The sequence below is a fragment of the Periplaneta americana genome, chromosome 11 (genome assembly GCF_040183065.1).
Source record: "Periplaneta americana isolate PAMFEO1 chromosome 11, P.americana_PAMFEO1_priV1, whole genome shotgun sequence".
Classification (NCBI taxonomy): domain Eukaryota; kingdom Metazoa; phylum Arthropoda; class Insecta; order Blattodea; family Blattidae; genus Periplaneta; species Periplaneta americana.
Window position 1 is genome coordinate 69,319,810 of NC_091127.1, and position 144,179 is coordinate 69,463,988.

The window sequence follows — 144,179 nt, forward strand, 5'->3', positions numbered from 1 at the left end:
CTTCTTTCATGTTTCAAATCACATTATATTGTACATGTTTATTGTATTCAGGACCCTTGTGGTCACTCAAATTCTCTGAGCTGATATTTTTAATGAATAAATAAAAAAATATGTTTATTAGTACATTGATATTTTAAGGAAAAGCTTCTTTCAGTATAAAACCATTTAGTTCAACTCCGGCGCTCCCATCTCAGGTAAGGGGACGTTTGTTAATACTGCAGTGTTGTTGTGTTTAGATAATATGGCCGATCATAACATTATGCGCAGTAAACCAGGCAAGTTCATTTGATATTGATAATAAAAAAGAAGTGTGTGGATTAGTCGCTGCGCAGCTCCAGTGGAGTTCATTTCTTTTCTTTGTTAGTTCGTATTATACTAACTATTGCAAAAACATTAGTACTGTAATGGAATCGATAAATACATTATAGTTTATTTTATTGTGAATTGAAAAGTTAAAAGAGAAAACTGCATTGTGTTAAGTACGAGTGTATGGACAGCAGTGAGTAGAAAAACTGTTATCTCCTATGGATTGCAAGTATGTGATGAATGTTTTCCAACGTAGCTATAGCTTACGTTAGCATGCATAGTTCTTCTCCTTCGACCTCCTGATCTACTGAATCTGCTGAGACACTGATTCACTCACGACTAATCAAATGTTCGCGCATAACACCGGCCAGGCTATCTAAACACAGCAGTACTTGACGTGTACATGATACAGTAGATTTAGGAAGATCACCAAGTATAAATGTTTACAAAAGTAACTATTATGCTGTAAACAGCAAATAATTCTTTAATTAGTACATACTATCGTCGTGCATTACAGGCGCTATGTTCGGTTCAAGTTTGTGAATAGGCCTATGGTGAAGTTCGATATTCGCCCATGTTCGCTTTGCAGGAGGAGGTCTGTGGTGGTGTTTCTTCCACGTTGTTATAAAAATATTTACTGTCCTCTACTCCCACCCCTTCATATTTTAATTGCTTAGTGAGTTTAGCACAGAATTTGCGCTTAGTTTTTAATGTGAAATAAGACAAAGTTTCTAATATTTTTCTTGCTTCTCTCATGTTCGAACATTGCAGGGCAAAATCTAAGTAACACCACCTTAATATTTACTATATTGTAACTGAACAGGAAGAGAAAAAGTGGTTGGATCACTGGCTGAGAAGAAACTGCCTGCTGAAGGGTACTCTGGAAGGTATGGTGAACAGGAAAAGAGTTTGGGCTGAAGAAGTTATCATATGACAGACGACATTAAGATATGTGAATCATATGCGGAGACAAAGAGGAAGGCAAAAAAAAAAAAAGTAAAGCTTGCGATATAGGCCTACTCATCGTAGAGGGCGGATCTGTGTGCGTTGTCCCCTAAAGTTGAGTATGCATGGAGAGTGTTGCTACTGCTCGCGTTGTGTCGCGTCTAACCTATTTCGTTTTCTAACCGCACACAGATCCGCCTTCTAGCATCATCACAAAATACCTAAATTGAATTTAAAAGAAAACAGCCTAGGGAACAGAAGAGGCGCCTACAAATAACATAATGCAATAAAATGCAAAATATTATAAAAAATACAATTTTATACAGCATGCCGTTATATAAAATAGTGTCATTTAACAATAATAATAATAATAATAATAATAATAATAATAATAATAATAATAATAATAGTGATGTTAATAATAATACTGTTATTAGTATTGTTGGTATTATTATTATTATTATTATTATTATTATTATTATTATTATTATTATACCTACTGTATATAATCATCGAAAGAAATCGCCATTATCATCACAGTTATAATAATAATAATAATAATAATAATAATATCAAATGATAATAATAATAATAATAATCTTCCCTTCCACATCATATTTCCAAAGAAAATAATTTCTTAATTGTACAGATATTAATAAAAGTCTTGCGACAAAATTATAAGGCTTAGGGAAGAAAACATTTACAATCAGAGAAAGAAATTGTCATGACCAACATTATTATTATTATTATTATTATTATTATTATTATTATTATTATTATTATTATTACTATTATTATTATTACTGTTATTGTTATTATTTATATTATTGTTATTATTATTATTATTATTATTATTATTATTATTATTATTATTATTATTATTATTATTATTATTATTATAACTGTAATGATATCATTCCTTTCGCTGATTGTGAATATTTCTTCCCTAAGCATTATAATAATATTAAAATTTTGTTATGTATACGTCGTAATACTTTCATTAATACCTGTGTAAATAAGAAATTATTCTTTTTGAGAATATTGTGTGAAGAGGAAGATTGCCTTTGACATTGAATTAATATTACATTTACGATTGCTAGATTATTAATTCTTCGCTTACATTTATTGCTTTACCATGTTTAAAATTCAAATATAATATCGTAAGTGCTGTGCTCTCATGTTTCATTCATTTTCAGTAACAATCTTAAGTGTGATTTATCTCTGACCTAAGAGCAAAGAACTGAAATCCACGAAAAATGTAGCTTATTGCATTTCCCGGAATTCCACGGAGACTTCTCTGTCATGGTGAATTACGTCACAGACAGTCATTCCTTGTTTCATTAGATTGATTGACGGATGGGGGTTGCCAGTTATTTGGAGGGCGGGCACGAGGCCAGGCAGTGGACCGTTCTTGTGTAAGATGCCCCCTTGACAATGTGATTGAAGGATGGTGCTACCTTCTCTCCACAAAATACTTACACCTCAACCCCTTTATATCTTCTCCTCTAGGGATGGAAGGAAGGAAAGTATATCCATCACTAAGAGTGAAAAGGGGGTGGGAAATGAAGAAAGATGGAGTAACATTAGGGGGCCATTCAGGACCGGTGCCATGATCTTAGGGGATATGGCGTCCTAAAACTGGCTTGTTCAGTTCTTTTCCTTTTCCATCACCGTTAGGTTTACTGTTGAAGAAAAACTTTCGAGAATTTTGCTATATCTCTAGTGCGATCTTGAGCTTTCTGTGTCACACGGACTAAATGTACTAAAGCATTGTTACTTGGATTAATGTTGGGATTATTCATTACATACAGGTGTGTGTGTACGTGCGTGTGTGTGTGTGTGTATGTATGTATGTGTGTGTGTGTCATTTGCAACGAATCTGAGGACCTCTCTCACTAGAATACAATGAAATTTTAATTTTCAGGTGTTTCGCGGAGATAAACTTTTATGCTTGTAGACACCGTAGGAAATTATTACAGCTTGTAAGCAGAATTTTTACATACAAGGTGTGTCAAAAGTCGCTTTCCCCAAACACTTCCTTACATTTAGTTACATTCATTTTAAATTTGACTACACATTTCTTTACAAATTTTGTTCAGAATGGAAGCCGTGTTTCTCGATACACATTTCACAACGTTTAGATACTGATTTATAGATGGTAGAATATAATTCACGATTTTAATCGATTTTCACGAATGACTGTTCGATCATCCTTCGCAACTCATGCAGGGTTTGCGGTACGTCATTTTTCAGGATATCCCACAGCGAAAAATTACAAATATGGCGTCTTGTAGCATGATCTGGGTGGTCAATCTCTTTGCCACAACTGCCAATCCATTCATTGAGTTATTGGTTCAAGACGTCCTTCACTTCTACACCAAAATGAGGTCGTGCTCCATCTTGTTGCAATATTAACTGCATTTCGAAAAAACGAGGGCCGTTTTCAAGACATGACATCGGAAAAACAGTTGACTCACGAACATGATTTCTGCCCACCAGTTATTCGTTTATTCAAGTTGTAACATATGTACAGTGTAAAGTATGAAACCGAAGAACGAATATTGGGGAAAGCGAATTTTGACCAATCTTGTAGTGGAAACACGGGTAATTTGGCAATACTTTATACGGAATTTATTGCCAATTTTCCTTATCAGATTTGACGTAGTACGAATGCGGTTCAACAGAGAGCCGTATCTCTCAAACCTGTGGTTTTTTGGAGCGATTTAATCGAATCCTAACGGACTGGTAGAGAATTATAAGTGTACCATGTTTCTGTTGAGTCAGCAGCAAGCTAATTTCAGACTGTAAAGAAACGAAAACTGTTAGTGCCAAATTATTATATTGTGCTGTGTGTTATACTATACTTTGAAGACAAAGACTTTATCTTTCAGGTGAATTAATTACATTGTTATAAAAATGAGGTTTTCGGGAGTAGGGATTATTTCTCTAGGTCAATTTCTTAAACGTTTTAGCAAAATCCTGCAACTTGGCGGGAGTTGGACAGTGTTAATATAGTGGATTACTGCCATCTGACGTTTCTTGAACTAACTGCTACCAACTTTATTTAGTCTCATGGCTCCGAAAGCTACATTTTTAGTACTTCGGTGTTGCAGATATGCTAGGCGAAATGGGAAAATATTGAAATTTTCGAATGCATTTATTAACTTCTGCAGTTGGAAAGGTCCTTACGGATGGATGGATGGATAGTTTTCAAGACATCAGATCACTAGAAAATGCCTTTTAATACCCTCACGAGGTATCTACCTTACCATATCTTCCTGCCCGACGATGTACCAGATGTCAAAAAGGGAAGACCAATGGTTCTGAGAGCAAAAAATTTGTATCTTATGTTCAACTGATTTATGTTTGAACTTTTGTCTTTGTAGGCCTATTGATGATAATATTAGTGCTTGTTTGGTTCTCAGAGTTCAAATTGCCTTTGGCCGATCCATTATTGCTATTTTACAATCATTTCATGTAATATTATAAAATATACATCTGGTATTGGACGAAAGCAGTTTATTTATCTAATGCCAAATTAAACAAATGCTACTACCAAATTACACCTTAATATTTCCAAATTATCCTTAGTTGTAATGTTAATTATAAATTAATTAAAACTTGCTAATTTTAATTTTATGGAATTCAAACAAATCTAACTTTTTCTTTGTACTTCATATATCATATTCATATTTTGTAAACATATTTATCAATGACCAGCAAGTCTTAAACTGTACAAATGTACAAACTATTGTCAAAATATCCGTGTTTCCCTTATTTACAGGTAATTTGTTACAGGCCTGTGACTTGTCTCAAATGCAAAAATACTATCTAGAGTTCTTATCTATTTCAATATAATGGGTATACTGCAATAATACAGAGTATATTATAGGTTCAAACTGATCAAGCATTAGCATTTGTATTTCTATTTGAAAAATGTAATTTATTTCGGTTTAAGTTATACTATTTGTTTTCAGTAATGGGTATAGAAATTAAGACCATTTCTTTTATTTTAAAATAAACGTATTAAATTTTTATTTTTCTACTCATATATTGCAATTGTACTGAGGTATTTCGTAGTATTGAAATTAATTATGGTGTTTGTTAAATTATTCTAAAATGTATTCATTATGTACCGTGCTATACAATTATTTATCTCGTATTGCACAATTCTTAGAGCAAGTTTCAAGATGAATTCAAGTGTTCAGTGTATAAATGGCCCAGCCCACAACAGTTTTGCATATTTAGTTTAATGCAGGCACGTCAAAACCCTGAACAATGTGGAGTCGCGCACATTGTGCACTTGTCTCTGTGCACTGTGCAGTTCCTATTCCCCTACCTGGAGGGAGTAAATCGGCTTGGAGGGGAACGCGACAGAGCTGTACATTACCTGCAGTAGCAGAACAGCTTTGGTTTCAGTAACACAGATCAGTACGGGTGTGCTCATTGAGCTGTGATTGTGAACGCGTTATGAAAAATATAGATATAACGAAGAAGAGAAATCACGAATCATATAACGTAACTGTTATGATGTTTTCCTCAGCCAACAGTAATTTTTTTAAAATGAAAGGCTTTCATCATATCATGTGGACCTAACAGTGATGTGAGAATTTAAATCAGATTAGTAAAGTTCTCAAAATATGATATTCGCCAGCTCTTATTTCTTAATCAGTACTCTCACGGCAAAACAAACATAACAATGATGTTGTTTTGGAGTCTGTGCCATCAATGGTTAGACGACTTACAACTTTTATTTGATAAGCTGATAAGTGATGAGAATATTGAGTGAGGAATACATGTGAGGATCTTGAGGTTGTAAGGGAAGGAAGAAAGCAACTATTTGTAAGGCGGAAAAATTTTCTGAAAAAATATTACATAATGGCGAATTTTCCATCTCACGTTACTATATTATCTTATTATACTTACGTTAATAAATCTTTAAACCTGACATAAAGAAAATGTCCTCGCTTCACAGATTGTGAAGTACTCTTTTAACTCAATTCAGTAACGCTCCCAACTATTGTTGATACTTGCTCTGAACGTTTTCCAAATAAACTATATATAAATTTAAATTCAAGCTTTATTTATCCAGTTTATTAATAATAATGTGAATTTATATTAATATACAGCAAGGAAATGATTCCAGTGTAAAAACCTCACAATGTCCTATTGCATGTAATTGGGAGTGAAATATTTCTTTAACATTTGTGCACCAATGGTCCCAATAATGCTTGAGGAAAAATGAAAGAGTATCACTTTGAAATAATCAGTACCTACTACGTAAAATGATATACTGTGTTCGCTTTTTGTTGTTTCGAAATTACAGCAATATTTATATTTTCTTCAAATCTGTATACAAATCATATAAATAAATTATTGTTTACAAACGACTGCTTTGTGAATTGTAACTGAGTAAGTCTATAGTTTCTTGTGTTACAATTATTGTCAAATATAGACACTGACAATAATTGTGTTTTTTTCCTTCTGTTAAGTGTGTTTATAATGTCCAAATATAAATTTAATTGAATACTAGAAGCTCAGAATAGATTCTTGTATATCCCTCCCGCTAAGAACTAGTAAGAGCAACACGTGAATGACGCAATCTGCACAGACCGGCATTCCGCGGACATACACTGCACTTACAGTTTCTGATTTCTGACATGCCTGGTTTAATGCTTAGAACTTCTCATATTTGTTCTCTTCAAAGTGTAAATCGGCCTAGTCATCATCATCATCATCATCATCATCATCATCATCATCATGTTTTTCATGACATTTCGGTACGATTTTCGTTTATGTATCGCATTTCTCGCACTATTACAAATAGATAAAGTGGAAATATGATTTTGTCGGCTGGACCATTTGTGCACTGTGCCTCAATTTTACCCAAATACTTTAATTTATTAAGTTTAACTTCTTTTGGAAACATGAATCAAAATATTTTCCTCCTCAAAGTCAGTTTTAGAATTATAATAATGTTATTTTAGTCAATATTTTCTATAGTCTAAAACTTGCAAGAATGTATTTAACACTCTTAAAAATTGTTCGTAAAATTTAAATGCTTCTGAAATTAAGAGTTACTCTTTACAATAGTTTTGTTAATTATGTTTTAACCTCATAGCCTCACACTACACGCAATTTAACTTGTAAAATTATAAATGTGAGCTAGTATTTTCGTGAAACTGCTTGCAGGAATCACGTTACTGTTTCATATCAATTTAGTGGAATTTTATATGAATTTAAAACATTTCCCATTAACGGCAAGCATTCACTGCTTAGATAAGTATACCGATTAATTTTAATTCCTTTACAAACATTTCATATAAATTTCAATGCATAATATCAATAACATAATTAATAGTAGAATTACTCCACACAATAACTGCAATTACATATATAAACACTTAATTCTGTACCGGTATTCATGGTAATAAACTGTAATATCAACATTATGAATTGAGTGATTATATTTGTCAAGTTAGTACACAGTGTTTTGTTCACTTTCACGTCATGTAAAATTGTTACCTTCACTAAACGGCAATGAATTTCTGTGAAACGATACGGTATTGGCACAGTCTAGTATATACAGTCACGAAGCTTGAGTTGTGAGGGTGCTAGGAACAATAGACTGTGCCGGTACTATTTCGCATTGTCTGTAATGAGGCGATAGTAGCGATCCTAGTGGTTAGCAACTATCTATGGATGCATATTTACTACGTATTGAGTTTCGTGACTGTATGTACTAGACTGTGGTATTGGTATGGGGGCCTGGAGGGCGATTAAACACATACTACTATTTTTGAAAATATTCAAAACAGCCGACATTTTGTAAACGCAGTACTAGGAAATTGTCATTGCAGGTTTACTAGTTTTAAGCATATACAAATGCTTTTAAATCGAATTTGCCTGCTTTTTATTGTATATTTTTGTAGGACCTCTATCGTTGTTCAGTTGGCATACTCCCTTGTCTGCTGATCCTGAGTTGCGCTCGGGCTTGGGTTAGATCACGCTTCGGTTCATCACCTGGTTGAATTCTTTCCTACATTTTTCCAAACCGTAAGCCAAATTTCAGGAAATATATGGTGAATTCTCTTTCTCACCTCTTACGTACTTACTTACTTATGGTTTTTAAGGAAACCTGAGGTTAATTACCGCCCTCACATATCCCGCCATCAGTTCCTATTCTGCGCAAGATTAAACCAGTCTCTATTATCATATCCCTCCTCCGTCAAATCAATTTTAATATTATCTGCGTCTTGTCCTTCCCAAAGATCTTGTCCCCTCCTGCCTCCCAACTCTCTATATGCATTTCTGGATTCACCCATACGTGCTATATACCTCGTCCCAAATAACAAACCAAATTTTATGAAATAAGCTACATAACAATTTCACATAATTTCGTACCTGTAAGTTTGTTTCTCCTCATCATTACCATGGGTAGCATTGAAATAATGTCTTATTAAAGGAACATTGTAGACATTCATCTTTCTTATCTCCTTCAACAACAAATTAATCATGTTCCTATTCCTTATTGGAACTGTATCTTGATACTTAGGCAGTGCCATTTTCAAATACTCTGTAAACCGCTTGCCATGGAATGTTTACGTTCTGCAGTTAATAACTGACTAAACAGAAAGAAAACAGATTCGCGGACAGGAGATGGAAGAAGTAGGAATGGTAATATTTACGCTCTAGAGCAGTAGTGTCAGAGTTGTAAGCTCCAAAACTGGTTGTGGAGCTAGAGAGGTGCAGTCGGAGCGTGAACTTGCTTATGTCTGTGGAAACACCGGAGCACGCAACGAGTCATAGTGGAGCGCTCTGCTCCGTATAGTCTCCGACAACGCTGATCTAGAGCATATATTTGGCATCCCCGCTTTTATGAATGTCTTTTAGAGCCTGCAAGATACTATTGACGATTGAATAAGAAAATAAAGGTAACTCATACTCGTATTTGAGTATTATAATATTTCATTATAATATAAATAATATTTCCTGAATTAAGTCACATTTATAGTTTTGTAAAAATTTCTTTTAACGAAACGATAACAATTTAAAGCTGTTCCCACTTTTGAATGTCCCCATATACATAGGTAATTTGTGAAAGGATGGTTGTGTAGGCCTATATTTTCACTTGAAATAGAAATTATTTATTCCGAATATGTGAAATACCGGTAAATGCTGAAAATTCAATAAAATCCTAATTTGCAATTAATAAGAATATTATTAAATCCGATCATAACTTTATCAGTATTAATTGTAGTATTCACATGGAAATAATTAAAACAAAATGTTAAAGCTTCACAGCAACGCGCACAAAGAGAGGCAACTGATATTTTTAAGCTTTCGTTACGCTTTATCAAACTCGATTACAGACTATCGGTTACTGAGCCTTTGATCATGGAGACTCTTTTTATGCAATATTTACCTCAGACCAGTTTGATTATTCTTCCAGAACTGTGAAACACTTCAAATGGCTATTTCATCAAACAAAAAGTATTTTCAATTCGCTGTAGGTCAGCGGCTGGTACTTTAAAAATAATGAAACAGTATAGCTGGAAGTATTTAAACGAGGGAGAGAGGAGTATAATATTTTACTGCAGCTTGAAAACAAGTTAATTTTTCTAAACATTTTGATACGTAATTATGTCGTCAACTTATTTTATTTTTTTTTATTTCAAGGAGTGCAGTTCGGTGGCTCCTTTGAACACCCACTTACAAATTTATGACTTCCTACACAAACACCTCTGACAATTCCATCCTGTCCCCTCGTCCCAACATTGCACAGTTGCCACAATCCTGGTGATCCTCGAAATGAGACAGCGAAACTGATGGGATTCTTGGAATTCGGAAAAGATGCGACAACTCTGCCTCCACGTGGATTTGACGGGAGCCTGTTAATTCTTCTGAACGAAGGTTGTGATTGGTAACTAACAGGAGAAAACAAGATTTCCGTCACAGTAAGGAAGACATTTATTTATGACAACCAATTAATAGTGGGCAGTAGGTCTGTCGGCAAAGTCTTTTCTATGAAACTGCACTCCATGAAATAAAATAAGGTATATCTAATAATTGTGTGAGAGCTCCAAGAAACCTGTTTTGGGATACTAGCATTTTTATTTTCACTTTTCCCCTACATATCATAATTATAGTCTTTTCTATGAAACTGCACTCCATGAAATAAAATAAGGTATATCCAATAATTGTGTGAGAGCTCCAAGAAACCTGTTTTGGGATACTAGCATTTTTATTTTCACTTTTCCCCTACATATCATAATTATAGTTTACATACAACTGTGAATGAAACTAACATAAGATTAGACCTGATGGAGATTTCACGGCTATACCTAACAAAAGAGAACTGTTGTTTTTATATAGTGCTGCGCTTTAGCTAAAAAAAGATAATTTTTTGGACTTGTCATGTTCTGATCAAACACCACAGAATCTTTGTGCTATTTTGTCGAGTTTTGCGGGTTTCAGCAGCTGTGAGCGATAACATATTAAACGAAGATTAAGATCAAACTATAAGATGCTATAATAAATCTATGGTGGAAACGATTTGAGGACAAGATGATTTGTAAATTGAAGCTGTGAGATCAATAACTATTCAAGTCCACTTGTGGTCATTCATTTTTTGCAAATTTGAAATTAAAGTTTGGATGTTTCCACAAGTGTTAAGACTTATAGGGTGGTATTCATAGACATTTCGCAGCACGCGCTACGAGCGTACTAAGCTAGCCCCGGCTATCCACTGGTTACTAGTACAGAATTCAAATCAATCCTATCGCTAACACTGGTTTATGAATACGAAAAACGCTGATAATCCATCGAAAGCCCGCGCTAAAAATGTCTATGAATACGACCCTAAAAGTTGGTATACTACTTTGTCTTGATCTCTGAAACAACCAGAAATATTACGTGCAAAATATAATAATTAGGTAAGATTTTTTTTTTTTTTTTTTTTTTCGAAACTTGTGTAAACGGATTTGAATGGTTATTGGTCTCACCGCTTTAATTAATGTTCACAAATTCATTTGAAATACGGACTATTACGTTTTAATCACAGCAGATTTCATTTTTATAAAACAGAATTTGTCTTCTTGAAATTAAGAGAAATACTGAAAAGTTTACATGTAAAATATTCCAAATAAATTATTTACAATCCAAGCAAATAACAATACCATAACATAAAATCGTTTCTGGAAGCCATTTTATGGGCCTATGGAGCTTAGCCTATGCTCATTTTTCTCAAAAGATGGAGGCTCCCCCCTACAAAGCTGGCTGTTAAATATATATTTTTCTGCTAATGGAATTGGGATTGTTAGACCACATTTTCGACTGCCAGAGGAATGTAATATTTTACTTTTGCTCTTTACTCAACAACTATGACAACGTCAATACTACAGTGAAATTTGTGTAAATGTCTGTCAATGATATAAGATGATTTTAGTCGGAGTACAACAAGTGTAGGCAATAGTTAGGACTTCAGTAATTTCGGAGGTACATAGTCCGTAACATTTCATTTGGTACGTCTTCTAAAGAAGAAATCAGTTAATGTGGATTGTATAACCTCCTGAGTCCTGAGAGTATAGTATACTATGCCATAATTCATATAATACAAGATTCAAAGTATAGTATAATATACCTACATTTGTGCCCTAACTGTAACCTGCAGAATTTTTGCAGTATTTTTCATGTCTGATTTATTTTAAATGTAGAATTACATTGAACTTTAAAAATAAAACAAGAAATGTCTCAAGACTCAGAAGGATACACATTGGTACCGTTATTGTTAATAAAAGCACGTTCATATGTAGTAAAATTGTTTCCATGTGTATTCCCAAACGATTGGCATTTGATTCATGAGAAGTGAATATGAGCACAATTCTGCCTATAATTTAGGGTAAATCGTACAATAGATATTATACTAAAATGAAATATTTTGATTTAGCCTATACTACTACAAATTTAAAGGGATATACCAAAGATTCTGACAATAATGGATTATGTTGAACCATCGCACTGAGATTATTCTGCACGATTTTGATTTTCAGTGATTTGGGTAATGTATTGCACAAATAGACCTATAACTATTTAATTCATGTAAATAAAGAGTTCCTATAAGTCAGTACAAATTTTGAAAAAACAAACAACAAAAAAAAAAAAAAAAAAAGAAAGCAGGAGTTGAAATTAGGTTTCAGTGTGTTCAATTAACTGTTTTTTAATTCAGCGTACTTAAGCATTATATTAAAATACGCATTAATGATTCTGATGAGGATTTTACCAGCTGTGAATGAATAATAATTAAACGTTTTAAGGTACGTGCATTTAGAATGTGGATATGTTGAGTTTTGTGAAATTCTTAACTTTTGTCATAGTTTTTTCCAAATAAGATAACCAGAATAGTTGCAATTTGTATCCATTAATGCATCTCTGAAAGAAAAACAGTGTCTTTTTTTTTTTTTTTTCAAAATTACTGTATCAAAGGACTGAGAGTAAACTAAAAAAAGTTTCGTATAAAGGTTTTTGAATGGTTTTTGTTGAGTTTTGTGAAAACTGTCCTCAATTATATCCTCGATTTGAAATGTGTTACAGTTTATTCCACGTATATACTATTACACTTCGTACATAACACCTCAAATTTAAAATAATCTCAGGCATAATGTTATTTCATTCATATCTTAACTCTTATATAGTATTTGAACATAACTGAATTTCTGTTCTCAATTGTATTGTACTGTATTTATTAACATTCCATGGTATTCATACATGCATACAGCTAGAATATGGAACAAGTCAGAAAACTTAATATTATTGTAAAATCTTAATTTATAGTCACAGTCCAGATGAAATATATACAGACGAGATTTACAATATAGTCTTCCTAGTACAACACAAAGTTTTAGTATCAATTTCATGAAGTGTTACTGAATGTCATGAATTCACCTACAGAATAGAAGGCGTGAGAAATTAGGTACTTCTTTAATTTGGCCCTAAATAATTTTATGTTTTGAGTTTCATTTTTTTATATCTATAGGGAGGCTATTAAAAATTTTTACTGCCATATAACGCACTCCTTTTTGAGAGCACGATAGACTTGCCGATGGAGTATGGAAGTCATTTTTTGACGTGTATTTATGCTATGAAGTGTTGAATTAGTTACAAAGTTTTCACGATTACATACGAGGGAGATTATTAATGAAAAGATATACTGACAAGCCATGAGCATTATTTGTAGTTTTTTGAAAATAGTCCTACACGATTCCCTACATTTGGCACCTACTATTATTCTAATTACTCTAACTAGCGTCGTCATCGTCTGAGGTCGATCAAGCTAGATACCATGGAATACGACAGAAGGAATCAGGGTCTTGGCTTCAGACAATATCATCTTCCAATATTGGCACATTAATGGACAATATGTCCTTTAAAATTGCTGTCGCCTTAAGACTCGAGTGCAAGATCTGTTTCCCACATAAATGTCTTTGTGGAGCCGCTGTTGATCCCTATGGTCACCATGGCTTAAGTTGCCCCAAAAATACCGGGACATTTTCCAGGCACTTTCAATTAAATGATATCATTAAAAGGGCACTTATCTCTGCTGGTTTTCCATCAATCCTGGAACCTATTGGAATCTGCCGTTCTGATGGAAAAAGACCAGATGGATTCACCTTGATACCCTGGTCTCATGGAAAATCTCTGCTATGGGGTGCCACTTGTGTCGACACTTTAGCACCATCCCATTTTCCTGTCACCTCCAAAGTTGCTGGTTCTGCTGCAACATCCGCAGTGAGCATCAAAAGGAATAAGTATCGGGATCTCCAGGACAGATACTTGTTCTCTGTTTTTGCTGTTGAGACGTTGGGACCTTGGTGCTCAGAGGCTAAAATGCTGGTTTCAGACATCGGGAAAAAGTTGCAAGCGCTCAATTGAGATTCCAGGTCGACTGACTTCTTGACACAAAGAATCGCTATTGCTATCCAGCGTGGGAATGCTGCCAGTGTTATGGGGACATTTCCTCAAACACTGGCTTCGGAGGAAATATTTTATTTTTAAAATTCAATATATTGGCCTACTACCGAAATCAACTGCGTTTGTTGACGCAACAAGACTTGAAGAGTCTTGCAGGAATTTTGTTGGAAGACGTTCAGGAATCTTTGCCACATTGTAATAAAACCCTCAAGGCTCTGCAGAATGAGATCATTATATATCTCGCAACCGATTGACAAGAAGAAGATTGTGTTCTTCACAAACAAGGCAGCAGCTCTAGCTGTGGACCATGAGTTCCAGAAACTCTGGCGCTCTGTGGTAGTTGAGAGCACGGATAACCTGAAGATAGAGGAATATCTGGAGAAACAGGGAATCCACTCCATGGAAGATCATAGACCCAAGAAGGCGACACTCCACAAGCGCCAAGGACATCAAAGTGCTAGAAACTGAATTTAACTCAGAGTTTGTTCTGAGAATAATTCCAAAACTGGACTGGGAAACACTCTGCAATGCTGCTGATAGTATTGGCCATTCTGGTGACTTGCCGCAGACCCTGAGTGATGATTATGAAAATGATATTTTGAATTCCTGAAGAAAGTTCACCATGTTTTGCTTGAGGTCGAATTCATCAATGGAGAATTAGTCTGCCCAGAATCGGGAAGAAATTTTCCCATAAATAAAGGGATACCAAACATGCTTCTTCATGAAGATGAACTCTAATTAAGTAAATTAAATTTGTACTGTGCTACTATATTGTTTGTGCACAAACTTGTATTGCCACTGTCTTGTCATTTAATGTATTTTATATTAAGTTGTTTCATAGAGTGTAATATGTGACTTAGGATTGTGAAAGTTATGTAGCCTATAACAACTTATAATGCAATATTGTTGTTATTTAAATAACATTTGCGATAATATTTCGTTATTTTAATAAAATTACTCCTTTTTGTAATAGAAATATATTGTTACAATCTGTGGAATTTTCCCAGAATATTATTCCAAAACTCATTACCGAGTAGAAGTATGCAAATTATATTGTTTTTAAGGTATTGATATTTACTATCTTTTGCATAGATCTAATAGCAAAACAAGCTGAATTTAGTTTGGGGGTAATTTCTTTAATATGATTTTTCCAATTTAACACATTATCGATTTTTAAGCCAAGAAATTTGGTTGTTGTTTCTAATAGGGATCTATTATTAATTATTGCGCTAGAAATTTGCGTTGAATTTGGACAGGATTTAAATTGAAAAATTTAGAATAAATTAAAATGTGAAAAGAATCATTCTATTTAGAGATCAATGCATTTTTGAACCACACCGGAATCGCCTACGAAGGACATGTTTCATTAAATCTATTCATGCATAGAAACTATTTTGAAGGAATATAGGGTAGTTAATGGACCATAGTAATTAAACACCATTATTTTTCTGTTATTCCTTTTTCAATGCTATTTGTGTGTAGGCGGTATTTAATGTATTCTTCCGACATATATATTCGTCATTTCAAAGAGTATCCCTTCGGACTGTAGAGCCATTATTACATATTAATTTTATGAGCTCCTCAATGCTCTTTTTTCAGGACATGTAATACAGTAAATACCGGTTAGATGCCGCTAATGGTGGAGAACCACGACTTTTGTTCACTAGCATTGTCATTACTGCATATGAAATACTAGCATGCATTATTTAATGAACGCATTGTATTCAATTTAATGAGTGAATCCAACACGTCCGCAAAACAAAGGAATGGACAGAAATAATGTAAAAAATATTCTTTAATACAGAATGTTTTGTCGGTATGAAAGTCTGTAACGTCAGTCATCCCGTCTGATGTATATCATCGTATGATAATGCAGCGTGAAATTTGTAATAAAATATGGACCGCATTCTTTGTGTGCTACACTATAATAAATATGCATAATTTTGAAATATATCGCGAGAGGTAGTACATTCAGTTGTTTGAAACCACAGAATTGCATGGGGCGTAAATATATTTACATTTTCATGAATTCCGTCTGAGCAAACATATTGAGTTACGAATTAAATTTTTGCACATTTCCAAATAAAATACGAACGGTCGTTGCATGGATTATTTTATTTGCTCAGCTACTCTGTTAATATTTAAAAATAATGGCTGTTACACACGTTACAAGTAAAATAGTTCCATTTGTTCGTTTATAGAAGTGCTTTTTTGTTATATTTTAAGTGTAGCTGGAAACGTGTAGCGGTTGGACATTTTCAGGAACACATTCTTGTTTACACTATTAGTTATATAAATTCTTCATTATTATTTCAGTTATTTAGCCTCTCGTATATTATAAAATGCAGCTAGTATTTGTTTAAATGCTCGTCTCCGCATGGACTTAAATTACTTTAGAATTTTCCGTGAAGGGAGGATTCTGAACATAAATTTCCGAATGCGTTTACGGAAAAGTGGGACACTCTATTGAATTAAATATTTTGGAATTACCTCTGTGATTTGAAATCTTTTTACTTTATAGAAGATGAGAATATAACTCTTTAGTTGCTAAGAGTATAACTTACTGGAAAAATACATAGAAATCACTACCTACACAGTTGAGGACAATTAGTGAACCTGTCTACAAAGCAGCTGTAAAGTAAGTCACTTATGTTGCTCATTTTGTCCCTGATAAATTGTGAGCCATCGAGCTTCGAATGGAGTACAAAGAATTGTGTTCTTTTGGTTAGTACTAATTGTGCTTGCAATGAGATAGACCCAATATCATTGCACGGCATAATTTCTTAAATTATTACATAATTAGAAGTTAAAGTAAACTGTTCTACGGATATAAAGCCATTATTTATAGTGCATGTCTTAACTACCCCATTACTGCTTTGAATACTTCGATTCTGGAACAACAGCTGTGGGGAACTGTAATTTTTCAAAGTTACATGATCCAATAGACCACTTTAACTGGGTAGGCTCAAAACATACTCAACGATTTAATATTTGTTAGTGGATATGCCTATCAGTGTCCATCTGTCTGTGCAGAAGGACTTCCATCCTCTCTATCGTAGTAAATAGTAAAAAGTATGAAAACTGAATGGGAGATGAATAATTTCAAGAGAAAAATTGTTCTAGGGCAGGGATAGAGAACTGGCGAGAGAAGAGTGGAAAGCATGGGGAAAGCGTTAGTTCCCCGTCCACAGTCCACTTACGTTGAATGACGTCACTGTGTTCCGTACGCAATCACATAACACAGACACTGAAATCAAATCCCCTCCCCTACCAAGCCAATGACGCAGGAGTAGAAGGAAGGGATGAGTGACGTTTCCGATGAGTGACACAAGGCCACAATTGTCGCCCAGTTCTGCAAACCTGTTCTAGGACTCGGTATCGAACCCGAGACATTCGGCTGAGCGCGCCAACGCCCTACCTGGAATTATACCAAACTCCGTCTCAATTTTCCCCTTATATTGACATACCTCAAGTGGGTTGATTGTCACAGCCCAGCACTGAGTGCTCACTTACTGTATGACTTAAATGTGTGGTTTTCGGTTATCGAAATAGTATCGCGTATTATACAAATATGGTTTTGCGGGTATAACTCCCTGTAAAGCCAGATTTGTATGAAGGGGTAATGATTCCGAATATTTGAATTACCATTAATAGTTGTATCATAAAATTAGAATGGTAAAGAAGAAGTGCCACAATAAAGGAAGAAGAGCGCAATCTATTGTCGACCGTCGTTTTAAAATACTTAGTCTTATACTGTAGGTAATTTCCCGAACAAAATGACTTAACGCAGCAAATAATTGGTTTAGGCCCGTAATACAACGTATAACTGTGTGCTATTATTTGAATAATGAATTCGTCTAGTCGAGATATTCCAACCGGAGAAATAATCAAGAAAGTTTCAGCAACTGAGAAAGTAAAGGAAGTCAGAGCATGAATGGAAGAAATGTAATTAATAGTGATATCGCGATGATAAAAGGGAGGGATGTAATTTCATATTCGTGAAAAGAAAATCAGCGGTTCTTGGAAGAAGCTGGTGTGCGCGAAAGAGAAGAAATGATAATTGGATATGAGAAGAAAACGAAGAAAACATGTGAATAATGAGACTCGGAGAGGGAGCAAATGGGAGGAAAACGGAATTAGAGATGAGCAGAGATGGGGAAGGACGCTAAAGAATTGCAGCGGAAAATAGAGTTGAGGTCTCGTAGTTTATTTCTGCGAGTGAGAAAAAGAAGTGTTTAGATCGATGCGCATGCAGAGAAACAGAGACCAGTTTACGGGGAATTCCTAGCTAGAAAATAAATAGGCTTAGGGCAGAACTACGTATTTTCATTATTCACGAAAGTTACAAAAATAACTTACCAGTAGAAATTACATACTACGAGTAGAAATGCGGTAATTTAATAGAAAATATATCAAATTGAAGGCTTTTAAGTATTGATTTCAGCACTTATATGTCGTGGGAAGAACATTTTTTCAAAACATGAACTCGAAAGGTCAGTTAGACTACATATGAGTAGATGAATATGTCCATTTTTTACGAGCTGTAATGTAACATGACTATTATAACAATAATTTGAACTTGTATTACGATTTACTAGACGTGATGATGATGATGATGATGATAATAATAATAATAGTAATAATAATAATATAATAATAATAATAATAATAATAATAATAATAATAATAATAATAATAATAATAATCTAAAACTTGTTTAACAATGTGTACAGTAGTAGCAAAAAAACCGGACCGACCCTTGTAGCTCATTTCAGAGCCTTGTTCACTCCAGAGCACGATAGACTAGTAACTAAGACTTTCGTGGTTCGAATCCTGCCTGGGAAGGAAACTTTTTTTTGTTCCTTATTGAAATTTATTTCCAATACTTTTCGATTGCTGGTAAAATTCATGTTCTGGGAATAATAAGTTAATTAAGTAGTAAAATATCGCTGCAATCGATATATATGTCATATATGTATGACAGTGGCTCAATGCCCATACATGTGCTGAGGTGCACTCGTTATGAGTGACTAAGTGGCCAGGATCCGACGGAGTAAGCGCAGTGCATGAGGGTAGGCCACTAGAGGGAACCCAAGAGGTGGAACTTAAACTGAGAGGATTCAATCCGATATCGGGATGGGAATCTGGTGGGCTTAGTGGATAGAGCTTAGTGGATTCAGCATGTAGAGCTGAAAACCCAGGTTCAAGTCCCGGTGCCGGAGAGACTTTTTCTCTGTTCCACTCATCTTTCTTTAATTGAATATGTTTTTAGCGTTTTGATTCATGAAATTAAAGAGGAAATCAGTGAAACAAGTTTTATTGCTATTATCTTTTTTGTGATTTAAGCAGTGACTACGATTTATTCGATTTCATGAAAGAATTTAAGTGTGGTTATAAACTCGTGGCACAAACTTATGATGAGGACGTCGTGATGGTTGGTGAGCACAGTGGTTTAGAAAAAATGTTTGGAGAAAAATACAAATAGGCCATGCTTGTCCACTGTTACGCACATAAGTTTAATTTAGTTTTTGCAGCAATCAACCAATCATATTAAACGGTGCAAAATATTTTTCAGATAATAACAGGATTGTCTTCACTTTTTTACAAAATCACCAAAACGAACAAAACCTCTAGACAATTAAGTAAAAAAGAACGCCTCCCAACAGTATCTGCCACTAGATGGAACTAAAGAAGTAGAACGATAGACATTATTTTTTACCTCAAAACTGAACTTGTCATCTCTTTCAGTCAATAATGGTAGATGAAAAAATATGGGATGGTGAAATGGGGGCATGTTTCACGGGATATTACATATTTTTCCGAGATTTGAATTTAGAATTTTTGCTTTTGGTGTTTTCATCTATGTTCCCACAATCGGATTATTTGTTCGACATTTTGCAGAAAAAATCCATGATAACTTATTAACTTCTGCAAGCAAAATATAGATGACTTCAAAAGCTGAGTTCGTTGTGTGAACATTTCGATGAGGCGATTTAGTCGAAGATTTAATCTCACGAACAGCAAGAGTCTGCAAAAAACGGACGGAGAATGGACACGGACGGAAATGAAATGAAAGCATCTTACTGCCGTTTATTTTACGAGATCATCGATACAATAACCACATGACTGACTAGTAGTTTCTCTGACATTGACCAGTTACAACAGGCATGTCAATTGATGCCCATAGGAGCAAGCGCGCCCTTTAGAGCCCAGGAGAGCCTGAGCGCTTTACAGCGGAAAGGAAAGAGACAGACGAAAGAGGTGGTATATGCCGCTTGGTCGAGCTATATTCATGGATGGCCAGCACTGTTTCAATATATAAAGGGAAGAGAACTTATTAAAACTGTATCCATGTTAATTTTTAGATTTGCCTGAGAAGTGTAAGTGCATTATAAGAATGTAAGTTTTAATTGTAATGCTCATTTTTCACAAGTTTGATTTTTTTATTAAAAAAAATATTTTCTCAACTTTTCGTATAGAAGAGTGAAATTTTCAGGTATAGGCCTATTTATTTAGTAGCCTTGCAGAATGTTTTCGTAAATCTAATATACCGTATATACGTATTACTGAAGATAGTGTATTGAAAATTTTGAAAATATTCGCATGGAAATTGTTTGTAAGGAAATTAATTAACAAAGCAACTACAGTTACATCATAAGCAAAAGATACGTACCCATGTGTTGTAAAAATGTCAGCTCTATAGCTTCAGCAGATTTCGAGAAAATAATTTAATATTCTGATGATAGGAAGTTGCTCACAAATATCACCTTAAAATCATAATGCGATAAGAGTTTTGTTATGTAATATTAGTTACACTTAAAACAGATACAGTACCTAGGCAACTTTGCTTTGTACTGTAATATTGTTCAGATTAGTTTATTGATTACCTTTGTAAGGCTAAAGATACCATCAATATAAATTCCAACTTATCATTTCATACTCAGTCTCTTTCTTTGGAATATCACTTTGTTTATGAATGATGTGTTTCATCCACGTAATACAGTATAATATTATACTACTATGGAATTTAAATGAATATTCCTTCTTAACTCTCTATTATGATATTAAGATTTAAAACACAAGTGCAATATTAAGAAATCAGTGTTAGTACTTTTGTTTTACAGACAATATAGATGATATTAAACAGAAAGAAGCCATGTAAAAATAACGACATAAAATTTCACGTTCCGTTTGAAGTTTGCGCGCCACTGTTTTCTTAATCCAACAGGTTGCTTATTCATATACACAACCCTTCCTCTTTCCATACTTAGCGCTTGCTGCCCGCGCACGACGTCAAGGTCAGAAAAATGCGCTTGCTTTGACATCACTGAGTTACAATATCATTCATTACTTGATAGTAGTCCACATCTGTGGAGTAACAGTTAGCGCGTCTCGCCGCGAAATCAGGTGGCCCTGAATCGCTTGGGGCAAGTTACCTGATTGTGTTTATTTCCGGGGTTTTCCCTCAACACAATATGAGCAAATGCTGCGTAACTTTAGGTGCTGGACCCCGGACTCATTTCACCGGCATTATCACCTTCATCCCATTCAGACGCTAAATAGCCTGGGATGTTGATAAAGCGTCGTAAAATAACCTACTAAAAAAACTTGATAGTACGAAATATGACAAGGATTTCCCAAAACATAAGTTCAATACATTACTTAAATATTATGGGCAGTACTACAACTTGATGCGCTTAAAAAATAAACTATTATGTATATTCGTGTCCTGAATTTAAAAATAAACAGATTTACGTGTTTTATGACCAATGACCATCACTTAATATATTATGTTTATCAAGATAATTCAAACCCTAGGATGCATGAGCTACTTTTCCTACACATTTACATAACATGGATCCGTTGGACCCATATGCTATTTAATGCGGAATTACGTAGACATAAAAATGGAATAATATTAATCTATTTTTAATCTAATTTGAATTTAGGAGTTTTAATTGTGGAAAATAATATAAAGTTCTATAACTAAGTAACATGTGAGTATACAAACATATATTATATTCATTTATTTCTACAATATAATAATGTAGGTTCCTAATGTTTTTTCTTTGGGCAAAATAAAGAATATAGTTTTATAACTAAGCAGCGATTGAAAATAAATTCGTGCTACAACATAAACACATACAGTATATTTAATTATATAGATAATAATGCAATATATCCACAAGATAGAAGAAGAAGAAGAAACAGTAAGGAATAACCACACAAGTACAGATATATCTTATCAGTCTTTACACTTATTACACACGACTTTACTATAGTAAAGTAAATCCATGGCGCTATAGCCCATGAAGGGCCAAGACTGACCAGCCGGCTGCCGGCCTCACGTTTATATGCCGAAGCAGAAGTCGACGATCATCCAACCAGAAAGAAGGTATCGTGTGGTTAGCAAGATGCACCTCCCAGCCGTTGTAGCTGGTTTCCTAAACCGGATTTTCGCTACCTATCTTAGCTCCCCAATTCGTCACGATGTTGGGTGGGCACCGGTCCCATATACTGGCCGAAATTTCATGAGAAAATTTCTTCCCCCATGAGGACTCGAACCAGCATTCATTCTGTAACGCGACTCCTAGGCAGATGCCTTAGACCACGACACCTGACAAACATTTTTACACTTGCAGCAGATGGATTTAGTATTTCTATCTGTTGCTGTACGTCATAGGAAACATCTCTTGTTCTTGTTTTGATGGTTGCTAACACTGTTATTAGTACTTTGCACACTACTACCTAGGTTAGTGATGAACTTTTCCATGTCAACATAAATCTACTTACGCAGACGGGGATTGAACGATCTTCTAATTTTGCATGTTTGGACCATTTTCATTGACATCTCTTTGATGAAAGTCTTCTCTTTTGTAAAAGTCCTTTTATGGTACATGGGGTGCTGGATACAAGAGAGAATGAATGCATTTACGTCCAAAATGTTACACCAAAGCTCCATGGGCCACCGTTTGGTTTGCATTTTACAATTATAATTGTGCACTTTCTGATCCATTACGTCAACACCACCCTTAGTGCGACTGTAGAATTTTACAATCTCAGGTTTCCTTTATTGGGTGACGTTCGTGAACACCATTGTCAAGGTACTTAGCAGAATAGCGCATTTGTTTTTCTTTGGGCAAAAATTAACTATTGTAATTTCCTTGTGAAATACAAAATACACTTTTGTTCACTGGCCGGTTTTGCATTGGATTTCATTTCTTTTGGAATGTCTCTCCTGTTTTGTCGAATTGATTCCACTTATTGTCACTTTCTTCTCCAATATATATTGCGCCAAAGGTACACTTAGAAAATAATTGTCCATGGTGATATTTAGGGCTGTACCAAGTACAGAGCGATTTAGAAACTTCACAATATTGAGAGCTAAATCCTTCCTTGGAGGTTCTCCGTTCTTTTTCCTCCTGAATATACAATCCCGTGAACGGCATAACCAATTTCTGCTACACACATCCACATTATTTAGATCTCGTATTTCGCTGGCTTCTTTGGCATATATTGTACAAAACTAAAACGGCCTCTAAACGAAACCAGCTGTTCATCTATTGTGACATTTGGTTGTGGGACCATTACGTTTCTGTACTGTTCCGTATATTTTTTCCACACATTAGAAATAAGAACAAGCTTATCTATTTGTAATCTAACCTTCCGTGTTCTCATATCATGGAACCTTAAAAATCTTCTCATAGATTCTAAATGATTCTCAGACATTGCAGCTCTATATCAGTGGTCGTCAGCATTCGCTGAAATGGGTAAAGGGTAAGTGGAGCAACGTGTTGTGTCCCGTCATGCAGCAGGAAGAGGTAGAGAGCATACCCACCAGCAGCTATGAATGCACCACAGTGTAGTGTCTTCTCCGCGGGTAAGGGACGCTAGCCCGAGGGTGTAGTGTGTTGACCGCTGCTCTACAGTATATAATGGATTGAAAAATTTACTAAGATAAAAAGTTATCTTATTGGAATATCCCAAGATTTCTCTGCTCTCATATGCAACAAAATTCCAAAAAGGCAACCATTACATCTATAGATATTTCTTGCCATTTTATTTTCTTCAGTAGATAAAACCTTTTTGCTTCTAAGTTGATACATCTCACAGTTACATCCAAAATACTCTGTAAGATAAATAAATCCAGACACCTCTGAGAGTAGCAGTTCCTATACCCCTTGAAGGACTTGATACAAATATTACAGTGTTATGAACAGGAGGTTTGCTCTGAGCAGTGGTTTCTGTACTTCTTATCATCCCACTAGGAGAAAAATATATTCTCCTTTATGTGTTTTGATTGTCGACCTGGTGTGAAATAGGCATCCAGCTTTCATCTTCATTCTCACACCATCACTATCCAGTTCTGCAGAAGAAACTTCAGCTTCATCCGGAGTATTGTCATCAATTGCTGGAGATATATATTCCTCATCGTCGTCCGAAATTTCAAATTCCACCTGCTGCAAATCTTGCCAATTCATGAAAATTTGTTCTTGTAGTTCATAGGATTCTGTTTATGTGGCAGACTACAATAATATTTACGGTAATAAAACAATTTAATGCAGTGGGTCTATTGGACCCATGTTATGTAAAAATGTAGTATATATGAACACGAATAAAAAACATATATAAAATAAAAGAATAAAATACCAAATGTGCTATAGGTGTATAAAGGAAGTAACAAGAGTAGCATACCTAGTGGGCAGATTCACAATGTAAATTAGTTATTTAGATAATAATTATCCTAGGGTTAATCCAACTTCAATATATTTTTCTAGTAATTTTGAAATGCATGAAAGTAATGACATTTGTCCATAATTGTTCATATTTATTTTGTCTCGTGTTTTAAAAAGAGGTTTCACAATTGCATTTTCAAATTTATTTGGAAATTTGCCGTTTAGAAAACATATATTAAAAATATGAGAAGTTTGGCAATATAATTTATAACCATCTCAAATATTTTAGCACTTACGCTATCAGGACCGGGTGATACATTATTTTGTAAAGTTTTGGCTATATTGATTATTTCGTCATCTGTTACGGGGTAAAGATACATACAAAAATTTACTGAAGTTACATTGCTGACCAGCTGAACAAAAGTGGCTAATATAGCAACGTTCTCTTTAACCCTTAAATTCACAAAGTATCCTATAGAATACAACAGGCTAATAGGCTATATGCTATAATTTTAATAGAGCCATAGAACAAAATTACTAGGAAAATTAAATTTAACCAAAATTTCACAGTACTATAATATTGTGCAACATATAAAATATGGACATTGCGATAGTTGTTTTCTTTACAGTCCGGCACGGTTTAATAAACTAGTGTGAGAAATGTTTTGCCAATTTAAGGGTTAACTAAAAATGTTAGATCCGATTTCTGGAACGATAGATATGGAATTCATAAGCATATGTAGTCGATGAATTAAACATTTCACGTAAATACCGTTTCTGGAAGGATAAATAAAGTTATTGATTTCATAAATCGTTTCGTATTTTATCTACCCAAAAATCGTCATTGTAAATGCTTATTGGTTCCATAACGAGTTGAGATAGCTGACACCCGTAACGTTTCATGAAGTTAATATTAATGAAATACTGTGGTTCTAACTAAATACGAGGAAGCTAACCGTAATTATAACATGGCTACTTCATCTTCTTCATCAGAAATATTAGATGTTTTACGACTGTTTCCAAGGCCTAGGGTGTTCAGGGACCGTTCAAATCCATTTGAGATGTTCGACGAAAGAGAATTTAAAATACGTTTCCGATTAGGAAAAGATATCGTTATGAATATAGTACGACAAATTGGACCACAATTGGAACATGTTACTCAAAGAAATATGGCAATATCAGCATTAATGCAGATTTTGATTACTCTTAGGCTTTATGCTACTGGAACTTTTCAGTTAGTTATTGGTGACTTATTTAATGTTAAAAAATCAAGGGTTTGTCGAATAGTGAAAAACGTGACACATCATATTGCAGAATTAAGACCAGATTTCATACTAATGCCCACAACAGAAGAAGAAATCCGGCAAACAAAGGTAAAGATCATTAATGTATGCCAATTCCCATGCTCTCTTGACATGCAGTTTTGTAACATTGATGCTCGCTGATCAAGCTCCACTCACGTTAGTACAGTATTCAATGCTTCATTCCTACGTGCACAACTAGAAAATGGCGACTTTGAAAATGGATATTTACTAGGGGACAGTGCATATGCTTGCAAAAGTTACATGATGACATCACTTTTAAATCCCATTACCCATGCTGAAAATCAGTACAACGAGGCCCATATTAAAACACGAAACGTAGTCGAAAGGGCAATTGGATTATGGAAGAGGAGATTTTCTAGCGTTGTATCGAAGATGCATACGAAAATTCCAAGAATACTATCAATAATTGTTGTTACTGCAGTGTTACACAATATTTGTATAATCAGGGGTGATAATATGCCAGCTGATTACATGGATCTTAACTTACCTCAGGATCCTGATGTCGCAAATCTGCCGAAAAATCAAGATGTTAGAGGTCATGCTATAAGGAGAAATCTTATTGATACACATTTCATTGGACAACAGTGAACGTTGTGTGTTGACGAAGAAATAAAATTAAACAGCACTGACTTTGATTCATCTTTATATTAAGGAAATATTGAACATGAATTAAGAATTTGTGTATAAAACTTCTACAACGTACTTAACCATTTCGTCTCGCTTAAATAATGCACTGTCACATAATAATCACTGTTTCATCTTTTCATATTCCATAATTTTTATTTTTAGTCCCACATCTTTAATTTTCTGTTCTGTTTCCAATAATTTAATTGTCCTCTTTGAAACCTCTTCTTTCAGTTGTAATTCTAAATCTAATATTTCTAATTTCCTATTGTGAACTTCCAAATTCAACTCATTCTTAGAAATCTTTCTTTGTTTAATACTATCCACTAGCCTACTTGCCACTGTAGATTGTGCACATTTCTTTTCCATTGCTTTTTTCACTGATGTTTCATGTGGGAGTGACTTTTGTGAAGGATTTTTCACGAAAGATGATGCCTGAACTGATGGTGGTGGTGGTGGTGGTGGTGGTTCCAAAATAAATATTGCCAGAACTGTTTCTTGTGAAGCTTGTAGTACATCTATTTGTTGTTCTGGACATGGGGATGAACAAGCGTCCTCAGAAGCAATCACTTCTGTAAAAAAGTATATATATATATATATATCGTCGGTTTCTTGGTAAAAGTGACCAAGTCACATTCCAAGGCATCCAACCTTTATGGAAATTTAAGACGTAATTATATATTAAAAACTAATAATATATCACATTTACCTTCCAAATAACTTGTTACTAACATCTAAAGAAGAACAGTTATCTTTGGATGGATCATTAAACCTTTAAATGCCTTTTCCCAACAATTTTCAATTTTGGACTTGGTCACTTTTACCAAGAAACCGACGATATATATATATATATATATATATATATATATATATATATATATATATTGTATATACATATATGTGTATATATATATATATATATATATATATAGATTAGGTCTAAATTGGCTATGGAGAGAACTAGGGTCTATAAACACGAAAACTATTGGAAGAATAGTAAAAGAGAGGGCAAACGAAATTTCGAGACAAGATATTTTTAGTAATATTAAAAACCTAGGTCCACTAAAATACTATAGGGAGGTTAAGCAGTTTTGGGAACAGGAAGAATATGTTAGACTAAATTAAAGGGAAGAGAGAACAGGAATGGCATGGTGGAGATTAGGTATCTGGAGACTCAAGAATAAGAGAGGGAACGTACAGAAGGATAAATGTCCTTTGTGTGGACTAGCTGAAGACGCAATGCATATTGCGCTAAAGTGTCAGGCAACGAATGATTTGAGACATAGTTGGGTAGACAAAAAATTTCTACAAATAAACGCTATAGTAGCTTATAAAAAAATGAATGGTCACCTAAACGCCAGCAATCTGCATAAATTAGGAAAATTTCTTTTTAGAGTTAAAATTAGATGGGAAGAGAAAGTCAAAGCTCTACCGGAGATGGAATTATAAATGTTGAGTAGTCATACGATAAGAAACTACGAAGAGTAGTCAATGAAGTTAAGAGAATAATTCTTAAGAGATTGAGCATAAAAAGTGAAAAAGCTAAGGTAGGAGTTTTAAATACAAGAGCTATACTTACTATTAGTTGTGTATTATTATTATTATTATTATTATTATTATTATTATTATTATTATTATTGTAAACAGAGGATACTTATAGGTTCAATATGTATTAGTTTTTGTTATATTTGTATTGAGAGTGATGGCGGATTAAGAACTGGAATACATCTAATCCGCCATGACGTGAACACAGATTGATGAAATAAATAAATAAATAAATAAATAAATAAATAAATAAATAAATAAATAAATAAATAAATAAATATAATTTGTAAACTCTTAGGTCTAATTATACTATTATATATTGTGCTCTAAATTTGTAAATATGTTATATGATTCAGTCTTTTTGTTACAATAATTATTAGATAACATGAAAATAATAAAATTATGCATATACTGGTTATTACCATTTTCATAATATGCCGAATTAGAATCATATGATGAATCAAGAGGTTCAAATTGTGGTGCTAGAAGAGAAAGTAACTTGGTGCCTGTTTCAGTTACTTTTGGGGTGTATGTACCTCCTCCAGATTTGTATTTTTCCACCTGTAACAAATGCAAAACAATTAAAGAAAACATACCGAACAATATTACTCATTTCCATTTTACATGCAATTGTATAGACATGGACCTTAAATGGTTATATTAGGTTAGGAATATCATATTAATATTATACATATTTTAAATAGATGAAGTTAGGAATAATATCATGTATTCATATTAAACAAATAAATTCAAAGATACTTACTCGATCATCGTTGTTATCCTTTCGGACCTTCTTCTTCAATGTATCATATAATGCATGTAATTGTTTAATGGTCCTTGGTCCTGTCTCTGAAGATGCATTATAAACATCTCTTATTTTCTCTCACGCCTCAAATTTCTGTTTGACTGATGAATTATCTGATCTTTTATTTTCTACGATGCTTTTATAACTTAAGCAAATGTCTATCAATAACTGCTTCTCAACTTCAGTGAAGTTCTTTCCTCTCTTTACGATTTTACCTTCCATTACGATGTAGATAAAAGGAATAAATAATAAACAATGTATCAACAGAAACAAAACATCAACCGTGAAGTGTTCGATATGTTATCGAACAGTACTGCCAACAGAAGACATTATGGAATGCTTTGACTCACTAGTTATTGAAAGAATGTTTGTGGAATGAACAAGTTTGAGAAACGCACACTGATGTTACACATTCAGCAACTTTATGAGCTCTATTATTATTAGTTCCATAAGTAGAATTTTATGCAACAGGGCCTTAATCGGCTATATAGAAACAATTTTTTACAACACAGTACGGAAACACCTATATGGACTCTAATTCAGTGTACTGAAAAAACTGACGCACCATTATCATTTTTCTTTCTGTTATTAGCTTTCATTGCTTCTTTACTTGTAACTTTTTTTTATTCCGTAAACTCCCATTGTTTGTTTGTTTATGTACTTGTTTACCTTTTTTCTTACTCTGTTACCTTTCATCATCTATTTGTTCTTGTATTGTTTTGTATGCTTTGTCTAATGGCAGCCTCTAATTTGAGAAGCTCAATAAAATAAAACAATAAAATAAATAAATGATAATAATAATAATAATAATAAATAATAAGAATAAATAATAATGATTTCTTTCATCGAAAATTATTGTTGTGTTTCATATTATATATAATCTGTACACTATAGGTTCTGTGTCATATTTTATGATTTCTTTTATTATTATTATTATTATTATTATTATTATTATTATTATTATTATTATTATTATTTATTTATTAATACGTAATGTTCTAGGTAGTTAATGGACATTTATTTGTCTATAGTTCCATCAAATAATAGTACTAGTACTCTACTGCGGTTTGTATACGGATTTAATAGTTATTGAGTAACTGATTTACCGCTGTAAACCGTTTTCATTTCCACTTTGTTTGAACAAGATAAACAGTTTTGTTCTATTTCTCTGTTAGAACTGCTCTGTTTGGAATATACGATGTTTCATCCATAAACAGATTCGAAATATAAGGTGTAATATAGCAGACAATATTTTGTTTCTCGGTTGGGCTATAAAACTCAGTGGATTGTAGAAATGTCAATAACTTGAATATCAATCCCAGCGAGGATATGAGATATTGTTAACCTCTATACATTTACGACCGTGACGTGCATTTTCAGTATTGTTAAATTCCTTTCCAACTCGGCACATTTGGAAATAATGGTTGGAGAGATCAGAGCCGTATTATCCACGTCATCATGTCTATCGATCACATCAACTGTTGCAAATTGACAGAGTGGGTTTATATTTCACTACTTAAGTGCCAGCACACTCTCTGCACAATTATGCCATTCTTTGGAATTGTTTCAGTAGGACTTGCAATATCAAATATCTGTAAACTGAACACTATTTCCTATATTTAAATGTTGGTATTGCTTTAAACAGCTCATTCTTATTTAAAACAGTAAAGTTATTTCATATTAATACATGTAATATATATATATTATTATATATATAAATTGGAGATTTATCCTTCGAAGAGATGGAAAAATTCAAATATTTTGGAGCAACAGTAACAAATATTAATGACAATCTGGAGGAAATTAAACGCAGAATAAATATGGGAAATGCCTGTTATTATTCGGCTGATAAGCTTTTATCATCTACGATGAAAGAGTAATGGAACGGAGAAAAATTCTCTCCGGCACCTGGATTTGAACCCGGGTTTTCAGCTCTACGTGCTGATGCTTTATCCCCTAAGCCACACCGGATACCCATCTCTGTGTCGGACAGAATCGTCTCAGTTTAAGTTCCAACTCTTGGGTTCCCTCTAATGGGCGCCCTCTGCACTACGTCATAGATGTCTATGAACGTAGGACTGAAATCAACACATGTGCTGAGGTGCACTCGTTATGAGTGACTAGTTGGCCGGGATCCGACGGAATAAGCGCCGTCTTAAATCACGAAGTGATTTACGCATGTCATATATATTATTTTAATGTACCGAAGTACATATGATATTTCCATGCAGATATTCTGCGACGGCGCTTATTCCGTCGGATCCCGGCCAACTAGTCACTCATAACGAGTGCACCTCAGCACATGTGTGGACTTCGGTCCTACGTTCATAGACATCTATGACGTAGTGCCACTAGAGGGAACCCAAGAGTTGGAACTTAAACTGAGACGATTCTGTCCGACACAGAGATGGGTATCCGGTGTGGCTTAGTGGATAAAGCATCAGCACGTAGAGCTGAAAACCCGGGTTCAAATCCCGGTGCCGGAGAGAATTTTTCTTCGTTCCATTACTCTTTCATCGTATGATGACGCAGAATATCTGCATGGAAATATCATATGTATTTTGGTACATTAAAATAATATATATTTTGTCATCTAGTCTGCTGTCAAAAAATCTGGAATTTAGAATTTATAAAACAGTTATATTACCTGTTATTATTACGATGGACCGAAGTACATATGATAATTCCATGCAGAAATTCTACGTTCCACTCATCTTTCATCATATGATAACGCAGAATTTCTGCATGGAAATATCATATGTACTTCGGTACATCGTAATAATAATATTATTTTATATATTATATAATATGCGAAAAATAATCACATAGTGATTTAAGACGGCGCTTATTCCGTCGGATCGCGGCCACTTAGTCACTCATGACGAGTGCACCTCTGCACATGTGTGGACAATGTGCCACTGTCGTATATCTATGACGCAGTGCATGAGAGTAGGCAACTAGGGGGAACCCAAGAGGTGGAACTTAAAACTGAGAGGATTCGATCCGACACAGGGATGGGATGGTGTGGCTTAGCGGATAGAGCGTCAGCACGCAGAGCTGAAAACTCGGGTTCAAATCCCGGTGCCGGAGAGAATTTTTCTCCGTTCTACTCATATTTCATCATGTATTACCGGTTGCTTTGTATGCTTGTGAAACTTGGACTCTCACTTTGAGAGAAGAACAGAGATTAAGAATGTTTGAGAATAAGATTCTTAGGAAAATATTTTGGGCTAAGAGGAATGAAGTTACAGGAGAATGGAGAAAGTTACACAACGCAGAACTGCACGCATTGTATTCTTCACCTGTCATAATTAGGAACATTAAATCGAGACGTTTGAGATGGGCAGGGCATGTAGCACGTATGGGTGAATCTACAAATGCATAAAGATTGTTAGTTGGAAGGACGGAGGAAAAAAGACCTTTAGGGAAGCCGAGACGTAGATGGGAGGATAATATTAAAATGGATTTAAGGGAGGAGGAATATGATGATGGAGATTGGATTAATCTTGCACAGGATAGGGACCGATGGTGGGCTTATATGAGAACGGCAATGAACATGCGGGTTCCTTCAAAGCCATTTGTAAGTAAGTAATAGTCATATTACTTTACATTTCTGTAAAGATAGTGAACAAATCTTATCTACATGAGTGACAATCAAGACGTTACCTTCTAAGAACTTCACTTAAAATTATGACATGCCCTAATGCTGAAAGCATTAAAATCAAACTAATTTAACGAAAGAAATTTATCTTTTGTTCCAAGACTAATTTTGTATGGTGGACGCATAAAATTATTATAAATTACGTTCAAATTTTTGTTTAATTTATTCAATAGCTTTAATTTAAAATCATATTGACTTCTTTTTTTATTGCGGTTTTGTTCTGTTTTTGTCGTTATGATAAGATACCGACCGATGTATTATTTTAGAAGAAGGTACTTTCTGGTTGTAGGATTTTTTCTCGTTAATCGCCTTGGAAGAAATGGAAAATATCTTAAGAGACATAAGTGGCACACTTTGCGGTTTAAAAGGCTTAAATTTCTCTAAAATATACTAAATTTTTATCGATATGATCGGTTATATATTTTTTAAAAGTATGATTAAATTTTAGAGTAAAAATAATAATTGAATCCTTGACCTAACGAATACTAGTTAATATTGTAAACATATAGCACTCAGTATATATTTAATTATAATGCCAAAAAGTTGCACATACTTTTGTCTTTAAAATTCAGTAGGAGTAAGAGCTTCCTATTGTTCATACGTCCTTGCAGCCACTAACTAATCTTACAATGATAACATCAGTCTGATGCCAGAGGATAAGCGAAGTCAACATGTACGATAATTTAAATTTAAGGGTAGAGGATGATATTTTTTGGTGAAAAAGATTGAATTTAAAAAAATAAATTCTTTAAAACACTCTGTGATATGTGTGAAATGCATGACATAACATCTTGTGGGTATTTGTGCCCTTATCGGATGTTGCGATGTCATTTTAAACTTCCTGCGCTATGGATTTTTAAATCACTCGCCCACTTTTATTGTTGTTTTCGGTAAATTAAATTTTCAATTTTTTTTTTCTTTAAAATACCCTTTGAAATGTGTGGAATGCATTGCATAACATTTTGTGGGTATTTGTGCCCTTATCGGATGTTGAGACGTCATTTTTAAACTTCCTGCACTATGGATTTTTACATCACACGCCCTCTTTTATAGGTTTCCAGTAACTTAATTTTTTTTTTTGCTACATTGTCAGACAAAAATGGATATAATTTCTGAACTATTAAAGATATATGCATGAAATTTAGAACATACATTCTTTAGACTATTAGGAAACTTTTCTCTCTAACAGAATTCTGTTAATTGATTTCATTTTAAAAATACGTCCGTTTGTTTGCAAGAAAGGAAATCAGAAAATTGTTATTAAATTTAATTGTCTATTTTACAAACGTAGGGACATAATATCAAAATTATGTTACAGAAAATTTATAGAACATACTTTTGCAAATACATTGCAAAAACCTGTTTGAATCTATCTTTAAAAACGGTTTAGATATATCGGTTTTAGTACAATCCTGCATTGGGTAGGCCTATATTTTTTTTCAAATTTGGGCCCCCAAATATTTTTATTTGGTTGAGTTGTCACAGCTATGAGCTCTCTACATACAAAAAATATTTCACAGCAAATAGGAAAAAAGTTACAAAAAATACCATCCTCTCCCCTTAAGGCTTTACCACGTAGTATAATTTCAGATTTCTCGTGTTTAATGACTGAATCGTGATAACTGAATATGTTTAGAGTAATATTGAACCATTTTACTTGCATCTTCAAGGATGACCAAAGTCATTTTTATCTCGTTAGATTTGTAATTTGGACCACTGCACTGTACAGTGGCGTAAATTCAAATTTGCTTGTTCCTTTCTCCACACCTAATCCATACTATGTCATAAACTGAATGAATCTATTCTTCACTCCAATTTTATATAGGCCTACTGTTTTTTTCCATAGAGGTGCTGAGCGTACTTTCAAGATCTTGATGGGAACGTTTCACAAATTCCTGTATTCCATTGTATTTGGCATTGTAGGCACAAAGTTTAGGTTATTCTACATTCCAGAGATTTTCTGCATAACTCTATCCGAAGGCTCTAGTTTTTATTAATGTTTAATAATTTTTGTATAACCCAAACGCCAATAATCTGATTATAATGAAATTTATATGCAAGAATACTGAGAAAAAGAGAAGGAAGTATACAAAATATGACGTATTTAGTTTAACAATTGTGTAGAATAGAAATTGCACATTTAACAACTCTTCTGACGGTAGAAAATTATGCAGATCTACACTTTTCATCATACTTAATATATGAGCCATTCAGAGCAGAAGTGGTGTAAGTCAAAAATGGGTAATGAGGGTTAAAGTAAACGTTCTGTAAAATACAGCGCAAAGTAGCAATTAATATCCAATTTATTTAAACTATTAGTAGTCAGTGGATAGCACGAAGGACATATTAATCGCTACGTTGCGCTGTATTTTATAGAAATTTTAATTCAAACCTAATTACTCAGTTTTGACTTACACCACTTCTGCTCTGAATGGCTCATATGTATTTCAGTTTTAATGATTTTGTCATCTATAACAGGTTAGGCTTATTTGATATTTAAATTCCATTTCAGAAAAAAATAGTAATAAGTTTGACTATTACAACACACTTCTTGCCACCAGCGTAGCTCTGTCGACTAAGGCGCTTGCCTGCCGATCCGGAGTTGCGTTCGGGCGCGGGGTTCGATTCCCCCTTGCTCTGATTACCTGGTTGGGTTTTTCCGAGGTTTTTTCCACTCGTAAGGCAAATGCCAGGTAATCTAGGGCGAATCCTCGGCCTCATCTCGCCAAATATCATCTCACTATCACCAATTCCATCGACGCTAAATAACCTCGTAGTTGATACAGCGTGGTTAAATAACCAAGTAAGTAAATACATAAATAAATAAACACACTTTTCCGAAGGTATTTTCTTTTGGTATAGCTTGCATAGAAGGAAATATACAAATTGCTTACGTTTGATAGTCAAATTCAGTCTTTCTTTCATGACCAGTTTATAGATACACTTCGTTGATAATTTCAAATGTCTTATATTTACAATGTAGAAGTGATATCAGACATAGAGTATTTTAAATTGTTGTCCAAAGATATTGTATCAGGTTTCTAGAGGAAGACGCAGTTCTCGTGTTTCTCACACTTTTCTAGTTTCATCTGATAACACGGCATTAGTCAACATTACATATTTGTCATTTAAAATATCAATATTATATTATATTTCTCCTTCTTAATATAAAGCCATCTTCTCTTCAAAAAGTTCCTTCATGACGTGGAAATAATTCACTGATTACGCAAGAACCGCGGTGTGAAATAAAAAAAAAATATAATACATTAATGATATCTATTAAAGTAACAAAATTACATCAGTCAGTTCACAGAAATATATTAGGCCTATCAGACACACCTTAAACTTTAGACAAATTTTAGAAAATCTCTCGTGAGGTCATCAAGGTCGTGTGGGATTTGTGGATCAATTCACGTCACTGCACTGTAGAGAAAACGTTGTGTAATGCGTTACATTTAGACTCCTAAATACATACAGAGTTATTTTGATATTATATTAGGATCTACTTTATCACTGTAAATACCAGGGAGTAATAACAACAGAGATTTTCTTCTGTACTGCTCCCTGAAGCTAAGAGCTCTGAATTTTGATTGTAAATTCTTCACCATTTTTTTTTTCATAAATCTGATTGAATTATGTTATTCTCCGTTTTAATTTTGTTTGTAAATTTGTTAAACATCCGGGGTTCTAATAAATTCACAAATATTTATATATTGGAGGATGTTTGAATTGCTTGCATGTACAAACATTCCCTGCGATTTTATATAGTCACAATATTGAATCCTTTCAGAGTAAAATGTAACAAAGTGCAAGCAGCTGAAAATTAATTCTGAGACAACAACAAGTTGCACTGTAGGCATCTTTTTACTCCTTGAAAGTATGTTCTGAAGACGCGAAAATTGTAAAATAAGCCGAGAAAATTGTATTTACTTTCGTTGACCATGGCCATAGATTCCAGGTGTTTTCGTTTGCCAGGCAGGAGAAAACGGGACTCACCTGAAACTAGATGGGCCGATCTTTTCAGGAACGCCGCGGATGTGCAGTGGTCCAGGGCTGAAAGGAGCAGAAGCGAATGGAGAAGTCCACAAAAGACCTTGTCGTGACAAAATACGGATAGAAAATGCATACTACTAGGTTTCGATAACTTGTTTGAGTAAATAATCCTGGTGTGATAGGTCTAAACGAATGCCTGTGGTAGTAGATTAGGTGAGTGTAGAAGCGAGTGTGTGTGCGTGTGCGTGCGTGTGTGTGCAAGAAGGTTAGGTAAAAATGCCGAAACAAGTGTTTAGCAGGAAAGGTTGTAGCGATAGTTCAAAGATCTTAGGAAAGTGTAGTACAAGAAAGGAAATTACTACAGATGTGAACTAAACTTATAACTAGGTACCGGATTTCTAGGTTTTAACCTATTTTTTGTTTACTTCTAAATAGGTGGAGTGTTTATTGCAATTTTAAAATAGGTTGTGTAGAAATCCCTTATTAATACAATGCGACATGGAAAACAAAATAGAACTTGTAAACGTGGAATAGTAATAGTTACACAGAGAGATGGATGTAGTGACTCTCTTATTGAACGGAGATTTCATTAATATGGCTTATTCAGTAAATGTTTCAACACACTTGACGTTGAACACGGAAATTCGCAAAGATCTGTTCTTGGAACTGCTTTATTTTTATTCATGACCAGTGACTTACCTTCTAATATACTATATTTACTCTCCTAGCTTCACATCATAATCGAAATACACGTTCACAGCACAATCTGTTGCTATCAATACCACGTCATCAGACATCTCTGTACTCAAGTTCTTTCTCAATAGCCATGGCCCGCTCATGGAATTCGCTGCCGCTCGAAATCAGGGGTAGTCTTAGTTCTCAGTTGTTTAAAATTAGGTTGTTTAGAAATATTTTAAATGCAAAGAATTAGTTTTTAGGTATAATTTTTATTATTATTATTATTATTGTTACTATTATTATTATTATTATTATTTTACACAGTCATTACTTTATTTTTCCATTAACACTTATATCTAGGTAATTTTCATTGTCTCAATGCAACCCGTGCTGTGCTGATCATACTAATTCTACTATTCCTTTAGTTGTGAGATTATATTCGTATGTATTAATTCTTTTTTTTTAGTTACTACTGTATACTAGAATGTATTTTCCTGTTTGTGATTATGTATTCAGTCTCTTTTTTTATTGCATATTTTTTATTATTGTTATTTTAAAGTTAATACTGATTGTGTATAAATATTCAATCTCTCTTTTTTCCTTAATTATGTTTATTATTATTTTCAAGTTAATATTTGTATATCGGTATGTATTTTCCTGTATGTGATTTGATCCTGGTTGAGTGGAAGAGAAGGCCTGATGGCCTTAACTCTGCCAGGGAAAATAAAACATTATTATTATTATTATTATTATTATTATTATTATTATTATTATTATTATTATTATTATTATTATTATTATTATGTTGTAATTCCATTCTTTTTGCCCATAGTACCATTCTACATTCATAGAATGCATATGTAAAATAATTAAGTTCGCTTACAACCCAGTCTGTTAATATGATAATTGATTGGTTTAAGGCCAATGCATTTTGTTTAAATTCAAGCAAAACACAAAAAGCTATTTTTACGTCACACAATCAACTCTACTCGTGTATAATGAGACTATACTTAATGTCAAACTTCTTGGTATAACACTTGCTGCTAAATTAATTAGTGTTATATAGAGTTTGTGCCTTGTTTCATTGTCTTCTAGTCACCTCTGAAATTTGTATTCACGCGTACTATGCTTTCGACATAAACAATAAATGAAATAAAGTCGAAATTCAACGTGGGCGAGAAATTACAGAAAAATTTTGTGTTGATAGGTAGGTGCGTGGGTGGGTGGATGGATGGATAGATGGATAGATGGATGGATGGATTTATTCGTTCCATAATATTCTTACATTTGCTTTATAGCATAGAATAAAGAACATGTCCAATTCTTACGTTTAAATATAAATGCAATACATATAAGATGCAAATATGAAATATGTACAAAATTAATACCTTAATAACAATAATATTTCATACAATGTAATATGTTTACCATTTAATAGTATTACAATATTTACACAGTACTGTGAAATGTCAAGAATTCATCTACAGAATAGAAAGTGTGAGATGTTAAGTAATTTTGTAGTTTTACCTTAAATAATGCAGGGTTTTGACTATGATTCGTAATGTCTTCAGGAAGACTATTGGAAATTTTTATCGCCATGTAACGTACTCCCCTTTGAAAGCATGATAAATTTGATGATGGCGCGTGAAAATCATTCCTTCTGCGGGTATTTATACTATGTATGGCTGAATTAGTTTGAAAAATTTCTTTATTACATAAGAGGAAATTTATTATAGAGTATATGTATTGATTTGTTAAGGTTAGAATCTCTAATTTTTTTTTAAATAATCTACATGATTCTCTAGCCTTTGCTCCACCTATTATTCTAATGGCTCTTTTTTGTAATAAGAATATATTTTTACTATCTGCAGAATTTCCCCAAAATATTACTCCTTAGGACATAATAGAATGAAAATAGGCAAAATATATTGTCTTTAAGGTACTGCTGTTTAGAAATTGTTGTAACGACCTAATTGCGAAGCATGCTGAGCTAAGTTTGGAGGTTATTTCTTTGATATGATTTTTCCAATTTATTGTATTATTAATATGCAAACCAAGAAATTTGGTTGTTGATGTTTCTAGTAGAGGTATATTGTTGATAGTTGTGTCCAATGTTTCAGAGATTAAATTTCAAGTGGTTTTAAATTGAATTATGTTAGTTTTATTAATGTTTAATGCTAGTTTATTGGTTGTAAACCAGTCATAAATTTTAAGGAGAATTATTTCTGTTTTATATTTGAATGTGGCAAACTTCTTGTCTGTAATTATGATACTTGTGCCATCTGCAAATAGTGTAGGGTAACCTATTCCTTTTATTATGGGGCCAAGGTCATTTATAAAAATTATAAAAAGAAAAGGCCCTAATATAGATCCTTGTGGAACCTCTGTATGAACATTTTCCCATGTTAAAGTAGATTTAAAGGAGTTATTAAATGCGTTGATTTCAACTTTTTGTTTTCTGTTCAGGAGATATGACTCAAACCACTGGTATGCTATGCCTATGCCTTTACTACCATAGAATTCTATCCCTGTTTCAGGGAAAACTTACTTTGCAACCGTTAATCTACAACCCGGGATATACAACTTTACTTCCTTCTAGGAGGAAATCGTGCTAAGGATTTTATTGTCCTTCAAAATCTATAAATTGTCGTCGGTTGGGTATAAACCTACGAACCTTTGATGCAACGGCAAGTATGGTAACCATAAGGCCCAGGATGACGAGAGAGATAAAGGTAGACAAAGAGGTAGAGGTAAGTGAGAGAGCGGGATAGAAGTAAAGAGAGAGATCGTGTGCTGCATGATTGATGAGATGTTTTGCAGGGAATGTAGCACGACCTTCATGACGAACAGCCGGGTGTGAGATCTAACTTTCGCCGGTGATGATGATGAAGTTCAGAGTAAGATTAGAGCTGCAGGAGAAGTGTGTATGTGTAATGATTACATAAACTCACCCTTTGTTCCTCCAGTTTCTAAACTAGAAATTGGGGTGGAATTCAAACAGAAGCTTCCAAGATTAATATTATGTGTCGAACTGCACCAGGGAGTTGATCTTTGGTTCCTCAAGGGAGAAGCAATTATGATTAACTTTGTAGCATCGTGCAACCCCTCCAGAGGAAGGAGTCGGGGTGGGTTCCTGAATGCTCCCCCTGACCTCCTCTTCCTACATTACAAAATTTGAGCAAATCTAACTCGGTTATTTCAGCAGTGCTCCTAGCTTGGGTTGCATTCTTGAGATAATTTGCCTCTTCCCATCCCTCCTCTTTCACCCATTCCCCCCTTAACCAAAGTTTTCATCTCTATGTCCCGTTCTTTCTCTCGGATCTTACAAAACCCACCCCTTTCCGACGTATTATTCTCTATTAAATACATCACAAATTACAAAATAATTATATGGGAGGGAACTTGATTAAAGCTATGGTGTTCGAGTGAAGTTACGAACTGTTTGGTTTTGAGTCTGCTCTTCGTATTTATTATTGTTATGTATTCATCGAGACGAGAGAGCTTTTCAGTATTAATGATAATTGTTTTCAATACATGAGCGTTTTCAATTCGTCGAGTTATTTTAAAGTGAAAAGTGAAACAAGTAGTCTAAACAAATGTAACTACTGTTATAACGTTGTTAACCACACCTAATACATTGTGTTTCGAAAATAATGATCACAAAACATATAATTATTTAATTACAAAACAAGTTACGCATAATGATCCTTTTCGTTCGTGTTATTATAAGTTAATATAATTAAATCTAAACATTGTTAAATTAAACACCGTGAGGTATTTACAGAACTTTGCAATTTCTCATTTATTAGATATAATTGAATACCAAGTAATGTTTAATTATTTATCAGTCAAATAAATAATGTTCTCCCCAAAATAATTACTTCTATGTAGATTACATAATAAAGCGTGTCCATTTTAATCTAAGTTACTATTTCATATTGATATTCTCTTCCCTCTCTAAAGTGACAAGATCAGGCTGTGATTCAGCTCATACAGATTTAATTTTCGGTAAGAAAAGCATTAAAAAAAGGATTAGGTATATATTACGGTATGTATCTTTTTGTTTGCTCTCTTTCGTAGTAAGTGATGGTATTTTTTTCACTTGTACGGAGGAGGGACCCGAAGGCTTACACTGTAGTCTGAGGCTTATTGTGCTTACCATTTCTATTCTGTGAATGATTGGATAGCCGAACGGCCGCGCTCTTGTACAAGTACAGTACGCCGAGCTTAACCCGGGATATGGTATAGATGATGATTATTTTGATATATCAATCAATGATGGCGAAATGAGTCCGAGGTACAACGCCGGAAATTATCCAGCATTTCTATTTCTGTTGGTTGAGGGAAAACCATTGGTTGAGGATCAGACATGCTGACCGTTACTGCACAGAGGTGGACTATGTGATGGCATTTACTTTCGTTGACCAGTTGGCCATAGATTCCAGGTGTTTTCGTTTGTCAGGCAGGAGAAAACGGGACACACCTGCAACTATAGTCCCGTCGCTCATATTTCCGGCAGCCAATCCTGTTGCAAGTGGGCTACATTTAAACATGTGCGTCTTGTCATTCGCTGTTGGTTTCGTTATAGACTTCCTAAGGCTCTATAGATACTGGGTATAATCGTCCGCCATTTTCGTTCTTTCCTTGCCGTTTGCAGCAAAGCAGACGAGAATTACAACAGTACAAATTTTAATTCCGCGCTGTTTTAGGTGTATTTTTTTAAATGGTATTAATAATAATAATAATAATAATAATAATAATAATAATAATAATAAGCAGCTGGATACTCCGGTAATTAAACCTTCAAAAAACAGTGCAACATTTGATCCACAAACATTTACATTATAGTCAACAATTGATTTCGTTAGGTATACAAAAGCTTTCTCAACATTCACTTAGCTATTTATTTTTAAGTTTCTCACATTAAATATTATAACAAGAACGTAATCGACAGATTGAATTTTTTTCCGGCAGCGAGTCCCACAAAGCGCGGGGCCTGGGGTGACCGCCCCACTTGCCCCGCCGAAGGTCCGGCCGGCCTTTTATGAGAATCCATAGTTCTAACAGACCTAAGTTGTTACTCTGCAAACTGAGGTCCGCGCATATGTTACTCCCAGTAACTGGGAAACTAGTACGGTACAGATTTCGAATAGGAATCACTTTTAAAAGTAATTCTTTCTAAACATTTCTCTCGCTTTGACTTCCATCTACACTAAAGTTAAAAACAGAAAAACTTTTGAAGGTGTCAATGTCTATTTTCAACATGACACTTCGAAGTTAGTAATTTTTTCTCCCTTCCCAAAAAAATTTTGATTTCGAATTTTTTCTATGCTTTCCTTAGATATTTATATACACAACCTAAAATTTACAATGCGATTATCATAGGTGCTACGACGTGATAATGTTTAAAGGTGCGGAAAATACCGTCGTTTGCTAACCGCAACTGGCAATGAAAGAACTAAAATGGCGAACGATTATATGTACCTACTCTTTATAGAACCTACTCTTACTAGGACGTAAGCAAAGAGGCGGAGCCACTCCGGAAATAACAGCGACGTGACTATAGAGGGACCGACCTTTTCAGTAACGCCGCGGATGTGCAGTGGTCCAGGACAGCAAGGAGCAGAAGCGAATGGAGAAGTCCAAAAAAGACCTTGTGACAAAATATGGATAGAAAATGCATACTACTAGGTGTCGATAACTTGTTTGAGTAAATAGTCCTGGTGTGACAGGTCTAAACGAGTGCCTGTGCTAGTAGAATAGGTGAGTGTAGAAGCGAGTGTGTGCGTGTGCGTGTGTGTGCATAAAGATTAGGTAACAATGCCGAAACAAGTGTTTGCTTTAGCAGGAAAGGTTGTAGCGATATTTAGTTCAAAGATCTTAGGAAAGTGTAGTATAAGAAAGGAAATTACTACAGATATGAACTAAACTTATAACTAGGTACCGGATTTCTAGGTTTTAACCTATTTCTTTCCTTGCTTCTAGAGTAATAATTTCTTTAGCCACCAGCGTTGTTCGGTCGGCTAAGGCGTTTGCCTGCCGATCCGAAGTTGCGTTCGGGCGCGGGTTCGATTCCCGCTTGGCTTGATTACTTGGTTGGGTTTTATCCGAGGTTTTCCCCAAACGTAAGGCAAATGTCAGGTAATCTATGGCGAGTCCTCGGCCTTATCTTGTCAAATATCATCCCGCTATCACCAATTCCATCGACGCTATATAACCTTGAATTTGATACAGCGTCGTTAAATAACCAAGTAAAAAAATAATTTCTTAAATAATTTGCCGAATCGTGGTCATAAGAGTCATATATGTATATTAGGTTGAACTTAAAAAAAAACTAAATTGATCTTGAGGAATAAAAGAAACCTAATTCATAATTAATGTCTTTTTTATTTTTACTGCCTTTTATATGAATTTATTTACACTTTATCTTCTGTACTGGAAAAAGCAACCCAATCTGCGGTCTTCACCCCTTCAGTCTCTTGTTGTTTTTATAAAATGGTTAACATGGAATTCTCCCTTTCTTTAAATAGGGAGCCGTCCTTCAGAGGCTTCACCCTCTTAAGGGCAAAGATTGAGACTGTATGTATCTTAACTTCCACTGACCGCAGATATGACATGCCATTAGAAGAGTATGAAGTGACTGAACTGTCGTTTGAGGTGAATGACTTACGAAAAAGTCGCATTGTTGAATTTCTTGAAGTTTTCGGTCATGTTCCCTGAGAGAAGACTGTGATCTTGCGTGTGCGGGTACGAGCTGTGAACTTTTCTGAAGTCTCTGTGCAGTCTGTCTTACACTGGTGCTTCTGGCGTAAACAATAAATGTTTATATTTTGTGTTTTGTTGAACTATGCTGTAACAAGTGAAATCAGATGTATTACAATGGATTGAAAATGATTCCATATTTGTCACCTAGGGAAAAATGTATGTTATTTAAAATTGATTGTAAGGGTACATTTTTAACAATCAGGCAATTTTTGCCACACCTTTCACAGTTTGGACAAAATATCTTTAAAAAAACCTTTTTCATATATTTCAATAACCTAAAATGGACTTTTTAAAAACCTAAAAATTCGGTCCATATTTACAATTCTTGTGGACTAGCTCACCACATGAGTTCTTAACCGAGCTCTCTCTTTCTAGGAGGCATTGGCCCTTCACGGGACAAAATAGGCTCATTCATTCATTCATTCATTCATTCATATATAATAAGTAAGACATTACTTTATATAACAGGAAATCTATGGAAACAATAAAATATATTGAAATATGTCACTTTTTTAAGTTAAAAGGTGTGTGTTCAAACACGGTAACCTTCTCTTGCGTACGCCCCTGTATATAGCCTACATATAATTTATTTCATTTAGTGTTCTGCCCAAAAGCAGATCTTTCACTTCAAACTCAGCTTTCTCCGATCTGCCCTATTTGTTGCCTTCTTGTTTCCTCAAATGATCCATATATCTTAATGTCGTCTATCATCTGATACTTTTTTCTATCCCGAACTCTTCTCTCGTTCACCATTCCTTCCAGTGCATCCTTCAGTAGGCAGTTCCTTCTCAGCCAGTGACCCACCCAATTCCTTTTCCTCTTCCTGATCAGTGCCAGCATCATTCTTTCTTCCCTCACTCTTTCCAACAAAGTATTTCTTATTCTGTCCGTCCACTTCACACGTTCCATTCTTCTCCATATCCACATTTCAAATGTTTCTATTCGCTTCTCTTCACTTCGTCGTAATGTCAATGTTTCTGCTCATACAATGCCACACTCCATACAAACCACATCATTAGTCTCTTCCTCAGTTGTTTTTCAGAGGCCCGCAGAAGATGCTGCTTTTTCTATTGATTTCTTCCTTGGCCATTGCTGTCCTCCTTTTGACTTCCTGGCAGCAGCTTATACTTACTGCTTGTAGGTTACACCCCAAGTATTTGAAGCTGTCGACTTGCTCTACTGCCTCATTTAGAATTCGTAAGTTTATCTTCTGTATTTTTCTTCCTATGACCGTGCTCTTCGTCTTATTTGCATTTATCTTCATCCCATACGGCTCACAGCTGTCATTTAGCTCCAGTAGCATATCCTTTAGTATCATTTCCTCTTTTGATAACAATTCACTATCATCAGCAAATCTAATGCACTCTGTTCTCCTTCTTCCTACTATCACTCCTCCCATGTTCTGAAAACAGTTCTTTACTACATCCCCCAAGTAGTTGAACAGGGAAGGTAATAAAGGACATTCTTGACGTTCTCCTCTCCCAGTTTCATTCCCTTCTGACATTTCTTCTCCTATCCTGACTTTCACTCGTTATACATGTAAATAAATGAATGAATGAATGAATAAATAAATAAATAAATAAATAAATAAATAAATAAATAAATAAATAAATAAATAAAAGTATAGAAAGATTAATAGAACAAGTATGCCACCTACGAAAACAAGGAATGATACATATGGAAATCCAAATCATTGTGATAATCGTCTTATTACACACAATGACTGTTTGTATTAATAATATTAAACCATTCATAATCATAATATCATCGGGGCAACGTAACTGCGCCTTCCACGCGCTCAACCTCAGAAGTGGGTTACAAATAAGCCATTGCCAGGAGAGACCAGAAGTGTTAAATGACAACCTCGTGGCATTGAATAAAAAATATATATTAAACTTATTGCTAGAAGATGATTTGTGTGTGTAAATAATATTTTTGTAGTTAATAAATACTGTAATTAAAGTTGTGTTCTTTATCTCGGAAAATAGGTTATTTGAAATACTTTTGTTCTTCACCTACACATGTAGATATTGAGAACTGCTTGTATTTTTTTGGTTACTTAACGACGCTGTATCAACTACGAGGTTATTTAGCGTCGATGTGATTGGTGATAGCGAGATGGTATTTGGCGAGATGAGGCAGAGGATTCGCCACAGATTACCTGGCATTCACCTCACGGTTGGGGAAAACCTCGAAAAAAACCCAACCAGGTAATCAGTTCAAGCGGGGATCGAACCTGCACCCGAGCACAACTTCAGACTGACTGAGCCTCGCCGGCCGCTGGCTTGTATTTTAACTCATTTCATATTTACCTCCGAATATTCTTTCGTTTATGTACTTCTATAAATTTGAACTGACCTCATTCGTTGTTATTAGTTGTATGTTTATTTTAATTTTATTGTGTTGTTATTAAGGAAACGGACGGGTCAGATGCTTATATACCTATTGCTTGTGAATTGCCACTGGCTCATAAATAATAAACAAAAACGACCAGTAGACAACATACAAACTCATAGTAAAGCATTTGAGCTCATTTTTCCTTTTATCTTGGTCGGCAGCCATACACGCTTACATTTCCTTTATTTCAAAATCATTTATTTTCCATCCTTGTTTTCTGTTCAAGATCTGTTCATTCGATTTTTAAATCTGTTTGATTTTTTCCTGCTATGACCCTAAAAGGACGAACAGAGAATTTTCTTGTGGTTGGATACTGAAAACACATCGAGATGAAGCTCCTTCTGCTAATTAAATTGATTGTCCAAACGTTCACTCAAACCTCTTGCCTCACAACGCACTTACATACCTTATGGCAAGGTTAACTGTAATTATTTTGCCTATGAAATCATTTGTGAAGAGGCTCTATTCTTCAGCGATTGTAAAATTCATCTTGACAGATAGTTGTTTTTGTCTTCATGCACGTCTCGTAGATAATGGTTGAAGTTTAGTTCACACGCAAATAAAGCTGTAACTCACTTCCAGTATCCTTACTCCCGTCTGTACAGCCCTGTTATCGACCATAGTTGCAGCAGCAGTATCATGTATATTTGGGTAACATTCTCTAAATTTGAATTTGTAATATGATTCCCTCATGTACACTCGTACACAAAAAATGGAAGCCGTATGCAGTAGAATTCGCTTACAATTCTTAACTCCCGCTCGGTTGAAGCATGTTACAATATGTACGTAACGTCCAAGAATTCATTGCATGCGAGATTCGTTAAGAAGTTACACTTTGGAAGGAAAAGTATAAGGTTACTCATAGTTTTACCAGGCATGAGGATAAAAATACAAAACCTACCTATGACAAAGAGGAACTAGGGGCGGCGGTTATGCCGTGATTCAGTTGATGAAAATTATAATCATGATGATGATAAAAAACACAAGGCGAATATACATATATAGAGAGAACAGAATTCATTCACAGATTTACTACAATACCTTTGAGTGTAGGTATTATATCCCTTGCGGTGGCTGAGTGCTCAGACCTTCAGCCTGCTACACAGGTGGTCCTGGTTCGAGTCCCGGTCAGGCCTTGGATTTTTCATTAAAATCCATAATGACACATGTGGAGGTTTCCTCGGAGATCGCCGTTTCCCCATATAAGGGTACATACAAGACAAAGCCTGGCTGGTATCTGGTAGCCCGATTGATTACCTAGCTGGAACGAATACCTAAATGTTACGCAATGGAGGCGTGCAAGACGAAGACTGTGCGGACGATTGCTACCTAGTCTGCTAGCCCGCTGATAGATGGAAGAATGGATCCCTCTTTATTTCAAGCTACCAGCGACGTGAATGCCTTTAATGCGCATACGTTCTTGGAAATTAATATATATCATTTTATAAATTTTGTATTTGTGTTAGAATTGAAAATTAGAATTACCTATATTCAATTTAATGAAAGGGTTTTATTATAACATAAGACGCTGTGAGAGAAAAAGTTGAACTATTTACGTGATTATTTCCGCACTGAAAGTATCAAAACATCTAAGGTAAACTCAGGAGGTCCTGCAGACCAGTGCAGTGCATTGTGGCAGCTTTACAAATTATTATTTTAAAAAATACGATAATGAACCGCATTCTGAATGAAAGGAACCAACTCACAAATAAATGTATCTCAATAATGAAATAATTCCTAGCATCCATATTTTGATCAAAGATACGTCCTGTAATATACATTTGTTAAAACAATAAGTATGTAGTAATATTTACTTGTGAATTTATTACTTACGTTTAACTTTAAAGAATCTTTTTCTCAGTTTAGATATGATGAGTGTTGGTTTCTTTTCTGTAAAATATGGTCAAATTTGAAAGGCATAGTGGGTCCAGTTACACTGACTGGCAGTACAATCTTCGTTTTGATCACCCTGACTTCCTACCCAGTGACCAGCTAGGTATATAATAGTATAGTATAATATTATACAAGTATATTGTATATAATAGTATACTATATATTATAGAACATAATAGTACAGTAAACATGACACATTAATTCTAAATACTCTATATATAATATATTCAATTAATTCATTTAACAAAATCAACTCCGTTACGGTGAACAAAAACATATACCGGTATTCTGAGATTATGAAATTCATATCTTTTACTATAACTGCCAGTAAAAATTTAAGCTAAGAAAATGTTCTTCCTATGTCACATGACGTTACAGTGACAAAATAATAACAAAAATCAATACACAAATATCGATATTTATATTTTAAACGATATATACAAATAATTCCTTTATCAAAACCTATCCCGTTACAGTGAACGAAAACTAATATTCTGAAGTTATAAAATGCAAATATTTTACGAACATCACATAAAATTTGTTTAAACTAAGAGAATATTTTTTCTACAGCATATGACGTTGCAGGGCATATTTATAATACATTGTTATTTAATGACCCCATGCATATCTGCTCGCAATTCAACCTTGATTACGCATCTATGTGATGTACCTAATAGATGTAGCTACCAAAAGAAACTACTCGATCCCCTGTACGTTTCGGAACGAAAATGCTCGGGCTGCTTATTAATATGAACAACAGTAGGCAGGTACATGCGAGCCATTCAGAGCAGAAGTGGTGTAAGTCAAAATTGGGTGATGACGTTTAAAATAAAACTTCTGTAAAATACAGGCTAAAGTAGCAATTAATATGTTCTTCGTGCTATCCACTGACTACTAATAATTTATGTAAGTTTAATATTAATTGCTACTTTGCGCTGTATTTTACAGAATGTTTACTTTAAACTTAATCATCCAATTTTGACTTACACCACTTCTGCTCTGAACGGCTAATGTAGAGACATTACATTCACGGTGTTGTCTTACGTAGGCCCTATGTGACAAATCTGTGGTTGAAAGGAATAGAGGTTTAGAAAATGATTATTGTAGTATCTCATCATTACAAATATTCCGATAGATGACAGTACTCTGTTATGATCTGCTGTTCTCTTGTTACCAGTTTTGCCAACTACACAATCTTCATTGAACTCTATAGACGATTACTAGTCAAGAAGGCTTTGTTGATTCAGTTTCGTTTTCATTAAATCAGTTGCATTATATTTCAGTTGTTATATATATTATACAATCTCTGATACGCGACTATCCATAATCTCATAAAGCAAAAGCTATAACATAACCTAAATAATATAAACAAAATAAATGACAAAAAAAGTTTTAATTAAGGATGATGAAAGAAACATGAATAATTTTAAAAGGTGCAATTACTGAAAGTACAATGTTGGTAAACAAAGAAACAAACGCTAGAGAGGTGATAAGAACACACAAATGCTAGGGAGGTGATAAAAACAAACAAATGCTAGGGAGGTGATAGCAATTGTAGGATAAACGGCCATGGTCAGTTGAAACACGTCTTCCCGTACCGTTTTATTGGTCAAAAGTAGTATGACGTAGTAAAAGTGTAATAGTCTCACAAATCGCATTTGAACTGTTTTATTTACCCTTGGTTGTGCTTGGCATAGTTACCACAATTTTACTGTTGTAACGTTATGACTTTTTCGACATTGCATTACACAGGCGTAATTAGTGAGATTTATAGATCGTTCAAATAGGATTGTGTTGTTTATTCCATGGAAAAGAAGATTATTTGTAATAAGATATTGTAGGAATAAATGTTACAATGGATCCGACTCTGTAAGATCAAATTCATACATTCATTATATCCACATTTTTCGTACTGCGAAACGAAGGGAATGGGAAGGGGAAGCTCTATCCAATTACTGGACTTTTTGTATGCAGAGGGAATTAGTTTCAGCAAATTACAGACCGGCATGTAATAAAAAGCACAGATCGGCAGAAAATTTTATTTAAAAGTGCTGAGAGGGTTTTTGAAGGGTAAAAACAAACTTTCTTGTTTGTAGGTTATTGTGCGGTAAATTGCTGATCAACCAATACACACAGCGAAAACAGCCCTCTGGGACTACAAGTGGGGAATAATAATAATGCTATTAATTGTTATTCACAAATTGTAACATGGGTCAGAAGTTACCTCATTCGATGAATTGACGGATATAATACTGCAGTGTATCCCTATTATTAATTTATTTACCAACTTCAAAAGCTATTCATTTTTTAGTTGTTAATGTCATTGTCTTCGTGTTGTTATCGTCGCTGTCAGTCTTCATCGCCATTAATCATTGTAGTTACAGTCATATCCGTTATCATGATTAACATTATGGCCCTTTATTTATGATTGTATATACAGCATGAGGAACCCTATTTCACCCATAGGTACATTAGGGTTTTAGTTTAAGACATTGTAGCAATTTATATGTATATACATGCTAGTAAACTAAACTATACCTATATGAGTATACAAATTCGAAAATAAACAATACATAAAATAACTAACACTGTTGTAGAGAACCACTAAAATATCTAGGAATGTTTAAGTGCTATATACAAAGAATTGTGACACGAAGGTTCTATATACACTCAATTAATATGTTGATTTTATTTATTTATTTATTTATTTATTTATTTATTTAATCTGACAGGATTAAGGCCATAAGGCCTTCTCTTCCATCCTACCACATAGCACATATAAATACAAAAAAGAAATACAAATACTGATGAAAATAATACGAATTAAATTAAAGCCTTGTAGACGGTCAACAAAGTCAATAGAACACTATAGAGCTCTCATCGAGATAATACAAGAAAAAAAAAACAGAGATAGCAATGATGATAGCGATAACTGATAATAATAATAATAATAATAATAATAATAAATACATTAAATATGAATTGTCAATTTTACAACAGCATAGTTGCACTGAACTCTTCCGTTGAATTACTATAAACATTGAAGTTCACGGTACACTATGTCGATCCTCCCTTGAAGTTGTTTATACACAAATATGCACTAAAATTCTTTATACACGTACACTAATTTTATCCACTATGTTCTTTATATACAGAATTAATGTATATTAGAAAATATTTAAATAACACTTTATCGTAATATTATTGTGATGTCCGAAGTACATAGGTATGCTATTTCCGTGCAGGAATTCTAAGTTACTGTATGATGAAGAATAGGTGGAGCAGAGAAAAATTCTCTCCGGCACCGGGACTCGAACCCGGGCTTTTAGCTCTACGTGCTGACGTTTTATCCACTAAGTCACACCGGATTCCAGTTCCGATGCCGGATTGAATCCTCTCAGTTTAAGTTCCACCTCTTATTTTTCCTTTAGTGGCCAACCCCCATGCACTGTGTCACAGATGTGTGACAGTGGCACAATATACAACACACAATGTGCAGAGGTGCACTCATTACGAGTGACTAAGTGGCCGGGATCCGACGGAATGTGTGCCGTCTTATATCACTACGTGATTATTTTATGCATATCATATTATTGTGATGTACTGAAGCACATATGATATTTCCGTGCAGAAATTCAGAATTACCATTATGATGAAGGATGGGTGGAGCGGATCCAATATTTTGCGTTTGCCTTGCGACACAGAATAGCTGGCAATAAAATTTAAAATGAAAAATTATATAAGCAGATTTCAAACAAAAGAGATTAAGACACAAGGGAAAAAAATAAAACCTAGTACTGTATAATTTAAATTTAGTTTACACCGTAAAGATGCTGGCGAAATATCGCTACAGATAATTGTATGATGTTGGTGATGATGGCATCTTGAAGATCTTTCTTCAGATTGTATTTTTCCCTCCACTTTACAAAGGCTTTCGGAATGGTGTCTCTCGCTCCGAAGAAGAGACCGGTAACTGTGATTTTTTCAATGTTGTATTTCGCTGATACGTACTGAATCGTGGGCTCGTAAATTTTCTTCTTCTCTTCGTTCATTTGAAATGGTTGAGTGGCTCAGATTTCAAATCTGATCGTATGATCGCTTTAAACATTGTGACGGGGATAATTATTACGATAGTACTTTTGTGTTTTGTCATATATTATCGGTTAATTCTGAACAAAATTTATTAATTTTCCTTCGTTCATATTATTGAATTGTAAATTTCTGTATACGTATTATTTCGGCAGTAAATGTCAATAAACAAATTACACTACCAAGAATTGATATGGCTCGTTTATTTTTTCACGAATGCTTCACGAGAACATATGATCATACCTGAATCAAGAAATTCTGTTCCGGCAGTGGAATAAATATTTTAACTCATGAATTCTATTCCAATGGCGCGCATTCCTGCGGCATTGCCACAGTGATGTCAGACCTCAGCGAAGCATAAAACGTACCCCCTATTTTCCCCTTCCCCCACTCCATGAAAATACTGCGCGTGTACGTGGCGGATTGTACTGAATTGCTGTACTTCGGAGCTTCATTAATGATACAATGTCTTTCGCAGAATCATATGAATCGAGAGGATATCACACTTTCAAGAAAGGCGGTTCTTTCATTTCTCATGTTTAGGATCAGTTACAAATATTCAGGACGCGAACTTAAATATGTACATTCTTAAAATAGACCACCTGTTATACGAGTTCAAAGATCACAGATTCATTGAATTTCAAAGGATGGAGAAAGAGTTCAATATTTTTGCCACTCCTTTTCATGTTTAAATTGAAAATGTTATCCCAGAAATTTGCAGTTAGAGGTACTGGATTTGCAGAATGATGACATGTTGAAAGCAGAATGTGAAGGTCTAATGGGGGGCTATTTTTTTTTTAAAAGATGTCCAGTACTACATATCCACTGCTTAGATAGTTCGCTTAAAAAATGAGTACCGTCATTTCCCATAACTATGGTCCTGGAACATAATTATTGTCCACTATACAACTATTCAAATTTTGTACTCCATAACGTAGTACGTTGTTTATCTATATTTTTGCTGTACTGTAGTTTGAATTCAAATCATTACAGCTATCAACGAACAGTCTGAGTTATTTCTACAATGATCCTTGAATGGTTGTATCATGGACCATAGTTGTGTTCCAGGACCATAATTATGGGAAATGACGGTATGTATTAATCAATCTACCAGTGCGAACAGCTGTTTTCTAAAATGAAATTTATAAAGTCCAGCCACACATCCCGCTTAAGCGATGCTCATCTCCTTGCGCAACTGAAAATAGCATGCATAGATATAAATCCAAATTTCCAAGAATTTGCTTTGAAAAATTATTATTAAATATCACGTGAATGCACTATTCTAATTACATATGGTAGGTAGGAGTGTAGTGGCGCAACTGTCTGTAAATCCTCACTGCACTGTAGAGTGCAACCCCTCCCACAGTATGTAGTTGCCATTTAATTCCTGTATTGTGGGTTGCGTTAAGTTTGCCCACCACTGTTCTATTCGATTCGATTCGGTTCGATTCGACACGCCGCTTTTTGCAATCTTCCATTTAAATACATTTTGAAGAGAAATTCTGTTCGATTCGATTCTGCCAAGTGGAAGCGGGCCTTAAGCCAGATAGGGTATGAAAGCATACACTCCTTAAAGAACATGCTCATATAACTCAGGTCATGAACCTTATAATTTTTAAGTTTTGTGTTTTTAGGCAATAAATTTCGAAGTCGTAAAGTGGTAAAATTCGCCAGTTCCATTATCCTGTTATAGGTAGCAATAAAGGTTTGTACCATGTGTTTAAAAAGTGAATAGATAGCTGTAAGATAGAGTATGGCTCCTAAAACTTGTATTTCGAAAAACAGAAGATACTTATGGCATCACATTGATTCTGAAGGATAAAATTCTTCTACTAATTTTTCAAACAATCTTAGTCTTTAGATTAAAAGTTTACTCAATATTGATAGATATTAGGTGCTATAAATAAAGTCTGTCTTATATTAAAACAATTTACATGTTAAGTAATCTACTGAAAGTGATTTTACAACTCCAATTAACACTCAGTTTATTTCCTATAGACATGAAAGCTAATTCAAAGGCGAGAAATATAAGTGCTTTCCTGAGAATGTAGACACAACCTATAGTTAACTTGCAGACGATATTGCAGTATTTAATGCTAAATAATGCCTACATTCGATGCGGCATGCGTGTCTGAAGGCGCTAGTGTGCGTGATTACATCCATAAAGTTACACGTAATCGACCTCTTTTAGGTTATACAGACTGATTTTCATGAAACTGGGTCATTGTGCAAACTAAGTCTTTCCTTATTGAATAAGCGGAAGTCTGCGACGTCTTTATTCAAAGCATTGCAGAAATCTGTACTACGCAATAGCCTGCTTGCTGCAGTGTTCGGTATAGTTGCTGAATGTTGGATACATAATGCATAATCGGTGTATTAATTAGCACGCATATGTAGTACATACAACAGCAGTTGTAAGGGAATGCGTGAACCGTGTATTATTCTGAATAAAATGACTCTAAGAAGCTACTTAAAATTATTTTCTTTAAAAGAATCGTTTATTCACATAGTCATCTGTTCATACAACCATTATGTCGACCTATGTACATCATCCATCCACCCTTCTGTACACTCACCTAATAAACCTGCATACATTTCTGTTTGATATACCCAACTACCCCACCTGTCTAATCAGTACAATGCCTGTCCAATGCATCTATTCATTAAACTCTTCCCTTTAATCGACATAATATTCCATCTTTTTCAGAATTATACGAAACCGTCTGTCTATAATTTTGATATTATATTGCACAACATAGAAACAACATATTTGTGGAGAGAATATCAGTTGATAAATATAGTAAAATTGTAATTAAATAGGGATTCATTTTATTAATAATACAAAACACGATAAAAATAACAAAATATTGTCAAACGAACTGGAAAAATATTTTCAAACGCATTCCAACCACAACAACAAGAATTATAAATACCTGTAGTCCACATGGAGCAAGATTTTTGGAAAGCCTACGAAGAATGACGTGGTTAGTTGTAACTTCAGTTTCAAAAAAGTGAAAGGGCTACACCAGCGGTCATCAGCATGAATGAATGAATGAATGAATGAAGTTTATTTATTGATACACAATTATACAAACTCATGCAATATCCTTTGCACGAGTCCGTACGGCCATTCGTGCTATAACCACAGTCTAGTATATACAGTCACGAAGCTCAATACGTAGTAAATATGCAAACATTAGATAGTTGATCACCGCTAGGATCGCTAATATCGCCTCATTACAGACAATGCGAAATATTACCGGCACAGTCTATTGTTTCTAGCACCCTCAAAACTCAAGCTTCGTGACTGTGTATAGTACTGTAGATTGTGCTGTAACTATGCACAGTTTGAATCTTCAAAGTAAATAAAAAAAAATAATACTAATAATAAAATAGCAAAACAACAATAATTGTTATTTCTACCGTTATCATTATCACAATTACAACTAATCTAACGTCATACCTAATTTCACAGAAATAATAAAAATAAAATAAATGTAAGATATGAAAGAAAATGCACAGTGAAACATATATATATATATATATAAACAATTCAATTCCTTATTGAAACTGCAATAAATAATTCAAATAATAAATATGAAAGTAAGGCATAAAAACATATACACACGCAATAAAAAACACAATAAATACAAAAAGAACATTGTCTCCTAATTAACTTACTCAGTAACCATTAATACTACTCATTGCAACACTAATAAATAACTCTTCCCCTTATTTCCATCCCCCTCGGCCAGTTCCATCCACAGCTGTCGAACATTTACCATAAAGTTTCCCACACTCTCACAGAATTTAGCGTTATTTAATATATCGTATGTTGCCAAATGCCCCCTGTTAGATGTATTTAGTGGTTCATTAAATTATTTTTATAGTTCACCTTCAGCCCTAACGAACCAGCAAAATGTCATTAGTTTAGTGATAGAAATTTCCGTCTTTAAAATTTTAATGGTTCTCTAGTTCCCATACAAAATGACGGAAAGTTTCGACTCAGAATTGTTACATTTGGAACTGCTCGAAAATAAAGAGTCAGATGGAGATAATGTTAACCATTTAAGAAACGATCATTTTTAAAATTTGAATGACACAAAATTTCATGAAAGATAGCGCGTCACGAAGATCGTGGTACTTACAATTTTAGAGGAGACTGATCATAGGTTAGAATATCATCAGAATGGCTGAGACAAAGCTGAAACTAGTTAACTAGGTAACATACAACTTAGATTTCATTTTAACACATGAAAATGGTTATTATAGCAATATACCTAATATACTTAAATTAATGCATTATGTACCTACATTCAAACATAAGAAAACTTAAGTGGTAGGTTATATTAACTTCCGTTTATTAGAATTAAATTTACCTACATATTGAACGTTTAACTAAAAAATAGTTATTTCACAAAGCATATTAACACAGTCTAGTATATACAGTCACGAAGCTTGAGTTTATGAGGGTACTAGAAACAATAGACTGTGCGGGTACTATTTCGCATTGTCTGTAATGAGGATATAGTAGCGATCATAGTGGTTAGCAACTATCTATGGATGCATATTTACTACGTATTGAGCTTCGTGACTGTATAACTAGACTGTGATATTAGGCATTCGGTTTATATTTTCTTCAGCTCTGCAACTATGTTTCACAGTACAGTAATTAACACTTTTTTCAGTCTGTATAGTAGATTGAAGAATATCATCTATATATCTAAGTTGTAGTTAATGTATATATATCATCCTTCTTGAAATGAGGTGACCACTGGAATCAACAGCTATATAATTATGGCGATGATAGTAATAATAATAATAATAATAATAATAATAATAATAATAATAATAATAATAATACTTTCTCCTATATTTACCTACTATATTTTGTAACCGCGTTGCTTCATGGTTGTCCGTATGTATATGTATAGCAGGTACACGATTTGCGATATAGCAGGTTGTGGTTTCATAAAAAATGTTGTGCTGTAGTTACGCAAAATTCATTGAACACATTTATTCGTAATGAAGGATCACTTACTGTTCATTAAATGTTAAGAAAATTTGTTGGTGAATAGCTCGCATTTTAGTGAATTGTTTTAATATTTTACTTTTTAGTAGCTGATTCTTCATTATATTTATTGAAACTTGGTAAAACCGGTCGTAAACCTACTTCCGGATTTTTTTTTACCTTGGGGATTAATTGAAGTGAATTTTTATGGCAGGCAGAGTAACTATCTCATGCCCCCATGTTTTAAATTGCTTCCAGTGCACTTCATTAGAACCAGGTACCCAGCTTCGAAGCCGTTAGCCCTGTGAACTTACAATATATTTATTTTCCCCTATTATCATAATACAGGTTTATTATCTAAGAAATTAGCAAGTTCTTTGTGATAGTAGAAGAGAAAGAGTGGGGGAAGGGAAGTGGTCCGTGGCCCGTTTCTTTTAGGGCTCATCCCGACATTTGTCTTATTACTCAAGGGAAACCACGGAAAAACCTTGAGCAGGATGAGGTGTCGTGCTGACGACAAGCCAATTGGCTACAAACTTCCGGAATTTAAAATCTGTACAGAAATTTATAAAATAAACGCAGGGCAGCAAGAGAAACATTGAATTGACTACCATAAAATGCTACAGGAAAAAATGTATAATACCCAAAGACGGTAACGATGCATGTCATTGTATATATATGCATTCACACGGAACAGAGAAGCGTTTGATCTCAATTCAAGTATTGATTTGATACAGTGTCAGCTTCACAAACGCGCTACAGTATCAATGAAAACACTAAAATACAACATTATAATTCCATTATTTTTCTCTTATGTCATCTTCTCTTTTGAATGCAAGTAGAATGCAGCGTACTATGTCATGTGCACTGTACATCGTTAAACAATGGACTCTTCATTGTTGATGGCAGAACACTCGTCCGTTTCCCAAGCAGTGACCTGTGTAACTCACAATACATATTCTACGCCACTGTGTACCCATTCTGTCGGAACACAGCCAGATTAATAACAAAACGCCATTTGTCTTCCCCACACAAAAGTGGAAAGGGAGTGGGTGTACCCCCCTCCATTTTGCGATTTCAATCTACAACACTGTGCGATGTAAAATTGTTATCTAAATGAATCCGTTTATTTGCAGAAGGCTTGAAAACATTTTAAAATAATACCTATTAGAGTTGAATGAAACAATGACATATATGTTTAAAAAATTGTGGTCCCTCTTTTAAAGACGGCTTCATTTTTTTATCTCAATTGTGCCTTCCTGAGACACCTGCTTGCTGGCACGGAAATATAGATATGGCAGTTGCTATTGTGTTCGAATTAAATTAATAGATTTCATGTATATTCGTTGAAAGGAATTACGCTTGAATAATACGATAAATGCTGTCACCTAGAAAATGTTAAAAAATCGCGTATACTTCTAAAGAGCTTTGGATCAAACAGCATGGACGAAATCATCACGTCATCATCATTAGCGCTAGGAGTTTGATTAAATTGCATCTTTCTTCTAGTAAGCCAGAAACATACCTGCTTTAGTATTTATATGTTATGTGATAAACTAAGTGTTTTAAGACATATTTGTTACGACATTTTTTGCTTTTTTTGCCTGTTTCAACTCATAAGAGCATTTTTTGTTTCATTCGGTCATTTTAGAGGCATTTTCATTTAATTTTGGCCATAAATCCCCATTATTAATGTGAAATAATGTTTATTTTCTTTGATACTTTGTCTACATATTTTGTCCATTAATACCCATTATTTTGTATAATATTTTAATCGTTTTTGTACACAAATATTGCCATTTTAACGTAGTATACCCCATGTAATGGATCAGTCCAACTACCCCTTCAATATAGACTCCTCTATACCTGCTAGTTCCGGATAAGAGTGGCCTTTTGGTGGACTACATGGAACTACATCAGGTAAAATAATTAAAAATTAAATACTTAGAAAAAAATATGTAATATTAAATAAACTTAAATGTTGGTACTAGAATTTAATTTTAATTATTAATCTAAATATTTAGTACAAAACCTCTTTTTCTAATAAGCCAATTATGTAAGATCAATTTTAGACCATTTTAAGGGCATTTTTGAAAGATTTTTAGGTCATAAATGCATTGTTTTAGGACATTCTTTTTCATGATTTATAGGTCATCAAAATCCTAGCCCTAATCATCATCATAGAAGCATTAGACCAGGCCTGCAGAACCCATAAGTAGAGGAATTATGACGTCAGCTTCACTCCACTTCTATTGGGGATGTTCGACTTCCGCGTAGAGTTGTTCACATTCTCTGCCCGTGCAAAGGTCCATCAATGGCGACACATAATTTTCAAAAAGGATTGTAATGAATTCATTGTATTTATAATGCGTTATCTCGTTTCAAGTTTTACAAATATGCTAGATTTCCGTTGGTAGTTTCTTTGAGATTTCTTTGTACCTAACCTGCTTTAGATTTTCCTATCATTACCTACGGAATCCTAATTATATAGCATTTAAGTAATGAACCTTGAATTAATTTCAATTCAAAATGAACACAACGAGTGACGTCCTTAATTTAACAGTATTAAAATAAATAATCAATATACAGTTCGTAATAATGAACTTACCCGAAAGTTTGTGTATTCCATAATTCTACTATGGGCTTTATTGAAATATGGTTTAATATTGAAATGACGAGTAGATATACATTGGAAGGGACACAGTAAACATGCAATTCTTTCGTCTTCAACAACAAAATAATCATATTCTCATTTCCTTTGGAAGTAGTATTTTTTCACGGGTTTAGATTTTACCATGTTCCAGTTCTCTTTAAACTGCAGTGCACGTATTGTGTATTTATTTATTATTTATACATATATATATAATTTATTTATTTATTTAGCTGAAGTGCGTTACAATGTTGAATGACAGCATTGACATCCGGTCATATAGCTATCACTCACTTATCAACGTACAATTTATTTATCGTCCTATTACTAGTAAAACCAGTTAAGACCAGTAATACAAGTATTGTAAAAAAGGAATTAAAACTTTATTAATGCAGAAGAATCATAATAAATTCTTCAAATAAAGTAATTAGTATGTTGTCTGCATGCAACATTTCGGACTTATTTCATTTTAGTAGAATACAGAGCACGGAAAGATAAGTCGGGGACTATACTTAACTTATTTTACACAAAAAGTGGACTTCATCGGCTTTAATAGTAATAGGACGATATATACATAGGTAGACCTGCTTACATTATATGCACACATACAAATTTAAAAGTTATTTTACATGTCTTTTAACTTAGGCCTATTTATTTCCCTCATTCATTTTCTCTTACTTTCTAAAGGTTCGTTCCTAAGGATTTTATTATCTGTTCATTTGTAATTCTTGATAGCGTATAGTATACCTGCCGCCGCCAGAATGAATGTTGATGCAGCCGAGCATAACTAGAACGCCATGACCGCACTGGTACAAAAGGTGGGTAGGGTAAGAAGGGGTATTAAGCCAATCGCTCTGAGGAGCTACAGTTCTACAGGTCTGTATTAGACATCTATGCTCATTGCAATCTACATCTGTTCAATTCATTGTTTCTGTAACGGCGACCCGAACAACTTGTAGAAAAAGAAATGGAAAGACTGGAGAATGCTGGGTTTGCAGTGAAAGACCTCCTTTGAGCAGAACAAAATGAATGAATATATATGTGTATATATGTATATGTATATATTATATGGTGGAAAGTAATTAAACCGACGAACACCGGAAGGTCGTAAGGGATACCAAAACAAACTGTTTTCTCGGAGGCTTTAATAAACCAGCAGAAGGCGTATGCATACTTCAGTTCATGACGACTCTACAAATTTACATTTTATTGTACGTCTTGACCCAGTGCAGTGCTTTATTAAACCGGTCTGGTATTGTGGATATTTGCTGCAGCAGGGGAAATAAACGATAATCCTGAAGGTTTTCACAGCCTTAGACAATCCATGTCCCGCCGATGTAATATTTGTGTACAGGTCAATAGAGATATTTTTTAATATCTTTTGCAGTGATCTTGGTGTGTAAATGTTTTATAAGAGACTCAAGCATTAAAGCATGTGCAAAGGTTTGTGTTACACCCAGATATGCCTATTGTCCTTTTAAAAGGACAGTGGTCAATGTTCCAAATTTATCTCTCTACAGTTAACGCACATACTTTTTCACAGGTGTCACTATTACTGGTCTTAGTTAGAGGCTTGCTAGTTGTGGTAATACTGGTAATGTGAGTTCTGGTTATTGTTAAGTTTGAGATATGGACGTGAGAGTGGTTCATTTATTTCAGCTATGGCATCCGAAACGCAAATCAGATATGAAATTTAAATATTGTAACAGTTTGAAATTATTTAAAAAATTGTTATAGACCAAATGACTCCTAATAAACGTAGGTACAGTACGATTATTTAGTCCTCACAGTCGCCGGAGATGTGCGTGTGGGACAGGCGAGTCCATTTAGTTACGCAAAGGGGTGTTTGGTTTATTCACTCGCTTGCCTTTACCGACTGCTCGCCCTTATCTCTACTCCGGAACTCTCCCCACTCCTCCGATTACTTCCCCTCTTTCGCGTCGCTGAGCTGTCAGGACTAAATAATCGGTCTGTAATTAAAACGACTGACTTGTTCTAATATCTGTTTTTTAAAACTGTATTTGCTGTAACTGGTGTTGGGCCTCTAAACGAAAAAAAAATTTTATTCACATTTCCAATTGCTGTCTATGCGATTAGTACTCTATCATTAGTAAATTTAATACTAAAATATAAATTGCGTTATGATTTACTTTAAAATTGTTCTTTATAGTTTTCATTAATTAATAACTTCGTCAGTATAAAGTACAAGCGGAAATCAATAAGTTTCCGAACTGCCCTCAATGTGGACAGCACATTAGACATAGGAAACGGAGAAATTAGGAGAACACGCCTATGAGGAACCAGATAAAAGCCTGAAATGTATACTAAATGCGTCACTCTAAAGGCAGACAAGAAAACTAGCCATAAGACGTATAAGGAGAGATTCTAGGAAAAATAGCAATAGGTTCTTGACATGTTTGCACAAAATCACTTGTACAAGATCAGTTCTTAAACACAATTTGACGCTGTTTGATAGGCTGACTCAATAGGGATGGAAGCAATGCTCTTCAGTGACACTCGCATGTATATTTAACGGTACTGTAAATACAAGTGCAGTTCGGAAATTCACTGACCGCACTTTGCATTATTTATAATGTTAAGGATCATAATAAGCTTCTCTTACGCAAGTTCACAATTTTGATGCATCTGAATCCTTGGGAAAGAGATTTAGAATATGTGTTGTAAGATGATTAAGAGTTCTCACATCTTTTGTAGGAACGTAAGTGCTTAATTAAGAAAGATAAAATATAAATAAAGGGCCTTGAAACCAGGACGTCAAGATCTTGGCGCCTGGGAACGTAAATTGTGACACTGTGACTGATAAAAAATGTATACCATCGTACATAATATATAGTCTAAAGAGTTATTTCGGATACTTTCTAATTTAACGTAGTCGGTTATACAAGCTACATATACATATGTATTTCAAAATATTGAACTAACTAATGAGAAATAAAGCATTCAAATTTAATCGAATATGGAGAAAGAATTAGTTATTGACAGTAATGAAACTGCCATAATGACGTAGCTTAGGACTGTATAAAATGTACCTTTATGCTCAGAATGTCCGGAAAATATAAGCCTACGCTCCAAGCCTACTGTTTGTAGACTTATCACGCATATGGTTATGCTCATAAGTAAACACGGGAGACGCAGTGGCGGATAGTAGGAAAACAGTTGGTCTTAGAGGTAATACGCAAAGTCGAGCTCCTTTCCTACTGTCCGCCACTGGGTCTGCTAAGTTTACTTATCAGCATAAAAACCGGTGTGTTCTGTCTCAAACTCGCTTGGAGCGCAAGTGAACTGTTTAAATTTTTCGGCCATTTCTGAGCATGAGGATACATGCATATGAAGCTGAAATTTAAAGTGAAATATCGTATAAAGATTTTTCACACAGTTTTTTCAGTTACAGTTATTTTGAATAAATTAAGTTATAGTTTAATTTTACAGAAGTAAATTATCCGTAAAAGGTTATAATACTAGTTTTCAAACATTGATTTTTTCCATTATTTCTCATCTTTCTGACTACAGTGTCTATGCCACTTTGAATAAATGACATTCAGCAAATATATTTATTGCACAAAAGGGTTTTAATCATTAGCGAATACCAAACAGAACTTATTCCTGTATCTCGTTGGGGATTACCTCTCTGCATGAAAATTATTGTTCTGAAATTGATTGGCACCCCGGAGTACAAACAAAAATGGATCGGAAAGCTTGTTATACAGGTATACAGAGCATTGCCTGTCACTGCAAGAGATTCAAAACCAGTTGACGTTACTTGTAGAGAGAAGCAAGATGTTACGTGAAACTCTATCGAAAAATTTACTAAATTTGAAATATTTTGAATAATTTTTCGTATTAGTTTCAATTATGAGTACAATTTGATTTAAATGTGAAACGAAATTGATTACAAAACGGATTCAGTGAATCCATGCTTTAATTAATTTAGTTTATTTCTAACGTAGCCTAAAATGAAATGTGATTGTGGTTAATAAAATTATTATGGAAGACTTCGAAAAGCTACGGAGAGTAAACGTTGGTATATACTTTCAAACATAGCCCTGGGCATAAGAGAGGAAGTGAAAGGAATGAAAAAATCGCCACCCATGTTCTTTTTGCTTACACCGCTTTATAAAAAACGCAGAACAAGGCTCTGTGCGTCAGTGGTGGATATTAGGCGATTAGCGAGAGACGAAGATTTGAAAAAGCTCTGATACTCGCCTGATACAACCCGTCACTAACCTTCTTGTCTGCTCATACCGCATCAAAACATTACTGTTTCAATTGGAGAAGGTGGAATGGAGAGTTAAGGGGTGGTCTGCAGTGACTAAATGGAGTTATTTATGACCAGGCCTGTTCTAACGCGATACCTTTTGCCGCTCTTGAGTTCGGAATAGTAGCAGCCTGTTTCCATAATTTCTAAAACTTAAAATATTTAGGACTGCTATTAAATATACCGACATTTAAGTTGATAAACAAACAACATTTCGCAACGTCTTTAATTGAACATTCTGCATGCGATTAAGAAAAGACTGGTGTTGAGAGTTAATAAGGGAATAACATTGCGTAATATGTTTAATTAAACATATTGTATACCATTAATAAAGATCTGATATTAAGAGTTAACAATGAAGAAAAGTCGTGTCATATATTATTTAAACATTCTGTGTGTCATTAATAAAGGATTGGAGTTGAGTGGTCAAAGGAATAAAATTTGGCAACATCTTTAATTAAACACATTGTGTAGGGTACCATGAATTTCAAGTCCCATTTTCGGTTTTGTGCTTTAATTTCTTTACGAACATTGCCATGCTTTATTGTTGGTATAAGTAGGAAATCTAAACTCATCTTATATTACATGCATACTCGAAAGTCAAGTTTGAAAATTGTTTAAACATATTTAAAGTAATATGCGAAAACGTTTACAACTTAATTTTAGTACTGAAAAGTTTGATATTGAGGTAAATTTATGTTGGTCAAGTATTTATTTTCGAAATATTTCGACGTATTTAAAAAAAAATTGTTTTTAGAATTTCATCAACATTTCGGAACTATACCTATATAGTGTAGTCATATTTGAATATTCTAAACGCATTTTAAACGATAAGATAATTAGTAATTTTAATATTACAATTCAAATTATGTTCATGGCTTTTTTTCTCTTGACATTATGTAATCTGTCAGAAAGCCTAGGAGGAAAACCAGACTACTGTTCTTCGGTAATTGAAAATTCCTATTATGTAGTGTTACTATAATAACATTGTATTGAGCGAATTCACTGCTTTGTACACATTATTACATCATAACTATGATTTTTTGTTTACTTTAAGCAATTACGTGAGAATAATTTAAGTAGGAACTCCGATGGCGCTGGGATGATTTTGACAGTATAATTTCCAGCGAGATCAACAAAGAAGCCATATTGATCAATGACCGGTCAGGTTTACAATACTGTCTGTTACATCTGTAACGAATTAAATAATGTCGTTTCGTCTTAACTGTGTTGTTATTATTGTTGTTATTATTATTATTATTATTATTATTATTATTATTATTATTATTATTATTACCATTACTAATATTATTACTAATTACGATTATTATTATTATTAGAGTATTATTGTTACTATTATTATTATTATTATTATTATTATTATTATTATCATTATTCTATCAAAATAATTTTCAAGAAAAGTAAAATGAATGGGAATCTGTATCAGATACAAAGGCATATTTAGCCAATTAACGCATTGAATCGATCAGTCATATAGATCTCAATGCGTATTCTTTCACACATTAAATTTATTTCTGCTAACGTTTTTGTACTATTCCAAATATATTATTTTTCCTAGCGATCAAGAAACCGTCAGTACGAACTTTATTATTGGTTCCAAATTTACGATCACGGCGGAATAAAAATGCGAAAAATATAATTATTCCCTGCACACTCAGGTAATAATATTTCTGTCATGCCTGTCGATTCGTTATTGTTATTAACATAAGAGTCTCTTAGTATTTATATTTGTAACATTGTGATAATAAATTTTGTAAGAAGGTTAATTGGACATTGATGATGATAATGATAATGATAATAATAATAATAATAATAATAATAATAATAATTATTATTATTATTATTATAACGTTGTGAAATAGCCTGTTGAAACACCATTATTTACATGACGTAATATGCAAATAAAATTCATACATTCAGAGCGTTCATATAAATTGCACATATATTGGCGCTCGTAACATATGTAGCTATAAATCAAACTAATTACATTTAAAACCCTTAAATGACGTTCTCTAATTAAACCTTCAGTGGATGTTAAAATATGGTTTATCACTTGTAGTTCCCAATTTCCAATTGGCTCTCGTTACTGCGCGTATTTGTTATGTAGTACAGAACGTGCGTTGTCAGGGAAGTGTTTTCAGCACCGCTTCCTTTGAAAAATGAACTGCTGACACCTGATAGAAATATTTGATTCAGGGTGATTTAATACCAAAAGAGCATGATCAGATTTTTTTCCTTTCTGTAAGAGAGAGTAGATGAATTTTTCATATGATTTGCACTTGCTTTCATATCATCGTCATTTGTTCATGTTACTACATTTCCACCCTGTTTTACATCTTTTCACTATCACCTCGTATCATGGTATGTCATGGATATAGCACTCATTCATACCAGTTGCCTTTGGAAATTCGCCATCTTCCTTTTTCTATCTCTGTGCTTTTGTTACTTTCCTCTTTGTATATAAGTTCTTTACAGTAGATCCTCTTTTCATACCACGACTCGGAGAAGCAAGGCCCATTGTATGTACGGTTCGCTCATTTTAGAGTTCTCAACTTTTGTCTGTGTGATGTGTTCTCTAGCTCGGGTGTAGATGAAAGTTCACGTGTTCGACTATCGTAACGTAACTTAAAATACTACAAAAATTATTTTAGATTAGGATTCTTCTTCGTCTTCTTCTGCACTTCACGGTATAGGCAAAATGCCTGTTCCGTTCTCACAGCATATCTCTCCATCTCTTCTTTGGTCGTCCCACGTCCCTCCTTCCAATCGGTCGGTATTGATACAGTAATTTTGGTAGTCTCGCCTAGGTTGTCGTATTTCAAATCCATCCGGTTGTATGCTGTGCTGAGTCTCAGTAATGGTTAATTTCGGTCTGACTGCGTTACGAGCGCCGTGCAAACCTAGAAAGGTGGAGGGGCTGCCTCCTCAGAGCTCCCAAACACGCTCCCCTGTTTACTAACCCGGCAGGGAGGGTTGCTCCTTCCGCTTCTCTCGCCACTTTGTTGTCCATTCTTGTAGACTTCGTGCCTCGAGGACCGTTGGAGTCTTCACACGTTTCCCTGTGCAGGGGTACTCGATATACCCCGAGATAATGAATCCTGGTCAGAACTTAGTCACTATTAAAATAGTGTCCACCCCCGCGACTTGGACGCGTCTGACAAGATTTATCCAAGTGCCTACAGTTACAGCATAATGCCTACCCTGAAGACCTTGGACCGGGTTAGTAGTCTTGTATGAAACCAAGACTAGATTAGGATTAGAGACACTAATTGAAAGAGACTTAGTGAAGTGCTTTGTGTGGAATGTGGTATTGTAGGGGCAGAAGTATGGACTTCACGACGAAGTGAAGAGGGGAAACTGGAAGTATTTTAAATGTGGAAATGGAAAAGTATAGAGCGTATGAATTGGACAGAAAAATAAGAAATGAAGTTATGCTAGAAAGATTGAGTGCAGACAGAATGATACTGAAAATGATCAGAAATTGGCTGGGTCACTGTCTGAAAAGAAACTGCCTACTGAAAGATGCAATGGAAGGAATGTTGAACGAGAGAAATGTTCGACGGAGTAGAAAATGTCAGATGCTGGACAACTGTGAATGAATTAACGAACGAACGACTAATATTTGCAAACTACAAATGAAAACCTGTAGAGACTTTATGTCGGTGGTTCGTTAAGTATAATAGTGAGTGTGTTGTATTATGGTTGAATAACTTAATAAGAGTCGGATAATAATAATAATAATAATAATAATAATAATAATAATAATAATATAAATATAATAATGATATAAATATAATAATAAGCTAATAATAATGATGATGTAGGAGACTACACTGAACATTATATGGTCCACACGGTTAGCGCGTCTGGCCGCGAAAGTAAGTGGCCCGAGTTCAAATCCCGGTTTGGGCAAGTTACTTGCTTGAGGTTTATCCGGGGTTTTCCCTCAACCCAATATGAGCAAATGCTGGGCAACTATCGATGCTGGATCCCCAATGGGGCAATGTTTTCTGTGATACGCCAAAAGTTTCCTTAGATTCGCAGTCTGAAGGTACCAAATACATGTTTTCATACATAAATGTTTCTTTAGTAGGTTATTTTACAACGCTGTTTCAACATCTTAGGTTATTTAGCGTCTGAAAGAGATGAGATAATGCTGGTGAAATGAGCTCTCTGTGTAGTTTGTCTTTGTCCAAGTTTTCTATTTTTAGTTTATTTGATTTCGAGAAGTTCCTTCTTTTCCTTCTCCTTCTTGTCTTGATTTTTCCTTGTACCATTCTATGGTCTGTACTGAACTCCATGTATTGTGTGACTTGGATGTGTCTTACTTCTTCTAGTATGTTGCATAGGATGTTCTTTTTTTAAAGACGGCTTCATTTTTTATCTCAGTTGTGCCTTCCTGAGACACCTGCTTGCTGGCATGGAAAGATAGATATGGCAGTTGCTATTGTGTTCGAATTAAATTAATAGATTTCATGTATATTCTTTGAAAGGAATTACGCTTGAATAATACGATAAATGATGCATTTAGAAAATGTTTAAAATCGCATATACTTCTAAAGATCTTTGGATCATACAGCATGGACGAAATCATATCATTATCATCATCATCATCGTCATCGTCATCATCATTATCAGCATCATCATAGAGGCGTTAGACCAGGCCTGTCCATTTTATGTGTGTCGATTTTCTGAAGAAGATATTTTCTATCTTGAGTTTATGTTCCTGTGCGAATTGTAGGAGTCGGTGACTACTTCCGTTTCTTTTTCCGAAGCAATGCGCTCCCACTGGTTCTTCGTCTCTGTGTTGTCTTGTACAAATTTTAGTATTAAAGTCTCCGAAGATTACGTTCCTTGGTGATCTATGTCGGTCAAGCGCAGTTTCTAGATCTTTGTAGAAATCTTCTAGTTCCTCGTAACTACTTGATTCTGTTGGTGCATATACTTGTATGATTGTGGTCATGTATTATTTCATTTCTACTTTTAATACATCAATCCTTTCTGAAATACTATGTGTTTTAATTTGTTTTTGACTATGAAGCCTATGCTTCTTTGGTCTGGTTTTTTTTTCTTTGTAGAAGAAGAGGTCACCATTTTCTTTCTCTATTACCGCTTCTCCTGTCTTCCTTACTTCATGTAATCCTAGTATGTCATAGTCCATTTGTACTATTACAAAACATATCTATTCTTCTCTTTCTTCTTTTCTTAATGTTCGTACATTAAGTGTTGCTATTGTAATTTCTTGTACTTTTTTTGTTTTGTTTTTTTTTAAACTCTTTCAAAAAGCTGGAAGTTAGAATTTATAAAACAGTTATATTACCGGTTGTTCCGTATGGTTGTGAAACTTGGGCTCTCACTTTGACAGAGGAACAGAGATTAAGGCTGTTCGAGAATAAGATGCTTAGGAAATATTTTGGGCTAAGAGGTATGAAGTTACAGGAGAATTGAGAAAGTTTACACAACGCAGAACTGAACGCATTCTATTCTTCACCCGAAATAATTAGGAACATTAAATTCAGACGTTTGAGATAGGCAGGGCATGTAGCATGTTAATTTAGTCTTAATTGGAAGGCCGGAGAGAAAAATATATTTGGAGAGGCCGAGACGTAGATGGGAGCATAATATTAAAATGGATTTGAGAGAAGTGGGATATTAACGTAGGGACTGGATTAATCTTGCTTAGGACAGGGACCGATGACGGGCTTATGTGAAAGCGGCAATGAACCTCCGGGTTCCTTGAAAGCCATAAGTAAGTAAATAAGTAAGTGTAATATTTTGAAATACAATACCTTGCATTACAATACATAACACTGTACATAAACTTAATAGTATAAATAAATATTGATCATTTTGGACCTACATTCTTTATTATAGTGGAAATAGTAAAAATAACATATTGTAGTGTACACCGTGTAAATAATTTAAATTGTACGTAGTAATGTAATTGTTATAGTGGTGTATGTTTTGTTCTGCACCATTTTACGAAACAAGATTCGAGTAAGCCATCAGACAAGTACTTCGCTTGCTTGATGCACGCTATCTTCACTTAAAAACTCGAGTAATACTTAATCTTATAGCCTTCTGTGACGGTCCCTAATCATGTCATTATGGTATGCTTTGGTAGTCTTGCAGTCAACATGGTGGTCGCTGGGTGTTAGGCTACGGATTGAAATCAGGCCAAGGGCGATGAATTTTAATTGGCAATGAAATCATTGTCACGGTTTCATTCGGAAAGATCTAAACATTGATCAATCGTGTCTTGAATTTACGACTCGTATAGCAGCCCATCAGTCATACAGGAACCGGGGCAATATTCGTCCACCATTTCTCACCTATTTTAAATCTCGACGTTTAATAACATCTGCTGTTGAAGACGCGTTGGATAGTACTATTATTGCCTGCAATAAGTTTTTATGAAATTTAAAATTTAATTCAAGTTCTACATTCCTTTCTGAAAGGGATCTCATTGACTGTTACAGAACACTATTTGCAGTAACATTACATTATGCTATGTATATCTGTGAACGACGCATCTATGTTGTGGATAGTTCGTACATTAGATGAACTGAAGGGGTGCAAGGAAATTTCGCGAGACCACAAACCAATTTGGCTCGACGCTCGTTGTCCTTTGCTGAAGTTGTCGTCTTGAAGCGTCAGGACGCTTGGCTTCTCGCTCTGGTTACTCTCGCCACAATCTCTGAACTAATGTGCGTACAGTGCGGTATCTTGTGTTTCCGTGAAGTTAGCCATTCCAAAATACGTATTCAAGAGGTGATTATACGTGAAGTGATACGATTCTCATTACTTTCATTTTTATATTTGGATATTTTAAAGACTAAGGGCCGTATTCATAGACATTCTTAGCGCGGGCTTCCGGTGGATGATAAGCGAACTAACGCTTTTCATATTCATAAACCAGTGTTAGCAATATGATATGATATGATATGAATCCCGTAGAAGTAGCCAGTCGATAGCCGGGGCTAGTTTAGCACGCTTGTAGTGCGGGCTAGCGAAATGTCTATGAATAACACCTGCAAATTTTATTGCCCGGTAAGAAGACTATTTAGCCTATACTGTAGAAACAATGCTTCAAGAATGCATGTCTAACTTCTGTGCTAGACGAAAGTTTCTTTTTTAATCTATGTTACGCGCGGTACGAAGATAAATCAATATGTGTTGACAAGTTTGAAAAATGTAATTTTGAGGCAATTAAATTTACGAGCTTTCAGACTTCCAGGCTTGTAAAATACTTTTATTTACCTGGAAAAAAATGATTTTCTACCGGCTTTCTTTTTGTACAAATATAATGTCCTAATTCATGTTTAAAATTGCACACCATAAGGTTGTAAGTTACATGAATCACACATATGCTATCGCGCTTGTGGAATATCCTACACAGTGACATCAGAAACTATCGGAATTTAGCAGTGTTCAAAAACAAACTTATTAAGTATTTTTTTTACTGCGTAGAGTAGGTTTAATTTTTACTTAATTTAAAAGAAATTCTTTCTTAACTTCTACAATAAACTGTCTAGCCTTTATCAATCAGTTAATCTTTTAGTAGGCTATTCTGATTTTTATTGTACCGTATTTGTAAATTTAACATTAATTGTAATTATAATTAGATTCCTGATATTATAGTTGTAATCCCCTGCTAGAGGGGAAGGGAAGGCCTGATGCCCTTATCTCTAAGGTTAAATAAATAAATAAAAAATAGTTTTCAAATATCAATCATCGTTAGGCTTTAAAATTAAAACAACGAAGCTTTTCTTTCAGTTGGATAGGCCTAACATTTTATACGAGTATATACCCAAGGCTTCCTTCACATTACTGAACGTTGGTTGCCGTCGTCGTGTGAACGTTGTAGTAGAAGTGGTATTCGTTGTTAGGCCTATACTCGTGTCGTCACTGTATTTGTCGCCTTCAAGTTGGAGCCTTGGTTTTTTCTGACTTCGGAATGTATCCTTACAACTTCACCATCGTCTGTATATGCGATTACAGCTGTACAAGTAGTCCTCCACGCTGGCTCCCGGCAACGGGTATATCATGCACTCACTGAGGAAAAAAAGCACCGTCTACAAAATACGTTCAAACGGATCAAAATAACAGATATTGGCAATAGATGGAATTAAAAAAAATAATTTACTGTGGAATAAGGTAAGGAATATTTAGAATACAAACAGAATTTTGTAAGAAAATTCACAAACAATACTCGTAGATTATCAGAACTTGGTGCTCCAAAGGATTCAATCAGGGTTATCATACGTACGAGTAGGCATATAACTATTAGGTCTAATTGTACGAGATACGACCGTACTCTATGTCGTACGCAATTTTGTATGACTATTTTACTGAAAGGAAAAATTATTTTGGAACTTACAATGTGGTTTATAATTAAAATAAAATTGATGATTAAATCGTCCCTTTCAGAGAGGTTTTCTTTATTCAATGTGTCCTGGACTAATATGAAAGAAACATACTTTTAAGCGGTGGAGAAGGAATGTTTTGAAAATCGATCTGGTAACTATGCATGCTATGCAAGTTACACAATTTGTCATCTTGAGCTCTAGGTTTCACGTATACGGCGCGGTTATATTAAAGTAACACAGGTTTAATTTTATTAATTTCCTTGTTTGTTCAACAAAAGAAGTCTCTTTATCAATGAAATATTACAACAGTAGCATTAAGAAGTCTAAACAGGCCGACATTATAGAGATGTCGAGTTTGAGTCGACTGTAATGTAGATGAATTAATTTGACATAATTTTCAGCCGCCACATTGATTGATACTAAAATATCGGCCTAGATCAATTTTCTACTGACTTTAAATATAATTCTTATATATATATATTTTTTTTCTAAGAAAGCGTCATCGTGCACGCTTTACGGCGATAATGTTGATGATGAAGAGATGGATGGTGATTTGTTTCAATTCTGAATGTCATTGTGGATGTGAACAATAATTAGTATTATTCTTAAATTAAACTAAAATGTAATGGCACGCATATATATGTGTATGTATGTATGTATGTATGTATGTAGGTATGTATGTATGTATATATATATATGGATTTATTTTACTATTTTTTTTATCAACTGCGATGGTCATCTGGCGTCATGACATGAAGGTGATAATGTCAGCGAAATGACTCCAGCGTCGAAAGTTATCCAGCTTTGCTCTTAATGGGTTGAGTTTAAATCTCGAAAACAACCTCAATCAGGTAACTTGTCCCACCCAGGTTTTGAACCCGGCCCGCTCGTTTCACAGTCAGACATGCCAACCATTGGTACACAACGGTGGACTAGAGTTATATATGTTGGGAAGTTGAGAAATGTACATCAATTTTATGCTGAAGTACGACAATTTTATTTTCATAAGTTGACACGACGCACAGTGTGAAATTTCGCCAATCTAACTGGCCAAAAATATTTGTCGCTTCTATAAGCACGAGTAGTAATGTTTTATGTTACAATAACATGAGATTACCCTTGTTCTATCATTTGAAGACAGTTTCAGATGCGCGAGGTTTCTGAACTCGCGAGGATGTCGGTTCGAATCTCTACGGATTACAAAAAAATATGTTACATTTTGGAATTGGCATGGAATATTCTTAAATTGGGCAATTGGAAAAGAAAAATTACTGTAGGTAATATTCAATATTTTAAAAATAATTTTATTACTTCTTTAACCAGAAATAATTATTTTGCGTTAAGTGTTGGAGGGATAATTATCGGACAATTATAATACTGACACGTACACATTTTAATCATTGTCTTAGCAGATATGGAAAAACCTACTGTATTTTAACTCACATATATTGTATCTAACATCTAGAATCTTAAACATTTTCACAATACATCACACTTTAGAACATAATAAAATATTATTTTCCAGCAGTGGGGAAATAAAGACATGTTAGCCAGTAGTTTATAAGTGAATGAAATTACACTTAAAAGTAACATTTAATAATGTATGTATGTATGTATGTATGTATGTATGTATGTGTGTATGTGTGTATGTGTGTATGTGTGTATGTGTGTATGTGTGTATGTGTGTATGTGTGTATGTGTGTATGTGTGTATGTGTGTATGTGTGTATGTATGTAGGTATGTATGTATTCACACTGCAATGGGTGTATACCCGGTGGCAGTGGTAACTAATTACACTCAATAAAGACAATAAACACAATTAATAAAAAATACAATTAATAATACTAATAATTAATACTAACAATAATTAATAATAATAATAATAATAATAATAGTAATAGTAATAATGATAGTAATAATAATAGTAATAATAATAATAATAATAATAATAATAATAACAATAATAATAACAATAGCATACTAAACATAATAATTGAATAAACAGAAAATAAATACTCTTGTGTAAATGGAGATGGAGCAGACTGAATCACACAAACAGAACATAATACGAAATAGAAATATTAAAAAAAGAATGAAGACGGTAAGAAGGCAATAATACTAACTCAAAATAAAATGAATAATAAAATATTAATATAATAAAGCAGGGATATATTAAAATACTGACTGACATTTAAATTAAAACAGGTAATATCTAAGCAAGAGAATGTTTTCAGAGCAACAAATGCTTAAAACTCATTATCACGCTCACTATCTCCAGCATTAAAGGGAATGTCAGGGTCCATAAGCAACTTTATAGCGGTGATAAATCAACATGTGTTGTGTGCCGAAACTTTCTGAGACTGGAGATGATAGGATCACTTGAAATCAACATCATAGAAAGTATATCTCTGTTAGTATGGATTCTTGACATCTTTCCAGTATGATTCTGCCTGTATCTTCTACAGTCCTTGTTGCGAGCCTCTTGTGCTTCTTCCGACAGTTGACCTATTGTAGCATGAAATTACTTACAATTTCTGGGCCATGTACCAGGATCTTATGGACAGATACTGCCATATAATACCATGGATATAAATTAATGTACAGTTATCTTGTTTGATTTAAATATTGTTTGAATTTATTTTCATTGGTGTCCTAATATTATTTAGAACATCCTCTTACACACTTGGTAATCTATGAACTGTATGGTCCAATAATTACTGTAATTTAATTTCTGCATTTACTTCTGTGATCGAAATACTGTCCTCTAGAGGGTAGCATGCTTTTTTTTTGCCTGACGTAAAATGTAGTAGGAAGGATATATCAGTGATCCTAATTCTTTTGCATTGTTGTACACAATTTTACATTGATTGTACGTAAGATTGGCACTAACATAGAAGGATAATGCCTGTTCAGGAGTAATTTGCTTCAGTTTTGATTCGAACAACTGCCTGGCTTTTTATTTTTGTTGCTCTTTTAAGGGAAGCTAGGTACAGTTCTTTAACAATGTTAGCAGCATCTCTTTACCCTAAATGTTTAAGATCTAGTTCAGCTGCTAACATTACAGCTCCGGAACCTTGCCCCTGAGAAAAAGATTTAGCTTTCCGCCTCTTACTCCTGTAACTACTATCGCCAAAGAATAATTTTGGCCTACCTTACTTGAACCCGATTTGTTCGTAAATTCTGCACAGTCCGATTTCATGTTTCTATGTATTTCTGCTGCGATCTAATTAAAAAAATTGATGCATCCGTCTTCCACACTTAACCCACTTGTTATTAAACTGTATCGAACGTTTTGACAAAAAAAAAATCATTTTATTAAGAGTTGTTTTATTACATTCTCCTATGTCCAAAGCCTGAAGCAGCGAGTCCAGCATTTTTGTATTTCTTGTTTGTTTGGAGCTACTACGCCACACTTCAAACAGCCTTCGCCTTGCAATTGAAGTGCGCGAGTCTGAAAATGACAAACTTCCGCACATTTCCGCACTTTGAGATTTTGCATGCATATTTAAAACAAATCGATCTTCATAATTATGTAAATTCCAGAGTTTGGAACGTTTTGGAAATTTTCAAAACTCTATTTAAAGGAGAAAATATTTTTTTAAATCCTATATTTTTTGGCCATTTTAAACTTAATGCTGTGGCTTATTAGTAGAAAACAAATTATTTAAATATATATAGGATTAAAGTGCATACCTTCCTCTGCATTTTCCATGTTTCACTTTTAAAAAAAACCACGCTTCTGACAAAAGTTACACAGCTTCTTCTTACGGTGCGCTGAACGCAACTGAGAACGGCAACAGAAACCTTATCTCGAGGCGTATGTTTATGCTTGTGCTGTGTGTAAACTATGATGACCCTTGCCAAACAAAATGCAGAACAAGATACTTCAGACATTTAAGGATAAAATGTACTGCAGCATGGATCTCAATTTTCGAAGTCAAAAATTGACTTTTGGCCAGCTAGATTGGCGAAATTTCACACTGTGCGACGGTTGCGATTCTTTTATCTGACAACACTGGATCCAATACCGATACAGCCACATCATGACGCTTAGAAGAAAAAATCGTACATAATTCGTAGAACTGTACATGTATCTCAAGAATTGACACCTGAACATACCCAACGTAGAGTGGATATCTGTTCTCAGCTTATCTTTAATCCCATGAATGATAGATGTATCAGGAGAATTGTCACATGTGATGAACAATTGATATATTATCGCAAACCTGAGGTCTCAAAAGAGTGACTCGATCCCCATTAACCTGCCATAGTTGACTGGTGTCGCCAACTCTAGGGATTTATCCTAAGTACTAGAGCCTTTGAATGTCATTTGGGGTATAGGAATACTGTAACTTATCCTAAATAAAAGTCTCTAGATTCTTTATTTTCTCTTTAAAACTAAATATTTTTCCATCTTGAATCTACAAAGACATCTCGACGCACAGACAAATAAATACAACCACATAGGTGTCTACAAACTCATATGTAATTGTTGCGACAAGTTCTACATTGGACAGACAGGCAGATCATTCCAAACACGCTACAAAGAACACATTGAAGCAATAACCGGACGACACAATACATCTACATATGCCGAACAGGTAACTAATGCGAACCATACATACAATAACATAAATAGAGACATTGAGAACACTATACATACAACCCAAAAACTAAAAACACTAGAACAATATGAAATATACTGACACATTAAAACACACCCTAATCAAATTCCCAACACACAGATCAATTTCAGAACACACACAATGTTTGACTCCACTTTGCAACACGCAAACGCACCCCTACAACAGGTAGCGATGTCGAGATGATGCCGAGATCTAGTAGGCTCTGATGATGGTGTACAGTATACACCGAAACAGCTGTAAGCCACACGTGCTAATATAATTAACACTAGTAAGTTTGCCATTTAATCAATCATTTATTAATATTCTCTTTAATTTCTTCTTCAATTTTAGTTCTTATACAGGGTGCTAAAAAGTATCAAATATTTTAGGAGGTGATACTATGCATCAAAACGAAAAAAATATCTAATAAACATGGGTCCTACAACACATACTTTCTGAGATCTGAACATTTGTTCATAGGAAGTGCTCAATGGCAATGCATTTGTCTGCCCTACAATACAGCAGACTACCAGATAATCATACCGTAGTTGACACCCCTGGCATGGAATACTGATACGTCACAAGGAATACTGAAAAGAAAAGTTCGGTTGCGGATATGAGCAGGGTTCAGCAGAGATGGTGTTGTGAATTTTCGTAATCAGCATGTGTGGGCTGATGAAAATCCCCATCCACTTGAATAAACAAGGCATCAGCACCGATTCTCAATCAACGTATGAGCAGACGTTCTTGGCGATAGATTAAGGGCCATACGTGCTACCACGGAGATTAACTGGGGCTCGTTATCAGGACTTTCTTATTAACGTATTGCCTACCTTGCTGGAGTATGTGCCATGTCAGCAAAGACTACAGATGTGGTTCGTGCATGATGGCACACCAATACATTTTTTTTCGCAATAAGCGTGAAATGACGCTGAAATTTCGGGACTACTGGATTGATTGAGGAGGCCCCACACCTTGCCTGCTCGTTCCACAAATCTAAATCCCCGAGACTTTGTTATCAAGAACAACCAGATCAATTTCAAAGAGTGCGTGATTCCTTACGCCGAAGGGCAGAGGAATGCATTGTCATGAATGGACGTCACATTGAGCACCTCTTATGAACAAGTGTTCAGATCTCAGAAAGTATGTGTTGTAGGACCCATGTTTATTAGACTTTGTTTTTGTTTTGATGCATACTAGCACCTACTAAAATATTGGATACTTTTTTAAGAGCCTGTATATTTAAAATTTGAGTTAATTGTCTTACAATGATATGTCCCAGAAAGAATAAAAATATGACCCTCAGTTTTCATTCCTTATTGCTATTAGGGAAGACAAAGTTTCACCAGAGATTATCTGTCGGTTCTTCTCAAGTTTCTTTACTCGCAGTTTTTCTCGCATGGTATTTGAATAAGGCGGTTGCGTGAGTGTATAAATAAATGAAGGTAGGGACTTACGCTTTCCTCTATTGAACTTCCTTACGTGGAAACTGTATTGGTTGAGTTCAGTTCATTCAGGCGTAACGGATTGAGATTACTCTGAAGTGATTTATTGATTTGTGAATTAGACAAATAATATATTTAAGATTAAGTAAGGAAACGATAGATCTGTTTGCACGAGTAGGTCTACTGGCAGCATCTGCTAACATTTAAATTACTTTTCCCTTTAAAAGGAAAGCGAATCGTCGTTGTTTCTGCAATAACTCCTATGTGAAAAATATATTTTTCAGTATGAAGAAAAAACACATTTATTCATTCTGTGACAGTGATTCGTAGGAGATTCTGAATTCTTACATTTTCGACAGAAAGATATATAATTACATATCGGAGATTTTATTATTTGCTTTATCACTATTTAAGTTATTTTATAGAGGAAAAATCTGAAAATCGATAAATATGTTACATAGAAGTTATTGCAAGAAAAACGACGGAATAAACTTTATGAAAAATTTTATTTGTATGAGGAGATATTAATATTTCATCATTCCAAAAATTTATTGTGAGTGGAGGAAGAATAGGGATCGAACTACTCATAAAATAAAAGTTGCAAGTTCCCATTGATTGGCAGTACTTTACGAGGGTTGAGTGCAAAAATAGTCTATTAAATGCTTCTACCTTAATAAAGGTTACTCTTCAATCTTCAATTAAATTATATTTTAAAACTAGGGATTTTTATTTTAATGTAGGGAAAAAATTGGTATTAAAGGGATTTTTAACACTTAAGTACTCGCGAACTAATTTGTGACATTAGTACTCGCGTGGGGGTCAAAGTGACCCCCAAGCAAAAATACGAAATAAAATATAAAATTCATAGTTCCACGTAAACGTTCTAGCTCATGTGGGTCATTACTTGCCAGAATGTTCTTAAGTAATAATTTACAAAAGTAACACAGTAATACTCGTGGACTGCTTTGTAACAGTAGTCGCGTGGGGGTTAGTGTGACCCCCAATTAAAAACACGAATTAAAATATGAAATATCTGGTTCTATGTAAATCTTCTAGCTCATATGCATCATTACTTGCCATAATCTTCTAGAGTAAGAGATTTCACGTATAAAATCATAAAAACAATACTATACTACTTGTGGACTAATTTATGACATTAGTATTTACGTGGGGGTCAACAGAACCTACAGCCTAGAAAATTTAAATTAAAGCAACAAATGACAGTGATAAACTGGAAGTTATCATGTAGTATTGCCGACACCCTTTCAGGAAGATACTGATAAGCTGGACAGTTTAGACAACAGCGTAAAATTAATACAAACCAACATATAACACTGGGGGTCAACATGACCCCCACGCGACTACTTAAATATTAATATAAATGGTTTACAAATACTGAAGTCGACGTTAAAATCTTTTCAGCTTCAAACCTCGCCGGAAGATAGCCCAAGACCATAGAATCTAATGGCATTTACGTCGAAGATTAGATTAACCCCTTCTTACAGCATGCTCCAAACTAAAATTTTGCTCAAAAACACAATCTGTTTTTCACCAAAACTGAGATTCAAATGTACAAAATCTCTTTCTTCTTCTGCGGTCAAAATGTACGAGATGTCATGCGTCTATAGGTCGTTCGGTATTATAGAAATATCTTTACCCTTATTTATGAATTGTCAAAGATTCGATTTTTTATCCACACAAGAACTGATTGATTCATTGATTAAATGCTTGTTTGATTGATTTATATGGGGATTCATGTCGCGCCAGTAATTAGACCATTCTCTGATCTATTGTACTGACCCCCAGCTAAGCGCATTCTCTACACACCTGTAGTCTGTATACCCAGGGTGCAAGCAGGCAACAATCCAACATTGCACTGTACCAGCCTTCTCCGCACGTTGCTTTCCGGTGATAGGAGAATTCTGATAACTACTGTATTATAATGCAGTGAAAAGATGGAATAATTAAAAAATTGAAACATCATTACTCTGTATACGTTTCTTAAGTTTGCAACACTGTTATCATTTTGTTTGTTGATCAAAGGCGAATTTAGTACTAAATACGCGTATCAATCAAAGGGGAGGTACTCCGTTGCCCTGCAAAAATTCAGTGAAATTATTTTTTTTAATATCTCGGCTACTATATATGCTAAACGAACAAACCTTTTCAAGCTTAATATACGTACATTATATTTAAAAAGTCACTTTTCATAATGTTAAATAAAGCTAATATTTACCTGTAAAAATAAGATCAAAGTAAGAAAAGATTTTTTCAACCATGAAGCATTTACATAATAAAATGTACAATGAATTAAGTACCTTCATGATTCTTTTATCAGAATGTTTTAAAGTCCTACATCAACAACATAATCTACAAGAAATTTTTTTCTCTTCATCGTTACCTTCAATATTACATTTTCTAAAACTTTTTATTGAGCAAAAAACATTTCCTGAAGAAATAGATTAAAGATTATAGACTGACCTAAACTATGTTGTTTATACTGGTCTTTAAAACATTACAATAAAATAATCGTGGAGATATTTAATTAATTGTATATTTTATTATGTTAAATGCTTTATGGTTGTAAAAAAAGACATACAAATTTGATATAAATTTCAATAGTAATTATTAGCTATTTTATTATTTTGAATAGTGTTTCATAACGTGTAAAGTATGCATATTAAATATAAAATGTTTTGTTCATTTAGCTTTTATAGTAGCTGAGATACAAAAGAAATGATTTTCACTAAATTTTTGTAGGCCAATAGTGTATCTCCCGCTTAATTAATTTTCCGTTGTCTTTACATACAAAATAACGTGTACGGGTGCAGGATTTTAATATTTTCTTTAACATTAATGTAGATTTGCAATTAATTACCATTCTCACCCATTAGTTCATGTACACAATATTCACACTTTATTTGAATACCTCTCACACAAAGCTAACGATATGAATACATGCAAGATGTCCTTTATATTATAATTAAACCTCGGATTTTAAGTTAAATGCCGATTTTTTTCTATGGTGCTTAAAAGTGCCTATTTTGCCCATTGAGACCTAATTTTAAGGCTTTTCTATTTGTTAAGTATATATTTTTAAATATTCATATAGCAGTGAAGAGAGAGTTTTGAATATCATGGGGTGAGTATAGTTCAAATATCCTGTAATACTCGTAGTTTGGTTGTAGAAATGAAGAAATTTGTTGAAGGGTCTAGTTTTGTTGAGCACTTGAGCACACAGTAGGAATGTGATGAATCGGTAGGCTGTAGTTCTCCCTAAAGAAATCAGGATGGCAAATAGTTCTAGATTTAAATATGCATCCATTGCTTCGGTATCATTGGGAAGAATTTTTTCGCTTATAAATAATATAATGGTTCCGTCTAAGGAAAATAAAAATACAAAGTTTAACAATAGAAAATTTGGGAAAAAAACTCTTACATATTGCAGTGCCAATTATGAATAATGTGTTAATTGTAAATTAATTGGTAAATGAATTACTTTAATTGTAATATAAGCACTTTCGTTTTAGCAGCCTTGGAGCAATGAGGACGATGAATTTATTAAAAATTACGTACCAGTATTTATAATTTAAGACTTAGCAAAAATAAAATTTCTAACCTAAATTTTTTTTTTTACTGTTTTTGTAACTGTATACCGTAATGCCTAATACTCACTAATTAGTCGCATTTTTATAGTTACCTACTGTAGTTTGTGTGAATATAAATTATGTTTCAGTTGCATAAAATAGTATTTTTAGCTGCCTGAAAATGTATTTTTAGGTGCTTAAATCTGTATTTTAATGCCTATTTTGGTAAATTCAGGCCCTACTTTAGATGCCTAAAAATCAGAGGTCTAATTATAATAGTCTGTGTAGTAAACATAGTCGCTATATATTATAAACATAAATAACTCTTTAAAACTGTACCTTATGATAATAATAGAACAGTCTTCAGTTCGCATGGACAATTTATTATTGAGCGTAAAAGGTGAAGTCTGACGTCATTTCCATTACTGCTCGGTGAAACAGTTCATCCCTTTGCGCTGTCTCCTATTTTAGATATTATATTTACAATTGTGGCTTCATTATTAGCAACACTGAAAAATTAGAAGTAGGCCTATATCACTGTTACCAAAACACGAACAAAGATATTTATCGCAAAAATTAGGTGATACCACATTCCATGTATATTGTTTATGTGATTATAATGGTAATATTAGTTTTGTTTAGTCAACTGTCCGAAGATAGCTCTGAACCTCATAAGTGATACAAAGAAGACACCAGTTATGAGGCAACTAGGCCAGGAGATAATGGAGTAGGGTGACCAGTTCCTTTTCCCAGTTTTAAAAGTCTCTTGTAAATTTAATATTTCTACTCGCATATCTTTGAGTTGCTAGACAATGAACGGCTTGTTTGTATTTCTTGTTGATTTTTTTTTTTATTTCAAGAAGCATTCATTTAACTCTTATCTCTCTTTGGGGTATATAGGCTGTCTCAGGAGGAATGTAGTTTGGGTTAATCTACATCGACTTAACCTGATATATCTTAATCTACATCGATTTAACCTGACATATCTATGTCCGAAATGTAACGGTTGGAAAGTTATTGATGGGCGAATTTTTAAATGGTGAGAGACATTACAGACGTATTTCTACATCTTTTAACATTGTGATATGAGACATTATTAAAAATACTTCATCTTGTGTTGTTCCCATAATTTTATTTGGTAATTAACTACAAACTCTGTACGAAAATACATTAATTACACAAGAAAAATTACTAAGGTTGCCTTTCTTATACATTCTATTCATTGTAAATTCATATAAGGTACCGGTACCGGGTCTCTTTCAGATCACAATGAGACACTTGGTAGCTTGCCAATTTCAGATAGGCTATTATCTGGTAAACACGAGAAAGCTCACAGCTAGGTGGAAACCTGCGATAAAGAAAACGTTGTGTGTTTTCCTCAACAGCAGTCAATGCATTGCCATCAACCCATCACATAATCCATAAACAGAAACGCATATCTGTATTTATTCACTATGACAATACACGAATTAGATGTCAACTTGAACGTGTATTCAGTTGCGTGTGTTGCGCAGACGTTGCGGTACTCAGATGCTGCCATGTGCAAAAGATCTGGCGTAACACGTCAAAAATACTACACAGACTCGCAAGACGGTCCAGTATTTCTCCCCTACCGTTAGAGTTCTGGCGTAGGTATATCAGATTAAATTGATATAGGTTAACCCATTACCTTAAAGTATTTTACTTCCTCCTGGGACCCCTGTATATAGGTTATTATAGTAAGTTTCTCATATACGTTGTTACAACCGAAATTCTAATGATTCTGCGCTTCTTTATGAAAAGAATCATGAGTGAAAAATAAATAGCTGGAGAAATATATGAAGTAGAAGGTGGAGTGATCACTAGCATGTATCAAAATGGTTTTAGCTACTGTGTTTAGTGATGAAGACCTGTGCATTGTAGATTTACCTCTCTCATAAAACACCTATTCTAGAGAATGAGGTTATATTCGCCAAACTGGAAGAGTAGCTTCTCGCCAGTATGAGTGAATTGTCTTTGTGTGTTGATGTTTCAAAGTTCACAAGCAATTGCCATTCTACCTATTTCGTCTTTTTGTCAAAACGGCGACGTTGACATGCCTATGAATTGAACGAAGTGCAAAGTAGTAAGAAGGAACTTTTGAGACAGTCCAAAAGTAATATGTGTAACATTAATCATCCAGACAATATGACAACTTATGTGAAATTTAAGTAGTTCTATTCATTTTGTAATAAATATTAAGCAATAAATAACATATTCTTGTGAATTTTAAACCTCGATGGCTTATGAAATCATCTTCATAGTTTTAACAAGTTCAATTTACTCATAGCAATTCACAATTTATTGTCGTTTATTCAGTATTAAAGTATAAATAGACTCCTAGCATAAAAATCCACATATCTTCCTTAATATTTTTCAAACACTGATGACATAATTCTTCAAAAGTAATCTAAGTCATTTACACAATTCAAACTTGATAATCGAATTTGGAGATCCAAAGACATTTTTTGTAAATAAATAAATAAGTAGATAAATAAATAAGTAGATAAATAAATAAGTAGATAAATAAATAAATAAATAAATAAATAAGCAAATAAATAAATAAGCAAATAGATAAATAAATATATATATATAAGTAGATAAATAAATAAAAATAAATAAATAATCAAATGAACAAATAAATACATAAATTAATAAATAAATGAATGAATAAATAAATAAATAAATAATTAAAATTTTGTACCGATCTAACTCCATTAGACATTGATTCGCCAAATGATCCCCTATATATATGAAGAATGTTGCATACTAAAATTATTTATCTTGAACCATACACAAGCATTTAAAAATGTATATTTAGCTTATATATTTTTGGGATAAAATAATTAGAACCGATTGAAAATAATAATTTCAGTTTACAGCATAGCCCCATGTTTAAGCTTTAATTAGCTACCTCATTATAGTCTATTGCCCTGTTGGAAGTCTACTTTTTATGCGTCGAAAAGATAATAAATGTCGGAAAGTGTGAAATAGGAGGAAAGAGACACTGAAGATGGCGTAAGGTATAGAAAGTGTAGTGCACTTATATAAATCTGCAAGTAATTATGAAATTATTGAGATAATGGGTTCAAGTAATACATTTTTAAAAACTAGAATAAATGTGCTTCCAGTTGAGACACACGCATTATTTACTAAAATGTTGAAGAAATCGAACATTTCTAGAGTCGATATTATACCTTAACACATGTTTGCCTAGTTCAATGGACTGCAACATATGTGCCAACTTCACAGTCTGTATTTGAAATGCACTGGAAAACTTAATTTGTTAAGTACACAAATATGTATGGAGAAATAATAATTATTATAGACGTATTCCATATTTATAAAAATGTTATACGCCTACAGGATTGAAAATTAATAACGGTTACAAACGAAGGATCAGTGTACATTATCTCGTGCGCGCAACCCTATATGGGTTTATCTAAACGATCATTACGTGTCATTAATTTAATTCCGCTACATAATGAGATGATTTCGATAATGATAGCCTACCAAGATTTGAACGATGTTATTAGCATGGTAATTACTTCATCCTTTGTATTGATTGTTAGATAATCGTCATATCCATACTGGGAAGTCTGTTGTGGACAAGAGTACGAAAACATATTGCAAAGAACATGTTAAACGCGTGTAAAGCTAATTAAATTTCACCAGAATTTACTTTCGTATGCACATCTACAATCGCAATATCACATTAACGCTCACAACAAATACAGACGTGGACAAATTATTAGACTAAAGTGATTACATGTGCAAAATCACTGTCTTTATCGGAAGTAATATTGAACAAAAATGTATTTTGCGCAGAAATAATGAACAGAAAATTAGTTCTGGAGGTTACTAATATTTTGTGAACATTCCCTTATTCTTCATTAACATGTTGATATTGTCAGAGATGCTGGAAACCAAAGTTTGACACTTTCTTTGAGTATCAGCATCATTTACACAGATATAAGATAGTGCTTCAATAAGTCAATGTTTTGTTGTAAGCTTCGTTTTTTTCAGTTTCCTCTTCAATATAGATCACAGATATTCAATTTGGTTCATATACTGTCTTTTTGCAGACCATGGGAGAGCAGACTGTTGAATATCTTCTGTAATATATAATTAAAACACGAATAGTACCAACAAAGCCAGACAAAATATATATAGGCCTACAACCTTTGAAAAAATATACCAGAAAATGTAAACAATCATTTCTACAACAATAGAGACTCTGTGAATTATACTGATAGTTGATAAGACAAATTATATTATGTTTCAAAGAAAATCGTTTTAGTCTAATAAATAATTTGTCCACGTTTGTAACTACGGGGAAATATTTTACCAGAGGTATAGACTGGACTTTTCCATTCCTGGTAAAGAAATAAGTACGCCATAACTATGTTTACAGCATTGGCTTTATCTACGTATTCAGGTGAACATAAAATTATGTACGAAAGGGATCCTACTCGTTGGTGTAGTAACAAACTGCTAAATCCGTATAACCAACCAACTAGGAGTGTACAAGACTTCGAAAATTTGTGAGTTATTTTATTACCACCAATGAGAGAAGCCCATTGTGTGGTAGAATGTGTCCATTCATAGTGCCCTGATTTTCATACAAAACGAAGTTTCCCGCTGAAATTTCAAATGATTTAACCACCTCCACTTTAAAGGCGAGGCTGGTGTATAGGACGTTTCGGAATAAGTTGACAAAACAAATTCCGTTAAATGAATATATGAACGCAAAATACAGAACTACACTAAAAATAATTTGGAATATAAAAATAATATACTTCTTCCTAATTTCTTTATTTTTCTTATTAGTCTCAACAATTCGTTGCAACTAGCAACAATATCGCAGCGTCCAATTAAATAAGTTGTATTTGTCTTCTTTTCCGCTGTACTGGAACACAATAGCTTTTAATACTTTCCGAAATAACAAACGTGAAAATGTAAGTGGTAGTGTTTTGTAAGCTCTCGGCAAAATATCGCCTAAACTAGGTATGAAAGCAAAACAGATCCTGGGAAAACTCCATTGTAGGAAGTTACTAAATTTTACCGCTGTGCTGGAGGCGTAGTCGGAGTTTTCCCTCCATTAATCTGAATCATTGTCGCTACTTATTGACAAGTCATCTGATGCATCACTGCTATGAGTACGCGCTACTATTGGCTGAAAATTAGGAAGGAGATGGTGAATAGTAGGGGAGAGTCGGGTAGTATCGGACATCGGGTAATATCGGACAGTGCGTTTCTTTCATCTACCACCATATGGTAGTACCTCAATGACGTGGTTACGTTTCTCTATGCGACATCACAGAAACGTAACCATGTCAATCAGGTACTATCATAGTGTGGTAGATGAAAGAAACTCACTGTCCGATATTACCCGATGTCCGATACTACCCGACTCTCCCCTATATTGTGTCAGTCTTTAAGATTGACGCATGAGCAGACCAACGGAGCTTTCTAAGTTGTTCCCCTGCAATAGAAAGTCGCGAACACGTTTTTTGACAAGACTTTTAAACTTTTCTCTCTATTATTTTTTTTTATTTAACTACCCCTTTTAGACACACTCGTCACTTTAATTGTTCTGTCCAAAGCATAATTAACAGAAATTGTCTTCCATTCCTCGCATTGTCATATTCGCTTTGGAAATATATAATATATATATATATATATATATATATATATACATATATATATATATATATATATATATATATATATATATATATATATATATATATTATAAACACGGCACACGATTTCTTTAGTATCAGAGTTTATGTAATTTCCTCTACCACCTATTAAGTAGAAAGTAATTACTAAGCACATCAACACCGGCATACCAATTACAATATGCATAATCTTGAATTAAAAGTAAATGTGAAGGGCGTGTTCATAAAAACTGAACTTAACTTGGGAAATGTGGATGCGAAAATTAGATAGGTTGTGGAAGTAACGATTACAAATTAAACAAGCCATTATATCTCAAAAGTGATGTGCGGAAACTATTTGTTACAGAACGAACAGATTGTTGTTTAGTTCACTGTCCGAGGAAAGGTTGGAACCTTACAAGTGACACGAATAATGCATCAATCATGATGAAACTAAGCCAGGAGTTAATGAGGTAGAGTGGCCAATTTCCTTCTTCCCTCCATTACATGCGTCGCTGACTTCAACAAATTTCACTAATCAGACTTAAGATGTATGTAAATAATTGTTCTTTCATTGACACATATCGTCAAGTGAGATGTACTGCGTGATAATAGATGTAGGTCTACGTATCAGTCAGAACCTCAATCAAAAGCAAACGAACATATATTTTTATTATTGTATTATTTTCGAAACAATGATAAAATTTAATATGGTATTTCCTCTTGTATTATTTCTACGAGGGAGGATCGAAAAGTAATGGACAACAATTTTTTGTGGCAACGTATTTAATAGGTAAGCAAAACGAAATAATGCAGAAAGAACCTACAAGTTTTACATATTTTTCAACACAGGAACCAAGTCTCTCGACACATTTCTCAGATCAGTACACCTCGTTCATAAATCTCCGTGTTCTTGGCGTATACCCACCTGCACACAACTGATTTCACTTCTTTATCCGTAACAAAGCGTTGGCCTCATAGGAATTTCTTCATTGGTCCGAAGAAGTGAAACTCAGACGGTGCGAGTTCTGGACTGTAGGGTGGATGACTGCCGTCTCAATGCCTCTGACATTTGGTGGTGTTGCAGCAGTCACTGGTCGACCGGAACGTGCTTCGTCTATAAGATTTACTCGGCCCTCTTCGAAGAACCTGCACCACCTGGAAATGTTGCTACGGTCCAGACAATCAGCACCATACAACATTTCCCTGTGGATTTCACTCAGACCTTTTTGTTTTGCTAAGAAAAAACGGAATACAGTACACCTCACTGCTCTTCACAAGTAGACGATGCACGTTCCATCTTTACCCAGTAGTTACCGCTCGTTCCGCCAGGTTGACACCTAATCGAGCCATTGCTGTCTGTAGCGCAAGATTCAAACTATCTATATTCCACCTTTGAACGTCCTAAAGAAAATAGTATACCGTAAAGAAATTGTTGTTCGTTACTTTCCGATCCCCCCCCCTAGTATTATTGGTACAAAGACAGAATTCAATATATAAATTATTTAAATTTTGTGCAGCATATAAGATGAAAAATGTACTATTAATTTTCATTGATACAAATTTGAAGTAAGAAAATACTCTAAAATTGAACACACCTTTATGCAATGAGAAGTCAGAACGTACATATATAATATTTTATTATTTTAACCTTGATTATCCCTGTACTATAGGCTATGTGCACTTTCAAGTAAAATTTTTACATAATTCCCGGTGACTTCCTGCGAATCTCCTTCCGCACGAGCATATTTCGCTCATTAATATGGTTTAGAAGAGCATTCTTCCCTCGAAGGAAACTTCCTACAGTGCGGGACCTTCGAACGAATGCGAACGAAATAAATATTTGCATTGTATTGCACTTACAAAATAATTCACCATTGCTGTTTTATCGCTTGATATGAGATTACGGGAAAGGTAAGGTAAAATCGACTATGTTATTCATTTTGTAAAGTTGAGAAAATTAAGAGAATCCCCCCCCCCCAAAAAAAAACCCTTCATCCTCTAGTTTTGTTCACCACAAGCTTAACTACAAAGATCAAAGCCGTGTTCCCGGAATAATACGTCCGCACTCTAGCATTGAGTTGTCTGCGAGAATTTACAGATTAATGAACTAAAGTTACATTGTTATTTTACAAATGGGTTATTTTTTTCATTGCTGTAATTCTATGAAGTGTTGGCGGTACCTGCAAACTCATATGGCTGTGAATCGTGGACTATAATTAAACAAATGAAAATAGGACTAGAAGTCGCAGAAACGAGGTTTTCAAGATTTATTGTCGGCTACACGATTATGGATAAAATACGCAATGAGGATATTCGTAAATAATTGCAGATTTACAGCCTAGTAAATTAAATAGAAAAATATAGACAAAACTGGTATGAACATGTCTATAGAACAGACAGTGGAAGAATACCTCTACAAATCTTGAATTACATTCCTAGAGGAAGAATATCTCAAGGACAACCTTGTAAGAGACGAGTTAACAGCTTGAGATGGAGTCTGAAGGGAACAGTTCTTCAGACCTTGATATTTGATGATGATGAATGTGATGATGAAAAATATTTTCGTATAATGTTGTAAATATCTATGTAGTATACATGATATATGGGATTATGGAGATTTGGGAGATAAGGAATTCAGAGAGACATCTAGGTGTGAGAGAATAAGGTTTGGAGGGGTATTAGATAATGAAAATGTAAGAGCGGGAGATGAGGAATACAGAAGAATGTGAGATGGAGGATATCCAAGAGTGTGAGATTGAGGATGAGAAGGAGTAGGAGATAATGGAAACTTCACAACGGAAAATGAGGGATACAGAGAAATGTAGATGAGATATATCTAGGAGTGTGAGATGCGAAGGTAAGAGCGGGAGATGAGGAATATTTAGAAGTGTGAGATTAATGATGCGGAAGGGTAGGAGATAATGGAAATGTAAAGCTGAAATTATTAGGGATATAGAGGAATGTGAGATGAGGGGTATCTAGGAATGTGAGGCTAAGGATGCGGAAGGGTTTGAGATAATGAAAATGTTGGAGCGGAAAATGAGAAATGCAGAGGAATGTGAGATGAGAGATATCTAGGTGTGTGAGATTAAGGTCCGGAGGAGTGTTAGATAATGAAAACGTAAGAGCGGGAGATGAATAATACAGAAGGGGATATCCATGAGTGTGAGATTGATGACGTGGAGGGATAGGAGATAATGGAAACGTCAGAGCGAAAAATGAGGGATAGAGAGGAGTTTGAAATGAAAGATATCTAGGTGTATGAGATTATGGTTTGGAGAGGTATTAGATAATGAAAACGTAAGAGCGGAAGATTAGGGCTATAGAGGAGAGTGAGACGAGGGGTATCTAGGAGTGTGAGGATACGGAAGAGTTTGAGATAATGGAAAACATCAGAGTGGAAAATGAGGGACTCTGAGGATTGTGAAATGAGAGATATCTAGGAATGTGAGAGTAAACATGCGGATTGATAGATAACAATACGCAAGAACGGTAGATGAGTGATACCCAGGTGTGTAAGATTAAGATTTGGAGAGATATTTCATAACGAAAACGTAAGAGCGGGAGATGAGGAATACAGGAGAGTGTGAGATGGGGAATATCTAGGAGTGTCAGATTGATGACGTGAAGGGGTAGGAGATAACTGAAACTAAGGACGGAAAGTGAAGGGTTATAGGGGAGTATAAGAAAAGGGATATAGTTGTGAGATGAATAATGCGAAAGTATAGGAGATAATGAAAACGAAAGAGAGGAAGATGAGGGATACAGAGGAGTGTGAGATCAAAGAGGCGGAGGGTAGAAGAAATGGAAACGTAAGAGCGGGCGATTATGAATTTATAGAGAAGTTGCAGATGAGGGATATCTAGGAGTGTACTGTTAAAGTACCTGAGGGTGGGTAGGAGGTAATGGAAACGTAAGAGGGGAGATGAGGGACACTGAGAAGGTGAGATGAAGGATGAGAATGGTGAAATCAAGAATTAGGAGCGGTAGGGGATGAGTTGTAAGGAGTGGGGGTTGAATATTGAGATGTGGGTTTGTTGAATGTAGACGTGCAATAAGAGACGATGAAATTGAACATTCTTTGTGAATTTGGAATTGGATATGGGGATGATATGAAATGAGAGATGGAAATGACATTAGAGATGAAGTATGAGGTGAAAGGATTGAAGATTTCTATAATGGAATTGATGAGTGTAATACGGGTATCGGCTTAAGTCAACCACAGCATCTCGGTTAGATGATAACCATGAACATTCTCCTTGATCTTAAGTATAATCACTCTCTCTATGTCTCCCTCTCTCTCTCTCTCTCTCTCTCTCTCTCTGCCGAAGCAAACGCAGAGAATATGAGTAGCCTCGTCAACACAATTAGCTAACTAGCATGCGTCGCGTGATGTGTGTGGCGCGACATCGATCTGTTTGCATGCTGTAGGCCTACATCTGAAACTGCGACAACTCTGTGTTATTGGACTGCTGTTTTTGTCCCGCTTCTAACAGAATAAATAAAATCCCCTCACGGCTACTCGCCGTACAAATATAGTAGTTCCAGACAGTAATGGCTGATTAGCAATAAGGGAAATGGTACGCATCACCAACGTGGTCATTAGTGCCCAAAAAGTAATTAGACTTGTTCTGACTCGCTGATTAGTTCTTGATGTAAAAATAAAATCCAATGCGAGTGCTTGTTTCTCAATTATTTTGAAGACATTATTCATGAAATAGACAAATGTAAACTAAGTCGGTAGAAAATTATGTAGGTAACATTTATATTTTTCTTAGTCAGAGTTTATTTTTGGCGTTAACCCACATTTGTTTCAGTAATTTTTCGATAGGAAGCTGTTTGTTGTTTACCCCTTTTTGGTTTAAATACACCGTGTCCCGCTTAGAAGGATCGAGAAAGAAATTCTCACCATTTAAAATCAGATGAAGATATTGTTTTGATTTACATCTGACAAGATGCAGAAACTACCCAAGTTTATGCACCAATGGTTTAAAAACAGTTGCATGTTCATGCTTATGCGCACTAACGTTTATCATGTAAACAAGTCGGGCTCCATTCAGTAGAACATTCCGTCTTTGGACCATTCTCCTTCATCGAGGCAACAGTCACAGGGAATGTGTATCTGGACATGTGCAGAACTTCTTTCTTGATCAACTCGCCCAGGATCGGTTTTTCAGCAACAAGGAGGACCCTTGCCTGGCCACCTAGGTCACCCGACTTGACGCCCATTGACTTCTTTCCGCGGTTTTATGACGAATGTTGTGTACCAATTTGGTACAGTTGACACTTTGGAAAAACTGAGACAACGCATTATAAATGCAGCTGCGCTAATCACTCCACAAATGTTATGTAACACTTGGCAGAAGGTAGAATATCTTTTGTATGTCTTCAGGGTAGTTCGAGGCGCAGACGTCGTGTTGCGCTGACCATTCTCCGAAACTCGGAGAATTTTTACATCAAATTGTACAAAAAGTTATACTTTAAATTAGCATTTATTTATCGATCCCTCTAAGCGTGACACGGTATATAGTATAACATCTATTTTTGGTGTTCCTTCTTTTATGTTCATTTCTATACGTTTACTATGGCTGTTTATCTTCATATGTTTTCAACAAAAATATTTATCTGGAGTTTTGCGGGTCTATATATATACAGAGTAATTCAGGATATCTGCAACAAACTCTGGGGATCGATAGATGCCTGGTGTACGAGCTAAGCGACATAAAAAGACAGGTTTTAGTGACATTTACAGTTAATTACGAAATTAATTATTTATTTATTTCTTCAAGTATCCTTACGAACAGGTTACAAGTGTCCCGTCATTTTGCTGTGCCGCTTGAATGGAGCGTTCTTCGGAACATGCTTCCACTGCTCATGGAGGATGTACCCTTCACGATGTGAAGGGACATGTGATTCAACATAACGTCCTAATGCACTTGAACCTGGTGGTACGAGAACATCTGAACATTTACGGGGAGCAATGGATGGAGGGAGCCGGACCTGTCGCGTGGCCAGCGTGATCATCTGACTTCACGCCCTTAATCTTTTTTTTCCTTTGGAACTTGTGAAGTAATATACCACTGAAATTGACATCGGAGAGGAACCGACTATGCGAGTAATAGCTGCTTTTGATCAAATTCTCACATCTGGACATCTGTAACTTGTCAGAAAATATACTTGAAAAATAATTCATTTTATAATTGTTAATGTTACAAAAACCTTTCTCTGTTTAGATGTCTCTTATTTCCTAATCGAGCCATCAGAAAACACGGGTTGTTTTTCGAAAAATGATCCTTATTCCGAGAATTGTCGATCCCCAGAGTTTGTGGCAAACTCCTGAATCACCTCTACCCCCCCCCCCCGCCCTACGTTCATACTAACAAGGTGACCAAGAAGCACAAGATCCATTCCAACGGCCCTTCCCAGGTGCCGAAGCACCCTTGGAAGTGCTCTTAAGGAACTAATTCTGCAGGAAATATTGCGGAAGGCTGGGAACCCAGGGACAGTTGGGGAGAGGACGCCCTCTCCCGTAAGCGGACGAGGACGTGCGTCTTAACCTGAATATGTCTATGGAATGAGATGAAGAAGATTAATGGTATGATATTATGTTCGAGTCTGGCAGTAGTTATTTTTTTATCCTAATACTTCTTATTTTATTGATAAGATATTTGAATTCCTTCTCTTCTGAACCACCGAAATACGTATTGTAGTATTTATTACACCATCGTCAATAGTATGAAAACAGGGTGGGAGGACGCATTTTTTGCTGCCAATATGATGAGAATGTTAAATGTATGATTTGTTCACAAGTATAACGAGAAAACGGTTGTATAACATAAAACATCATTATCCTACGTGTCACTCATAAAACATTAAGGGTGCTATTCATAGACATTTCGCAGCACGCGCTACGAGCTATCCACTGGTTACTTCTACAGAATTCAAATCATATCCTATCGCTAACACTGGTTTATGAATACGAAAAACGATGATCATCCACCGGAAACCCGCGATAAAAATGTCTATGAATACGGCCCTAAAAGGTTAAGTGTTGTTATTATTGTTATTGTTATTATTATTATTATTGTTGTTGTTATTATTATTATTATCTCTGTACGTCGATGCTTTTTCAGCAGATGTGCGAATTTAAATTCAAAGATTTACAATGTGATGTTAAATAAAAGCTAGATGTAAGGTCTTGACAAATGTTTAACTTTTCAAATCCTTGCCAAAAAATAAATATCCGAAGCTTCGTTCTTTCGCTAGCTCTGTTGAAGCCATGTTTGCTACAACTTGCGTTTGTGAAAAATTATTTTCAGCAATGAAAATAGTAAAAACCAAATTTAGATCACGACTGACAGACAAATACCTTCGTGATCAACTATGAATAGCAGTAAGTGACATAATTCCTGATTTTGAAACTCTGTCGCAGAGACATTCTGAAGACAGTTAATTTTATGTTTTGATAATGTGTCCTATATTTTCTTGTTCATTTCTTTCTTCGTTACACGTACTAAACATTGGTTTGTAACCTTGTACTGTATTAAATTACATTTAAGTGCTTGGTGTACGGAAACTGAAAATTCATTAATAAGCCAATTGCTTCACTTCCCCTTCGGGTGTCCGCCTCCTTCCATAGGTGCTATTCACGTTGCAAGTTACACAGTGGCTCGGCGCACGATCTCATTTTCGCCACGGCTGATGTAAGCTATCATAAATCACGGCAAAAATAAAATATTTAGAATAAAAAAATTTACGTTATGAAAAAATAAGGGAGAAAAATGCTCGAAGAGAAGAATAATATGGGAGCTGGGAGACTGTTAAAAATTAGGGACAAATATGAGAGATTCCGGGAAATATGGGAGGGTTGGCAACCCTACTTGTAAGTTTTAGACCTGTCTTCGGACAGTTGACTAAACATCATCATCTAGAATGTCACGGATTTGATTACCAATTTCTTCTATCCTCCATTTTCAATTTCCGTACCCTTTCTTTTCCTTCATATGTAGTGCTTACCATTCAGATGAAACAAATCGGCGTCCAATATTTAGTGATGATAAGTCTGATGATTTTGATTAATATGAGTCTGTTCCATTTTCAGTACTGATCTTCTGCCTGTAGTTAGGTTTATTCACTTACCAGTAGGTCTACTTTAACAATGCATGCACAATACGTCAAACCACGATAGATATCTTAAAATATAATGGCTTGTTTATTCGTATACGAAGTATAACTTCATATCATGTGGCATCATTCGTATGATCTGTTTCACCTTACGCCTTTAACTTCATTTTCATTCCCTAGGAAAGCTGGCTATGTTAGAACGAATGATATTTACTATCTTCGTGTGATGTTCTCGATTCATATTCACGTGCAGTGCATGTTGAACTGATGCAAAAGGATTGCTGGAAACGGATTAAGAGACACAGCTGTAATGAAGAAATGTATCCGCAATACCAAACTCTGGCTCGAGCGAGGTATTTACATATAAACACGCTTGGAGAAGCCCTGGGTTAAATGGGGTCATATCTTTGTTCGTAGAAGTTTCCGTTGTTCCACTAAATTAACAACCACAAGGTGCACTTCGTACGCTACCTCGATTCGGTTTTCACGCAACTTACTGTGTGTCGTGTTAAAACGGCTACATGCGAGCATATGGACGATTTTATTTTTATCCCCTACTGTAGAGAACTGATGCATCAAAATTTCTATAGTGTACGAGCCTCCATTAAATAAAGAAAGTCGTTCCCTTAAGTTTAGTCCTTACAGCGCTTTGTTTGTCATTAATCCAGTGGGTTCAAATCCGATTAAGGAGCAAAATTATCTATAGTAATGTTAGAAGAAGTAGACCTCGAGTGACATTTATTAGGACTATTTTGTGATAAAAGTGAGAATGTAAATAATATATCCCTAAAATTCGCTCACATAATGATAATAATAATTGTACATTTATGAATACTTAACCTATTCAGACACTGTGAAGAAGAAATAGATGAATAACGATTAATGCAATAAAGAAATTGAACGTTATTCAGTAATGCCAAATGAGAAAAGCGAAATACAGGTTGAAAAATGTTAATTACATATACTGGGCTTTTCTCTTGTTATAACAGAAATACGTTTTTATTATCTGCTGAAGTCAAATTTAATTTAAACATTGTATCATTCATAATTACAAATAACCTGATTAATACATTAATTAAATGAACAATGATTTATGAAGGAGTGTCATTTTCTGTTGCTGTCAGAAAATCTTAAAGTTAGAATTCATAAAACCGTTATATTTCCAGTTGTTCCGTATGGTTGTGAAACTTGGATTATTACATTTAAGAGAGGAACAGAGATTAAGCGTGTTTGAGAATAAGGTTCTTAGGAAAATATTTGGGGCTAAGAGGGATGAAGTTACAGGAGAATGGAGAAAGTTACACAACGCAGAACTTCACGCATTGTATTCTTCACCTGACGTAATTAGGAACATTAAATCCAGACGTTTGAGATGGGCAGGGCATGTAGCACGTATGGGCAAATCCAGAAATGCATATAGATTGTTAGTTGGGAGGCTGAAGGGAAAAATACCTTTGGGGAGGCCGAGACGTAGATGGGAAGATAATATTAAAATGGATTTGAGGGAGATGGGATATGATGATAGGGAATGGATTAATCTTGCACAGGATAGGGACCGATGGCGGGCTTATGTGAGGGTGGCATTGAACCTTCGGGTTCCTTAAAAGCCATTTGTAAGTAAGTCATTTTCTTTAGATACAATGGACATGGAATTAGAAGATGAAGATGTAGATGTGGAAGTAGAATTTCGCACTTTATTTAGTACAATGGATTCATGCTCATTGATTTATATGGAAACAGTTGGCGACACTGACTAAACAAAAGAACGACCATGGGTTAAATTGATAGTAATAAATCGAGCCGCAGAAATTATCGCGATGTAAAATTGTGATTGGTTGGAATTCAAAATTTCATTACACTTCATTGGCCGAAAATGGACTGACGTCATATAAACAAAATAGTTGGATAACATTTTGTAACAGAAGAAACTTCCGCTCAATTAAGTCAAATCCCCTTTCAGAGTAAGTGAAAAAGTATTCTACTTCACTTGTAGTTATTAATGACGAGTTATATGCATTTCATTTCACGTTGGAGTATAGGTGGATAGGTAATTTACAGGGAAAGGATTTATATGTAAATACATATTTACTTATAAAGCTAATATAATTTATATTTTGCATTATCTTTATGTTTCACAATGTGTAGGGTTGAAAAATCCTACTTTTATTTTCCATATTTTTCCATATTTTAGAGTTTAGTACATATTTTCGTTAATTTCCATATATTTTCCATATTTCATATAAAACAGTCCATATTATATTAGGTTTAACAATAAAACAAAACAAAATTCCATTAACTTTTAAAAATACATTTCAACAATAGACATTTAAACACATGTTCAGTAATCCCTTTAACATCAGAGTTATTTGAAAATTAGCAGTCCTATCAACAATGGGAAAGTAAGTTACAAAACTGTATTAATTTAATTTAAAATTTTTAACAGACTTCAGTTGTGCAGCTCAACAGTTAAATGCCAGTCAGAGTACACATAGGTTCAGTTTTGTAAATCATACTATAAAGACGGTAAATATGCCAAAAGTACGTCATTCAGTCAATTTAAAATCAAAACTAACAAGTTACATTTCAGAATTTAAAGAAGATGGTTTATCAACTGACAATAAAATATTATTTTGTAATTTGTGTCAGTGTGCAGTATCATCTACACAAAAGTTCCTGGTGCAACAACACATTACAACTAGTAAACATCAGGCCAACAAACAACTAAATTCCAAGCAGAGACAATTGTTTTTAACACAACCAACAACATCGAATGTAAGATCTGAGTTTAACATCGACCTGTGCCGTTCTCTCATCTCTGCTGATATTCCTCTCTACAAACTAAAGAATAAGGTCTTCAGGGAATTCCTTGAAAAATATACTCAACATACAATCCCGGATGAGTCAACACTTAGGAAGACGTATGCTCCATCCATCTACGATGAGACAATACAGAAGATAAGAGATGAAATTAAAGATAGTTCAATTTGGGTTTCCATTGATGAGACTCCCGACAAAGAAGGTAGACTTGTTGGTAATGTAGTTATCGGTTTGTTAAGTGAACAATATTCTGAACGAATTCTTTTACATTGTGATGTTCTAGAAAAGTGCAATAACAAAACTATAGTTAAACTGTTCAACGAAGCTATGGGTATCCTGTGGCCAAAGGGTATTATGTACGATAATGTGTTATTCTTTATTAGCGATGCTGCCCCTTATATGGTCAAAGCTGGACAAGCATTATCTGTTGTATATCCTAAATTGACTCATTTTACTTGTGTGGCGCATGCATTTCATCGTGTGGCAGAAGTGGTCAGAGACAATTTCCCTAAAGTAGATTTGTTGATTTCATCAGTGAAAAAAGTATTTCTCAAAGCTCCCAGTAGAGTTAACGTGTTGAAAGAAATGTACCCTGAAATTCCATTGCCACCAAAGCCAATTTTAACTAGATGGGGTACATGGCTAGAAGCAGTTGAATATTATGCCGAACATATAGACTCTATTAACAATGTTCTCCTTGCATTGGACTCTGAAGATGCAGTCTCAATTGATACTGCGAAAACAGTTACCTGTGACATAAGTGTGAAGAATGACTTAGCTTACATTCAGCATACATTTTCATGCATCATAAAAACGCTCAAAAGTCTCCAAAATAGGCACCTTTCACTATCTGAAAGTTTTGAAATTATAAATAGTACTGTGGAACAACTGAATCGTGGTAGAGGTAAAGTTGCAGATGCAGTAAGAGCTAAGGTGGACACTGTACTTTCAAAAAACCCTGGATATGAAGAACTACAAAAGGTTGTTGCTGTGATGAGTGGTGAATCAACAGTGAAGATTAACTTGGACTTATCCCCAGCAGACATTGTGAAATTGAATTATGTACCAGTTACTTCTTGTGACGTCGAACGCTCTTTTAGTCAGTATAAATCTATCCTCAGAGACAATAGAAGAAGATTCACTTTTCAGCACTTGAAAGAAATGTTTGTAACCTATTGTTATGGTAACAGACAATAAAAATTGTGTTTTGTTGAAACTACATTGGAAGATAAGGTACGTCCATTATATTTTTTGTTTAGTTTGATTAAAATGTACCAATATTTAACGTACATAGTCATTTTTTTATAATTTTAAGTCCATATTTAATTCCATATTTTGGTAAAAATCCATATTTAATTCCATATTTTGGTAAAAATAACTACATATATATTTACATATTTCATATATTTTTAGTCCATATAAATCCGTTCCCTGGTAATTTATAATGATATATTCAATTAGATCAATATAAGTTAAGTGTGTGATTTAATTCTATTCGAATACTTTTTAGAAATTCCCTAACACCTTAGTCAATGGTAATCTAATATAAAAAAGAACGTCAAAAACAAAAGTTTACATTTGGTCTAATACTGTACATGCCTGGGCGTTACTAACTCGATTGAGACCACCCCTTAACTCCCCACTCCACCTTCCCCAGCTGAGACAGTTATGTTCCGTATCGATACGAGTACACAGGTAGGCAAGCATTGTTGAGTGACGGATGTATAAGGCAGGTGCCATAGTTTTCGGCTCTCGTTTTTATCCTGAAGTCCACCACTGATGCATATTGCCTGACTGTGTGTTTGTTTGTAAAGCCGAATAAGTGAAGTGACTTGGGCGGGGGTGGGGGGGTATCGCCTTTCCTTTTCTCTTTGCCTTTATGCCCAGGGCTGGTCTAAAAGCCTATTGGGTTAAAGTGAATGATGATGTTTAGTGTCAAGCACGTGTTCTCCACCAAATTTACAATGTTACCATTATAAAAGACATCGGCGCAGTTCAAAAGAATATGCTTCTTTTACGATATTCTTGCAAAAATGCTCGTGCTCTACTCTTCTTAGTTCTCGTACTTCTTTTGCATAGTATTGTATTTACGAGATGGACATTCTCATCTACTAAATTTATTAAATGCTAAGCGCATTCGCAACCCGATCTGGCTGATTACACTAAGGTTCGCTGAATATCCAATTATTGAGCAGGAAATCCCCACTCGTCCTTAGACCAGATCCCTCTGTGTGTCGCCAGCTGGCTTTCGGAGAATACTGTGGAATTAAAACGGAATGTACAGATCCAGAAGCAAAATTTGGACCACCGTAATTTTCCAAGCACTGAGCATGCGCAGTATGTATGTTATAACTGGAACTTGAAAAATTCAGGTGGCCCAAATTTTGTTTCTAGTTCTGTACATATCCTCCTGAGTCCTGATTGTATAGTATACTATACAATACTCTATGACATCGGAAGTTACGGCACTAAAAAATGGCATTTTAGGTGTCTAAAAAGGCTCTGAAAACAACAAAAACAGGGCACTAAATATCATCGAAATTATATTGAATCACTCATAATTCATAAAGTAAACATCCCTAAGACCATAAGTAACTTAACAAAGTCCACTGGAAAAGTAGTTTCTCTGTTCTATGGACTTGCTTCATTTGTAATTATGAATCCACAACTTCACGTCCATGATTTGAGTTAGGCTACAATAGACAACAAGGAAATTTTCAAGATTAACACACAAACTTGTCACGTTTACAGAACAAAATCATTTTATATGCTGAAAAAAGATCTCTCAACGTATTCTGATGTGACTGAAGCATACTTAAACAGTGTCATCCTGGCTACATAATAATTGTTCCATTAGTAGTGAAATCAGGAAATTCTGCTACCCACTGACGATATAAAGAAGCTTTCGATGATTTCAATGTTGTCATTTCTCACCATACAACAGTACTCTCACAAATACAATTCCAGACTGACTGTGTACTTCGTGTTCTCAACACAGTGCTGGAGTCAAAAGGACAAGGTCGATTCCGGAGTAAGAAAACAATAATGCTGAATTGCAACAGTGTGTCCCATATCTATGGCTGCTATAAGAATTGCATTTTCCTTAGTTTGGAACGCAGAAATAAATGTAGCATTGTTGAGTGAGTAGTCATAGAAAGAAAAAGGCGAAAAAGTACACATAAAAACAAAAAAAGGGCAAAAATGTACATATTAAAGCAAAAAAGGCAAGGTCAAACTTTATCAGAATGCTACATTTCTCATGATTCGTATACATTTGAAGAGTCCACTGCAAGAATGATGGATGTCATTTGGAATACATTTTGCAGGAGAAGCAATTGAGAGTTTGAAATGCTTAGCGCTCAAAGCTTAACTGTGATTTTCCGATCATTACTGGACAATGACTATCAGTGTTAATGCCATATAACTCTCTATGTACATTCTATATGTCTTAAGCTATGAATTGACAGTCTTCGTTCATTTTCGACAAGAAAGTGAAATCCATCATTCTTGCAGTGGACTCTTCATTTACTAAAAGTCTTTAAATATGAACATTGAAATAAAATATTCATTTTCATAAACATCCGATGTCTAATTATAATATAAGATTTATGTGCAGAGGCCAGAAATACAGTATAATATACCTGCATTTGTGCCCTAACTGTAACCTGCATAATTTATTCGGCATTTTTACTCATGTCAGTGACCTTTTTTAAGTACAGAATTATAATGAACTTTAAAAATTAAATAACAAATGTCTCAGAACTCGAACAGAATGATGTTGATGCCTAACGAGTTGAAACGAGTGAACACAACTGCGACCTTATCCGCCTTATATTATTATGCAAGAGAAAAATTCTAGGCCAAAGGTCTGACTACTCGACCACCGCAGGGAACATGCTTTGCCTTACAGAAAGCACATGTCAACGACTTTTACGGGAGTTTTCGGTCATTTTAACTGTGTTTCCATCAGACAACAAAATAAATACTTATTTTCGTGTATTAGATTTAATGAATATTGTAAATCGTTTTGGTCTTCAATTACAACAGTAACTTACTGTAGGTCTGAGTCAAAAAGTTCATATGAATATGGGTCCGTTTTCGAACGGTAACGGAGACATAGCTCTTTGATTTAACAAAAACTTCTGAGATTTCACTGTACTAACTTGCATTTAGAGACAGATAACGGACAAATTTCAAGTTTATATACACGCATGCATACATACCTAATATTGTAGAAGTCGGGGATCGATGTTGTCGCACATTTTGAGAGGTACCTCCTTCTGCTCCAATGCATTGTTGCGCTCAGGCGTGAATCGCGCTCATCACTCAGGAGAGTTGCACGTGGCTGTCTTTATGCCGCATTCAAAATACGGTCAATTAGCACCTCTCTCGTTTCCCCGTTCCTTTGCTATACCAATTCTTTCATCCAATCCCAGAGACAATAAGTACTCTTCGATATACAACGGACCTATGTTCATATGAAAGTTTTCACTCAAAATGGCCTAAGATATCATATACCAAATTTTTTACTTTTCCTCGTGAATCACCCTGTATGTCAAAGTTGTTCTCTTTATTCTCTATTCTTCATGCTTAATGCTTATATGCCTACTACAGTTTCATACGGTTATTCAAATGTTTAAACGGCTTTTCTGTGTTCGTATTTTCCGCTAGCTTGTTACTGTCAAAATTAATTTTTTAAGAACTCATTGTGCTTGTGTTATGTACAAATTGCAGCTTTTATTTCCCTGTTTGCTTATGTGTTTAGTATATTTTATGGGAGATACTCAATCCATTATCAAACTACATACTTGATCTTGTCACTTACATTGGTACTGGTTTACGCGAAGTTTGGAAAAAATGACGGAAATTAAATGATGCAACTTTTTTGTTTTATATCATATCTATCATTTATTTTGTTTTGATATGTAACTTTTGCGACGGTCATATGTGTATGTTGGTCTACGTGGGCGCCAATCACGATGGTTGCTCTTTCCTTCCTCTGCCGCGTCGCCGATAAAGTCCAGATCGGATAACTCAGCTGGGACGCCAATCCACGCTGCTGTTCCACGGTGGAGATGATCTCTTTTCAGGGACGCTGTGGTTTCGTGGGTGAAGGATTTTATTGAGATTTTTGCCGATCACACGAACACAATGAGAAAACCATGGAATAAAGTTCCACTAATCTGGTTTATTATGATCACGTCCCTACGTGAGTATGAACGACGGAATACTGGCTGTTATCTTTTCCGTAATCTCGGCAACGTTTTTCTTTTATCGAACGCCTGTTTCAATCACCAATACTTTTTCCCGAGTAAGTCACAAACTCGAAAACAGACTATTCGGGGTCGCTACTTTACCACCACGATCGGCTCAATGGCCGGGAATTGTATGAGGGAGCGTCTTGGTTCGCCACAGGTTTAAATACCTGCCGTGATGACGCGCTCTCATGACGCTACCTTTCTGTTGGCTAGCTTAAGACATCGCGCGCGTTCCTCGACAATAAAAATTCCACGCTTCTAGAACATACGATGCGCTAGAGTTAAACAACCTTGCGCGCGTCTTCGGGTTGAGTGCGCACACACTTAGGCTTAAGGTAATTGCCGCATGTAAGTCTATGAGGACAAAGCACCTATTATGCGCTTCGCCGCCCACAAGCGCTTGGGTTCGAACACCTTAAGAAACGGAGAAATATCTGAGATGAAGCTATGCCGTATTTGATATTAAAGAAATATCTCTTCCTATTACTAGACCATCCGACTACCGCTTCACTTTACATCCAAATATAAATAGTATCGCCATTGCGTCACATAATATTGCATTCATATGCGGCAGACTACAAGTTTCGTTGTCAGTTACTCGGCAGTCTTTAAGCATTGTATTAGTCTCCTTCGATATATTTCATCTTATACAGGGATATCATTTTATTTTTACTTCAATTTTTATTCTACCTGAGTTTTTGAATGTATTTCACTCCCACCCTCTCTACTAGTAAACTTCCAACCGTACTCCACACAGAATCAAGGCCGCGTATGCAGTCAAAGTAAATTAGTGAATATAGTATGTTCCAGAAATATATATGTTCGCGTTTTCCATTGAAGAAAGAGCTTTCAATATTGAGTCATATTTTCGCACAGGTACTGTCGTCCATTTGCCTACGTCGCACTCCGGTTTTCCCCACCCGATTCTGCTCGTCCCTCTGTAAAGGCTAGTAGCTGGGCAGTCTTAGCTCTTCTCTGAAAACATTAATTTCTGTTAGAAATTGGACGTCTACGTAATATTATACAACTGTTTAAAATAACTTAAATAAAAGGGCCTCGTTAAGTAAATAACTGTCACGTGATTTCCCCCTCCCTTTACGATCCTGCGGCAAAACCATTTGGACTGACAGTAGATAGCATGTCTGAGTAATTTTATCTTTTCGGATCGGGCAGAAGTGAAGATTGAATTTACAATACGTAAGGTAGTTACTCTTTTATAGAGTAGGTACAGAATTATTTCAACATGAGTTACTAGTACGAAGAACGAAACTGGTAATTGGAATTAGGTACAATAGTCTATAGTGCGATAATATGCGCAGAAGAACTGAAACCTGTATCGAAATGAACGCCCACCATTTTCAAAAATGTAAATACCTTTGAACTTTTTTTTGTTTTATTTTTTATGGCTTTAACTGTTTGTTATTCTTTTCGTTTACTTTATTATACTTGGTGGTTTAAATGTCCATATTATGATTATTTTTCAATTTAACTTCATTCTCTATATTGTACGCTAATGTGCTGTAGACATTATAATATACACTGGATAATGAATACATCGGAATGGATAGCTCAGTTCGTGAGTAAAAACACTTATTGTTAATACAGTACTGTATTTTGATTAAACAAAAACCTAATGAAAATTATCAAACTCAAAATCGCGATATTTCCTGGTTTACGTAAATGGATGAACTACTTTCCTTCCCTCCTATACCTAGTAAAATGATTTGTTTGTATTTTACGCCAGTATCGTCGAACTCCAATCGTGGAAGCTGGTAGCAAACGGTGTGTCCGGTTCTCAACCGTCAATCCAAAGGTATAGCCAGGTTAATATTAAAAGTGTTAGTAAAAATAAAATGATGTTCCTGTATTATTATCTTATATTCAAAACATACCGTACTGGGGTTGCTGAGTGCTGAGTGATCAGACCTTCAGCTTGTCACGCATTGAAAAATTCATAGTGACACTTGTGAGGGACAAGTGGTGGTGGTGGTGGTGGTGGTGGTAGCAGTAGGTTTATTTTTCCTGGCAGAGTTAATGCGATGAGGCCTTCTCTTCCACTCAACCAGGTTTCAATAATATACATGAAATACAAAATTAGATTACAAAACAACACGAAAGAAATTACCTTAGAAATTACATAAACTATAGTAGAAAATTACAAATATTCAAGATCAGTTACATAATATAAAATTATAAATAGTCAAGATCGTTCGCAGTTGTGGTTTTCTCGGGGTTCTCCATTTTCCTCATGGTAGATATCAACAATATTCCGTCAACATTTGTCTATTTCGTCATCATTCCATAGTATTTCCTTAATACCGGATGGCGACGCTCGGAAGGGGCTGGCCTAGGGAAGAGGGTGGTTGCCTGCTCGAAACCTGGGTACGCAGCGAACCTTAGTGCAGTCAGCCGATGTGGGTGTGGGAATGCTTCTAGCTTAAGGGTTAGCGCAAGAGATGTTTTAAGGTCACATTGCTGTGTCGCAGTGTCCCCTCCCGAAATTCCGTTTCATTCCACATATCTGAAACTTTATCATCACAGTCTGGGGTTAATGGGTTACCAAAACCGTTGCTTCTCCTCGTCTGAGATTTAGTATATGTCCGTATAAATTGAACGGTACGTACAAATTGTACAGGGCCAATAATATTTTAACAAACTGTACGATCCTTGTAAAATATATGCAGATTTTTTCACCTTTATCATACAAACATGTTTTATATTTGCGTATAAATCTTAGTTTCACTGAATTCATTAAGATAGTACAGTATATGCAAAATCTGCATATCAGATGTCTTGTTGCATTTATATATTAATTCGTAATGTTGTTACTTTTATTATCGAGTTTTAGAATGTAAACGCGAATGGATAGAAACATTCCACGCATAATACTATGGTTAATATATTCAATGTAAATGCGATAGTCTGATAAGCTGCAGAAATGGTAGCGTTCCGGTTTATTTAGGTATTAAAATTTTGCAATGCACTGTTTTGTAATTCAACACCAGGGAGCTTTAACAAGACTAAAAAGTTAATCGAAATCAACAAATCTGTCGCCACCGTGTAAAACTGGCTGATGCGGTACAAAGCCCGCCTCGCCTCTCCATACAGCAGTGTAATGTTATTTAAGCACCATTTATATGTATGACTACTGTCTCTACTACGGTAGACGCGGAATAATATATCAGCTGTTATACTACAGGTCGTAAGGTCGTTATGCTGCTGAATTACACCCTAAGGATGGACCTTAATAACATTTTCGGTATAGTAGAGAAGGTATCTATCCTTTTTTATGCGCAAAGTAAGGAAAGAAAAAAAAAAGACAAAAATTTTCTCTGTGTAAATTTTTACCGAGAAATTTCTCATTATCTTCTGAATACTATTCGACGCGAAACAGGCAACATTTCAGTTGTTATTACAGTAAAAAGAGAAACACATATTATAATAATTTTCATCTGGGCTGTCTGATATATGAGTATACACGACGATTATTATTAAATTAATAAACGATTTACAAATTCAGTGTAGATAAATTACTTTCCGTCTACTGAAGATCAGGTAGTCATACATGACTCGGAAGACCATCTAAATGTTTGGCGTATAATCTATTAGCAGTAAAATACTTATGCTGGGTTGCAAGAAAACAGACCTATAAATAATGTATTCCTCCATCATTTAGTAGACCTTTAAAGTTAATGGATTGTCGGGTTGCAGATGTTAAATTTAACGGGTCACTAATTATTGGATCGTTAACCAAGCATCTTTGGATTTCACAAGTGACGCAATAGGACATGAATGAATAAAAAGTGAACATCGGCTCCTAAACTGATGTGAGGCATTGCCTTTATTGTAGTCAAAATTTTCAATAAATATACACTAATACGAACCAGAAAGAAATTGGGAACAGAATATTAATAGTAAATATTAATATTAATTAACAGGAAGAGATGTTTCAGTGAGAAAAATAAATATGCCTATTTGTTATTAGAAATAGCGCACGAGTACATTAATTTTATAGAAATTAAAAAGACAGACTACAGAACACATAACCTTGTCGTTAGACGAATAACAGATCTGTAATAAAGAAATAGTAACTTCGCTATTCGAAGAATAAATAAATAAGTAAGTAAATAAATAAATAAATCGTAATATCGATGGCTAAGAAGAGTAATGGTAATTTACTTTAACTACATTATGATTATTATTATTATTACTATTATTATTATTATTATCATTATTATTATTATTATTATTATTGTTATTATTGTTATTATTATTGTTGTTATTATTATTATTATTATTTTTATTATTATTAATTATTATTATTTATATTAACTATATTATTATTGTGTTCACAAAATTGAACAGTACTAATATTTTGTTCTCGAATAGATGACCTTGCAAAGCAGAAACATATGTAAGAAGTTTGTCTATTTTGAGAAAATAATTTCGGAAGTTTTTTTTTATTTACCTGCAAATGTACACATACGAGGTATCACTTTTTAGATATTGATGTGGAATATTATTGTAATATCGTATATATAGGTCTATTATACAAAATATCGCATGCCTGAATCTCACACATATAAAATTATGATGAATCAAAACACATATATTAAACTATCCGCCATTACAGAAAATGTATGCCAGAATAGCTCTCTAACGGAGGAGTAAATATTATTATAGGAGGGAAATCAGATCTCTAAATGAATGAATCCTTTAACAGATCAATAACACTAAAGACGTTCCTTGCAACGCGTCTTTCGAACTTATTGGTTCGGTAGCGACTAACGAAGGAATAAATGCGTTCTTGCAACTCACCGTTAGTGTCTTATCCAATTAGATTCACTATTTTACTAGTACTAATGTTCCCGTTTGCAATTTATTTCCCTCAACTTCAATTTACAAGATATATATAAGTGAAATCATTCACTCTTCACATAAAGAAGACTTAAAAAACTTTTATTCTATGCATTTTATAATTTATATATTTTGTAAACCTGAGAGTTAAGATATCTGTAGTGCTTGGGAAAAGTGATATAAGTTAGTTTCCACAAACCTTTTTTGATAATTTATTGACAACTTACATTGGTTTATGTCGATTTGATTTTTTTTTTCTGTATGAATTATTGTAATGGGAGGAATATCTATGTATTTTTTTCCAAGCGAACAGATGTTCCGTAAGTTGTCAATAAATTATCAATAAAGGTTTGTGGAAACTGACTTGTGTCACTTTTCCCAAGCACTACAGATATATAACTTCAGTTATAGCCCTAAATTTTTGACTGAAATATAAGAAGTAATTATTTTACACCAATTTCTACCATGTCTTGTCTTTCATACATTATCACTTTTCATAATACTACTTGAGTAGGCCTATATTCGAAATTAATAATTTGAAATGAATGTAATACGAAATGAAATTAGTCGAATAGAGTGAAATTCTACATCAAATAATTAACACCGTTAAAAAAATCTTCCTCGATTGAAATTAATTTATGGAACATGTTCCTCCGAAACAAAACTGATATCTATAACTAACTGAAAAGTCGGTAATCTTATATTACAAAGAATGACTGACGTTCATTTTATCCAATTATTTGTGGCTGGGTATGAATTATGACTGCCAATGTTGAGAACTGAGTGTTTCTTGTGATTCCTTGATTTACGAGTTTTCTATTGTTTCACGTAAGCTTACTTTTCTTTGATTTATTTCCATAACATAGTATGATTACGTTACTTCAGAAAATTAAATTGCGTGGAATAGCCTACTGTAAGTCTTGAACGTTTTGATTCAGAAAGTCTTAAAATACATATACATATAGGAATCCTACAGATATATTGTATATTTTATTTTAAAAGTAAACTAAAGAATTGTTAGTGTATTACGTTAATTTTGTAACAAAGTAGAATATATATACACACGCACGCACGCACTTTCCAACGAATAAGTAGATAGTTGAAGATGTCAACAAAGTTTGCATTATATGCTTTACTTTCAGGTAGTTTCAAGTCATTATGATATATCGCATTAGTTCTGTGTAGTAACTTGAATGTGTGTGTCATTACTCTATCAATATATCATATGCAATCACTGTACCCAGGGACTTAGTATCAAAAACCATCATTTAATTATGTGAAATTTGAAAATATATTTTCTGAACTTTAAGCTCTCCTGTTCCTAATGATTCAAATATTCGCCATTTTGTAATTGTTGTAAAGAAAGAATGGAATCATCGGATTTTATACTGTAAATCATACAAAGAATGGTGGAGAAAATGAGTTTGTCCTGAATACGTGCCCTTTTCAATATTAAACGGAAAATTCTTTACACTGTAACACTCGGTAGAGTGAACATACTTGTGCCTTTTCTTCAGAAAACGGTGAGCTACACTAAGAAGAATACGAAGGTGGTCATAATTCAATTTGCCAAAAAAGTGAACATGTGACCTTTCAATGACAATCGATTCAATTATTGAAAATGTTCAGATATATTGTTCAATGAAACAGGAGGAGCTACAATTAGGCCTACTTAGCTGATTTTGCAGTATATTGAAAGACTATTGCTAGTAGGGGAGGTCGAGTGTTGGAAATGAGATATTTTATTGAACCCCCACACAAAACATTAGGGTTTCAAACGTACGCTTGGACACACCATGGTCAAAGATTATCATCAGGGAACGGATTTATATGGACTAAAAATATATGAAATATGTAAATATATATGTAGTTATTTTTACCAAAATATGGAATTAAATATGGATTTTTACCAAAATATGGAATTAAATATGGACTTAAAATTATAAAAAAATGACTATGTACGTTAAATATTGGTACATTTTAATCAAAATAAACAAAAAATATAATGGACGTACCTTATCTTCCAATGTAGTTTCAACAAAACACAATTTTTATTGTCTGTTACCATAACAATAGGTTACAAACATTTCTTTCAAGTGCTGAAAAGTGAATCTTCTTCTATTGTCTCTGAGGATAGATTTATACTGACTAAAAGAGCGTTCGACGTCACAAGAAGTAACTGGTACATAATTCAATTTCACAATGTCTGCTGGGGATAAGTCCAAGTTAATCTTCACTGTTGATTCACCACTCATCACAGCAACAACCTTTTGTAGTTCTTCATATCCAGGGTTTTTTGAAAGTACAGTGTCCACCTTAGCTCTTACTGCATCTGCAACTTTACCTCTACCACGATTCAGTTGTTCCACAGTACTATTTATAATTTCAAAACTTTCAGATAGTGAAAGGTGCCTATTTTGGAGACTTTTGAGCGTTTTTATGATGCATGAAAATGTATGCTGAATGTGAGCTAAGTCATTCTTCACACTTATGTCACAGGTAACTGTTTTCGCAGTATCAATTGAGACTGCATCTTCAGAGTCCAATGCAAGGAGAACATTGTTAATAGAGTCTATATGTTCGGCATAATATTCAACTGCTTCTAGCCATGTACCCCATCTAGTTAAAATTGGCTTTGGTGGCAATGGAATTTCAGGGTACATTTCTTTCAACACGTTAACTCTACTGGGAGCTTTGAGAAATACTTTTTTCACTGATGAAATCAACAAATCTACTTTAGGGAAATTGTCTCTGACCACTTCTGCCACACGATGAAATGCATGCGCCACACAAGTAAAATGAGTCAATTTAGGATATACAACAGATAATGCTTGTCCAGCTTTGACCATATAAGGGGCAGCATCGCTAATAAAGAATAACACATTATCGTACATAATACCCTTTGGCCACAGGATACCCATAGCTTCGTTGAACAGTTTAACTATAGTTTTGTTATTGCACTTTTCTAGAACATCACAATGTAAAAGAATTCGTTCAGAATATTGTTCACTTAACAAACCGATAACTACATTACCAACAAGTCTACCTTCTTTGTCGGGAGTCTCATCAATGGAAACCCAAATTGAACTATCTTTAATTTCATCTCTTATCTTCTGTATTGTCTCATCGTAGATGGATGGAGCATACGTCTTCCTAAGTGTTGACTCATCCGGGATTGTATGTTGAGTATATTTTTCAAGGAATTCCCTGAAGACCTTATTCTTTAGTTTGTAGAGAGGAATATCAGCAGAGATGAGAGAACGGCACAGGTCGATGTTAAACTCAGATCTTACATTCGATGTTGTTGGTTGTGTTAAAAACAATTGTCTCTGCTTGGAATTTAGTTGTTTGTTGGCCTGATGTTTACTAGTTGTAATGTGTTGTTGCACCAGGAACTTTTGTGTAGATGATACTGCACACTGACACAAATTACAAAATAATATTTTATTGTCAGTTGATAAACCATCTTCTTTAAATTCTGAAATGTAACTTGTTAGTTTTGATTTTAAATTGACTGAATGACGTACTTTTGGCATATTTACCGTCTTTATAGTATGATTTACAAAACTGAACCTATGTGTACTCTGACTGGCATTTAACTGTTGAGCTGCACAACTGAAGTCTGTTAAAAATTTTAAATTAAATTAATACAGTTTTGTAACTTACTTTCCCATTGTTGATAGGACTGCTAATTTTCAAATAACTCTGATGTTAAAGGGATTACTGAACATGTGTTTAAATGTCTATTGTTGAAATGTATTTTTAAAAGTTAATGGAATTTTGTTTTGTTTTATTGTTAAACCTAATATAATATGGACTGTTTTATATGAAATATGGAAAATATATGGAAATTAACGAAAATATGTACTAAACTCTAAAATATGGAAAAATATGGAAAATAAAAGTAGGATTTTTCAACCCTACACATTGTGAAACATAAAGATAATGCAAAATATAAATTATATTAGCTTTATAAGTAAATATGTATTTACATATAAATCCTTTCCCTGATTATCATATATAGGCCTACATATAGTATAGGTTCGTAATATTGTGGTATGAGTAATAATTGAGAATTTATTACAATTTTACTGAGTGAGAGGAAGATCGGTTTTTTGCGTCAACGTATTAAGGAAATGTTCGTGGACAAGTCTCTGCACAAAACCGGTCCTTCTATCGCTCAGTAAAATTGTAATGATTTCTGTCAAAATATTACTCGTATTACAGCATTACCAACAAAGTCACTTATCGCGTATAAATACCTGATACTCTATATCTGTCGTCGATTTGCAAAAGGGGACATGTACAAAATCACAAAGTGTTTGAAAATCGCAAAAACTATAACTAAGTTAACAAATTAAATTATTCATATATATTTTTTTCTAATTAGATCAGTATGGAAACATGCATTCAGGATTCGTAAATATTTTAATTTAAGTGTGTTATCGTTTTTTCGCGATTTTCCAACACATTGTTATTTTGGACGTGTCCCCTTTTGCAAATCGACGACAGATATTATTTAAATATAAACATGAAATCATATACCGGTACAGAAAAGGGGAAATTGTCTGTCTTCTCTGTTTATTTTTCATTCTTTTGTCTTTCGTAACTTTCATTCATGTTGTTACAATGTTCCTAATTATTTACTATGTTGTGCATTTACAATGTTTTGAAGTTCTTCAAAGCTTTCTAAGATGATATCTTCATTACTGAACTTAATGTATGCCTGGGTAGAAACTTTTCTATAGATATTGGCATTTCTTTTAAGTCATGAATTATCTTTTATTTTTAATAGTCACAATATTAGACCTATATTAACATGAAATGAATTCATACTTTGATATGAAAGATTTAGTAGTTGTGAAATAAATGTCTTTGTCTCAATAAGAATAGTTTATTATTTTATTAGAAATCACGCAGGCTAAAGTCTCAATTATTTCATACTATACCGTCAACTTCCTCATTGGAACACTTCTTGTGTCTTTCATGTGTGCTCTAGTATTTTCCTATATAATAAAGTATTATTATTTGTTTATTTACATTCCTTCGGGATTGCAGATCTTATCCAACCTAAGCAGTCACATTCTCAATTGCCATTGGCTAAAGTCCAGAGAAGCGGTCGATATCGAGATCGAACCTAACCGTGGTAATGAATGACGCCGGAGTTACTAACGTAGCACAAACACAGAACTATCTGATGACAGAAATGTTCCCTTTGGAACATTGTATAACAGAAATTATCAAGATGTAAAACTGGGGCATTCAGCCACGCCTTCAAAAATAATAGAACTATGCTAGATAGTGTCCTCGTGGTCTATACAACTTAAAAACAATTCCACGAACAATTCATTTTATTTCATATTGCTGCAAAAATAATATTACAAGTCTCCTAAATGGCTAGAGTTAACAGCACTTTGTATGAAGAAGAAATTAGGTCTCGTTTATGGCTCAGTTCTAGCGCGCTGGTCCCATCCAAGCGACCCAAGGTCATCTTCGGTCAGATCATGGTATAATAATATATTGTTTTGCTCTTCTGTTCTCCGTGGTAAGAGAAACTGCTACCTGCTAGAGAAAAAGGAATTTGATACGAGCTGTAGGGTAGGCGATATTTCGTTGGTTGTTCTCCATGTCTAAGTACAGGGACATAATTTTATTTTTATTAATATTTTTAATATTAACCTGGCTATATCTTTGGATTAAAGGTCTAGAAACGGAAACACCGCTTGCTTCCACTTCCAAGACAGGAGTTCGATGATATTGGCGTAAAATACAAATCACTTTACTAGGTATCGGAGGGAAGAAAAGTAGTTCATCCATTTATGTAAACTAGGAAATATCGCAATTTTGATTTTGATAATTTGCATTAGGTTTTTGTTTAATCAAAATACAGTATTGTACTAACACTTAGTGTTTTTACTCACGAATTGAGCTATCCATTCGGACGTATTAATTATGCAGTGAATATTGTACTGTTACAGCACATTAGCGTACAATATAGAGAATGAAGTTAAATTGAAAAATAATCATAATATGGATATTTAAACACATTTGAGAAAATGGTGGCCGTTCATTTCGATACAGGTTTCAGTTCTTGTGTGCATATTATTGCACTATAGACTATTGTACCTAATTCCAATTACCAGTTTCGTCCTTCGTACGAGTAACTCATGTTGAAATAATTTTGTACCTACTCTATAAAAGGTAATTTACGTACTGTAAATTCAATCTTCACTTCTGCCCGATCCGAAAAGATCAAATTACTCAGAAATGCTATCTACTGTCCGTTCAAGTGGTTTTGTCGCAGGGTCGTAGAAAGGGGGGAGGAAATCACGTGACAGTTAATTACTTGACGAGGCCCTTTTATTTAAGTTATTTTAAACAGTTTTATAATAGTACGTAGACGTCCAATTCCTAACAGAAATTAATGTTTTTAGAAAAGCATAAAAAGCCCAGCTATTAGACTTTATAGAGGGAAGAACAGAAGCAGGTGGGGGAAACCGGGATGCGACGTAGGCAAACGGACGACAGTACATGTGCGAAAATATGATACAATATTGAAAGCTCTTTCGTCACTGGAAAACTTACTTACTTTACTTTTACTTTTGAGGGCCTCTCCACTTTTCAGTGGTTACCCTTTATTCCCAGTTTCTATCTGTGTCTGTCATTCCAATCCTGCTCATTTAGTCCTTTATCATTCATCATTCTCAATATTCCAGCCCTCCATGAATTTCTAGGCCTTCCTCGTTTCTTTCTACCAACTGGAGACCACTGAAGTAGCATGTTTGGCCATCTCCCCTCATCCATCCTCCTTACATGACAAAGGAGCTTTCTATAGACATGGAGAATTTACTTCCTTCCTTACTTACTAACTTACTTACTGGCTTTTAAGGAACCCGAAGGTTCATTGCCGCCCTCGCATAAGCCCGCCATAGGTCCCTATTCTGAGCAAGATCAATCATATTTCTGGAACGTACTATAATTACTAACTCAGTACTGCATACGCGGCCTCTGTTCTGTATGGAGAACGGTTGGAAGTTTACTAGTAGAGGGAGTGGGAGTGAAGTACATTCAAAAACTCAGGTACGATAAAAATTGAAGTAAAAATAAAATGGTCCCTGTATATGATTGTCTCGTGACGAGAATATTGTACGAAATGGAAATATAAAAATTGGAAATTTATCCTTTGAAGAGGTGGAAATATTCAAATACCTGGAAGCAACAGTAACAAATATAAATGATACTCGGGAGGAAATTAAACTCAGAATAAATATTGGAAATGCTTATTATTATTCGGCTGAGAAGCTATTATCAACCAGTCTGCTGTCAAAAAATCTGAAAGTTAGAATTTATACAACAGTTATATTACCGGTGAAACTTGGACTCTGTCTTTGAGAGAGGAACATAGGTTAAGGGTGTTTGAGAATAAGGTGCTTAGGAAAATATTTGGGGCTAAAAGGAATGAAGTTACAGGAGAATGGAGAAAGTTACACAACGCAGAACTGCACGCATTGTATTCTTCACCTGACATAATTAGGAACATTAAATCCAGACGTTTGAGATGGGCAGGATATTTAACACGTATGGGCGAATCCAGATATGTATATAGATTGTTAGTTGGGAGGCCGGAGGGAAAAAGACCTTTGGGGAGGCCGAGACGTAGATGGGAAGATAGTATTAAAATGGATTTGAGGAAGGTGGGATATGATGATAGAGACTGGATTGATCTTGCTCAGAATAGGGACTTATGGCGGGCTTATGTGAGGGCGGCAATGAACCTTCGGGTTTCTTAAAAGCCAGTAAGTAAGTTAGTAAGTAAGGAAGTAAGTTCTCCATGCCTATAGAATGCTCCTTTGTCATTTTTTTTGTAACTTTCTGATTATAACTTGAATGGAAAAATTGTTCCGGAGCCTCGTATCGAGCCTGGGACCCTTCGCTTAACGCACGAGTGCTCTACCGACTGTCCTGGGGTAGCTCAGTCGGTAGAGCATTCGTGCCCTAAGCGATGGGTCCCGGGATCGATACCCGGTCCCGGAACAATTTTTCCCTTGAAAATATTCAAGCCTGCTTAACAGGGAACTTCTACATTAAGGTCAGATTTGCATTTCTGATTATAGTTAAATTTTTTATTTTTGAGGGAACTTTGGACTCCGGAACTATAGTAAAATTAACGTTACTTCTGACAGCTCTCTAGCCGCGTGGCTTACGATTGCTAACCACGTGGGTTACGGGTAGTCGTAATGTCAAGTAAGATTAACCTTGGAATTAGCGAATCACTGGTTGACGCCCACTGCTCCCTTCGCCTAAGCTCGCGGGCAATGCTGTCACATTACTTACTTACAAATGGCTTTTAGAGAACCCGCAGGTTCATTGCCGCCCTCACATAAGCCCGCCATCCTGAGCAAGATTAATCCAGACCTTACCATCATATCCCACCTCCCTCAAATTCATTTTAATATTATCCTCCAATGTACGTCTCGGCTTCCCCAAAGGTCTTTTTCCCTCAGATCTGACTACTAACACTCTATACGTATTTCTGGAATTCACCCACACGTGTTACATGTCCTCTCCATCTCAAACGTCTTTCCAAAACAGACTTTGCTTTACAAAAGTAGAACGAAGGAGCTCAGAGACTCGCCCTTTTCATTGTATCATTTTCGCATGTTTACTAATAATCACCAATAAAATCGAGCAAATCCGTTGTACATTCTCATTGACCCAGTCATTCATTCATTCAGTGTTCTGCCAAAGGGCAGGTCTTTCACTGCAAACCCAGCTTTTTCCAATCTTTCCTATTTTCTGCCTTCCTTTTCTTTTTCTCATATAATACATATATCTTAATGTCGTTTATGATCTGATATCTTCTTCTAGTGTTTTTAGTGATTGACTAAATATCTTTATTTTACTTATTTCTACTTTAACAATATTTATAGCTGGTTTAGAGGAAAATTTATTGTTTGATTTAAAGAAAATTATTGCCTTATCTACTTTCCCCGAATTCTTCTCCCGTTCGCCATTCCTTCCAATGCATCCTTCATTAGACAGTTTCTTCTCAGCCAGTGACCCAATCAATTCCTTTTCTTCTTCTTGATCAGTTTCAGTATCATTTTTTCTTCACCCAATCTTTCCAACACAGTTTCATTTCTTACTCTGTCCACTTCACTCCTTTCATTCTTCTCCATATCCATATTTTAAATGCTTCTATTCGCTCCTCTTCACTTCGTCATAATGTCCATGTTTCTGCCCCATACAATGCTACACTCCAGAAAAAGCACTTCACTAGTCTCTCCCTTAGTTCTTTTTTCTATTAAAAGCTTCCTTTGCCATTGCTATCCTCCTTTTGACTTGCTGGCAGCAGCTCATGTTACTGCTTATAGTACACCCCACGTACTTGAAGCTGTCCACTTGCTCTACTGCCTCATTTAGAATTCACAAGTTCACCTTCTGTATTTTCATCTTATGACCATGTTCTTAGTTATTTACATTTATCTTCGTCCCATATTGCTCACAGCTGTCATTTAGCTCCAGTAGCATATCCTTTAGTATCATTTCCTCTTCAGCTAACAACGCCATAACTTCAGGATATCTTATATATTTTAGTCTTCTTCCTCCTACTATTACTCCTCCCATGTTCTGAAAACGGTTTTCTGTACTTTCTTGTAGCATTATTATTATTATTATTATTATTATTATTATTATTATTATTATTATCCCCTCCTTTGGAGTTATTGAACTCGTAGTTCGAGAAGCCACAACAAAATAAGTGGCTCCTATTATATGCTATTGAACTGTTAATTTCTTATGCTCTACATTTTTTGGGTGTTCTATGATTAAATGTATACTGTCATAATATTTGAAACAATAAGTATATTTTATTAGGAATTCGGGAGCGTTTAAGCGAATGCTCTATTCAACGCAATGAAGAATTAGAGAATTGTCCACCCCTGACATGATCCTAAAGCGAAGCGTTTACTGTTCATTTATGCCAATTATTTCCTGGATTTGGGTTGCGCGATCCGGCTATCAATCCATCGTTCACACGTTTCAGGCTTTTACATAATGCATGAAGTGGCAATGGGGTTGTTAGCAACCCCTCCCCTGTCCTACTTCCATCCCAACTCTTGACCATCAGTATAGTGAACGCAATGCATCCGTCACTGCCCGTAGGGAAAATGATTAGGAGTAATGATATTCTGAAAAGCACAAGTAGAGAATAAGAATACAAAACAAAGAAAACTCCATAAGTGGCAATGTTGTATTTATTGCTCACATTCTCGCTGTTTATTGTCCTGAAGCTTTAGCTATAGTTATAGCTTTGACTATCTACATTGAAAGCGCAAATTTACAACACTATGAGGGTTGAATCTACCTGCATCTTTGAGTAAACAAAGGACTGAAGAGAGTAGAACAGCTGTGACCAAAACTCGAGCTGCAGTGATTACATGCGATAGACAGCCTATGAAGTAAGGAGACGGAGGAAAGATACTTGGCAAGAAAACTATAACCAGTGGTGGTTCCTGACAAACATCTTGATCAAACAACGCGGATAAAAATCTCAAGCATTATTGTATCATTAATGTCACTGCTGTCATGAAAAGCCAGTGAATAATATACGATTTTTCTTGCTTCTTTTTTAACTTTTCTCTTGAATATAATCAGGAATTTTCTAAATTCTTCTCTCAATACTTGGTCGAGAAATTTGTAGTTTTTCAAAATTAAAATCTTCTAATGGACAAGTTATTTAAGCTATTTTAATCATTACTCTTTTGAGAAATTCTCTTCTGTTAAAAACCTTTAGAGCACGAGATATTTCAGACCCCATAAGGTAGCTGACTTCCTTACATTTATTTATCTCATCTTTCTCTTTCTGGCTATGATTTAAGACATGTCAGTTCCTAGCGTTTAATAGTTAGTTGGCACATAATTTTGAATCGGTTTTTGTACAATATTATTATTAAATGAATTACTAATAAATAGATACCCTCATCTAAAGATTAAGGAGATTAAAATTGATATCAAACCTAACACTTTTATTCCTCTAGCACAGTTTACTACATACAGTCACGAAGCTTGAGTTTTGAGGGTGCTAGAAACAATAGACTGTGACGGTACTATTTTGCATTGCCTGTAATGAGGCAACTATCTAATGTTTGCATATTTACTACGTATTGAGCTTCGCGACTGTATATACTAGACTGTGCTTCTAGGGAGTAGATCTAAAAATATCAATATTCATGCACGTACAGGAGAATTGTAGAAACACTTACCTTGTGGTTATGAATAAAAATAAAACTAATAATGTTAATAATAATAATAATAATAATAATAATAATAATAATAATAATAGTAATAGTAGTGGTGGTAGTGGTGGTAGTAGTAGTAGTAGTAGTAGTAGTAGTAGTAGTAGTAGTAGTAGTAGTAGTAGTAGTACATTATTTAGATTGGCAATTAATGTTTCTACTCTTTCTACCAAAATGTAATTGGGCACTGTTTTTGACCCTTTGGAACCTCGTGGTGCCACCTGTTGTTACTATAACAGCAGCCACCCTATCAGGCATACTCTCCACTAGTTTGTGCAGGATATCCACTGGAATGCGTTGCCATTCCTCTTGCAACATGGCACTCATTGGACAATGGAAGTTGGCGCCATGTTTCGGCGGCAACTATGCAGTTGTATGCAGACAATAATGTTTACCCGTTGAACTGGCCTGCACAGAGTCCTGATCTCAATCCCATTGAGCACCTTTGGGTAGAATTGGACCGGCGATTGAGGTCTCGGGAGATGCGGCTAACTTCCATTGTCCAACTGAGTGTCATATTGCAAGAGGAATGGCGACGCATTTCAGTGGATGTCCTACACAAACTAGTGGAGAGCATGCCTGACAGGGTGGTTGCTGTTATAGCAACAAGAGGTGGTACCACGAGATTCTGAAAGGGGCAAAAAAAGTGCCCAATTACTTTTTGGTAGATAGTATATATACTCCTAATTGAACCGTTGAGCAAAGTAAACATATTATATTTTGACCGACAGAACAACAAAAAAGTTCTCCTCGTCTTTCTTTACGAAATTACCTCTTACTGATTATAGAAACAGAGTTTGTAGAGCGACATGATACCGCCACTGCTTGCCTTTACTACGTGAATGAAACACACATCAATGTACAGGAAACTCCTCGAACCCATTTGAATGTCTATGATTACACGATGTAATCACGACACCCGGTTTGATCACTGCTGGAGTAGAGTGAAGCACTCCTATCCTAATCATTAAGTACTACTGACAGAGTACCTAAAACTGTAGATGAGTATTTGAAATAAAGGTACAGTATGATGTGAATGGGGTCGAAGACACAATGACATAAAATAACAAAAAAGGGAAACATAAAACTAAAAGTATGTATGAAGCTGCACGAGATAATATAACAGATGTATAGGCCATTCGTTGTCTCGTGAAACCAAATGCATTCGTGCGCCGTAGCTCTTCATAAGTGAAGGTAAGTGAGTTAGCCGAAGCGTAGCGATGGAGGGAAACCTTCCAGCCCACACTTTCCTTCCCCTCACGCGCAGGTAGTTTTCGCGATATACCGAATACCCTTTATGAGTACAAAGCTATTTTAGTAGGCGATCAGATTGTCACTGTTCAGTAGGAATATGCTTCAATAGTTCAACATTTTGAGTAATAAATGCGGCCTGAAAGTAAACTGAGAAGGATCATATGTTATTACTAGACTTCGTGGAATTGCCACGACAATCGCAAGGTTTACTGCGCACGCGGTATAGACTGTATGAGAAGGAGACGTGCAAAGGATAGAGTATGCCTCTAATGTAAACACTGAGCAGTATATTGCGGTTACAATAAAACCTGTATCCTGCATTCAAGAAATATAATAAATGATCATTGAAGTAGGAAATGTCTAAACATGTAAATACACAATTATTTTATAGTGAGATATATTAACTGCTAAATTTAATGTAAGATACATCATCCTTGAACATGTACATTGCAGTGAAGAGTTACATTTTGAGCGACTACAAAGTAACATCCTCCGATGGTCACTTAAACAGTTTTTATTTTGGGAAAATGTACGTTCAACATCACACGATCTAATACGTACATATTTGAAGAACGGAAAGTCACTACTGTTTAGTATACCAACTTCAGATGTCTTGTCGTGACCTGATAGTACATCATTTATAATACGAAGTTGTGAATAGGCAGAATATTTAGCAATAGTGTTTCTCAACTTACATTTCACTTTGTCTGAAATTAGTGAATTATTATTTTGGATAACGGTTTATGATACTTACCCATTATATTAAGGGCTTCTGAGAGTTGTAGTTTAGATAATTCTAACAAGATGATGCTTTTGGACACGATTATAAAATTAGAAGCAATGAACAGAATATCTTCCAATAGCTGTTCAGAAGGCAATGATTTTACAGGTGCGGAACTGTCTGTGCTATCCAACGCATCAATTATCTCCATTATTTTGACGTAATGTTCTGCATAATAATTAACAACATCCAACCACGTTCTCCAACGGGTCAAGATTGGCTGCGGGGGTAAGGCTATTCCAAGGCCAATTATTTGAAACAGCAACACTCTCATTGTAGTATGTTTGATTGAATTCTTGTCTGCACTGAACAAATGTTAAGCTTTGACTATTCCAACTACAGTAATGCAAAAACAAGTGCTTACATAGGTATACATTAGTTGTAGCTGCTCTAACTATTTGTACCGGTCACAACTCTTAACATGAACTGCTTATACTACGAGACCGGGGTTCGCTCACCTCCTCTATACTACCGTACATCGGCAACCTGATTGCATGGTGCGTGTGGCAATTGAACGAAGTCTAGTTATTACGTTAAGCAGAGATCGGAACCTACTCATACTATTACCATAGTCTAGTATATATAGTCATGAAGCTCAATACGTAGGGAATAACAATCCATAGATAGTTGCTTACCACTAGGATCGCTATTATCGCCTCATCACAGACAATGCGAAATAGTACCAGCACAGTCTATTGTTCCTAGCACCCTCACAACTCAAGCTTCGTGACTATATATACTACTGGGTGTTCAGTTCAAAGTGTATCAATGGCTCGCTGTATGCCGTCATATGGCTAGTCGATGAGCCTAGAGAATTCAATCTTCTTACACTTCCGCAAAGGTGTATTAACTATGTGCCAGAGAAGTTTCCTAGAAAGTACGGCGTTCATTCTGAAGAGTACTTACCGATACGTAGGTTACGCCGGTAGTGGCAGGAATGTGAACTGTTTGGAAACACGTACTGAGGTGAGTTTTTTTTTCTTACTGTCGGGATATGTGGAGAGGGTTAAGACGATTACTTACGTATTTGTTGACATTAACTCCGACGGTCAACATGGACACGAAACATTTGATTTGTGTTGTGGAATGTTGCCGTACGGAACCGATGATAACAAATACCCTGCGTGCGACTTGGCCGCGAAAAATACAGTTCGAAAGAGATTATGGTAGCACACAGACAGTACAGACCGCCATCTGTTGCTACGACGTTCAAGTTATACCGTACACGTTCTCAAGTTCAGATTGAACACTTTGATTAATAGGCAACTTCTCTGACATAAAAGCTGAAACTCGCTTCAAATCGCTGACTCACAACAGTGACGTCATGACACACTTTGAAATGAACATCAAGTAGATTCTGCTGTTACCAACAGACATTCAGCGTATTCCGAATCTCAGCGCTGAGCACTCATAGCATCACACTATTCCTAATTTCAGCTATGACGTCACTGATGCTCCATCGCATTAACAGAGCTTCTATCAGCGTGCAGAGATGGTGGCAGTGTCCACACTGAATCTGATTTGTTCTTGTTAAGGGCGGGAATTGGCAGACGAATGACGTCGTGCTCTGTGTGTCATGGTGGTGTGTTCTGCTGTGTTGTTTGTAATGACCTTTTTTAGGTTTACGAACAAACATGTCAACGGAACAATTATTATTACTGTTTTAAGAAATAAATTGTTGTTTTTTCCTTGAGCGATGTCACTATATGAAAAGTTCGAAAAATATTGCTAGAGTAGCGCATACAACAACTCGTATAGCCGCCATGATAGCCAATGAACCTTCCAGCAGTTTTGTTCCTATTTCGCTGCAGAGTGACGTCATTGTTGTGCACCGGTCCAGTGAGATTCGGAATACGCTAATTGAACTCACTTTTTATTAAGTTTGTTTAATATTTGAATATCCCAGCTTAAGATAAAATTGGCTGAGAATACGTCAGAATTTGAATACATCAAGTAAGAAAAATATTAGCCTGCATGCTTTCCATGAGCGGGGTTCATCACAAAACGCATAATAACTAAAATGTACAGTAGTGGCAAAAAAAACCGGACCGACCCTTGTAGATGATTTCAAAGCCTTGTTCACTCCAGAGCACGATAGACTGGTAACTAAGACTTTCGTAGTTTGAATCCTGCCTGGGAAGGAGACTTTGTTTTGTTCCTTATTCAAATTAATTCCTAATACTTTATGATTGCTGGTAAAATTTATGTTCTGGGAATAATAAATTAATTAAGTAGTAAAATATCGCTGCAATCCAAATGTATTGGGAATAAATTTCAGTAAGAAAAAAAAAAAGTTTCCTTTCCAGGCAGAATTCGAACCACGAAAGCCTTAGTTACCAGTCTATCGTGCTGTGGAGTGAACAAGGCTCTGAAATCAGCTACAAGGGTCGGTCCGTTTTTTTTTTTTTTTTTTTTTTTTGCCACTACAGTAGAATTAAGATCACGACGTCAAGTTCAGAAAAATGCGCTTACTTTGACATCACTGTAATAGTGTATGTGTCATATGCAATAAAATATATTTTGTTGAAATCCTGTATATATGATTGTTCATCAGGTGATTCTTGACTTCTGTGACATATGTATTAGAATAAATTTAATGATTAAAAATCAAGATATCTTAATGATATAAGGACAATCTGTCGTATCGTACTGTAATAATTCTTGAAGAAAATGCGATTGAATTAAAGTTCATTCACATATGTGATGTTTCAAATAAATTAAAACTTACGTATTATGAAAGTGTGGGATGAGTGCAGTATTCATTCATATTGATACATTTCTTCCTTAAGATGTATTAGCAAACAATGATTTGTATCAAATGATAAATCATATGACTGAGAAACTTTAAATAAATTTATAATTCCATCGACGCTAAACAACTCAGTACTTGATAAGCGTCGTCGTTAAATAACCAAGTAAAAAAGTTTGAAATGGTTACTTTTGTGTGCCTAATTTCAATTATCAAATGAGTGAAAATATATAAAAATTAATTTTTCCCAGTGTAGTTAGAGTTTTGTTGGGTAATTGAACAAATCATTTGCGTGGTGCATATGTGGCGCCCTAGATGTCAACTCTGATAAAAGAAATTCTATGCCAACAGAAAGAACTACAGAAAGACAGAAAAGAGGGAATAAAGCATTGCGGCAATATTGTGTATCTGTATACGTAATATGGTCATTTATCTTGTCTCTTATGCGTTTCCAACCACCGCTCTAGAGCAGCAGACGTATAAAATATTCACGAACACACATTCTGCCTAATATACTTCACAGACAATAATGTATGATTTTCTCCTTTTTACCTTACTGAGACAAAAAGTTAAGAAATGAGAAACAAGACAGAATCGTGGACTGTGACAAATTACTTACGTATATATTTCTGTTTCGAGTCGCATTTCAACGTAGGGCAAAAGAAATATATATAAAAAAATGTATAGCCTACATCGTATATTATGTTTAACTAGTGACTATGGATGTTAACATTTGAATAAATTGTGTCTTAACGGATTTCAATGAGTCCGAAGTCCAGAGTTCGCTATCTAGGCACCAGGCGTGTGTAAAATTCGTTCATTTGTCGAAAAGGCTAAAGGGAGATGAAGAAGTAATAGAAGAAAAAATGATAGAAGAGATGACACAAGAGCTTCCTATAATAAACTTAGAAAATAAATGATTTAATTATTATCGTACATAAATTATACGCGGAACGGAGATTATTCATGTGCTGAAGGAGTGCTCAGTGAATACAAAAGTCACGATCATAGGATGAAAAAACTCTTTTGTTCCTTTTAGGAGTGCTATGATCCCATATTATTCTGAGTGTCAGACTGGTGTAAGACCGTGGTGCAGACATGTTATGAGGGTTGAGCTTAGTAAAGATAATATAAAATGATTTCAGAGAATGGCAAAAGGTCAAATATTGACTAAATTAAAGGGCCTAGGAAAGGAAGTTCGCCATTGCGTTGCATACACGAAGAAGAAATTTCCATTCTTTCATCACATTATGAATTTCAGTCGCTGAAATTCCCTAACACGCATGCACAGTGCGTTCTTTGAGATGACGAACGTTATGAATTTTGACTTCGTATGCCAGTGGTCATCAGCACTCGCTGAAATGGGTAACAAGTAAGGAGTGTATCGGAATATACATTGAAGGAAACCTAGAAGATTAAAAATAAAGCTCTCCTCCGGTGATCTCCGGTACTACCGTGGTTATCGTGGTGACATTTATTCGACTTAAAAAAAATTAACAATAATTCGTAACATTTGATTTTGCTATTATCTACGAAGAAAGTAATATTTTGCATGCAGTATCTACATTATATGGTAACACAAGCTTTAAGATTTAATTCATCAGATGGAAGCAACTATGCTGAAGATTATTTTTGTCCAAAAATCCATTGCTCTAGACTACTTTCGTACCAGCAATATTATGACTCCGATTGAAGATCTGAACCACTAATAAGAGAGAATGAATATATATGTTGGCAAATGTTTCGAATTCATTTATTTCTTTTATATATATATATATATATATATATATATATATATATATATATATATATAAATAAACGGAGGGTCTTCATACCGCAATATATATCAATAGTCAATGTATGGACTGGAATTTAACTGAGTGGGCATAGATGGCCCAGCACTGCGACCTATCTTAACGACCGGTCCCTACAGCCGACAGAATCCATATACCATTCCTGCTTCGGCAAATTCCCCCAAGGCCCCCCCCCCCTGTTGGTCCGAGGCGAAACTCCTCCCCAGAGTAGGTCCGCCTCGGGTGCCATTGCAGAAGCCATCAAACATCGCTGAACTACATTCCACGGAGGCCGGTCGAGAGAGTCAGCAGCTTCGGAATGCCACCGGTAGAGTGATTTGAAAAACCAAAACGGGATGATGAGGAAAGGATGATGGGGGAGGGAAGGAAGTGGCAAAGATGAGAGGGGTTCCAATAGCCAGATGAAGTTACTTGATATTCATCCATAGGATTGAGAGAAAAACCCCGAAAAAACTTCACCCAGGCAACTTGTTCTGACCGGGAATCTAACTGATCAGCCACAACGGTGGAAATAGTCAAGCAAACAATGTTACAGAAGTGGCAAATCATGCGATAATATCATGCTATAAAATTTCTGAATTTCCTGGCTAAACGACCCTAAGGCCTACATTGATTCTGAAGTATGTATCGCATTTGAAGTAAAGACAAGAAAGAAAATGTTAAAATCCTATGTAGTTAGTTCCTAAGTTCTTATATATTCATTTATGCCCAAGACATTTTTTTTGTTGAATATTTTCATAACATTTGCACCGCCACATGAAACTGAAATGGAAATTAATTATTGTGCTGCAGGCTCCTTTGGTTCTTCTAGTATACACAGCAATGAAATAAAAGTTAATTTTGAAATTCATTCCTTTGCATTTTTGCAGAAAAGTAGTTAATGCAGACTGTTACGAAAACGCAACACTAGGCAGATATGGGATAAATTAATCTTGCATTATAATCAACCAGAATTTTTTTCTACATTTTAATCATATGCCTACATCTGTCTGTAAAATAATTTTGTATACTGAAAAGGATCACGGGATGTGACAGGGCAGTATTTAAGATGTGGTACAAGTGAAACTTCTTTTTCACTTTAATTAGTACATCGTCCAGCAACTACTTCATTTCCTTCAATTAACTAACCCTGAATTATTTACCAACACAGTTTCTAATTTGTTTATGATTAATTACGGGGCCTTGCGAACCTCCTATCGTGCTTACATTTGCCATGATTTCCTGCACAAGTCTCAACGCTTCTGCAAATGGCAGCCCCCCCCCCAATTGTTCTAATCGCCTTACTTCTGCAGGGATAAAACAATATGGGACCGTATTATGGTAGGCTTTCCCGTGTATCGCCGAGAAACGATCTTTTCAAAACGTAAAAACCGACAAAGCAATAAAATACAGTATATAGTAAAGCATAGAATTTATAAAGTTAGAATTTATAAACAATTATATTACCGGTTGTTCTTTATGGTTGTGAAACTTGGACTCTCGCTTTGAGAGAGGTACATAGGTTAAGGGTGTTTGAGAATAAGGTGTTTAGGAAAATATTTGGAGCTAAGAGGGATGAATTTACAGGAGAATGGAGAAAGTTACATAACACAGAACTGCAAGTATTGTATTCTTCACCGGACATAATTAGGAACATTAAATCCAGACGTTTGAGATGGGCAGGGCATGTAGTACGTATGGGTGAATCCAGAAATGCATATAGAGTGTTAGTTGGGAGGCCGGAGGGAAAAAAGCCCTTTGGGGAGGCCTAGACGTAAATGGGAAGATAATATTAAAATGGATTTGAGGGAGGTGGGATATGATGATAGAGCGTTCCTATTGCATGACAGGATAGGGTCCAATAGCGGGCTTATGTGAGGGCGGCAATGAACCTCCTGGTTCCTTAAAAGCCACTATGTAAGTATATAGTAAAGCATACCACTTCCATTAAAAATAAATGAAAACGTGCAGTTATAGAAAAACTTGCATTTTATGTAAAACAAAATAGATTCATATAAATCTATCGATGGCTAAGTTGTGATAGCTCGTGTCTATAAATTTGCAAGTGAATAAAAAAACTGTTTTAAAAATTATTTTTTCCCAAAATAGAATTGTTATATACCTGTATGCTTCTGCTTTGCAAGAACTTCTACTCAATGACAAAATATTAATTAACTGTAAAATTTTTTGATGATAATGATAATGGTAATAATAATAGTAATAATAATAATAATAATAATAATAATAATAATAATATAAATCTAAATACAGTAATAGTGCAGTTAAATCAAATTATCATTTTTTTAGGTACGAGGTATAAAAAACGCAAAGTTAATCAAAACTCTCTAAAGTATGCATTTTCAACAGGACTTGAAATTGCATGAAAATCCTCAGTTTGATTATGTAACAATGAAGTGAAATATCGATATTTAATTTATTTTAGATTCATCGTTGTTTCGTTTTTATTCACCAATTGTTATGAAAGGTATGGTTTGTACTTCCTAGAAATTGTTTGGATATTAATCTTTCAGCTACTATCATCGTATTCATCATATACAGTGTTCTTTAGCCTATATCGGGAATGCTTTCCTAAAATCCTGGGATATAATGTATAATACGTTATTCAGTATTCAAAAGAATTACCATATATCCGTCTTTATTACATAGACTTGCAGCGTTCCTATTGCATGACACAATAATATTGGATTTCACAGTACAATGTGTAATATCATCAGCACGTGCCCGGATGCAATGTCACTTACAGTGTCAGGTTTGAAATTCTCAAAGCTTTGCTTCGATCGAATCTGATATTCAAATATTAAGTTGAGAGAACTGTGCAAAGAGATTTTGTTTCCACCCCATAACATTGTTATATTGATTCTTTAGACTAAATGATACTCAAGCATATCACTTTTTACTTAAGTTTTTACCAAATGCTTCGATAACAAGCGGCAAAGTTTTGTTGCGACATCCAATAACAAACGTATGTGAAAGTACCGTAATGAATGTCTCGCATATCTCCTATTAAGTGGAATGTTAGAGCTGGGTAAAAAAATTAGCAAAATATTCAATATTATTTTCTTGACTTCAAATAATCATCATCGTCCTTGCAGGTATTAGGCCTAGTGGCCTGTTAGGGTCTCCGTCCATCTTTTCAGGGGGCGTCCCAAAGATCGTCTTCCATGTGGTATATAGCGGAGAATTTGTCTTGGGAGTCTGGAACGGTCCACTCTATTGACATGGTTAAGCCATTTTTGTCTATAGTGGTTGAGATGTTCATAAATAGGTGTAATTTCCAATTCTTTTGCAATTAGTTAATTTCTTTTGTGGTCAAGCAAGCTGTAGCCGGCAGTCCTCCTTAGAAATCTCATTTCCGCAGTTGTTAGGCGTTGAACATCTGAGTTTCGGACAGTCCAGGCTTCACTACCATACATGAGGACAGGTCTTGCTAGAACTTTATATGCTTTTCACTTGGTATGCTTTTGGGTTTTTGTGATTGTGAAAACCTGGTTGATGGTTCTTAAGGCTCCATTAAAATATTTAATATTTTCAGATATATCAGTAACAGGTAAATATGTCAAATTATAACCTAAATATTTAAATGAGTTTACCTGTTCTAACGTATGGGTTCCAATGCAAATTTTACTCCTAACTGGCTGTTTACCTTGGAACGCCATAATTTTTGTTTTGTTTGCGGAAATGTTCATATTGAAATTTTGTGCTATTATATTCAAATTATATATTGATTACTGCAACTCGTCTTCATTTGTAGCAAAAAGAACCTGATCGTCTGCATATAATAATGTATCTAGAGTACAATTTCGGAAAAGCGGGATGTTTCCATGAATTGTTAGTCGCCAATGTCTGATGATGGAGTTGATGTATATATTGAATAAAAGTGGTGAGAGGGGGCATCCTTGACGAACTCCACAGTTTTTCAGTTTCCATTCGGTACGTTCTGATCCGATAGTAATGTTGATAATATTCTGTTCTTATAATTGCGTTTGGAACTGAATCATCTGTCAAAATTAGAAAGAGCTTATTTCTGTCAACATGGTCGAAAGCTTTTTCGTAATCAATAAAAGCCAAGTTTCTTTATTAAATTTCCTATCTTTTTGGATCAAAATCTTGAAAGTATAATATTCATCTGCGCAAAATCTGCCTTTTTGAAAACAGTTTCGTTCTTCACCAATAAGAGTTTTGTTGTGAGCTTCCAAGAGCTGTATAATCTTAATGATAATGATAATTCACTTACATCCAACGAGTTACAAGAGAGTTAAGATTATGGAGTTGCCATTGCGCCGCCATGTTTGAAGAAAATTAAAAGAGCGTCCGCCATTAAAATAAGCGCCTAAATCAAAGGGGGCATGACAATAAATAAGGTTGGAGTCGAGAAGCTGTCAATATTTCGTGTAGGCCTACATAAATCAGTTAAACTGAAGTGGAAATATCTAGTGTTTCGTCAAGAATTTGACTTACATGCTAGAAGTCCTTCCAGTCAAAATATTAATAACAATACGGTGTACTCGAGAGTTTTGCAGAATTTTGGATGCCAGTGACGAAATACAATTTTAATATTTTATTGCTGTTAGAATTTAACTGGATTATTTATTTAGTTTATCGTTTGTCTTCGAAATAGGCCTACTTTTTATAAGCTAAAGCATATCTTCTTCATCTATAAGGAGTAAGGACACAAGAAGCGTCGTGAACACAAAAAGCTATGCTCGGAGGGACACAATAAAATTTGTTTCGTTTCATATTTATTACCCACTGTTTCACCAGTTCCTTTTTTTTTTTTTTTCAAAGGGAATCTGCAAGAAAAAATAAATACTGTACACACGGTATGTACGCCGGGCTTTGTTACACATTAAAAAAATGCTGCTAATTAACAAAACTTTGGACTTAACTTCATAAAATTTACCTAAAATGTGATATATCATTTGTCTTTTTTCATCTGCTGTTGCAGTTATATACAGCCTATCTCCGTATACACAACGTTATAAGCAGAAGAATTTATAAAACGGAAGGCGCTTATTCCATTTCTGCCGTGTTTCGCGGTGACGCATCATCAGCATCATCATCGTCGTCGTCGTCGTCGTCTTCATTAATCGTTTCTTGCGTTAGAAAGCAAAAGAAGTAAGCGCGAAAACATGGACTTTTTAGGTTATGGTTATTTCTTACACAGGGTGGAAGTGAAAGAATCCTGCAGATTTCCACAGCCAATAGTTTATGTTGTATGTAACAAAAAAGTATAATATAAAAATGCTGGAAAGTTCATAGTCTTCTGAGAAATAAATGCTTTTCCCAAATGTTCAACACCCTCTTATTCGGTATAATAGAGAAGTGAGGATGGGCTTAGCTTGGTGGAGACTAGGAATATGGAAATTGAAAACAGGAGAGGTACCATAGAGAAGGATATCTGCCCGCTTTGCGGCATGGGAGAAGACGCGTGCCGTGTATTATTAGAATGTCAAGAAACAGACAATACAAGGAAAAAGTGGATAAATAATAATTTTTTTAAATATGAATAGATATGTAGCATATAAGAAAATACGTAATATAACTAATATGAGAAAGTTAAATAAATTGGGCAACGTTTTAATGATAGTGAAGATGAAATGGGAAGAGAAAGTTAAAAATAATGGTGTATTAAATTGATCTTGTAGTGTGTATGTGTGTGGTTTTTTTGTTTTGTTTATTTTTTTTTTTAGTTGAGACTTGGCATAGGTGATTAAAATTGTAAAGTAAGGCAGATCTGAGGTAATATAGAATTGTAACAGGTCTTACAGATACATGATAGATGAATAAATATATCATTCGGTTACTATTGCGAATAGGATCGTGATTTTTGTCCATATCGATGGAAAATATCATAAAGAATCATTTATTACTCAGACGTATTTCAATTGCATGGAAAGTTTTCGTGTAAATTTAATTTCAAAACCACTAATTTCAAACCACTGAACGATGCAAGCAGATTGTAACATTGTAGCTAGAGAGGAAGGCGGGAGACAATTCACCCTAGGATGGGTTCGTTGACCTCTTAAATCTGTGTTACGAGAAGAAAAGTGATCTTCTAATAGGCGAGGTTGCCAGACTGCAAGTTCCAAACCAATTTTCTAATTAGTCAGCATTTAATCACAAAAGTTAATATAAGTTTTTTGTTCATTTAAGTGTACACTATTGTCCCTTTCATTCTGCAGGATTATTTCACTTTCACTCTGTATAATATTTTATGCTAGTTTTGTTGTTGGCACTCCCGAATATCAGGGATTGATAGTGTCTATATATTTCGGTATTCAAAGCGAGTAGTTCATAAAGCTATATGCAAAATGGGATATTCATCTCAACCCATAACATAATTTTGGATTTACTTCCTTCTAGTTTCTGAAGTAAGATAAGTCTTGTGTCATTCGTTTCTTAACTTTTATTAACATTATTTCGATTGCATGTATACATATTGGAAATTACTCCCTTAAACCAGTGGTCGTCAGCACTCGCTGAAATGTGCAAAGGGTAAGCGTTGCCGTCCCGTGTGCACCGTCGTGCAGCAGGAAGAGGTAGACAGCATACCCGCTAGCAGCTACGAGTGCACTGTATACTCCACGGGTAAGAGATGTTCTCGAGAATCATTTATATTTGTTACTGTTGCTCCAAGGTATTTGAAATTTTCCACCTTTTCAAAGGATAAATTACCAACTTTTATACTTCTATTTCGTACAATATTCTGGTCACGAGACATAATCATATACATTGTCTTTACGGGATTTATTTTCAAACCTATCTTTTTACTTCAAGTAAAATTCCCGTGTTTTCCCTAATCGTTTGTGGATTTTCTCCTAACATAGTCACGTCATCCGCAAGGAGCTGATGAAACCCGTTAAATTCCAAACCACCTCTGTTTTCCTAGACTTTAATTCTAATAGTAATAATAATAATATAATAATAATAATAATTAGGCCCACTTGGCAGGTCATATAATAGGATGAATTCCTCTTTAATCTAGGGTTTCAGCCAGTCTTGGAGATAAGAAAATAATTTGTCCTCCAGCAGAAAATATTTAATTACAATAGTACCTACGTTGTTGTCTGCTAGAACTAGTAAACACATGAACTCTGTTGGAACAATTGAACTGACCGGTAACGGCTACTGTTAACAGAGTATCCTCGGTGCTCCGCTGCCATGCATATAAACCGCTACAACCGAGTTACTCAACAGTACTACTTGCTCCGTCCCCAGCTCTATTAAACATACAATACTGTAAAAATAAATAGCCTATTTCTCATTAGTAACACCAACGGCTAGAATAAACTCAATAAATAAAAATAATTCAACTTTCCTCCTAGTAATCGTACGTTCAGACAGATCGTTACAAGAATTTAATAATAGTACGTTCCTTCTTTTCAGTCTGAAGAGTCGTTTTTCTTTTAAATTACGTGCGCATTATTTTATATGTTATTCTGAATGCAATGATCGAATACCTATGTATGTTTTAGTCCGCAATAAACTTGCAAAAGAAAGAAGTTTTTCCTTGCTCCTTCTTATGCTATCAAATTGACTTTTTATATTTCTCTTGAAGGAGATGTCTTCGGATATTGTTTACACGCTCGAGGCAAAAAAAGAGTCAATATGAAGCTATCTGAGACACGACTACGCCTAGACAATATGAGAGCAAGACCACCTCTAAAAAGACTCGCTCACATGTTTTTTTTAAGGGAAAAAGTTTCCTTTGCGTATAACTTTTCATGACATGTAGACACATCTACCTTACTACAGCACTAAGAGTAGGGTGGGGGGGGGGAGCGATCGTTATTTTTCTTTACTTTTTGTGCATTGAGAAGCTGAGGTGCTTCGGTCTGCAGGTAGACTGACTTCGGATGAAAGATTACAGTTTACATGCTGTGCGAATTAAATTTTGTTATATTCATTGTACTTATTAAAAAGCGGTCTAGTCATGCACGTATCATCTTATAGGCTAACTTAATTTCTGGACTATTTTTTTTTCCTTAGTTTTCGAAAAACAGTGCGAATTACTGACAATATTTCGATTATAGTGACTATTACAATTTTACTAAGTCATAATACTTTTGACCAATAAAACGGTACGGAATGACGTGTTTCAATCATTCATGGCTGCTTATCCTACAATTTTTATTATCTCCCTAGTATTTGCTTGCTTTTACCACCTCCCTAGAATTTGTTTCTTTGTTTGCCAACATTGTACTTTCAATAATTGTAACTTTTAAAATGATTCATGTTTATTTCATCATCCTTAATTAAAACTTTTCTCTCATTTATCTTGTTTATAATATTTAGGTTATAGGCTATTATAGCGCAGTGGGCGGCCATCCTTCGCCACGGACAATTTGTAGAGCAAATGAGGCAGCACAGTGTGGAGAACCATCGCTTCACGATTACGGATCTCAGCAGCCATTTTCCGCAGATTTCCAGCTCTTTATTGCACGAAATTGTCACGAGGCACCTGTTCTTTAAGAAAGTGTCTACCAGGTGGGTGCCGAAGCAACTGACGACACCCGAACACAAAACAAAGCGCATGGGATCAGTATTGACATATCTGAAGCGGTACTACGATGACAGCTTTCTATCGTAATTCTAACCGATGTTGTCGAGTTTTTAGTATTTTTAATAATAACGGATTAAAAATGCTCGAACAGTCACAAATTTTCGGCTCTAACATTCAAATTAGGCCTATTGTAGCAAATGCCTTACTAATATGTGTATATATGTATTTTCTGTTTTCATTTTATGCATATCCCAGACAAAATTAATTTAAGCTTACTAAATTTACGTGTCCATTATTTATTTCCCCATTTTTTTAATATTAAAAAGATACTTGCAAATCTTAAGATATGTTAAGTTTTTCTTATTGGTTCATTTCTGACATAGAATAACAGTTATGTGTAAATCAAATAACATTTCTGGGTATTGGAGCATTTTTTACAATGAAAAATGTTGAAAAAGTGTGGGCATTAGTGTCCTGCAATGTTCGAATATGAAAGAGGGAACCAAGAAATTACAAATTTAGTATTATTTTATATGAAAAATTATCGCAAAATCTATGCTAAAATTCTTAAGCGGTTAATAAGCCTGCTTGAAGAGGTCGGAATAGAGGACAGCGAATATTTTTATAAGAAGATGGAACAAACACGACAGACCTCCGACAGAGCGAACAACGGCGAATATTGAACTTCGCCACAGTCGACAAATTCGAACCGAATATAGCACCTATAATGTACGTTAGTAATGGTCATGCTAATAATTTTCGAATCTAGGAATCTCGGAGTTCTGCATTAATAAATAAGGCCGCGAAACCGTTTAAAAAGAGCGACAGTGCTAAAAAGTTACGTTACTCTGGTAAAGTATACTTCAAAAGCGTTTTTGGTGATTTTTAAACGTATTTTTAATCAATTTTGGTCATATTTGAGGACCAACTGATCTTAAACTTCCGAAGTTACTGCAATAATATTCGGAATTCTTAGTGTTCTTTCGTTCCAGAAACTCCGTTCATTAAAGTTGTTAATATCTGTTAACTTCACCTGTCCAGGAATGTTATGGCTTCTAATATATTATGGGTGATGTGGCATGCTTTTATGCCATAGCGACAAATCGGGATTAAACCACAGTCTAGTATATACAGTTGCGAAGCTCAATACGTAGTAAATATGCAAACATTAGATAGTTGCTCACCACTAGGATCGCTAATATCGCCTTATTAAAGGCAATGCAAAATAGTACCGTCACAGTCTATTGTTTCTAGCACCCTCAAACCTCAAGCTTCGTGACTGTATATAGTAGACTGTGATTAAACTGTGTCGTGTTGGGAATTTTTCTTCCCTGGTAACGATCCTGCTAAGAAATGTTCTGTTTTCACTCTGAAAACGTTCAAAATGTACCAGACTAATTCCACGCGTAACGCTTTGTTGTCAGCTGACAGTTCTTGTAGCACTCACAAGCGGGAAATCTTCCGATATTACAGTACACCATGAATAATATATTGGTTATACTGCAACACTTGATACATGTCTCCATTTTCCTTCAACTTCCTATCGCATATGAGCAGTGTCATTTCCTCTAAACTGGATGAAAGAACTCTTGCAACTTTCGAAAGTCTATCCAGAAGTAACTGCTTTTGGAATATTGCTGACCGTTTATGTTTATAGGCCTAACTGTACTCGAATCTACTCTTCAAACTCTGAAATTTGTATGAGCGTCGTTAAAAAAGAATGTGTTTCAAAGTCGTCATCCCGTCTTTCTAGGTTTGAAATAATGTATTTCATGGTGGCAATGGATATGGTATTCTTTGGATTCCTCGTACTTTAGCTCTGTGTTAGAGACATAATATTTCAGAACGCTTGGTTGTAAGAAAACAGCAAACACAACATGCAGACTGCGAAATTTCAATATTTACCTATCAAGAATGTCGTCCCGTATGCAAATTGCCACGGTTTGCATTCGCAACTCTAATAGTAGGCAGGTACATCCGTGTACAAAAGGCACTACAACAGTTTCTGGCTTCATACCTGTATTTGTTTTAAACAGGAGTTAAGCAGAACTAGGGCTGTGTAGTTGAAGAGAGGATTACACGTAACTAGTAATTTCATCAAGATTTGCTTACTATTGTAAGCTCATTCACTACAATTATAAAGGGCTATGCATTTTATTCAAATGATTCAAAACTTAACACAGCAGGGCTCTCTGTCCACATTTTCAGAAAGGAAAGGACTACATTGCTGAACAGTATCTTCTGTTCTCCAGAAAAGATGACCCGTCTGTCAGCGTCGGATTTATGAAAGCCACGTAGGCCATTTGTCAGACTTACGAAAATCATAGCACACAGAGCAAGAATCTACTCCGGATCCAGCAATACAGTCTTCGTGAAAATAAATACCTAAATAAATAAATAAATAAATAAATAAATAAATAAATATTTATAAATGAATACATATTTATAAATGAATAAAAAATAAATATTTACAAATAAATAAATATAAAATAAATAAATGAATAAATAAATAAATCAGTCAGTCAATAAATAAGTAAATAATTAAGTTAAATAAATAAATAAATAAATAAAGGGCGAGTCGGTAACTAAATAAGTAAATAAATAAATAAATAAATAAATAAATAAATAAATAAATAAATAAATAAATAAATAAATAAATAAATAAATAAATAAATAAATAAATAAAGGGCGAGTCGGTAACTAAATAAGTAAGTAAATAAATAAGTAAATCAAAACTTACGCATTTTATATCTCTGATCTGTTCTATAGGGGCATATGCTCTTAGTCTAATTAGTGAACTATGTTACTAGTCTTCTATGTGTGCAAAAGAGTGGGAAAGAAACTGGCCACTCTAGCCCATCGTTGCATTTTGAGATGTAGTAAGTGAAACACTTATTAACCCTCTTAACTTAGCTGTTGTAGAATATTTTGTTGTTAATAATTAGGATATTTTATAGCTTAATGCATTTTTATATACAAATCAAGCAAATTGAAGTTTTTATTGCACGTAGGATTTTATTTACTCACTATATTTAAGCAATGAAATAATGAATGAATTAATTAATTAATTTAATTAGTTTAATGGCAGACTATTTTATATGCGTGTTTTTATTGTTTCAATTATCAGAGAATGCATTCACTTTCCTTGAAATAAAACATTGTTACTGCATCAAGTGTTAATTATTATGTTTAGACAATTAATTAATTAATTAATTTCGACTGATCACCTGCTGCATTAGAAAGAACAAGAAGCTAATTTTACAAATACAAATGATTATTCTTAAACCTACAACATTTTATTCACAGAGTACATGGCAGTTTATGCTATATTTGTTTCAGTTGTTGACTTTTCTGACTACATATTCACTTTGCTTACAACAAAACACTATCATTGCAACTAGAAAATAAAGACGTGTTCAATAGCTGGGGGTCATACACGAACCCAAGGAATGAACATGAAAAAATGAATATATAATTATAAAATAATCATTTTAATTGTGGAGGAAACCAAAATAACTAAAGATAGCATATTATCTAAGTTACTGGGACGTTCCGCAGTATATGGATGCAGATATTAGCAATAAAGACTCCAGGTAAGTGTCGAGAATTAAATGATCCTGTCTCTAGCCCACCTCATTTTAGACATCTATTCATTTTTATCATTTTATTGTAATAGAGAAATAATCCCATCAGTAGCAGATGTTTCTTCACTTATTAGTGCATAGAATTGATGCATTTCAGCAACAACAACAATTTAACGGAACTGCGTGGTCTGCCTTGTTTACTTTAATTATATTTTGCGTTTGTAACTTGTTAGTTATGTACTTACATTTGTTCTCTCTTCTTTTGTTTCAGGTAAGCGAAGAAAGAATTAATCTTGCTCTTGGCAAATTCAGATTAAGTGAAACCATAATCATTCCAGAGGTAAAGTTGGTAGCATAAATTTAACTATTTAATTCAATCTGTAGTATCTTTTTTGCAATTCATGATAAGTCATAAGATTGAACATTTTAACATTATTTATTGTATTTACTCGTATAATCGTTTAGCTTTGATATCCTAAGCGCTGTTGCTGTATGAAAACCCTTCACGGTTATTTCCGAACATTTAGTGAATTGAATTGAAAGAGGAGAAGTGGGAGAAGAAATTTAAAAGTTACGCAAAACGCCTCCTCCCAAAGGATTCGGTGCTAAAAGAAACTGAATATGTGAGCTTCAAGCCCGTTGGCCACTTGTCTCACTACGGGTTACGCTGCTCCACTGAAGGAGTTCTAGAAAATTTTGAAAGGGGAAAAGCCGAAAATGGTAGGTACTAATTACGCGAGGATCCGAACATTTAGTACAGTGGTCGGCATTTTATACCTTTAACCATTCTACAGTGATTCATTTAGCTCATATGACGGAAAAATGATGAAGTTGCATTTTAGTACCCTATGTTTTGTTGCGTCCACTATAGACATCAACCAACTCTGCCGGTAGAGGTGAACTAGGGGGTGGGGGTTAAGAAGTCGCGTTCTACAAGTACGAAATATACTACATTTGCAGATCGCTGATTTAGTAAGCGATAGAGGTTTGGCTTGCTTATAATCATAATATCGATGGTGTTCAGGTAAAGGAAGTGTAATTTTTGTGGACATGAAGTTTTCGTTCCCAGGTGAATACAGAATTTAAATTGAAGAACTGAATTAAAAAAAAACATCCCAAGGCCATGGAAGTAAATTGTTCAGGAGAGCAAGAAAACTACATAGGCTTCCAATATAAGAGTATTAAAATAAATATTTGTATAGTTGAAAAACACAGGCTTAGGTTCGGACTTGGATATTCTATTTTACAGGGTAGTAGCCTATGGAAAACACGATATACGTTTTGTAAAAATTCAAATTCGGTAAATCTTGGACTTGGGATGTTTCTCAATTCAGGTCTTCAATTCTACAAGTGGGTGTGAAAAAAAACGAAATAATACTAGTATTAGATATGTTTTATTTCTGTAGAAAATTATGTTCAGTAAGCGTCCGAAGTTTAATTTTAATATAACTTAAAAATTATTTTTATTACTTATCTCCTTTCACCCAAAGAGCATCGATATTATTTTTGTATCAATATGTCGGCAGTTAGCATATTTCCATTCGTAATTAAATTTTGTTTAGGCGTTAATATAAGAACATCTTCAAAAGTACCGTGTCATTAAATATTAAATGAAATATAATTTTTGTTACTGTCTCCCAAATGTTTATCAATACCAACAATATCCGTCCAACCAGCCTGTCATTGAACACTTTTCATGTCGCTGTAATCTTTGTATACTCATGCGTCAACGTGATCATGTGGATTGGAAAATATAGTGTTGTATTTATTTACATTTCATGGTAATCATACATCGCTTAATGTGGAACATGTAAGAAAAATCTTAATATTACTACAAAATCTTAATTATAGTCACAGTCTAGTTGAAATATAGACTATACAGAAGAGTTTTACAATATATTGATACAACACAAGGGGTTAGTATCGATACTTAATACAAGACAGATATATTCATTCAGAGTTGTTGAATATCATAAATTGACCTACAGAATAGAAGGCATGAGAAATTAGGCACTTCTTTAATCTGGGTCTAAATAATCTTATGTTTTGAGTTTTATTTTTATATCCATATAAATTTAAATCGGCCTCTCACATTGAGAGAGATATTGAACAATGTTTCAATTCGCAACCAGAACCCTTTAATCAAATCAAAATGAATAATCAAATCTCTCAATTGCGACGATATTTAGATTACTACGGGGAATTTAATAACCACATCCGTCCGTCCGTTCGTTTTAAATGTTATGAGCGTCAAGCAAAACTTCAGTCGATATATTTCAGATTAGATATTTGAAAGATATTGTTTGTTTTATAATTTAGCCAATAGTAACTATTTTTTTTTCTTTGTTGATCTACACTTAGGGAATCTCTGGGTTTCTTTGAAAAATGTCTTTATATCTTCATTTTGCTTAAAATAGATTATTCCACACATGTCTAACGCTCTGATTCAGTGAGATGGATGTCTGAATATATATGTCTTATTGAATCTTTGTGCAGCCTTTAACATTACAGTATTTTAAATAAAATCTATATTGTACGTGAACCTGAATTTGTTAAAGGTATTCAAATAATGTAGATCAGGGTAATTGTAAACAAATTTTGTGAGAAATACAAAGCTGTCAATATAAAAATGTTAATTCGGGGAATATTTAAATTAACATGTTGGCTAACCAACAAAGCAGTTTGGTGCCAAATAGGATAACTGTTTAGTTGTGAACGAATGTTTTGTAAGAGTCTACAAAAAAAGTTGAGAAAGAATTTTCCTTCACCTTCATTTTTGGAATTTAAGTAAACGTACAGTACTATTTTTTTAAGAATATGTTGTTTTTATGAGTAATGTATAGTAGTTAACATTTATTACAATGGTTTTAAGATCTCCCATAACCTCAGGTCATTAAATTATGACGTGTTTACATTTTCCCCATAATTTTAATTGCTTGGGGTTAATTGTAAACATGTTTTACAATGGTTACATTTCGTCCTTTTCAGTAATCAAAGAGACCCCCACCCAACTACACTGTGGAGGATTTAGAGGGGGCCGGTAACTACAGTTATCATGAAGCTCAGGAGAGGTACTGAGTTCCTATATCCGTCATATATCATAGGTTAAAGGGACGAAATGTACCAGTGACCAAAATTGGAGTTGGAAGGAGTACAGCTCTTTCTTCTGAAACAGAACAAAAAATGTTGAGTGTTTTATAGCCCGTGCGAAAATTGGTGTTTACAATTACCTCTCTCACAAAGGGGTAAATGTAAACAGGTAGGGTAAATGTAAACTAGCAATTAAAAGATGAAAAAAAGTCAACATTATTATTTTAAACCCATTTTCAGGGAAAACAAAGATCTAAAAATAACACAATGTTTCTTTGTCATGCTTACCGCTACTTAGGGTTGTGTAATGTTGAAATATATTTTAAATCAGTGAAAAGTGTTTACAATTACCCTGATGGGACCCTATTGGATGATTTGCGTTTTTTTATCTGCATTCTAAAGATGTTTACTCACAGTACAAATAAATCTGATAGTTGCATCATCATCATCATCATCGCCGCCACAAACACAGCCTCCAGAATTACCATCTAGTGTACCATCAAGAATTAGGCTTATCGATCTCTATCGTTCTCAACTGTTAAGGGCCTCGTAAAAATGAATTAAAAGTGACGTTTCAAATGGAAAGACAAAAATTAACACTGTTATCACTACGGGCGACATAGTCTAAGAGACAATGAGAAAGTTTTTATATTAATCCACAACATTCAATCTCTACCAACGTTGATTGTTGATGAATCATTGTCTGCCTCCCGCTAAAGAGAGAATATATTTATAACCCAATTGTCTGACCTAGCTCTGAGAATAATTGGCTGTTATTTTCAGTTTTTATTACGAATTTAATCATAGATGTTGATACAGTTGTTTGTAACAAAATAAAGTTAGTCTATGAACACAATTCAGACCATAACCACAATGTAACAGACTATGAATACAGTACCAAAGCTAGGAAGTTACTGAAGTTCATTGAATGAAACAATCTGTACTATGTGGTCATATGCACTACCGTCTTATGATGTGATACTAACGTGATAAAGCAGAAATGTGAAATAGTATAAATAAATTAACTTCTGCTCGTTAGAAAAAGCTTGGAGGAGATTGTAAGACCACCGAAAAGATGCGCGATAGTAGAGTAGAGACGTCAACCGTCCAGGTTTCTTCTGAAGAAACTAGGAAATGGACTTTAGCTCCAGGCAACAATTAGATCCTGCCCTGGACGACGAAATGTCCACAACTTGATATTGTGCGCTGTCTGAACGAGCTGGATGAAAATGCTCTATACGGTAAATTCTATCTTAAAAATTCAAACGGAACATATTATTTATTATTACTTTTTTTTTAACTGGCAGAGTTAAGTCCATTCGATCTTCTCTTTCATTCAACCAGTAACTATGATAGAAATTTAGTACATTGTTATAAACAAAATTTAATTAACATAATACAATACATAATACATAATATAATTCAATAAGAATAGTTCCTTTTATCTTTTGAAAATATTTACTTGTTTATGACGTTTAAGAAACCCAGAGGTATATTTCCTCCCTCACATAAAGTTCGCCATCGGTCCCTATCCTGAGCAAGATTAATCCAGTTTCTACCATCATATCCCACTCACCTTCCTCAAATCCATTTTAATATTATCCCTCCATCTACGTCTCGGCTATCCCAAAGGTCTTATTCCCATCGGTATCCCAACTAACACTCTATATGCATTTCTGGATTCGCCCATACGTGCTAGATGCCCTGTCTAT